General features: G+C 45.7%; 1 protein-coding gene across 2 annotated transcripts; it reads left to right on the top strand.

Annotated features, from left to right (window-relative positions):
- Positions 1–17,280: 17,280 nt before the first annotated feature.
- On the top strand, positions 17,281–109,917 carry LOC121008448. 2 transcript variants are annotated; one of them, XR_005780584.1, is made up of 8 exons: positions 17,281–17,673; positions 81,670–83,300; positions 85,368–85,533; positions 86,100–86,304; positions 89,322–89,932; positions 106,377–106,522; positions 107,159–108,866; positions 108,909–109,917. XR_005780584.1 is itself a non-coding variant. In XM_040441009.1 (7 exons), the coding sequence occupies exons 2-7, from the start codon at positions 81,790–81,792 to the stop codon at positions 107,955–107,957; spliced, it is 3,438 nt and encodes a 1,145-aa protein (XP_040296943.1). In that variant the 5' UTR covers positions 17,281–17,673; positions 81,670–81,789; the 3' UTR covers positions 107,958–109,917. The 2 variants fall into 2 exon arrangements, 1 of the variants encoding a protein (XP_040296943.1); XM_040441009.1 differs by having other exon boundaries at positions 107,159–109,917.
- Positions 109,918–114,740: the final 4,823 nt, after the last annotated feature.

Genomic DNA, 114,740 nt, shown 5'->3' with positions numbered 1-114,740 from the left:
AGATTGGTTCAGAAACACGGTTGCTAAAGACTCCCTATCTTTGCTATTGAAAGAGCGCACAGGGTGCCATCTCGTCCTCCGCCTCCGGGGGGCCCTCCCAGACCAGTCTTGATGAAGCTTCTACATTTCCAGGACAGGGATATTATTCTTCGTAAAGCCCGGGATCATCCGGATCTCTCCATTGGTGGATATAAAGTTTCGAATTTTCCGGACTTTTCGGCAGAACTGCAACGACGTAGAGCCCGCTTCCTGGATGTGAAACGCACCCTAAGGTCCCACGGAATACAATATTCTATTCTCTACCTGTCTAAACTACATGTGCAATTTCAGGGTAAAACCCATTTTTTTTGATTCGCCGGAGAAAGCCTCTCGCTGCACTGAACAATCGGGATGTCTTTCTGCTATGCCGGGGGATGATTCGTCGTCTCAGACCTGAAGATGTTCGTCTGCAGCTGTGATGGACATTTGCCTTCACAATTGGGCGGATGAGTATTCTGCTTTTTAGTTGCACTAACCATACTTTTTTCTTGCAGGATAATATCCGTTGTTAAAATGCTTCTTTGCCCTTTCCTGATGTAGGTTAATATACACTGCTCAAAAAAATAAAGGGAACACTTAAACAACACAATGTAACTCCAAGTCAATCACACTTCTGTGAAATCAAACTGTCCACTTAGGAAGCAACACTGAGTGACAATCAATTTCACATGCTGTTGTGCAAATGGGATAGACAACAGGTGGAAATTATAGGCAATTAGCAAGACACCCCCAATAAAGGAGTGGTTCTGCAAGTGGTGACCACAGACCACTTCTCAGTTCCTATGCTTTCTGGCTGATGTTTTGGTCACTTTTGAATGCTGGCGGTGCTTTCACTCTAGTGGTAGCATGAGACGGAGTCTACAACCCACACAAGTGGCTCAGGTAGTGCAGCTTATCCAGGATGGCACATCAATGCGAGCTGTGGCAAGAAGGTTTGCTGTGTCTGTCAGCGTAGTGTCCAGAGCATGGAGGCGCTACCAGGAGACAGGCCAGTACATCAGGAGACATGGAGGAGGCCGTAGGAGGGCAACAACCCAGCAGCAGGACCGCTACCTCCGCCTTTGTGCAAGGAGGAACAGGAGGAGCACTGCCAGAGCCCTGCAAAATGACCTCCAGCAGGCCACAAAAGTGCATGTGTCTGCTCAAATGGTCAGAAATAGACTCCATGAGAGGATATGAGGGCCCGACGTCCACAGGTGGGGGTTGTGCTTACAGCCCAACACCGTGCAGGACGTTTGGCATTTGCCAGAGAACACCAAGATTGGCAAATTAGCCACTGGCGCCCTGTGCTCTTCACAGATGAAAGCGGGTTCACACTGAGCACATGTGACAGACGTGACAGAGTCTGGAGACGCCGTGGAGAACGTTCTGCTGCCTGCAACATCCTCCAGCATTTGGCATTGGGTCAGTAATGGTGTGGGGTGGCATTTCTTTGGAGGGCCGCACAGCCCTCCATGTGCTCGCCAGAGGTAGCCTGACTGCCATTAGGTACCGAGATGAGATCCTCAGACCCCTTGTGAGACCATATGCTGGTGCGGTTGGCCCTGGGTTCCTCCTAATGCAAGACAATGCTAGACCTCATGTGGCTGGAGTGTGTCAGCAGTTCCTGCAAGACGAAGGCATTGATGCTATGGACTGGCCCGCCCGTTCCCCAGACCTGAATCCAATTGAGCACATCTGGGACATCATGTCTCGCTCTATCCACCGTCACGTTGCACCACAGACTGTCCAGGAGTTGGCAGATGCTTTATTCCAGGTCTGGGAGGAGATCCCTCAGGAAACCGTCCGCCACCTCATCAGGAGCATGCACAGGCGTTGTAGGGAGGTCATACAGGCACGTGGAGGCCACACACACTACTGAGCCTCATTTTGACTTGTTTTAAGGACATTACATCAAAGTTGGATCAGCCTGTAGTGTGTTTTTCCACTTTAATTTTGAGTGTGACTCCAAATCCAGACCTCCATGGGTTAAAAAATTAGATTTCCATTTTTTTTTTTTGTGTGATTTTGTTGTCAGCACATTCAACTATGTAAAGAACAAAGTATTTCAGAAGAATATTTAATTAACTCAGATCTAGGATGTGTTTTTTGTGTTCCCTTTATTTTTTTGAGCAGTGTACATGCTTTCTCAGGGGCGCTGCTTGCAACATTTCTTAATATAATACTGTTGGGCTTTGGAATAACGGATTTCTTATTATCCTTCAGCTATATGTACCGTTGAGTGATGGCGGGTAAAACTAATATTATAGCGTGGAATGTTAGAGGCTTGGGTAGTCCAATCAAGCATCAGGCAGTCTTTACTGCTGTCAAACCTTATCACAAGCCTTTCATTCTACCTTCTCTTCACAAGCTAGAGGGGTTAGCATTCTAGTTCACAGAGCCATCCCATTTGTATGTCATTCTAGTAAACTAGACACGGAGGGGCGGTATGTTTGCCTGCACTGCACTATCTTCAGGGTACAGTTCCTGTTGATAGCTGTCTATGTTCCACCTCCGTATTCCACTGTGGCAATCATAAGATTTTGGACTGGATCTCTTATAACCCACAGATCCCTATTTTGATGGTAGGTGATTTTAATAATTGTCTTAATCCTGAATTGGACAGGTTTTCATCGTCCCAGCTACGGCGCCTTCTGGAGAGACCTCATTGGCAAGACTATTAAGGGAGGTGGATCTGTATGATCTCTGGAGGATTAGATTTCCAATGGAGAGACAATTTTCCTGCTTCTCTGCCTCTCACTCCTCTCTGTCCAGGATAGATTTGCCTATTGGGTCTCTGGAGGCCTCCTCTTATGTATCAGTAGTGGAATACTTACCCCGCTGTCTCTCTGATCACTCCCCCCATTCATCTCGAAATGAAGCTTAAATAATCCGGGAGTCGCCGGGGCATGTCACTATGGAAGCTTAATCCATTCTGGATTCAATTATTGGATGAGGAAGAGCCACTGTCCAAATTTATTGTGGAATTCTTTGATAATAATGTAGGGTCCACGTCTCTGAATTCGGTTTGGGATGCCATAAAGGCGTATGTAGAAGGCCTTTTTATTCAGAGGATCCAGAGACGCAAAACTAAATCTAGAGCACTTACTAAGGCCATGCAACTAGAGGTGCAGACATGGGAACACAGGTTCATAGGTGCCCCATCCCCACACGTGGAGGCCAAATGGAAGGAGGCGCAAGCTAGGCTCAATGAGCACTTACTACATATAGCTAATAATAAACTTTTTTTTCTACAGCAAAAATATTTTGAGGCGGGTGAGAGTACGGGCAGCTTATTAGCGAGGGTGATTCGTTCACAAGAAGGTCCTTCTAGAATCGCAGCAATACGGACTCCTGACGGAGATCTTTCCGTTGAGGATGATGTTATACTAAATGTATTCCATGGCTTTTATAGGGAGTTGTACTCCTCTAGAATAGCAGTAAATAAGGAGGATATTCAACAGTATCTTGCTCATATATCGCTCACTAGGCTATCCCCGGAATCCGCTGCTCTCCTGGAAGAACCCCTAACACTAGAAGAATTAGAGATGGCCTTGAGCTCCTCTCCTAATGAGAAATCCCCAGGTTCAGATGGACTCCCGGCGGAATTCTTTAAGCAATATAGGGAGTGTCTTCTCCCTCACCTATTAAATACGTTCAATGAAGCCCTGCAGGTTGGTATTTTGCCCGCATCTATACGAGAAGCTATAGTGGTAGTGATCCCAAAGCCAAATAAGGATTTAACTCAACCCGAATCTTATAGACCAATTTCTCTTTTACCACATGATGTAAAAATACTAGCTAAAGTACTGGCCAATAGGCTAAATAAAGTTATATCTCCGATAATACACAAAGACCAATCTGGGTTTATGCCGGATAGAAGTACGGCCGTTAATCTTAGGAGATTGTTTCTCAACATACAAAGAGCGGTTCACACAACGGGCTGTAGTATCACTGGACGCTGCTAAGGCCTTCGACAGCATAGAATGGAGTTATTTATGGCAGTTCCTAACAGCTATGGGTTTCGGTAATGGTTTTATTTCCTGGATACGGTTATTATAGCATTTCCCCAGTTGCGAGAATTAGGGCGAACGGGTTGCTATCTGGATATTTCCCTCTACACAGAGGTACTCGGCAGGGTTGTCCCTTATCACCCTTGCTATTCGCTATCGCCATTGAACCTCTTGCTTGTTTGCTGCGCACATCGATACACTGGCAGGGTTTCCAGGTGGGTCATCGGGAAGAGAGAGTTTCGTTGTACGCAGACAACCTGCTATTGTATGTGGGAGACCTGCAGAATTCCAAAGATTCCATAATGCAGGAAATTGCTGGATTTGGGACTTATTCCAGACTCACCATTAACTGTGATAAGTCCACAATTCTTCCATTAGATCCACTTCCAGCCTCATTAGATATTGGAGGGCTACCCTTACAAGGGGGTGACGGTGACTCCATCCCCGACTGACTATATTAAGTTGTATATAGAACCACTGATTGCCAAATTTGTCACTAAATCTAATATTTGGTGTAAATTTCCTTTATCAGTCATCGGTCGCAGTAATCTCATAAAAGTGGTCCTTATGCCTCAGTTGTTGTATCTTCTCCATAATTCTCCAGTCTGGATCCCACAAAGGCTGTTTATTAAAATACAGGGGATTTTTAGGTCACTAATTTGGAGGAAAAAGCAACCAAGGATAAGTATTGCAACGCTTCAAAAAAAGTAAGGCCGGCTCTCTTATCTTTACCAAATCCATGGTTTTATTTCAGCTGCAACATTTTAAAGGGTGGCTTCAAACTGACGAGTTGGATTCTTCGGCTGCTATTTCATCTATCACAAAACAAAGGGCTCCGATTGCCATAGTGGAATTAGGTTCCTCCCGCTCGGTCACACTTCCCACATTGTCCCTGGCGACCAAAGTATGGTCTAAATAAAAAAATCTGAAAGGTATCACTGGCTTCTGTGAGGCTACACCGCTGTGGCGTGACCCTCAATTGCCTGAGATATTTTGTCTGGAAGGCTTTTCTCCATGGGAGAGGAAGGGTCTATTGTTCTTGGGACAACTTCAATCAGATGGAGTTTTTAAATCCTTTACACAGTTGCAGGAGGAGTTTAGCTTACCCAACAAGGTTTTTTTCCCAGTATTTACAATTGAGACACGCGTTTCAGACACAATTTCCCAAGGGAGTGCGGATTTTTGACTCTCCCCCTGTGGTTAGGCATTTATTAAAGGGTTCCTCCACTAAGGGCCTCATATCTTTGCTATATAGACATATTATGGATACTTCCTTCTCTTCTACCACCATTAGGGCAAAGGTCCAGTGGGAAAAAGATCTTGGAGTGTTGTCCCAGGAACAATTGACAGATATTCTGGCCCTTATATACTGTATACTGGGGCTACTGGATTTTCCGGGACAGGGAGACAGGAACTCCCTATGTATTCATAGACTCCTGTTCCAGGCTAGGGTACTGATAGCTAAACACTGGATACGAGAGGCCCCTACCACAAAACACAAATTTGTTAATAGGATGAGTGTAATTCTGAGATTAGAAAAGGGAGTATATGCTAAACGAAAATGTCCAAATAAGTTCCTATCTTTATGGCAGGGGTGGGTTGAGTCAGCGCAACTGGCTTCACAGACGTTAGTTCAGGATTGTATACGGGGACAAATGTCCTCCCTACAACTCCCTTTTCAGGGGATCTACATAGTTACTGTGTAATGTTTGAACGGCTGTGCCATCATACGTAGACAGAACTGGTCTTGATGCCCAAACGTATGATTGTCCTTAATCTACAGATATGGATCTCTCTCTGCTCAAGTTGGGAAGGGGTGGGTGGGAGGGCGTTATTGTGTTATTGAATACAATGTTACGATACTTCAATCATTTCAATGCTGTATTGTTCATATAAACATTGACTTCCCATAATGGTCTTAGGTGTCTGGGTACACCACTATCTTTGTATCTTTTTGTACTTATTTCCGACTGTGCAAAAAAGTAAGAACTCCTTTTTGATGTTCATGTGATAATGTTTATTTCAATAAAAATAAACTGATTTAACCTCTTAAGGACACAGGGTGTACCTGTACGTCCTGTGTATTTCCGATCACCGCCGCGCGGCGGGCAGTGATAAGAACCCGGTGCCTGCTGAAATCAATCTGCAGGCACCGTGGGTCAATGCGCCCGTGTCGGCGATCGTCGCAAACCGCAGGTCTGAATTGATTGCAGCTTTTACCTATTGCGGCGCGGCGGTGCCATCGGGTCCCCGTGCGGCTGTAGGGGGGACCCGATGACATGGAAGGCAGCGCGATGCCTTCTTTAGGCATTTACGATGCCTTCCGGTGACGAGCCTGTGAGATCAGCCCCCTGGATCTCACAGGCCGGAAGCTGTATGAGTAATACACATAGTATTACTCATACAGCCAATGCATTCTAATACAGAAGTATTGGAATGCATTGTAAAGGGGATTAGACCCCCCCAAAAGTTGAAGTCCCAAAGTGGGACAAAAAAAAAGTGAAAAAAAAAAAGTTGAAAAATAAAGTTTTCCCCCCCAAAAAATTAAAAGTTTCAAGTAAAAATAAACAAAAACGTCATTTTCCCCAAATAAAGTTAAAAAAAATTGGTGGAAAATAAAAAAAGTAGACATATTAGGTGTCGACCGGCTCTATAAACAGATCACATGACCTAACCCCTGAGATGAACACCATAAAAAATAAAAACGGTGCTAAATAAACAATTTTTTTTGTCACCTTACATCACAAAAAGCACAACAGCAAGCGATCAAAAAGGCGTTTGCCCACCAAAATAGTACCAATCTAACCGTCACCTCATCCTGCAAAAAATGAGCCCCTACCTGAGACAATCGCCCAAAAAATAAAAAAAAATATGGCTCAGAATATGGAGACACTAAAACATCTTTTTTTTTTTTGAAAAAAGCTGTTATAGTGTAAAACTTACATAAATAAAAAAAAGTATACATATTTGATATCGCCGCGTTCGTATCGACCGACTCTATAAAAATATCACATGACCTAACCCCTCAGATGAACACCGTAAAAAATAAAAACTGTGCTAAATAAACCATTTTTGGTCACCTTACATCACAAAAAGTGTAATAGCAAGCGATCAAAAAGTCATATGCAACCCAAAATAGTGCCAATCAAACCGTCATCTCATCCCGCAGAAAATGAGACCCTACCTAAGATAATCGCCCAAAAACTGAAAAAACTATGGCTCTCAGAATATGGAGACACTAAAACATGATTTATTTTTAAAAAAAAAAATTATATTATTGTGTAAAACTTACATAAATAAAAAAAAGTATACATATTGGGCTCCATTCACACGTCCGCAACGTGTTTTGCGGATCCACAAAACACGGAAAGCAGCAATGTGTGTTTCGCATTTTGCGGACCGCACATTTCCGGTACTAATAGAATATGCCTGTTCTTCTCCGCAATTGCGGACAAGAATAGGGCATGTTCTATTTTTTTGCGGAACGGAAGTGCGGACCTAGAAGTGCGGGTCCGCAATTCCGTGTCCGGGCAGCATGATGTGCTGCCCCAAAGATATGAATGGGTCCGCAATTCCGTTCCGCAAGGTGCGGAACGAAATTGCGGACGTATAAAAATATAAAATTGCGGACGTATAAAAATACCACATGATCTAACCTGTCAGATGAATGTTGTAAATAACAAAAAATATAAACGGTGCCAAAACAGCTATTTCTTGTTATCTTGCCTCACAGAAAGTGTAATATAGAGCAACCAAAAATCATATGTACCTAAACTAGTACCAACAATACTGCCACCCTATCCCGTAGTTTCCAAAATGGGGTAACTTTTCTGCGCCCTGCCATTTGCCCGTACAGCTGTTTACGACCACATATGGGGTGTTTCTGTAAACTACAGAATCGGAGTCATAAATATTGAGTTTTGTTTGGCTGTTAACCCTTGCTTTGTAACTGGAAAAAAAAATATTAAAATGCAAAATCTGCCAAAAAAGTGAAATTTTGAAATTGTATCTCTATTTTCCATTAATTCTTGTGGAACACCTAAAGGGTTAACAACGTTTGTAAAATCAGTTTTGAATACCTTGAGGGGTGTAGTTTCTAGAATGAGGTCATTTTTGGGTGGTTTCTATTATGTAAGCCTCATAAAGTGACTTCAGATCTGAACTGGTCCTTGAAAAGTGGGTTTTTGAAAATTTCAGAAAAAATTTCAAGATTTGCTTCTAAACATCCCCAAAGAATAAAAAAAATTTCATTGGGGGAATGTAAAGTAATAACTATTTTTGGAGGTATTACTATGTATTATAGAAGTAGAGAAATTGAAACTTGGAAATTTGCAAATTTTTGGCAAATTTGGTATTCTTTTATAAATAAAAATTATTTTTTTTTTTTACTCCATTTTACCAGTGTCATGAAGTATAATATGTGACGAAAAGAAAATCTCAGAATGGCCTGGAAAAGTCAAAGCGTTTTAAAGTTATCACCACATAAAGTGACACTGGTCAGATTTGCAAAAAATGGGCGGGTCCTTAAAGGGCTTCTGTCACCCCACAAAAGTCATTTTTTTTTTTTTGGATAGTTATATTCCTTATAGCGCGATATTGGAGAATATAATAGTCTTACTTACTTTCATGCGGCCGTTTCTTTAGAAAACGAAGTTTTATAATATGTAAATCCGGTCTCTACCAGCAAGTAGGGCGTCTACTTGCTGGTAGCCGCAGCAGAAAACCGCCCCCTCGCCGTGTTGATTAACAGGGCCAGCCGTGATCTCCTCCTCCGGCCGGCCCTGTCAGTATTTCAAAAATCGCGCGCCTCTGGTCATTCGGCGCAGGCGCTCTGAGATGAGGAGGCTCGTCTCCTCAGCACTCCCTCAGTGCGCCTGCGCCGATGACATCACCGAAAGAGAAGACGTCATCGGCGCAGGCGCACTGAGGGAGTGCTGAGGAGACGAGCCTCCTCATCTCAGAGCGCCTGCGCCGAATGACCAGAGGCGCGCGATTTTTGAAATACTGACAGGGCCGGCCGGAGGAGGAGATCACGGCTGGCCCTGTCAATCAACACGGCGAGGGGGCGGTTTTCTGCTGCGGCTACCAGCAAGTAGACGCCCTACTTGCTGGTAGAGACCGGATTTACATATTATAAAACTTAGTTTTCTAAAGAAACGGCCGCATGAAAGTAAGTGATAAGATTATATTCTCCTATATCGCGCTATAAGGAATGTAACTATCCAAAAAAAAAAAAAAGACTTTTGTGGGGTGACAGAAGCCCTTTAAGGTGAAAATGAGCCCGGTCCCTAAAGGGTTAAAAAAATATATATATTTATGGGGCAGTCAGGAGAAATCACGTGGAGTGATCTGTGTACGGCCATGGTGAGGTCTGCGGTCACGTATGGACAATAGGACACGTAAGCATCCAGAGCAGACGACCTGACCCTTCCTACGTCCATGAGACACGGATCTAATGTTATCCCCGGCTCGCAAACAGAGAAATTAACACTAATAGTCCATGACGGGGTCTGTGGAAGTGACGCAGGAGGTTCGCAGGGTGGAGCGCGCTCTGCAGACGCTACAAAGTGAAGATGATGACAGAGGGAGGATTTAATGAGCGGCAGTCACCGACCGTCCTACACCCAGCCGCCACACCGACAAGTCGCCTCATGTTCACATGGAAAACATCGAGAGCATCCAGAAGACAAGGACCCGGAGGTGTGCATGTGATGTTCTGCTAGCTGTAGACTGTGCCGTGCAAAAGTATTCAACCCCCTGCAGTGCAGAGGCAGAAAACAATACATTATTTGTCAGAAGAGGTTTTTAAGTTGAAATTTTAAAATGAAAAATGTTGGTTGCATAAGTATTCAACCCCTTGTGCTACGGAAGCCATCCACAGACGAAAAGTCCTGCCCTGACACCTGGCTGACAATTGAGGCAATAAAGGGATTGTTTGCAGGTAAAATAAAAAATAATCACCCAAATTCCCCGCTGCGTCTGGTGCGGGGCTTCCTCGGTGCAGGTGGTGAGTATTGATTCCTTTCTTTTTTTTTTTTGCCCGTTCTACGCCTTTAACCCACAGGACAAAAGGGGACAACATCTCATCTCATTCCAGTAGTGTTGAAAAGACTCGGAATCTGATGATATTTGTAAAGAAGACCAAAGAACATTCTAAAAAAATGAAGATCCAGTTATCGATGTGCACAAGGGAAGGTTGCAAAGTAATATCCAAGTGTCTGGTATTGCAGTGAGCTCTGCTACATCAGCGCACCTGGCACTGCATGGATAATGCCGGACCTCAAGGGCCACGGGGGGAGGGGGGGCTATCGACGCTGCACCGCACACAGTATTCTGCACCCCAGAGGTCACTAGTTTTTGGCTCAAGTTCCACTTTGCAAAAATTGCACTTTTTTCTCATAAACTTCGCTCTTGCCACTATTTTGTAGAAGAGCAGGTGTGGTTAGGCTACGTTCACACTAGCGTTTTTACTGGATCCGGCAGGATTCAGCAAAAACGCTTCCGTTACTGATAATACAACCGTCTGCATCCGTTATGAACAGATCCGGTTGTATTATCTTTAACATTGCCAAGACGGATCCGTCATGAACTCCATTGAAAGTCAATGGGGGACGGATCCGTTTTCTATTGTGGCAGAGAAAACGGATCCGTCCCCATTGACTTGCGTTGGGGGTAATGCCGGATCCGTCTTGCTCCGCATCCCAGGACGGAAAGCAAACTACAACATGTTACGGAATATTCCAAAATGTTCAATTCAGTTTTGTCCCCATTGACAATGAATGGGGACAAAACTGAATCGTTTTTTTTACGGTATTGAGCCCCTATGCCTGATCTCAATACCGGAAAACTAAAATGCTAGTGTGAAAGTCGCCTTAGACAGGCAAGCAGGCGCATGGCGGATTTATCCAATGCCACTTTATTAATGGCTATATGGTTGAGCCGAAACGTTCTGTCCACATGAATGAACTAATTCATATTATTTTTTTTTTACTTCATTTCCTTTGAGTGTGCTGCCTTCTTGCTTATTTACAACCTGGGCAACAGTCTGGTCCTCTTGGGCTTGCACCTCATCTTTTTTGCTGTTATGTTTGGTGCTGTTATTTTTGTATCTGTCTCATATTTATCCATTTATCTACAGTCGTGGCCAAAAGTTTTGAGAATTACATAAATATTGGAAATTGGAAAAGTTGCTGCTTAAGTTTTTATAATAGCAATTTGCATCTACTCCAGAATGTTATGAAGAGTGATCAGATGAATTGCATAGTCCTTCTTTGCCATGAAAATTAACTTAATCCCCCAAAAAACTTTCCACTGCATTTCATTGGTGTCATTAAAGGACCTGCTGAGATCATTTCAGTAATCGTCTTGTTAACTCAGGTGAGAATGTTGACGAGCACAAGGCTGGAGATCATTATGTCAGGCTGATTGGGTTAAAATGGCAGACTTGACATGTTAAAAGGAGGGTGATGCTTGAAATCATTGTTCTTCAATTGTTAACCATGGTGATCTGCAAAGAAACGCGTGGCTTCACAGGCAAGGATATTGTGGCTACTAAGATTGCACCTCAATCAACAATTTATAGGATCATCAAGGACTTCAAGGAAAGAGGTTCAATTCTTGTTAAGAAGGCTTCAGGGCGTCCAAGAAAGTCCAGCAAGCGCCAGGGTTGTCTACTAAAGAGGATTCAGCTGCGGGATCGGAGTGCCACCAGTGCAGAGCTTGCTCAGGAATGGCAGCAGGCAGGTGTGAGCGCATCTGCACGCACAGTGAGGCGAAGACTTTTGGAAGATGGCCTGGTGTCAAGAAGGGCAGCAAAGAAGCCACTTCTCTCAAAAAAAAGCATCAGGGACAGATTGATCTTCTGCAGAAAGTTTGGTGAATGGACTGCTGAGGACTGGGGCAAAGTCATATTCTCCGATGAAGCCTCTTTCCGATTGTTTGGGGCATCTGGAAAAAGGCTTGTCCGGAGAAGAAAGGTGAGCGCTACCATCAGTCCTGTGTCATGCCAACAGTAAAGCATCCTGAGACCATTCATGTGTGGGGTTGCTTCTCATCCAAGGGAGTGGGCTCACTCACAATTTTGGCCAAAAACACAGCCATGAGTAAAGAATGGCACCAAAACACCCTCCAACAGCAACTTCTTCCAACAATCCAACAACAGTTTGATGAAGAACAATGCATTTTCCAGCACGATGGAGCACCGTGCCATAAGGCAAGAGTGATAACTAAGTGGCTCGGGGACCAAAACGTTGACATTTTGGGTCCATGGCCTGGATACTCCCCAGATCTTAATCCCATTGAGAACTTGTGGTCAATCCTCAAGAGGCGGGTGGACAAACAAAAACCCACTAATTCTAACAAACTCCAAGAAGTGATTATGAAAGAATGGGTTGCTATCAGTCAGGAATTGGCCCAGAAGTTGATTGAGAGCATGCCCAGTCGGATTGCAGAGGTCCTGAAAAAGAAGGGCCAACACTGAAAATACTGACTCTTTGCATAAATGTCATGTAATTGTCAATAAAAGCCTTTGAAACGTATGAAGTGCGTGTAATTATATTTCACTACATCACAGAAACAACTGAAACAAAGATCTAAAAGCAGTTTAGCAGCAAACTTTGTGAAAACTAATATTTGTGTCATTCTCAAAACTTTTGACCACGACTGTACACTGAACAAAAATATAAACCCAACACTTTCGGTTTTGCCCCCATTTTGCATGAGCTGAACTCAAAGATCTGAAACATTTTCTACATACACAAAAGACCCATTACTCTCAAATATTGTTCACAAATCTCTCTAGATCTGTTAGTGAGCGCTTCTCCTTTGCCGAGATAATCCATCCCACCTCACAGGTGTGGCATATCAAGGTTATGATTAGACAGCATGAATATTGCACACATGTGCCTTAGACTGCCCACAATAAAAGACCACTCTGAAATGTGCACAGTTTTACCTTACTGGGGGGGTCAGAAAACCAGTCAGTGTCTGGTGTGGCCACCATTTTCCTCACGCAGTACAACACATCTCCGTCACATAGAGTTGTATCAGGTTGTTGATTGTGGAATGTTGGTCCGTTCCTCTTCTGTGCGAAGTTGCAGAATATCGGCAGGAACTGGAACGCGATGTCGTATACGCCGATCCAGAGCATCCCAAACATGCTCAATGGGTGACATGTCGGGAGAGTATGCTGGCCATGCAAGAACTGGGATGTTTTCAGCTTCCAGGAATGGTGTACAGATCCTTGCAATATGGGGCCGTGCATTATCATGCTGCAACATGAGGTGATGGTCGTGGATGAACGGCACAACAATGGGCCTCAGGATCTCGTCACGGGATCTCTGTGCATTCAAAATGCCATCAATAAAATGCCCCTGTGTTCATTGTCCATAACATACGCCTGCCCATACCATAACCCCACCGCCACCATGGGCCACTCCATCCACAACGTTGACGTCAGCAAAGCGCTTACCCACACGACGCCACACACGCTGTCTGCCATCTGCCCTGAACAGTGAAAACCGGGACTCATACGTGAACAGAACGCCTCTCCAACGTGCCAGACGCCATCGAATGTGAGCATTTGCCCACTCAAGACGGTTACGACGATGAACTGCAGTCAGGTCCAGACCCCGACGAGGACGACGAGCATGCAGATGAGCTTTCCTGAGACTGTTTCTGACAGTTTGTGCAGAAATTCTTTGGTTATGCAAACCGATTGTTACTGCAGCTGTCTGGGTGGCTGGTCTCAGACGATCATGGAGGTGCACATGCTGGATGTGGAGGTCCTGGGCTTGTGTGGTTACATGTGGTCTGCGGTTGTGAGGCCGGTTGGATGTACGGCCAAATTCTCTGAAACGCCTTTGGAGACGGCTTATGGCCGAGAAATGAACATTTATTGCACGGGCAACAGCTCTGGTAGACATTTCTGCAGTCAGCATGCCAATTGCACGCTCCCTCAAACCTTGCGACATCTGTGGGCATTGTTCTGTGTGATCAAACTGCACATTTCAGAGTGGCCTTTTATTGTGGGCAGTCTAAGGCACACCTGTACAATATTCATGCTGTCTAATCAGCACCTTGATATGCCACACCTGTGAGGAGGGATGGATTATCTCGGCAAAGGAGAAGTGCTCAGTAACACAGATTTAGACAGATTTGTGAACAATATTTGAGAGTAATGGGTCTTTTGTGTATGTAGAAAATGTTTCAGATCTTTGAGCTCCGCTCATGCAAAATGGGAGCAAAACCGAAAGTGTTGCGTTTATATTTTTGTTCAGTGTGTGTGTGTATATATATATATATATATATATATACACATACAGTTGCAAAAAAAAGTATGTGAACCCTTTGGAATGATATGGATTTCTGCACAAATTGGTCATAAAATGTGATCTGATCTTCATCTCAGTCACAACAATAGACAATCACAGCCTGCTTAAACTAATAACACACAAAGAATTAAATGTTACCATGTTTTTATTGAACACACCATGTAAACATTCACAGTGCAGGTGGAGAAAGTATGTGAACCCCTAGACTAATGACATCAACAAGAGCTAATTGGAGTGAGGTGTCAGCCAACTGGAGTCCAATCAATGAGATGAGATTGGAGGTGTTGGTTACAGCTGCCCTGCCCTATAAAAAAAAAAACACACACCGGTTCTGGGTTTGCTTTTCACAAGAAGCATTGCCTGATGTGAATGATGCCTCGCACAAAAGAGCTCTCAGAAGACTTACGATTAAGAATTGTTGACTTGCATAAAGCTGGAAAGGGTTATAAAAGTATCTCCAAAAGCCTTGCTGTTCATCAGTCCACGGTAAGACAAACTGTCTATAAATGGAGAAAGTTCAGCACTGCTGCTACTCTCCCTAGGAGTGGCCGTCCTGTAAAGATGACTGCAAGAGCACAGTGCAGACTGCTCAATGAGGGGAAGAAGAATCCTAGAGTGTCAGCTAAAGACTTACAGAAGTCTCTGGCATGTGCTAACACCCCTGTTAGCGAATCTACGGTACATAAAACACTAAACAAGAATGGATTTCATGGGAGGATACCACAGAGGAAGCCACTGCTGTCCAAAAAACCATTGCTGCACGTTTACAGTTTGCACAAGTGCCCCTGGACGTTCCACAGCAGTACTGGCAAAATATTCTGTGGACAGATGAAACCAAAGATGAGTTGTTTGGAAGAAACACACAACACTATGTGTGGAGAAAAAGAGGCACAGCACACCAACATCAAAACCTCATCCCAACTGTGAAGTATGGTGGTGGGGGCATCATGGTTTGGGGCTGCTTTGCTGCGTCAGGGCCTGGACGGATTGCTATCATCGAAGGAAAAATGAAGTTTATCAAGACATTTTGCAGGAGAACTTAAGGCCATCTGTCCACCAGCTGAAGCTCAACAGAAGATGAGTGTTGCAACAGGACAACGACCCAAAGCATAGAAGTAAATCAACAACAGAATGGCTTAAACAGAAGAAAATCCGCCTTCTGGAGTGGCCCAGTCAGAGTCCTGACCTCAACCCGATTGAGATGCTGTGGCATGACCTCAAGAAAGGGATTCACACCAGACATCCCAAGAATATTGCTGAACTGAAACAGTTCTGTAAAGAGGAATGGTGAAGAATTACTCCTGACCGTTGTGCACGTCTGATCTGCAACTACAGGAAACGTCTGGTGGAAGTTATTGCTGCCAAAGGAGGTTCAACCAGTTATTAAATGTTATTTAATGTTTACATTGTGTGTTCAATAAAAACATGGTAACATTTAATTCTTTGTGTGTTATTAGTTTAAGCCGACTGTGATTGTCTATTGTTGTGACTTAGATGAAGATCAGATCACATTTTATGACCAATTTGTGCAGAAATCCATATCATTCCAAAGGGTTCACATAGTTTTTCTTGCAACTGTATATCTATTCTGTCTATCTAATCTATCTCATTATTACACGGCCCCCATCCTGGTTGCAGATGTTTGCTGCTAGATCCAATATGAAATATACGGAGCCTTGCTTAATTCTTGTCCCTGCAACCAGCATTATATATAACCCCTGGTCCAGAAGATAGTCAGCTCTTCAGTCCAGACTCTTCTCTGCTGCAGATTGTCAGCTCTTTAGTCCAGGCTCTCTTCTGCTGCAGATTGTCAGCTCTTTAGTCCAGGCTCTCTTCTGCTGCAGATTGTCAGCTCTTCAGTTCGGGCTCTCCTCTGCTCCAGATTGTCAGCTCTTCAGTCCGGGCTCTCCTCTGCTGCAGATTGTCAGCTCTTCAGTGCAGGCTCTCTTCTGCGGCAATTGTCAGCTTTTTAGTCCAGGCTCTCCTCTGCTGCAGATTGTCAGCTCTTTAGTCCCAGGTTTCCTTTGGCAGATTGCCAGCTCTTTAGTCTAGGCTCTCTTCTGCTGCAGATTGTCAGCTCTTTAGTCCAGGCTCTCCTCTGCTGCAGATTGTCAGCTCTTCAGTCCGGGCTCTCTTCATCTGCAGATTGTCAGCTCTTCAGTCCAGGCTCTCCTCTGCTGCAGATTGTCAGCTCTTCAGTCCAGGCTCTCCTCTGCTGCAGATTGTCAGCTCTTTAGTCTGGGCTCTCCTCTGCTGCAGATTGTCAGCTCCTCAGTCCCAGGTTTCCTTTGGCAGATTGTCAGCTCTTTAGTCTAGGCTCTCTTCTGCTGCAGATTGTCAGCTCTTTAGTCCAGGCTCTCCTCTGCTGCAGATTGTCAGCTCTTTAGTCCAGGCTCTCCTCTGCTGCAGATTGTCAGCTCTTTAGTCCAGGCTCTCCTCTGCTGCAGATTGTCAGCTCTTCAGTCCAGGCTCTCCTCTCCCTCATTCTAGGTCTTTTTCTATCTGTTCTGCGTCCTCTGATTGTACATCGCTGCAGAATATGCTGGAGCTATAGAAGTGTCATCAATAACGTGAGTGATACTTGTAGACGAGACCCTGCAGGGGGCCCTCACCTGTCCCTATAATCCCAGTCCCTACATTTGGGCTGCAGAGTCCATGCGACCCTTGCCGCAGAGGTGATGCAGTACACAGTCATCCATGTGACAGCCCAGATCCCCGCCATGGTTCCCTGCCCCCGTTGCTATGACCACCAGCGAAACCAAAAGGGCTGCCATTGTAGCTGGACCCTAAGGAAGATGCGGGAGTGGGAGGGCAGAGCTGATTCATAGGGACAGAGGGAGGAGGGGAGTGATGGAGGCGAGGAGGAGGAGGCTGCTCAGCTCATTCTTAATGCAAGGCAAGGTTCTGCAGAGCCCGCACACAAAGAAGCAGCAGGGCAGCCTGACACACACAACCTGCAGGTACCTCACACCACACCTGTAGCACCCCTCCCCTATAACACAGGGACCCTGAGAAGCACAATCCACACACAGCGCTACCGCTATAGCACACACCCACCGCCATAACACAGGGACCCCGACAGTGGGCAGCACAATACACATAGAGTACTACCGCTATATACAGGCAGCACACACCCACCGCCGCACATTGTCAGCTGTCACCCCAGCACTGGGCGCTGACACCCAGCAGGTGCCACCATCTGCAGAACAATGCGTCCCGGATATTGGAATATTCAGCAATCCCCGGCCGGACTTGGAGGTGATGGGCGACACGCCGTAGAATGACCGTCACACACCTCTCCTTTGAGAATGGTAAGCGGGGGGGGATTGTGAGAACACGTGAGGATTTGGGCCCCAGGACTCCGGTGACAGTCACATGATTCCATTGTGCGGTGACCCTAATTCTGTAGGGCAGGGATGTCACTGTGACCCTGGGGCCCTGAGGTTTGTGGACACCTAAGAACAAAGGCAGACGGTTAACCTGAGCCGCGACCTCCGTCCTGACAGCGCGGTTACTGGATGTACACCGAGCCTGGCGCGTTCACTGCCGTGCAGTCAGTAAGGGGTTAACGCCTGGGGAAGTGTGCGGTTTCTGTACCTCGATCAATATTGTGGCTTTTATTCAGAGTTTTTTTTTTCCTGACAATGGGTCATAAAAAACGGGAAAAGATGAGGTTTTGCTGCAGGAGATAATAAAGCGATTGTGAATTTAAAGGTTATAATTTACGGTGAAGCTCTTCGGTACGTGATGCGAGTAGTGATGTCACCTGCATGCCGCCAGTAACGACACCACTACTTGTAATGTGATATAGCTGTTCTGATGCTGCATGTGGCTCCGGTGCCAGGCTCTCTGCGGGGGCCACGACTTGTTATCTCGCAGTTTGTGTCTTTTCTGTAGACGTCTGCAGCCGCTCAGTAGATTTGATAAAACTGCAGCAGAAGAATTTGTTAAGTGCTGGTGCAGCGGCCCGGGGATACGATAAGTGACTGCTTCCCCTTTAAATGTTTGCGCCCATTGTTTAGGAGATATTGATACATTGTCTCGCTGCCTCGTGTTACAGGAAAACAATGCCTAATGTTACCAGCGTCCTCACAATGCAGCTGCTGCCCCAGGCAGGTGATGTGCTCCACCTGCGCAGGGCAGGTGCTTACACTGGAAGAACGCTCCCACCATCCACACGGAGCTGTGGGGGCGTGCTGTCTGTGTCACCTGGCTATGGGCTTCTCCTGGTGGGGGGGGGGGGAAGTAGCAGGATGTGGTGCAGAGCAATGTACAGGTGTATGGGGGTCGTACCACCCTGCAGGCTACATGCAGCCTGCCGTTTGGAAACCCCCCCTGATGTGCAATGTCACCTGTGCAGAGCTGCAGTGTTCGGTGCAGTGTGTCCGTGCGCGGCGCTCACCATTTCTGTCTGGGCTCATATATATGAAATCTTTCCTCCCTATGACAAACCTGACTGCCTCCGGTGAATCTACTGCGCCAAACCCTTCTTAGTTCCGCTCGCTCCTTGCACCGCAAGTGACTAAATGCCCAGGAGCGAGAACGAGGCCTCCCAGAAATGGCTGCAAAAAAATCCATGAATGCAGCACAAGACATAGCGACGGCGGCCGCCCCGAGGGGTCAGCGCTGTCACCACCTAAGGTGTCATTATTATGTACAAATAATCGTTCTGCCCAATGTTGTCAGATCCCCCGTATCCAGTGCCGGATTATCAAGTATTCTGGATCATCAGGCAGTCCTAGGACAGACTCTGAAGCTCGCTTTATATTATGTGATCAGCGAATCTGCTGCCATCACGTAGCCGCAGATTTCACCTTATACATTGGATCTGGAAACGGGTGTCGGATTATCAGATGTTCTGTATTATCAGGCGACGGGTTGAAGGGATTTCCCGTGATAACGTTTTATTACATCGGATGCGGCACTCAGGTCCGGAAATTGTGCTGGATTGGCATCTGTCAGCGTTCATCTGGAAACATCCGATACTCTGGGCTGTTTGTTAGTCCGGCACATTAGACTTACGGTGCACCACATCTCTATGTAACGGATGTCACACTGTCGGGGGCCAACCTGAGGTGTATCCTGGGGCCCCCACGACCATGTGCCATTGATAATACTGGGGTCTTCTTATGTGGCAGAGAAGCACTTGGGGCCCTCAGGCACCAGAAGCCAGGGGTGTTAGCGCTACCTCTGGGCCCCCTATAGCTCTGCTCACATTTATATAATGGACTAGTACATGATAATAGTGCTGACATGACAAGTCTTCACAGTCCCGTCTCTTTATGATCGCTGTAAATGTCGCCCTACAGTGAGGCCTAGAAATTCACAAAGGCTTGAGTGTGGCATGAGGTGCCCTGTGCCTCCTGCCTTATAATCATTTCTGTATACAGTGCATTGGGAAAGTCTTCACACCCTCTCACTGTCCTTACATCCATCGTTCTGCCCTCAGCCCTATAATGAGAAAGTGAGAGCAGAAAGTGAAAATCCTTACCGATTTACTGAGGAGAAACTAAAATCTCACATTGACATAAGTCTTCAGACCCTTTTCTTAGGGATGTAAGTCTTCAGCCCCCACCATGCTTCACTGTACAGAGGGTATTCAACAGGTGATGAGCGGCGCCTGGTCTCCTCCAGACATGATGCTGCCACCACCATGCTTCACTGTAGGGATGGTATTGGGCAGGTGATGAGCGGCGCCTGGTCTCCTCCAGACATGATGCTGCCACCACCATGCTTCACTGTAGGGATGGTATTGGGCAGGTGATGAGCGGCGCCTGGTCTCCTCCAGACATGATGCTGCCACCACCATGCTTCACTGTAGGGATGGTATTGGGCAGGAGATGAGCGGCGCCTGGTTTTCTCCAGACATGATGCTACCTCCACCATGCTTCACTGTAGGGATGGTATTGGGCAGGAGATAAGCGGTACCTGGTTTCCTCCAGACATGATACTGCCTCCACAATGCTTCACTGTAGGGATAGTATTGGGCAGGAGATAAGCGGTGCCTGGTTTCCTCCAGACATGATACTGCCTCCACAATGCTTAACTGTAGGGATGGTATTGGGCAGGTGATGAGCAGCGCCTGGTCTCCTCCAGACATGACGCTGCCTCCACTATGTTTCACTGTAGGGATGGTATTGGGCAGGAGATGAGCGGCGCCTGGTTTCCTCCAGACATGATGCTGCCCCCACCATGCTTCACTGTAGGGATGGTATTGGGCAGGAGATAAGCGGTACCTGGTTTCCTCCAGACATGATACTGCCTCCACAATGCTTCACTGTAGGGATAGTATTGGGCAGGAGATAAGCGGTGCCTGGTTTCCTCCAGACATGATACTGCCTCCACAATGCTTAACTGTAGGGATGGTATTGGGCAGGTGATGAGCAGCGCCTGTTCTCCTCCAGACATGACGCTGCCTCCACTATGTTTCACTGTAGGGATGGTATTGGGCAGGTGATGAGCGGCGCCTGGTCTCCTCCAGACATGACGCTGCCTCCACTATGTTTCACTGTAGGGATGGTATTGGGCAGGTGATGAGCGGTGCCTGGTCTCCTCCAGACATGATGCTGCCACCACCATGCTTCACTGTAGGGATGGTATTGGGCAGGTGATTAGCGGCGCCTGGTCTCCTCCAGACATGATGCTGCCCCTTTCTAGCCGCTCAGCCATAAAGCCCAGATTGGTGGAGGCTGCAGTGACGGTCGACCTTCTGGATGTTTCTCCCATCTGCACACAGGATCTCTGGAGCTCGGCCAGAGTGACCATTGCGTTCTTGGTCTCCTCTCTTACCAAGGCCCTTCTCCCTGATTACTTAGTTTGGGGGGCGGCAGATCTAGGAAGAGTCGGGGTTCTTCTTCTTCCAGGTAAGAATTATGGAGGCCGCTGTGCTCCTGGGAACTCTCAGTGCAGCAGAAATGTCTCTGCCCCCTTCTCCAGATCTGAGCCTCCACACAATCCTGTCTCTGAGCTCTACAGGCAGTTCTCTCCTCCTCCTGGCTTGGTTTTGGCTCTGATGCATCGTCAGCTGTGAGATCTTCTATAGACAGGGCTGTGTCCTTCCACATCATCTCCAATCAGCTGAATTTACCACAGGTGACTCCAATCAAGGTGTAGAACGTCTTAGAGATGATCCAGAGAAATGGGAGGAACCAGAGATAAATGTCAAGTGTCACAGCAAAGGGGCTGAATACTTACAGTAAGGTCCATAAATATTGGGACAACAACACAATTATAACATTTTTGGCTCTATACACCACCACAATGGATGTGAGATGAAACGGACAAGATGTGCTTTACCTGCAGACTGTCAGCTGTAATCTGAGGGGATTTACATCCAAATCAGGTGAACGGTGCAGGAATTACAGCAGTTTGCATATGTGCCTCCCACTTGTTAAGAGACCAAAAGTAATGGGACAGAATAATAATCATAAATCAAACTTTCACTTTTTAATACTTGGTTGCAAATCTTTTGCAGTCAATTACAGCCTGAAGTCTGGAACGCATAGACATCACCAGACGCTGGGTTTCATCCCTGGTGATGCTCTGCCAGGCCTCTACTGCAACTGTCTTCAGTTCCTGCTTGTTCTTGGGGCATTTTCCCTTCAGTTTTGTCTTCAGCAAGTGAAATGCAGCTCAATCGGATTCAGGTCAGGTGATTGACTTGGTCATTGCATAACATTCCACTTCTTTCCCTTAAAAAACTCTTTGGTTGCTTTTGCAGTATGCTTTGGGTCATTGTCCATCTGCACTGTGAAGAGCCGTCCAATGAGTTCGGAAGCATTTGGCTGAATATGAGCAGATAATATTGCCCGAAACCCTTCAGAATTCATCCTGCTGCTTTTGTCAGCAGTCACATCATCAATAAATACAAGAGAAGCAGTTCCATTGGCAGCCATACATGCCCACGCCATGACACTACCACCACCATGCTTCACTGATGAGGTGGTATGCTTAGGATCATGAGCAGCTCCTTTCCTTCTCCATACTCTTCTCTTCCCATCACTCTGGTACAAGTTGATCTTGGTCTCATCTGTCCATAGGATGTTGTTCCAGAACTGTGAAGGCTTTTTTAGATGTCGTTTGGCAAACTCTAATCTGGCCTTCCTGTTTTTGAGGCTCACCAATGGTTTCCATCTTGTGGTGAACCCTCTGTATTCACTCTGGTGAAGTCTTCTCCTGATTGTTGACTTTGACACACATACACCTACCTCCTGGAGAGTGTTCTTGATCTGGCCAACTGTGGTGAAGGGTGTTTTCTTCCCCAGGGTAAGAATTCTTCGGTCATCCACCACAGTTGTTTTCCGTGGTCTTCCGGGTCTTTTGGTGTTGCTGAGCTCACCGGTGCGTTCCTTCTTTTTAAGAATGTTCCAAACAGTTGTTTTGGCCACGCCTAATGTTTTTGCTATCTCTCTGATGGGTTTGTTGTGTTTTTTCAGCCTAATGATGGCTTGCTTCACTGATGGTGACAGCTCTTTGGATCTCATCTTGAGAGTTGACAGCAACAGATTCCAAATGCAGATAGCAGACTGGAAATGACCTCTGACCTTGTATCTGCTCATTGTAATTGGGATAATGAGGGAATAACACACACCGGCCATGGAACAGCTGAGGAGCCAATTGTCCCATTACTTTTGGTCCCTTAACAAGTAGGAGGCACATATGGAAACTGCTGTAATTCCTGCACCGTTCACCTGATTTGGATGTAAATCCCCTCAGATTACAGCTGACAGTCTGCAGGTAAAGCACATCTTGTTCGTTTCATTTCAAATCCATTGTGGTGGTGTATAGAGCCAGAAATGTTAGAATTGTGTCCATGTCCCAATATTTATGGACCTGACTGTATATCCATGTGAAAGGGGCTGAAGACTTATATCGGTCCTGAGCTGTCAATCACACTCAGTCCCGCCCACAGTCAGCTGGGGGGCGTCATGGCAGCGGTCAGTACACAAGGAATGGCTGTGCTCCTACTGGGTGGCCTCTCCTTAAAGTGACAGTACACTGATGAAAGTAAAGTGATCTGTGTTGTACTGTGGACGATCCTGCTGCAGATAGGACATGCAATGAATAGCGCCACCGGTGTGAGGACAGGAATATTGGCATTTTGCTAGTAATAAATAATTCTAACATTTCTATGAGCTCGAAATGTCAGGAACGGGGGTGTACCATTACATAACTAGGGTGACATACCTCAGCTATTTGGGAACTAGGGGTGGTGGCCATATTGGTTGTCATTAAGCTTTCCACGACCCCTGATGAGTTCTGTAGGGTTATTATAGAAATTTGGCTTAACCATTGTACCATGAAAAATTCTGCAGTCTTATCATCTGTGTATCAGTTCCTCACCATTTGGCCTCATGCACACAGCCGTTGCCCGGCCGTGACCGTATTGCGGCCCGCAAACAGGAGGTCTGCAATATGCGGCCACCGGCCGTGTGCTCCCCGGATCACAGATGCAGACCCATTTACTTGAACATGTTCCATTTTTTTACGGTGAGGACAGATCACGGACCCATTCAAGTTGCAGAACTTTTCATTATCATCGCTGCCTCTGGATAAAAGCAGATTAGCGTCTGCAGACGCGGAGATGGGTAAATCCTCCCCCCACACGTGTCAGTGATGCCGGGATCAGCTGGTGCAGGACTTGGTGGCAGAGGGTGCATGTGCCCTTCACTGCCATCCCTGGGGGTCATCTGTTAAAAGCTCATCAGATCTCTAATACTAGCGTGTTAATCTGGGCGGCGGCTGCACAAGCGTCCTGATAATAGTGTCCCCCGGGGAGTGGACGGAGGCGATTACGACTAAGAGGTTTAACGTTGCTGCCATCACATCTGTCTGTGGAGAGCGGCCCATGGGTCCACAAAAGCACTGCGCTCCTCGTGTCATGACAGAGCTGGATCACAGCGCAGCCGCGGTGATGACAACACCGGGAGAACATGCAGGATACAGGCAGCCGTTCTCTGTGGTTGGATCAAAACCCAGGACCCAAAAGCTGCGATACGAAAGTGTAATATAAAATATTTCAGGGCAGAGGATGACTGTAGTACAGGAGAATACAGTCTATTGCCCCTGTTATCAGCCATTTCAGGGGAGAGGATGACTGTAGGACAGGAGAATACAGTCTATTGCCCCCTGTTATCAGCCATTTCAGGGGAGAGGATGACTGTAGGACAGGAGAATACAGTCTATTGCCCCCTGTTATCAGCCATTTCAGGGGAGAGGATGACTGTAGGACAGGAGAATACAGTCTATTGCCCCCTGTTATCAGCCATTTCAGGGGAGAGGATGACTGTAGGACAGGAGAATACAATCTATTGCCCCCTGTTATCAGCCATTTCAGGGGAGAGGATGACTGTAGGACAGGAGAATACAGTCTATTGCTCCCTGTTATCAGACATTTCAGGGGAGAGGATGACTGTAGGACAGGAGAATACAGTCTATTGCCCCCTGTTATCAGCCATTACAGGGGGAGAGGATGACTGTAGGACAGGAGAATACAGTCTATTGCTCCCTGTTATCAGCCATTTCAGGGGAGAGGATGACTGTAGGACAGGAGAATACAGTCTATTGCTCTCTGTTATCAGCCATTTCAGGGGAGAGGATGACTGTAGGACAGGAGAATACAGTCTATTGCCCCCTGTTATCAGCCATTTCAGGGGAGAGGATGACTGTAGGACAGGAGAATACAGTCTATTGCCCCCTGTTATCAGCCATTACAGGGGGAGAGGATGACTGTAGGACAGGAGAATACAGTCTATTGCCCCCTGTTATCAGCCATTTCAGGGGAGAGGATGACTGTAGGACAGGAGAATACAGTCTATTGCTCTCTGTTATCAGCCATTTCAGGGGAGAGGATGACTGTAGGACAGGAGAATACAGTCTATTGCCCCCTGTTATCAGCCATTTCAGGGGAGAGGATGACTGTAGGACAGGAGAATACAGTCTATTGCCCCCTGTTATCAGCCATTTCAGGGGAGAGGATGACTGTAGGACAGGAGTATACAGTCTATTGCCCCCTGTTATCAGCCATTTCAGAGGAGAGGATGACTGTAGGACAGGAGAATACAGTCTATTGCCTCCTGTTATCAGCCATTTCAGGGGGGAGGATGACTGTAGGACAGGAGAATACAGTCTATTGCTCCCTGTTATCAGCCATTTCAGGGGGGGAGGGGATGACTGTAGGACAGGAGAATACAGTCTATTGCCCCCTGTTATCAGCCATTTCAGGGGAGAGGATGACTGTAGGACAGGAGAATACAGTCTATTGCCCCCTGTTATCAGCCATTTCAGGGGAGAGGATGACTGTAGGACAGGAGAATACAGTCTATTGCCCCCTGTTATCAGCCATTTCAGGGAGGAGGATGACTGTAGGACAGGAGAATACAGTCTATTGCTCTCTGTTATCAGCCATTTCAGGGGAGAGGATGACTGTAGGACAGGAGAATACAGTCTATTGCCCCCTGTTATCAGCCATTTCAGGGGAGAGGATGACTGTAGGACAGGAGAATACAGTGTATTGCCCCCTGTTATCAGCCATTTCAGGGGAGAGGATGACTGTAGGACAGGAGAATACAGTCTATTGCCTCCTGTTATCAGCCATTTCAGGGGAGAGGATGACTGTAGGACAGGAGAATACAGTCTATTGCTCCCTGTTATCAGCCATTTCAGGGGAGAGGATGACTGTAGGACAGGAGAATACAGTCTATTGCTCCCTGTTATCAGCCATTTCAGGGGAGAGGATGACTGTAGGACAGGAGAATACAGTCTATTGCTCCCTGTTATCAGCCATTTCAGGGGAGAGGATGACTGTAGGACAGGAGAATACAGTCTATTGCCCCCTGTTATCAGCCATTTCAGGGAGGAGGATGACTGTAGGACAGGAGAATACAGTCTATTGCTCTCTGTTATCAGCCATTTCAGGGGAGAGGATGACTGTAGGACAGGAGAATACAGTCTATTGCCCCTGTTATCAGCCACTTCAGGGGAGAGGATGACTGTAGGACAGGAGAATACAGTCTATTGCCCCTGTTATCAGCCATTTCAGGGGAGAGGATGACTGTAGGACAGGAGAATACAGTGTATTGCCCCCTGTTATCAGCCATTTCAGGGGAGAGGATGACTGTAGGACAGGAGAATACAGACTATTGCCCCCTGTTATCAGCCATTTCAGGGGAGAGGATGACTGTAGGACAGGAGAATACAGTCTATTGCCCCCTGTTATCAGCCATTTCAGGGGAGAGGATGACTGTAGTACAGGAGAATACAGTTTATTGCCCCCTGTTATCAGCCATTTCAGGGGAGAGGATGACTGTAGGACAGGAGAATACAATCTTTTGCCCCCTGTTATCAGCCATTTCAGGGGAGAGGATGACTGTAGGACAAGAGAATACAGTCTATTGCTCCCTGTTATCAGCCATTTCAGGGGAGAGGATGACTGTAGGACAGGAGAATACAGTCTATTGCTCCCTGTTATCAGACATTTCAGAGGAGAGGATGACTGTAGGACAGGAGAATACAATCTATTGCCCCCTGTTATCAGCCATTTCAGGGGAGAGGATGACTGTAGGACAGGATAATACAGTCTATTGTCCCCTGTTATCAGCCATTTCAGGGGAGAGGATGACTGTAGGACAGGAGAATACAATCTATTGCCCCCTGTTATCAGCCATTTCAGGGGAGAGGATGACTGTAGGACAGGAGAATACAGTCTATTGCTCCCTGTTATCAGCCATTTCAGGGGAGAGGATGACTGTAGGACAGGAGAATACAATCTATTGCCCCCTGTTATCAGCCATTTCAGGGGAGAGGATGACTGTAGGACAGGAGAATACAGTCTATTGCTCCCTGTTATCAGCCATTTCAGGGGAGAGGATGACTGTAGGACAGGAGGAAACAGTCTATTGTTCCCTGTTATCAGCCATTTCAGGAGAGAGGATGACTGTAGGACAGGAGAATACAGTCTATTGCCCCCTGTTATTAGCCATTTCAGGGGAGAGGATGACTGTAGGACAGGAGAATACAGTCTATTGCTCCCTGTTATCAGCCATTCCAGGGGAGAGGATGACTGTAGGACAGGTGAATACAATCTATTGCTCCCTGTTATCAGCCATTTCAGGGGAGAGGATGACTGTAGGACAGGAGAATACAATCTATTGCTCCCTGTTATCAGCCATTTCAGGGGGGAGGATGACTGTAGGACAGGAGAATACAGTCTATTGCCACCTGTTATCAGCCATTTCAGGGGAGAGGATGACTGTAGGACAGGAGAATATAGTCTATTGCCTCCTGTTATCAGACATTTCAGGGGAGAGGATGACTAGGACAGGAGAATACAATCTATTGCTCCCTGTTATCAGCCATTTCAGGGGAGAGGATGACTGTGTCACGGATGGTGTACAGGAAACAAGACAATGCAAAATAATCTATGACTCACTGGATCCACAACTAAGGAACAAAAGGGAGACCCCTGCATGAGACCTGGCACACTCTCCCTGACTGCTCAGCCTATGCGAACACCCCAAAGGTGGATGGTCGCATATCCACGTACCTCGACTATCTAACGCCTGAAGACCCTACAATAGTGAGGGGACACGACCACCGGCTCCCTACACTAGACACGGAGGGAGTCAGGGTCTCCTAAGATCCAGCAAACAGAAAATCACAAATAAATATACAGCACTTATCTTGCAGAAGACTGGGATATAGGAACAGCATGCGCACACACTCCAGGAAGTTGTATAAGCCGCGCACTACTGCATTATGGGGAGGAATTTAAAGGGAAGCAATCAGTCCAACTGCATGACAGCTGAGAGAGGCTAACGAGATGAGGAACTGAAACCAAAACAAAGAAAACTCAAGGAGGAGGTTCTGAAAGGCTTCTGTCAGAGCTTCTCAGCTGTCTGGTTGTGACAGTACCCCTCCCTCTACGAGTGGACTCCGGACACTCAGAGCCCACCTTCTCAGGATGGGACCTATGGAAAGCCCTGATGAGACGAGTGGCCTTAATGTCCATCACTAGGACCCACATCCTCTCCTCAGGACCATAACCCTCCCAATGAACGAGGTACTGGAGAGAACCGCGGACAAGACGAGAATCCACAATCCTAGAGAGCTGAAATTCAAGATTCCCATCAACCATAATCGGAGGAGGAGGCAAAGGCGAGGGTACAATGGGTTGAACATAAGGTTTCAATAAGGACTTATGAAAAACATTATGGATCTTCCAAGTCTGAGGAAGATCAAGACGGTAGGCAACAGGATTGATGACAGACAGGATCTTGTAAGGCCCAATAAACCTAGGACCCAACTTCCAGGAGGGAACCTTCAATTTGATATTCTTGGTAGACAACCACACCAGATCACCAACATTCAGGTCCGGACCAGGCACACGTCTCTTATCTGCCACACGCTTATATCTCTCACTCATGCTCTTTAGATTATCCTGAATCTTTTGCCAAATAGATGACAAAGACGAGGAGAATCTGTCCTCATCAGGTAAACCAGAAGACCCCTCTCCCGAGAAAGTCCCAAACTGCGGAGGAAACCCATATGCACCAAAAAATGGTGACTTATCAGAGGACTCCTGACGACGGTTATTTAAAGCAAACTCAGCAAGGGACAAAAAAGAACACCAATCCTCCTGATTCTCTGCCACAAAACAGCGCAGATATGTCTCCAGATTCTGATTGACGCGCTCCGTCTGGCCATTCGACTGCGGGTGGAAAGCAGAAGAGAATGACAACCGAACCCCCAAGCGAGAACAGAAAGCCTTCCAGAATCTGGAAACAAACTGCGTGCCCCTATCAGAGACTATGTCCGAAGGAATACCATGCAATTTGACAATGTGGTCAATGAATGCCTGCGCCAGCGTCTTAGCATTGGGCAAACCCGGAAAAGGGATGAAATGCACCATTTTGCTAAAACGGTCCACCACCACCAGAATCACAGTCTTCCCCGAGGAACGAGGCAGGTCCGTTATGAAGTCCATGGACAGATGTGTCCAAGGACGGGAAGGAATGGGTAAGGGAAGGAGAGGACCTGATGGCCGTGAATGAGGGACTTTGGCACGAACGCAAGTCTCGCAGGCTGCCACAAAACCCTCAACCGACTTACGAAGCGCAGGCCACCAGAATCTCTGAGCAATGAGATCCAGTGTGGCTCTTGCCCCCGGGTGCCCAGCAAGGACCGTATCGTGGTGTTCCTTAAAAATCTTGTGTCTCAAAGCGAGAGGCACAAACAACCTCCCAGGAGGACAAAGATCAGGGGCCTCTGACTGGGCTGCCTGCACCTCTGCCTCCAATTCAGGAAAAAGAGCAGAGACCACCACACCTTCAGCCAAAATGGGACCCGGGTCTTTAAAATTCCCACCTCCCGGAAAACAACGTGACAGGGCATCTGCCTTCACATTCTTAACCCCAGGGCGGAACGTAACAACAAAATCAAACCTTGAAAAGAACAAAGACCATCTGGCCTGTCTCGGGTTCAGACGCTTGGCTGACTCCAAGTAGGCCAGATTTTTATGGTCAGTAAACACGGTAATAGGGTGTCTGGCTCCCTCTAGCCAATGGCGCCATTCCTCAAAAGCCAACTTGATGGCCAACAATTCCCTATCTCCCACATCGTAATTTCTCTCTGCGGAGGAGAGTTTCTTCGAGAAAAAGGCACACGGTCGCCATTTGGCAGGAGAGGAACCCTGAGACAAGACCGCACCCACACCTACCTCAGAAGCATCAACCTCAACTATGAAGGGTAAAGAAATATCAGGTTGTACCAGGATGGGAGCGGAAGCAAAACTCTCCTTGATATTAGAAAAAGCCTTACGCGCCTCTACCGACCAGGAAGAAAAATCTACCCCCTTTCTGGTCATATCAGTGAGTGGTTTAACAACAGAGGAATAATTCAAAATAAACTTCCTGTAATAATTGGCAAAGCCCAAAAAACGCATCAGCGCCTTCTGATTCTCAGGAAGCTCCCACTCAAGCACAGCGCGGACCTTCTCGGGGTCCATGCGAAAACCAGAAGCGGAGAGAAGAAACCCCAGAAATTGAATTTCTGGAACCGCAAACACACATTTTTCCAGTTTCGCGTATAATTTATTCTCCCGCAGGATGAGCAAGACCTGACGTAAGTGTTCCTTATGAGTTTTGAAATCAGGAGAAAAAAATCAAAATGTCATCCAAATACACTAATACAAATTTTCCCATTAAATGATAAAAAATGCTGTTCACGAAATGCTGAAAAACAGCTGGGGCATTCATCAAACCAAAAGGCATAACCAAATTCTCAAAATGGCCCTCAGGGGTATTGAAGGCCGTCTTCCATTCGTCTCCTTCTCTGACCCTGACCAGGTTGTATGCCCCTCTTAGGTCTAATTTGGAAAAGACTTTAGCCCCAACAACCTGGTTAAACAGGTCCGGGATCAGAGGAAGCGGATAAGGGTCACGAATAGTGATACTGTTCAGCTCCCTGAAATCCAGACAAGGTCTTAAAGAACCATCTTTTTTCTTAACAAAGAAAAAACCAGCGGCAACAGGTGACTTCGAGGGTCGTATGTGTCCTTTTCTCAGACTCTCAGAGATATAAGTACGCATAGCGACCCTCTCAGGTTGGGAAAGATTGTATAAACGAGATTTAGGCAGTTTGGCGCCTGGGATGAGATTAATAGGGCAATCGTACTCCCTGTGCGGGGGCAAATCCTGAACTCCACTCTCAGAGAAGACATCCGCAAATTCAGAGAGGAAAGGTGGTACAATCTTAGTAGAAACCTCAGAAACAGATGTCGTGAGGCAATTCTCTCTGCAAAACTCACTCCAACCATTTATTTGCCTCGCTTGCCAATCAATGTTGGGGTTATGTTTAGTGAGCCAGGGTAGCCCCAACACTAGAGGAGTAGGCAAACCGCTAAGGACGAAACATGACACATCCTCTACATGAGTATCACTCACAATTAAATGGATATTGTGAACTATGCCCTTTAATGATCTCTTAGAAAGTGGAGCGGAATCAATAGCAAAAACAGGAATATCCTTTCCCAAAGTGCATACCTGGAAACCATGAGTTATTGCAAATTGACTATCAATGAGATTGACAGCTGCTCCACTATCCACAAAAATCTCACAAAAAATGCTCTTGCTCTCTAGCGCCACCCTAGCAGGCAGGACAAAACGGGAACTACAAGCAAACGGAAAACCTTCAATTTCCGCCTCAACCCTGCCAATAGTAACAGACAGAACATTTTTAAAAGATTTTTTCCTTTTTGTTTCTTTATTACTCCCAGAAAACTGCCTGAATCTCCTAGAGGGACAAACATTTGCCAAATGATTTATACCTCCACAACAAAAACAAACCCTGCCATGCGGGCTGAATCTTCTATTGTCAGAGGCAATCAACCCCAGCTGCATGGGCTCCTGCTCAGAAGGGGCTGACAGCGACTGAGACCCCTGCGCACAGAATGAGACCGCTGCACTGTCCCGGGACTGAGTATGACAGGAAGGAGAGATCTCTCCTCTCTCTCCAAGACGCCTGTCAATACGAACGGCCTGAGACATAGCAGAGTCCAAGGAGATAGGTCTCTCATGAAAGGCAAATGCATCTTTCAATCCCTCTGAAAGACCATGGCAAAATTGACTTCGGAGTGCAGCATCATTCCAACCAGTATCAGCTGCCCATCTCCGAAATTCTGAGCAGTATATCTCTGCGGATTGTTTACCCTGGCATAACAGACGTAGTCTAGACTCAGCCAGAGCAATACGATCCGGATCATCATATATCTGACCCAGGGCTAAAAAGAATTCATCCACTGAACAGAGGGGCCGTGCCCCCTCTGGCAGCGAAAAGGCCCAGGACTGAGCGTTACCCCTGAGCAGCGATATAATGATCCCCACCCTCCGTTCCTCATCACCAGAGAAATGGGGAAGAAGGCGAAAATGGAGTTTGCAAGCCTCTCTAAAACGCACAAAATTCTCACTACCCCCGGAGAACGTATCCGGGAGCGAGATCTTAGGCTCAGAACAAACTCCATGAACGCAAGCTGAACCGGTCACTTGAAACTGAGAAAAAGTCTTACGGAGATCAGCTACCTCCAATGAAAGACCTACAAGCGTTCAGCCAAAAGTGAAACCGGATCCATGCTTAAGACGGTTTTGGCGGTTTATAATGTCACGGATGGTGTACAGGAAACAAGACAATGCAAAATAATCTATGATTTACTGGATCCACAACTAAGGAACAAAAGGGAGACCAATCAGTCCAACTGCATGACAGCTGAGAGAGGCTAACGAGATGAGGAACTGAAACCAAAACAAAGAAAACTAAAGGAGGAGGTTCTGAAAGGCTTCTGTCAGAGCTTCTCAGCTGTCTGGTTGTGACAGACTGTAGGACAGGAGAATACAGTCTATTGCCCCCTGTTATCAGCCATTTCAGGGGAGAGGATGACTGTAGGACAGGAGAATACAGTCTATTGTTCTCTGTTATCAGCCATTTCAGGGAGGAGGATGACTGTAGGACAGGAGAATACAGTCTATTGCCCCCTGTTATCAGCCATTTCAGGGGAGAGGATGACTGTAGGACAGGAGAATACAGTATATTGCTCCCTGTTATCAGCCATTTCAGGAGAGAGGATGACTGTAGGACAGGAGAATACAGTCTATTGCCCCCTGTTATCAGACATTTCAGGGGAGAGGATGACTGTAGGACAGGAGAATACAGTCTATTGCCCCCTGTTATCAGCCATTTCAGGGGAGAGGATGACTGTAGGACAGGAGAATACAATCTATTGCCCCCTGTTATCAGCCATTTCAGGGGAGAGGATGACTGTAGGACAGGAGAATACAATCTATTGCTCCCTGTTATCAGCCATTTCAGAGGAGAGTATGACTGTAGGACAGGAGAATACAGTCTATTGCCCCCTGTTATCAGCCATTTCAGGGGAGAGGATGACTGTAGGACAGGAGAATACAGTCTATTGCCCCCTGTTATCAGCCATTACAGGGGAGAGGATGACTGTAGGACAGGAGAATACAGTCTATTGATCCCTGTTATCAGCCATTTCAGGGGGGAGGATGACTGTAGGACAGGAGAATACAGTCTATTGCCCCCTGTTATCAGCCATTACAGGGGAGAGGATGACTGTAGGACAGGAGAATACAGTCTATTGCTCCCTGTTATCAGCCATTTCAGAGGAGAGGATGACTGTAGGACAGGAGAATACAGTCTATTGCCCCCTGTTATCAGCCATTTCAGAGGAGAGGATGACTGTAGGACAGGAGAATACAGTCTATTGCCCCCTGTTATCAGCCATTTCAGGGGAGAGGATGACTGTAGGACAGGAGAATACAATCTATTGCCCCCTGTTATCAGCCATTTCAGGGGGAGGATGACTGTAGGACAGGAGAATACAGTCTATTGCTCCCTGTTATCAGCCATTTCAGGGGAGAGGATGACTGTAGGACAGGAGAATACAGTCTATTGCCCCCTGTTATCAGCCATTTCAGGGGAGAGGATGACTAGGACAGGAGAATACAGTCTATTGCCCCCTGTTATCAGCCATTTCAGGGGAGAGGATGACTGTAGGACAGGAGAATACAATCTATTGCCCCTGTTATCAGCCATTTCAGGGGGAGGATGACTGTAGGACAGGAGAATACAGTCTATTGCCCCCTGTTATCAGCCATTTCAGGGGAGAGGATGACTGTAGGACAGGAGAATACAGTCTATTGCCCCCTGTTATCAGCCATTTCAGGGGAGAGGATGACTGTAGGACAGATCTTTTCTAGTATCCTGTGGTCTACACGGTATCATTCACAATACTGTAGGATGATGGGAGTCAGAGCTGTGGTGTATCTAAATGGGGTTCAGTAGCTGAAGTCACTGGTGTCTGAGGGGCTCCAGCATAGCAGTGGTTCCTTTGAAGGTTGGGGCCCTTGGAACAGTCTTGGCCTTAGGGCTGGCAGTGTGAGTGGCAGGGCTGCTGGCAGCAGCTCCTGTAATTTCAGGTTCAGTCTCTGCCTCATTCACACGTCTGAGCAAATTACAGGGTGAAGAAGAATAAGCTGTCAGGGAGGAAATGACTGAGGGGAAGGGGGGGGGGGGGGGGGGTCTGTCACCCTGGATCCACGTCTTCATCTTCTTCACCATTTCTTCCTAAGCTTTGACTGCTGCGGTCATTATGTGTGTAAATTTACTGCGTATCCCAAATGTGTGACCCCCATTCTCAGGGATGATGCCCTAATGTCATGAAGTCACTTGTGTCGCCCGCTGCAGCAGCTTTTCTGATAAGGCTACCTGCACGAGTTTTTGTGTCGATTTCTCTGCGTTTCCACGCAAAATCTGCACCAAAATCTGCGTGTGACACCTGTTACTGATTCTGGTGCAGATTTTGATGCGGATTTGCATTGTGAAGAGTGAAATCCACAGCTATCTAGAGGTAGCACCCAGCTGTAGATAACATCCACCTGGAGATAGCACTCAGCTGGATATAGCATTCATTTAGAGGTAGCTCTCACCTGGATGTAGCACCCATCTAGAGGTGGCACCCAGCTGGAAGTAACACTCACCTGGAGATAGCACCCAGCTGGAGGAAGGACCTATCTAGACTTAGCACCCAGCTGGAGGTTGCACCCACCTGGAGATAAGGCCCAGAGCTTGGCAGGTGATGGCTGGCCTGCCACTGCACTTCTACTTATGCCTCATTCACAGGTCAGTGTTCGGTCAGTGATTTCCATCAGTGATTTTGAGCCAAAACCAGGTGCAGCTCTAAACAGAGAACGGGTGCAGATCTTTCCCTTATCTATGTGGAGGCTCCAATCCTGGCTTTGGCCCACAAACAGTGACTGTGTGAATGAGGCCTTAGGGTACTTTCACACTAGCGTTATTCTTTTCCGGCATAGCGTTCCGTCCTAGGGGCTCAATACCGGAAAATAACTGATCAGTTTTATCCTAATGCATTCTGAATAGCGAGCGATCCGTTCAGGATGCATCAGGTCGTCTTCAGTTCAGTCTTTTTGACTTTTCAGGACGGAGATAATACTGCAGCATGCTGCGGTTTTATCTCCGTCCAAAATTCCGTAACACTTGCTGGAATGCCTGTATTTTTTCCCATTGACATGCATTAATGCCCGAGTGTTCTGGCAAAACGTATCCAGCATTGCGTTCTGTGCATGCTCAGACCGCAAAAAATGTGAAAAAAAATAAATGATGACACCGGAGAGACGGATCCGGCATCTCAACGCATTTGTCATACAGATCAGGATCCTGGTCCGTCTGACAAATGCCATCAGTTTGCATGCATTTTGACGGATCCGATAGGCAGTTCCAGCGATGGAAATGCCTGCCGGAATTCTCTGCCGCAAGTGTGAAAGAGGCTTTCCCCTACTGGGAGTGCAACATCCTCAGCAAATATCCTGGACTGATACATGTGACCTGCACTGATTCATTGTAACAAGCCCTCAGGACAGGAAAAAGCTGTCCACTGTTATGTTCACTGCACAGTTGATTGTGTCAATTGATATATTATAAAAAATAAAAAAAAGCCCCTCAGTGATAAATAGGTCGGGGGCGAGGGGGCGGGGAAGCTGCCTCTGTATGGAATTTACTTGCAGCAAGCAGAGATCTTGAATTGAAATCAAAATGTTACTCGAAAGCTGCAGCAGGTTTCATTCCCGGGGATTCTTACAATAACCTTCATCTGCAGAGAAGATTTCTACGACGCTGTGACGGGCGAGTCCTGCTCCTCATAGTCACATTACCGCCGCTGGCCGCCATGTTGGTGGATTTCAGCTCCGGAGCCCCCAGAACTAGGCGGATGTTCTGAGAACACTTCAAGGTGACTGGAGTGACACTGCAGATATGTCACTGCAAGGGCCTGACACCTGAGAGCACAATGCACATTACACTGCAGTAGATTGCAAGCTCCTGGGACCAGAATTCCTTTTCTGTTTTGTCTTTGTCAGGACGTGCAGGTGTTCAGGGCTGAATGTCACAGATAATGACACGAGACCTTTACCCGGTTCCAGGCGGCTTCTCCCGGACAATGGCGGCTCTTCGTTCCGCTCACAAGGTCGCCGAGGCTTCCTGTCTCCATTGTGGCCTCTGACGTGTTCAGCCGGTTACTGAGAAGACGGCGACTGGGAACGGACTGACACTGACGGAGGAGTCTGTCCTCATCCGTCACATTCTACGTACATTTCCTGTCTGTGTTATTGGTGGTCACTCAGCTTTCCCAGGAACTGATAGATCAAAAGTAGCAACATAAGGAATTCTTCTTCACTTCCTGGTAACTTAGCAAAACAGACAGTATCACAGATGATAAGATTAGATACACATCTCAGCAGACAGTATCACAGATGATAAGATTAGATACACAGCTCAGCAGACAGTATCACACAGGATAGGATTAGATACACGGCTCAGCAGACAGTATCACACAGGATAGGATTAGACACACAGCTCAGCAGGCAGTATCACACATGCAGCACGCCAGACCTGCAGGGTATAGCGAAGCGAGGTCACGGTTATAGGCAATGGAGGGTTGCTCACTATATTGTCGAACCCTGGGCAGGCATGCGGCAGTGAAGGAGAGGTAGACACAGTTCCTCTGGGGCACACTCTGTATATAGGGACCAGGCCTGATGGTGGATGAGGTGCCCTGGATGTTACAGGTATTTTTAGTGCCTGGGGCAAGGTCCCTGTTGGATTCGTGACGCCAGTGCCTGTAACGGTGGCACACCGATTTATAGGAGGAATAACTGAGTACTCAGTGGATAAACCAAACGTTGTTTTTCTTGGTGAACACAGTCCAACTTTGTACATACAGTTACAGTTGATAGTGATGATAATGCAGTCCCTTGAACAATACTTCACAAGCAGGTAGACTTTAAATAGTGGCAGGTATTAAATCATGCAAGATACTTGGAGGGCACAACGGTTAATGCTTTGCAGTGCAATGCTGCTCTATCCCCTTCAGCTATTCTAGCTGGCTGGATCCCAAGGCCCGGATGCCTAAATGCTGGCTTTAATCCTTGGTATATAAATCCTTCCTCCAGTATTGGCGCTTGCTTTACTTTATAGGACCTCTGCCCATCAGGGTACTTATCTGACCTGGTATTGTCCTTACTTGGCTTGAGGGTAACTGCAGGTTTCTCCCAGGAGGTGCTGTCCTGCAACTGGGGTGTCTCTACTGAGCTAATCCTAGCCTCAGGAGCTTCAGGTGGACGAAGTAACTCCTCTAGTCCCCTGGAATGAACTAACTCTCCCCTGTCTGGGCCTTCCTATATATAACTAGGGCTCTCTAGCTCCCTCTAACGTCTGGGAGGCTAAACTACACCCTGACAGGCCTGACACCCAGCTAACACAGGGAAATGCATACATATAACATTACAGGTAATAACAACACATTAACCCCTTTTGTGCAGTGCCCACCTTTTACCTAGTGGGACACTACATACCACCACGCTATAACGTTGCCCGTCCTCGGCGCAACATGGAGGGGCCCTGTCCAGCTGGATACTGCATCTGAAAAAAAGAACGAGAACCGGCATACATGGCAAATATCACAGCAACAATACCAACATTAAACTGAAGGAATGGCGAAAAGGGGCGTCGTTCTCTTCTCTCAGGATAATGGAAGGGAACAGGGGCGCTGACCTGGTGCAGCGTATCAATAAACCAGGATAGTCCATAAATGCAAATTGTCCATAATATAACAGTAGAACAATATAAAACTATGTAAAGTTCTTGGAGGCTCAAGGAACAAATATGAGTCCGTACCCAGGCTTGCAACAGAATTAAACAGGGGTTTCCCGTGAGGGGCTACCTGGGCTCATGATGTAGTCCTCAAACCTCACAGGTGGGTGTCCCCTGGTAGAATGGGTAGACCTCCTTAGTGGCGGAGATTCTTCCTGCCTGAACTCAGGAAGGTCAAGGGAGCTCACCGCCTCTGGAACTTCTTCAGGAACTCTCTGCGGTAAGGTCTCCTGAGACGGGAGACCAACAGGAACAGGAGCAGGAACCAGCAAATTCAACCAAGGCGTGAGGGCCCAGTGGAGTGGCTCTTTATCGTAGATCAAGTTCTCCACAGTCTGCATAGGGTCCATAGGTGGAGCCGGCAATTCTTTCTCAGAAGGCTCAGGCTCCATCTCCTCCGCCGCTGCTTCTCCTTCGATACAGGGTTTAAGGCGGTTCCTGTGAACAATTTGGGGACCTTTTCCTTCTCTGGAGACCTGGTAAACGTGGGCTGCAGCATTAGGTATGGCAGTAACAAGGTAGGGAATCCTTTCCCACTTGCTGTCCAACTTGCTGTTCCGGTGGTTGTTTTTCAACCAAACCTTGTCTCCAAGAGCCAGGGGTCCCGCATGGGCAGTCTGGTCGTAGTCTTTTTGCTGGCGTTCCCGGACATTCTCCATGCGTTCTTGCACAATCTCCTTGGCATTAAGAAGACGCCTCTGGTGCTCCACTACCCAATCAATCCTGGGCAGTGGGTTGATGACATCCGGCACTTGTACCCCCAGGGAGTGATCCGCAGGTAATCTCCCTTGTCGCCCAAACATCAGGTAGAACGGGGTGTAACCGGTGGAACAGTGGATGGTGTTGTTATAAGTGTACATCAGTTGTGGCAACAGAGTAGGCCAATCACCCCTCGTATCAGGGGGTACTGCTCTCAGCATTTCAATGAGAGTTTTATTCATCTTTTCACAGAGTCCGTTACCTTGCGGATGATAGGCGGTGGTCCGGACTTTCTGGCAGTTGTGCAGCAGGCACATCTCATGGAACAGCTGTGACTCAAACGCAGACCCTTGATCGGTGAGGATCCTTTCTGGACAGCCGTAGGGCAGAAGGAAATGTTTCCAGAACGCCTCCGCTGTAGTCTTGGCTGTCAGGTCTTTCACAGGCACTGCTACGACAAACTTGGTGAAGTGGTCAATTATAGTCATGGCATATGTATATCCAGAGCGACTCGGCTCCAACTTCACATGATCAATCGCGACCAATTCTAGAGGAGCTGTACTTACAATAGGATGGAGAGGCGCCCTCTGGTCATGGCGTTCCGTCCGCCCCACAGCACAGGCAGTGCATTCTCGGCACCATTTCTCGATATCTTCTCTCATCCCAATCCAATAGAATCTCCTCCGTATAGTGGCCTCAGTCTTTTGCACCCCGAAGTGTCCGGACTGGTTGTGGTACATGTCCAGTACCAGGCTGGCATCCCGACGTGGCAGGAGAATCTGGTAGACTCTATCACAGGACACTGGATCCAGACTCCTTCTGAGCAACAGGCCTCTTTGAAGGAATAGTTGGTGGCGATGTCTCCACAGTCTTACTAGTTCTGGGTCTGCACTCTTCCTGCGGATTCTCTCAGGGATTTTCCCACTGGTAAGGAAGTCGAGCAGTTCACCGAGGACTCTACTTTCGGACTGGAGCTTAATCCATCTTTCTTGATCGCCTCTGGACTCAGGATCATCTGATGAGGGAGGATCAGCAGCAGGGAGACTTTCAGTACGGATATTATCCTGCTGGGCAAATTTTCTGTAGAACGCGGGCATTTCCACTTCTTCCCAGGCATCTTTTAACTCATCTGGGGCCTCTGTAGTGGGGAGCCGCGACAGGGCATCAGCATTATCATTGGAGCGGCCTGCCCGGTACTTCACGGAAAAGTCATAGTTGGCAAGGCGGGAGGCCCATCTTTGCTCCAGTGCCCCTAGCTTGGCCGTGTTCAGATGCGCCAGGGGATTATTGTCCGTGAAGGCAACAAACGGTGTGGCAGCGAGATAGTCTTTGAACTTTTCAGTCACAGCCCACACTAAGGCAAGAAACTCCAGCTTGAAAGAACTGTAATTCTGGTCATTCTTTTCGGCTCCCTTCAGGGATCTGCTGTCATAGGCAATTACCCTTTCTTTGTTGTCTTGCACTTGAGTCAACACGGCCCCCAGGCCTCTTTTACTGGCATCCGTGTAGAGGAGGAACGGCTTCTGATAATCTGGGTAACCCAGAACAGGGGGTTCAGTCAACTTCTTCTTTAGGATTTGAAAGGCAATTTCTCGTTCTTGATTCCATTCAACAGGAATAGGAGTTTTCGGGCTCTTCTTTGGATGCCCCCTCAACAGTTCCTGGATGGGATCCGCAATTTGGGCGAAATGTGGGATGAAACGCCTGTAGTACCCTGCAAAACTGAGAAAGCTTCTCACCTCTTTCACGGTCGTAGGAGTAGGCCAGTTGCGGACAGCAGCAAGTTTATCAGGATCAGGCTGTATTCCTTCGGCACTAACAACGTGCCCAAGGTATTTGACTGCTGGTTTCAGTAGGTGGCACTTGGATGGCTTGATCTTGAGGCCATATTTAGCAAGAACTTGAAACACCTCACCCAGGTGCTTTAGATGGTCCTCATACGTTTTGGAGTATACAATGACGTCATCCAGATATAAGAGTACAGTCTCAAAATTCCTATGGCCTAAACAACGTTCCATCAGCCTCTGAAACGTTCCTGGAGCGTTACACAGTCCAAACGGCATATAATTGAATTCAAACAGGCCCATAGGTGTAGTGAAAGCAGTCTTTTCTCGATCTTCTGGGGCCATGGGTACTTGCCAGTACCCACTGGTTAAGTCCAAGGTAGAGAAATAGGCTGATGACCCCAGAGCAGTCAAGGACTTTTCAATGCGTGGCAATGGATATGCATCTTTGTGGGTGATTTGATTAATTTTCCTGTAATCCACGCAGAACCTTATGCTGCCATCTTTTTTTCGGACAAGAACTAGGGGCGCAGCCCAGGGACTATGGCTGTCCCGGATTATATTAGAGTCTTTCATCTGTTTTATCATTTCTTTCACAGACTGATAGGTAGTAGGTGGTATGGGCCTGTGCCTCTCCTTAATAGGAGGATGAGAACCAGTGGGTATGGTGTGTTTGATTACACTGACCTCTCCGTAGTCCGTGGAGTGTTTGCTAAAAGCCTGGTGGTGTCCTTCACCAGCTTCAGGACTCCCTCTATCTGCTCCTTTTGGGGTAGATTCGTCCCCCACATGTAGTTCTTCCCACCAGGATGCTGTAGGGGTGCTGCTGCTCTGTGTGGTCTGGAACGCCTCCGTGGCAGGCAGACGGATCACATCCTGGAAAGACACCTGGAAAAGCTGAGCAACGGGGCAGTGTTTAAGGAGAGTAACAGGATGGTCACCAAAGTTAATCAAGCGGACAGGCACTTTACCTTGAGACACAGTCACCATGCTCTTGGCTGTCCGTACGAAGGGATGATTTTCAAAGGGAATAGGTTCCACTAGGGCTTGATAGTCCTGGCCCTGGATCCCTAACACCGCACGGCACCACAGGATGATCTGGGAGTTTGGTGGCAGAATTACCGGTGGGTTATCCTGGATCCGGACAGTGCAAATTTCTCCTTTCTTATTGGCAAACTTTTGTTGAGCACACAGCACACTAATAGTCTTTTGGATAACTCTTCTGGAAGCAGGTGAGGCTGAAGATATAGTTTGATTCAGTGCGTCAAGCACTTCAGAGTAACAATTTTTCAGAACGTTAGTCCCTAAGATCACAGGGTGTCCTCCTTTATCTCCCGCTTGTACCACAATCACGCCTTGCTGTGGCAGGGTGGCTTCTCCCACTTGAAGGGTAGGTTCCCAATACCCATGCACTTTCACTGGCTTACCGTTGCTGGCAATGATATCTAGCCAGGACTCTGGTGGCTGGGTGAGAAGACTTAGATCCCAGAACTTGTCAAAAGCAGGCCGTTGAATGGTGGTGACCTGTGACCCAGTGTCCAAGAGGGCTTCAAAGGGTATCCCGTTGATGCATATATTAATTTTTGGACGGGATCCTACATACTTAGGCATCCAGCTTGGATCCTTTGGACCTACTGTTCTACCTCCCGAGGGGCGGTCCTCTGCCTCAGGGGTTGCCCGTTTAACTGCCAGCACATTGATTCAGTATGTCCATATTTCTTGCAGTGGTGGCAGACAGGCTGCTTTCTGCTCCTGGGCAAGTACCTTGGTCGCCCATCAGGCTCTTTTGGGTATACGTCCCCATATGCAGGTGGGAGCCTTGGAGGAAAAGGACTTTCATCTTCCAGTAACAATGGTCTCTCCCATTCCTCTATCTTTTTGCACACCTTCTCTAGACTTAGAGTAAGATGGTTCACTTGCTCCATGAGGGCTGCCACTACTTCCGTGACTGGAGCTTGGGTGGCCTGACTGACCCCTGCAGACCCCACATTCACAGTCTTGGGCTGACAAGCCTGGGGTTCATAGGAGGCTGCCGGCCCTGGAGCCGGGTTCTGGCCCAATATACTGATGGCCAATTCTTTAAAGTCCAGAAAGGCACAGTGGGGGTGTTGAGCAGACAACATGCGTAGCTGGCCCTTTAAATGCTCATTACTTACGCCTGCAATGAATTGCTCTCTAAGAGTCCGGTCCTGATCCTCAGCTTCTTTAGGATCCACTTGGACTACAGCTCTCAGTGTCTCTTGTAAGGACAGGGCAAAATCACGGAGCGACTCCCCAGGTTGCTGCTTTCTGCTGAAGAAACGCATTTTAACTTCTGACACCGTTCTGGCCTCAAACGTGGTGCCCAAGCGATCAAAGATCTGTTCCAGACTACTTTTCTCAGAGCGGGGCCACGACATGACTTCCCTGCGGGCGGCCCCTTCCAACTGAGCTAGGAGGATCTCCATTTGCTGTTCGGCATTTATGGGATAAAGCCGGAACAAGGCCAGTATCTGCTCCCTAAAGTCCTTTAACTTATGGGCTTCCCCTGAATAATGTGGGAACCAGGGGGCCCCAAAATAGTACGGCATAGTTAGCGGCATCATGCTTGGCGGTGCCGCGGCGGCAGGGGCCCTAGGGTCGGCTGGGGATACTCCAGAAGGCACGACTGGGGCCACCTGTCCGATTTCCTCAGGTGTGGACATGGCGTTGCTAGGTGGGTATGGCCCTTTAAATGTAGCAGAGCGGACCGGAGCGGCAATGATAATAACTTTTTTTTATTTTATTTTTTCACAGAAAAGTCTTTTGTCGCTAACGGGGCTCCCTCCGGTGCCCTGGCAGGGGTCGGGAACGTTCCGGTAAGGTAAATAGCAGAGCCGGCAACAGTTTTAAGTTGGTACTCACTCCGGTGGTGCTCGCTCCAAGTCTCGCGAGATGCGCGGCTACGGGCGTCCTGCGTACAGCGTCAGCAGGTGGGCGCGGCCTCTCGTAGCTCCGGGACTCAGGTAGGCGGCACCTTTTTCTCCAGACAGGGCTGCGTTCTTCCTCCTCGCCGGCTGGGTGATGACTCCGCCTGGTTCTTTTCGCGCCAAAGTCCTCTTTTTCGCGCCAAACAGTTCACCGGGCGCACTTGTGATCCACCTCAGGTTTAAGTGGCAAAATGGCTGTCTATTCACTGACAGCAAGCGGTGGCTTAAACAAGCAGCAAACAGTCCAGAAAACGTTATCTCCACACCGCTAATTCTTTTCAATTCTTTGGCCCAGCAATTTTGAATAAAACAATAGGGCTTGGTCACTTTAAGGCAGTTTTTAGCACACAGTTTTAAATCCGCAATGGCGCAGGAATGTTCCGTAAATCCTGTTCGTGACGCCAATTTATGCAGCACGCCAGACCTGCAGGGTATAGCGAAGCGAGGTCACGGTTATAGGCAATGGAGGGTTGCTCACTGTATTGGAGAACCCTGGGCAGGCATGCGGCAGTGAAGGAGAGGTAGACACAGTTCCTCTGGGGCACACTCTGTATATAGGGACCAGGCCTGATGGTGGATGAGGTGCCCTGGATGTTACAGGTATTTTTAGTGCCTGGGGCAAGGTCCCTGTTGGATTCGTGACGCCAGTGCCTGTAACGGTGGCACACCGATTTATAGGAGGAATAACTGAGTACTCAGTGGATAAACCAAACGTTGCTTTACTTGGTGAACACAGTCCAACTTTGTACATACAGTTACAGTTGATAGTGATGATAATGCAGTCCCTTGAACAATACTTCACAAGCAGGTAGACTTTAAATAGTGGCAGGTATTAAATCATGCAAGATACTTGGAGGGCACAACGGTTAATGCTTTGCAGTGCAATGCTGCTCTATCCCCTTCAGCTATTCTAGCTGGCTGGATCCCAAGGCCCGGATGCCTAAATGCTGGCTTTAATCCTTGGTATATAAATCCTTTCTCCAGTATTGGCGCTTGCTTTACTTTATAGGACCTCTGCCCATCAGGGTACTTATCTGACCTGGTATTGTCCTTACTTGGCTTGAGGGTAACTGCAGGTTTCTCCCAGGAGGTGCTGTCCTGCAACTGGGGTGTCTCTACTGAGCTAATCCTAGCCTCAGGAGCTTCAGGTGGACGAAGTAACTCCTCTAGTCCCCTGGAATGAACTACCTTCCCCTGTCTGGGCCTTCCTATATATATCTAGGGCTCTCTAGCTCCCTCTAACGTCTGGGAGGCTAAACTACACCCTGACAGGCCTGACACCCAGCTAACACAGGGAAATGCATACATATAACATTACAGGTAATAACAACACATTAACCCCTTTTGTGCAGTGCCCACCTTTACCTAGTGGGACACTACACACATAGGATTAGATACACAGCTCAGCAGACAGTATCACACATAGGATTAGATACACTGGTTTAGAAGACAGTATCAAACATGATAGGATTAGATACGTCGGTCATTGTGATTTATGGATCATGTTCCTGGTAATCACAGGACGGGGAGACATTTATAATGTCCATTAGACAAGCAGCTGTCACACAAGGCGGTCTCGCTCAGCTGTCCGTCAAAGGTCACCCTCGTTATAGTGCGCAGTATCTGCAGGGATGCTGTGTGACCTTTCTCTGTTAATAGCAGACACTGTGACAATGGCGCGCTGAGTGGAGCAGCAACGTGCCAGCGCCACCGCGTGAGAATCGTCTGAGGGTGGTGATTGTCCGGAGTCTGCTGAGTAGATGGTCGTTATCTGAGTCACTCGCTGCCAGTGACAGGGTCAGGGAGTACAGTGTGTCCGCAGTCTGCCAGCATGGAAGGAGCTTGTTATCTGCAGGGGGCGAGGGATGCTGGGTCCGAATCAGAGAATTCATGTGAAAGAGAAGCTCCTCCAGTCTAGTGTAATTGTGTCCATACTGGTCAGCACACTGGTGATAACTGGTGCTCAGTGGTATTGGATAGATCCTTTATATTGTACATGTGGCGAAACTGAAGCGGACCCCCCTTATAAGTCAGTGACATATATCTCCAGGACAGTTATTTACGGTGTGCGGTCATATCCGTCCTTGGGTTAGATGGAGGCAGCCGCTCCAGCCATGAGGCATGTTCGCAGAGTCTGTCCGTGGGTTCGATGGAGGCAGCCGCTCCACCCATAAGGCATGTTCACAGAGTCTGTCCGTGGGTTCGATGGAGGCAGCCGCTCCAGCCATGAGGCATGTTCACAGAGTCTGTCCGTGGGTTCGATGGAGGCAGCCGCTCCACCCATGAGGCATGTTCACAGAGTCTGTCCGTGGGTTCGATGGAGGCAGCCGCTCCACCCATGAGGCATGTTCACAGAGTCTGTCCGTGGGTTCGATGGAGGCAGCCGCTCCACCCATGAGGCATGTTCACAGAGTCTGTCCGTGGGTTCGATGGAGGCAGCCGCTCCACCCATAAGGCATGTTCACAGAGTCTGTCCGTGGGTTCGATGGAGGCAGCCGCTCCAGCCATGAGGCATGTTCACAGAGTCTGTCCGTGGGTTCGATGGAGGCAGCCGCTCCACCCATGAGGCATGTTCACAGAGTCTGTCCGTGGGTTCGATGGAGGCAGCCGCTCCACCCATGAGGCATGTTCACAGAGTCTGTCCGTGGGTTCGATGGAGGCAGCCGCTCCACCCATGAGGCATGTTCACAAAATCTGTCCACGGTATAGATGGAGCATATGTGGCAAAAAAAGGGGGAGAGGCGCTCATAGGGTAATAGTTTCTTGGTAAGTTAGTTAAAAAGGGGGTAATGGTTATGCTCACCTTTTCGTGTTGTGCAAGCATAGGCACAACACTAGTGTAGGCGTATATTTAGATAGTGGTCGGTGCTGCCGGTATTGTTCGCTCCTCACTTGTGGAGTTGCCAGTCCTCCTGGAGGAGTGATGAGAGACAATAGAGGGGTGTGGAGTACTGGTAGTGCACCGTTTTCGATACCTCCTGGTGCAATAACACGACCTCAAGTATTCGGAAACAATTCTTTTTATTTACATATAGGCGACAACGCGTTTCAGAGTAGATAAACACTCCTTTTTCAAGTCTAAAAAATAGTAGTAAGATTTCATAGAAATAAAATTGAGACTAATAATAATGGTATTATGTTAAAAGAACAAGACGACATATAATAATAGTAATGATAGTGACAATAGCGAAGGTGTCAAATTTAGAATAAAAATTGGAGATGAAATCACATGATTGATAAATGTATAAATATAAAAAATGATAACTGGTTTTAATATTTATACATTTATCAATCATGATTACTACTCTTTTAACGTTTGTTTTTAGCCAGCATAATGTTTTTGATGCTCTTCAGAGATGTGACCTCATTTATGATGTGTTCTAGACACGTGATTTCATCTCCAATTTTTATTCTAAATTTGACACCTTCGCTATTGTCACTATCATTACTATTATTATATGTCGTCTTTGTTCTTTTAACATAATACTATTATTATTAGTCTCAATTTTATTTCTATGAAATCTTACTACTATTTTTTAGACTTGAAAAAGGAGTGTTTATCTACTCTGAAACGCGTTGTCGCCTATATGTAAATAAAAAGAATTGTCTCCAACTACTTGAGGTCGTGTTATTGCACCAGGAGGTATCGAAAACGGTGGACTACCAATACTCCACACCCCTCTATTGTGGGATAGATGGAGGCAGCCGTTCCAGCCATGAGGCGCGTTCACCGAGTCATTCTTATTTTCAGGTTGTTAACCCATAAATCGCTCGTCTTATTAATGTGAGGTCCACCAGCGGCTCTGCAGGAAGTGCAGCCATTGGAGATGTCATTCACTGCGGGTCCAGAGCCCAAGACCTGGGCAGCATCACAGCCTGAGGATGGACCAGATATAACAGTGCAGTGTTATAGGTCTGGGCCGTATTATTAGTGTCCACAGAATATATTGTAGCAATGCTTTATGGGCTACAAGCCTCATGTATCACTGCCACAGATGGCAGAACCAGCATCTCCTCTGGCATCATCCACTGTGTTATGTGCTGATCGTTCCTTATAATGTGACCCAGCTTCATCCATCACATGAAATCTCAAGAGACAATTTCCATCAAGTCTGTTGGAGCTGTTTTTTTTTGTACAGAGTTCTGAATCCTCTGCCCCGTCACAAAGACATAAAGTTACAGGACAAAATTCCTGCTGACGCAGGGGGATCACTGTATACAGATCAGGGGCAAACATACCATTGGTGCAACCTGGACCCTATTGGCTGGGGGAGCATACCACTATAACAGGACACTATGTTTCCCTTGGCATATTCCTGTATTATACTCCAGAGCTGCACTCACTATTCTGCTGGTGGAGTCACTGTGTACATACATTACTTATCCTGTACTGATCCCGAGTTACATCCTGTATTATACTCCAGAGCTGAACTCACTATTCTGCTGATGCAGTCACTGTGTACATACATTACTTATCCTGTACTGATCCTGAGTTACATCCTGTATTATACTCCAGAGCTGCACTCACTATTCTGCTGGTGCAGTCACTGTGTACATACATTACTTATCCTGTACTGATCCTGAGTTACATCCTGTATTATACTCCAGAGCTGCACTCACTATTCTTCTGGTGCAGTCACTGTGTACATACATTACTTATCCTGGGTTATATCCTGTATTATACTCCAGAGCTGCACTCACTATTCTGCTGGTGAAGTCACTGTGTACATACATTACTTATTCTGTACTGATCCTGAGTTACATCCTGCATTATACTCCAGAGCTGCACTCATTATTCTGCTGGTGCAGTCACTGTGTACATACATTACTTATCCTGTACTGATCCTGAGTTACATCCTGTATTATACTCCAGAGCTGCACTCATTATTCTGCTGGTGCAGTCACTGTGTACATACATTACTTATCTTGAGTTACATCCTGTATTACACCCCAGAGCTGCACTCACTATTCTGCTGGTGGAGTCACTGTGTACATACATTATTTATCCTGTACTGATCCTGAATTACATCCTGTATTATACTCCAGAGCTGCACTCACTATTCTTCTGGTGCAGTCACTGTGTACATATATTACTTATCCTGAGTTATATCCTGTATTATACTCCAGAGCTGCACTCACTACTCTGCTGGTGCAGTCACTGTGTACATACATTAATTATCCTGTACTGATCCTGAGTTACGTCCTGTATTATACTCCAGAGCTGCACTCACTATTCTGCTGGTGCAGTCACTGTGTATATACATTACTTATCCTGTACTGATCCTGAGTTACGTCCTGTATTATACTCCAGAGCTGCACTCATTATTCTGCTGGTGCAGTCACTGTGTACATACATTACTTATCCTGAGTTACATCCTGTATTATACTCCAGAGCTGCACTCACTATTCTGCTGGTGCAGTCACTGTGTACATACATTACTTATCCTGTACTGATCCTGAGTTACATCCTGTATTATACTCCAGAGCTGCACTCACTATTCTGCTGGTGCAGTCACTGTGTACATACATTACTTATCCTGTACTGATCCTGAGTTACATCCTGTATTATACTCCAGAGCTGCACTCACTATTCTGCTGGTGCAGTCACTGTGTACATACATTACTTATCCTGTACTGATCCTGAGTTACATCCTGTATTATACCCCAGAGCTGCACTCATTCTGCTGGTGCAGTCACTGTGTACATACATTACAATACTTACCTTATGCTGATCCTGAGTTATATCCTGGGAGATACTCCAGAGCTGCACTCACTATGCTTCAGGATTAGTGCTCTGCTTGCTCAGTGTCTGTATGGAGGCAGAGCTGTCATCTTGCTTGGTCGGAGCTCTGCTCAGCTGTTAGAGTCTTGCTGACTGTTTTCTAACATCTACAATGTTAATTTTTTGTTATTTTTTGTCTGGAGTGACCCTCGCTGTATTTTGGGTATGGCTACACTGCGACATGTGTCTGGCAGCTTCTTGATTTTTTTGCGAGCTTTGCCTCCCAGTCGCCGCATGTCGCAGTGTAACATTATTGAATATCTTTACAAAAGATGTTGCGTGATTTTTAGCGACAATAAGTCATGTGACACATGTCGCCATACCCTTTGTTGCTTTGGGGCTGTTGTGGGTTATCCAGCAGCTGCAGGGTTAATGTCCTCGGTCTCTCGGCTTTGATCTTGTCCATTTCATTTCTCTTGCATACGACGACCTCATTATTTTACTGAGATCAGCTGCCACGTAATAGAATTTCGAGGCACGTTGCAGCGTTTCAGTCAGTGGGCGGGGTGAGCGTCTCAGCGCTGAGTGTGCGCCATTATCTACTTACGCGCCTTCAGAGTCTTTACTATTATCAGAGTGTTGGATACAATGAGCGCAGGAGGCGAGACAATGTAGAGTGTGCGGCCTGCACCCTGCATCACATCCCCACGCGCGGCGTCCCTTACTTGGGACACACAGTCCCTTTTCTATTCTTTATGAGATGAGGTTTTCCCCAAATAAACCAATTCTACATCGTCACCTTCAGAGCTGACGTTCATCGGCTGATATTATATTAAAGATGTATTGTCCGACAGGTTGTGAGCGGGCAAAATATGCGGAAGAGACCTCAAAAAGGGCAAACGTCAATAACACGCAGAAGTAATGGACACACCTCTGGACATGATACCGCGGGCGTGGGGGTACTGTGGCCCTATGGGCCCCTCGTGACCTCAGCCTCCATAATATCCATGCACAACCCACCGGATGTAAATGTGCCTCTATTCATTGACATGTAGCACATCCATGGACAAGGGTCATATTAGAAAAACAAGCGCTCACAACTCCCCCACGTGATTACTGAGGCGGTCTCAGGAAAAACCCCATTGTATAGTATAATGAAACGTTTTGTAACTTTCTAAATGACTGTGTTTCAGTTTGTCACTGTCTTCAAGATCTCTGCTTGCAGTCAGTGAATGGCAACATTCTTGTCTCCATCCAGAGGCTGAAATCCTGTACTAAGGCTTTGCTCACGTCTACGTTACTTTTTCCACGTTTCTTTTCTGTTCATAAGATGGAAACCAAAGGCACCTGACGGACCCCACTGACTATAAGGAGCCTCCATTATAAAGGTCAAGCCAGCCGAACCTAGAACTTCTCACAAGGGAGGGCTTGTTGCATTTGTATCCAGTCCTAACAAATCTCTGTGATGTAAACATCCAGACTGATACATTGTAACTAATCAACAGGATAGGAGAGATATTTCTGCTGGGAGGTGACGCTGAACACGCACTTTCACTTTGCAGTCTGCAAAACATGCACATAACGTCCGTATTGCATCCGTTTTTTTTCTGCAGATCCATTGTAACAATGATTATCTTTGTCCGCCAAACATCCGTGTTGTGTCCGTGTTGCATCCGTTTTTCACTGAAGACTGATAGGAGGTTCTTTGGAAATAAATTTTTAGCTGAGCAACGTCAGTGAATTACAGATGACACATGGATCTGGTAAAAATGGACACACAGACCAACCACGGATCCTTCACGGACAGCTTCATGAGTGAAACGCGTACACTTTTTTTCACGGACCTGACACTGACACGGAAATGTGAATGAGGCCTCATGGGCAGGAACCCAGGAGCTGACGCTTAGTGCAGAGAGGCAGTAAGGGGTTAATACAACTCAGTTCTGTAATTAAAATCCTGATTAATTTTTCTTCTATAATTTAAGGAATCTGTAATTAAAAATCTCAGTGACTCCTCTTTGAAGCCGGCGATGATGTGTTTGGCCCTGCGGACAGACCGAGGAAATAAAAGTCGCTTCTGATTTTGCGGCTTTTCTCTGTATTTAGAGGGTAGGAGGCGCACACGCAGCAGTCACTGCCCATCCGCTCACCACATTTCAGATATCTCTGATTACAGTAAGATGGCTCCCGGGGGGACGTTTAACTCCAGGAGACGATGGATGTGCTTGAAGACCATCCATTATCTGTAATGCGCCTCTTTAATTCTAACAATCTCCCTCAATATTGTTAACTCTGTCACTGCTGGGAAGGAATGTATCATTCAACCTCATCTACAAGCAGGCAGCAAAATGCAAAGAATATTCAAGAGTCTTCATACAGTATAAGGACTCCAGATATGGCTGATAACAGAGAACAATAGTTTGTCATGAGGTACATTCACATGTGGCAGATTGGTTGCAAAAATATCTGCAGCTGAAAATCTCTTTGACACATCTGAATAGGGTTGCTTTGCTGCAAATCCTCTGTCCCCTCCAGTCTCCTCCATCCCCTCCAGACTTCTCTGTCCCCTTCAGTCTTCTCCATCCCCTCCAGTCTCCTCTATCCCCTCCAGTCTCCTCTATCCCCTCATGTCCTCTCAATCTTCTCCAGTATCCTCTATCCCCTCCAAACCCTTATGTCCTCTTCTGACCTCTCAATCTTCTCCAGTATCTTCTGTCCTATCTAGTCTCAACTAACCCCTCCAGTCTCCTCTGTGCCCTCCAGACTCGTATGTCCCCTACTATCTCCTCTGTCCCCTCCAGTATCATGAGCCCCTTCCCCAGACTCATCTGTCCCCTCCTGTCTCTTCTGTACTCTCCAGACTCTTCAGTTTTTTTCTAGTTTCCTCTGCCCTCTTCAGACTCCTCTGCCACCTCCAGTCTACACTGTCCCCTCCACACTCCTCTGTCCCCTCTAGTCTCCTCTATCCACTCCAAACCCTTCTGTCCTCTCCTGACCCCTCAATCTTCTCCAGTCTCTTCTGTCCTATCCAGTCTCAACTAACCCCTCCACACTCTTCTGTCCCCTCCAGCCTCCTCTTTCCCAGGGCCGGCTCTATCATAAGGCAGCCCAAGCGGAAGGGGGGGGGGGGGGGGCGGCAAACAATTAACTTACTAACTTACATTTACCCCGCTGAGCCTGTGTGACATGCATTTTTTAATTTTTTTTAAGTAACTGGCTGTACAGCTCTCATAACTGTGTGGGTAAGTGTCTTGCCTCTGATACAGAAGGTCATGGGTTCGAATCCCAGCATAAACTTTTCTGAAAGACAGGCTGATATCTTCAACACTAGAGGCTGGTGGGAACACAGACCGGACTGTTACTTTACTGCAGCGGGGAGGGGGGCTATTGGCGCCATGATACTGGCACATGGAGGGGGGATGAGAGAGGCACTTGATACTGGCACATTAGGGGGCGGGGGGAGAGGATGGCACTATGATATTAGCACTGGGGGGGGGGGGCAAGAGATGGACATGAATCATGAGGGACAGAAATGTGAAATGATGGGGGGGGGGGGCAAGAAATGGACATGAATCATGAGGGGCAGAAATGTGAAATGATGGGGGGCAAGAAATGGACATGAATCATGAGGGGCAGAAATGTGAAATGATGGGGGGCAAGAAATGGACATGAATCGTGAGGGGCAGAAATGTAAAATGATGGGGAGGGGGCAAGAAATGGACAAGAATCATGCGGGGCAGAAATGTGAAATGATTGTGGGGGGGGGGGGGGGCCAAAATGTAGATTCGCTTGTGTTGACAAAAATCAGCCCTCTCCTGTTTTCTCTGTCCCCTCCAGACTCCTCTGTCGCATGCACTCTACTCTGTCCCCTCCACACTCCTCTGTCCCCTCGATTCTCTTCTATCCCCTCCATTCTCTTCTGTCCCCTCTAGTCTCCTCAGCCCTCTCCTGTTTTCTCTGTCCCCTCCAGACTCCTCCGTCCCCTCCAGACTCCGCCGTCCCCTCCACACTCCTCTGTCCCCTCTAGTTTACTCTGTCTCCTCCACACTCCTCTGTCCCCTCTAGTCTCCTCTATCCCCTCCAAACCCTTCTGTCCTCTACTGACCCCTCAATCTTCTCCAGTCTCTTCTGTCCTATCCAGTCTCAACTAACCCCTCCAGACTCCTCTGTCTCCCTTTAGATTCCTCCAGACTCCCCTCTCCCCTCCAAACTCTTCTGTCCCCTCCAGTCTCCTCCATCCCCTCCAGCCTCCTCTGTCTCCTCCGTCCCCTCCAGTCTTCTCCATCCCCTCCAGATATCTCTGTCCCCTCCTGTCTCCTCTGTCCCCTCTAGTCTCCTCTGCACACTACTGTTTTCTCTGCCCCCTCCATTCTCCTCTGTCCCCTCTAGTCTCCTCAGCCCTCTCCTGTTTTCCCTGTCCCCTCCAGACTCCTCTGTCCCCTCCAGTCTTCTCCATCCCCTCCAGATATCTCTGTCCCCTCCTGTCTCCTCTGTCCCCTCTAGTCTCCTCTGCACTCTCCTGTTTTCTCTGCCCCCTCCATTCTCCTCTGTTCCCTCCAGTCTCCTCAGCCCTCTCCTGTTTTCTCTGTCCCCTTCAATCTCCTCTGTTGCATCCACTCTACTCTGTCCCCTCAACACTCCTCGGTCCCCTCCATTCTGTTCTGTCCCCTCTAGTCTCCTCAGCCCTCTCCTGTTTTCTCTGTCCCCTCCACACTCCTCCGTCCCCTCCACACTCCTCCGTCCCCTCCACACTCCTCCGTCCCCTCCGTCCCCTCCGTCCCCTCCACACTCCTCCGTCCCCTCCGTCCCCTCCACACTCCTCCGTCCCCTCCACACTCCTCCGTCCCCTCCACACTCCTCTGTCCCCTCCTCACTCCTCCGTCTCCTCCATACTCCTCTGTCCCCTCTAGTTTTCTCTGTCCCCTTCACACTCCTCTGTGTCCCCTCCAGACTCCTCCGTCCCCTCCAGAATCCTCTGTCCCCTCTAGGTTTCTCTGTCCCCTCCACACTACTCTGCCCCCTCCAGACTTATCCGTCCCCTCCACTTTCCTCTGTCCCCTCCAGACTCCTCTTTCCCCTCTCCTTTCCTCTGTCCCCTCCAGACTTCTCTGTCCCCTCTAGTTTCCTCTGTCCCCTCCAGATTCCACTCCACTTTGTTTTTGGGGTGCTGTGTTATGTACGTTCCATCCATTGTGCTTCTGTCATTGATTTTTGCTAGTTTTTCTCTAGTTCCACCAGTTGTACATGTCTGCTCACCCTTAGTGTGGGCTGTGTGGTCCTTCCAGCCATGTTGACCCCAGGACAGACTAATCTGTGCTGCTTCTATAAGTGTTATCTACCTGGGGATGTGATGTTCATCCATCACCAGTAACTCCAGGGGTGACCTTAGTGCGATATCCTCTAAAAAATCGTATGGACATTGGTATGGTGGTTGGTGACCGTGGCTGAGCCAATCCGCTGTGGATCGGACCTAACCGTCATATCAACTGCAGGAGCATCACTAATCATATATCACCCATATTACATTCAATGATATGAGAGGACATAATGTTCCTGTGTGCTGCGGTATACAGGAACTGCTCACAACAAGGGGCAGAGAAAAGAGCCTGGAAATATCCATTATTCTAGATGTTTCATAGTTATTTTCTTTTACAAAACCTCCTTATTCTAATAATAAAAAAGTACAAGATGAAGAATAAGAAACAAACGTGTTTATATCAAAACCTTCCATGTAATGATCATAAAACATACCGTAGGGCCAGTATTATAGTAGTTATATTGTTGTACATAGGAGCAGTATTATAGTAGTTATATTATTGTACATAGGAGGCAGTATTATAGTAGTTATATTCTTGTATATAGGAGGCAGTATTATAGCAGTTATATTCTTGTACATAGGAGCAGTATTATAGTAGTTATATTCTTGTGCATAGGAGCAGTATTATAGTAGTTATATTCTTGTGCATAGGAGCAGTATTATAGTAGTTATATTCTTGTACATAAGAGCGGTATTATAGTAGTTATATTCTTGTACATAGGAGCGGTATTATAGTAGTTATATTCTTGTACATAGGAGCAGTATTATAGTAGTTATATTCTTGTACATAAGAGCAGTATTATAGTAGTTATATTCTTGTACATAGGAGGCAGTATTATAGTAGTTATATTCTTGTACATAGGAGCAGTATTATAGTAGTTATACTCTTGTACACAGGAGGCAGTATTATAGTAGTTATATTCTTGTACATAGGAGCAGTATTATAGTAGTTATATTCCTGTACATAGGAGCAGTATTATAGTAGTTAGATTCTTGTGCATAGGAGCAGTATTATAGTAGTTATATTCTTGTACATAGGAGGCAGTATTATAGTAGTTATATTCTTGTACATAAGAGCAGTATTATAGTAGTTATATTCTTGTACATAGGAGCTGTATTATAGTAGATATATTCTTGTACATAGGAGCAGTATTATAGTAGTTATATTCTTGTACATAGGAGCAGTATTATAGTAGTTATATTCTTGTACATAGGAGACAGTATTATATTAGTTATATTCTTGTACATAGGAGGCAGTATTATAGTAGTTATATTCTTGTACATAGGAGCAGTATTATAGTAGTTATATTCTTGTACATAGGAGCAGTATTATAGTAGTTATATTCTTGTACATAGGAGCAGTATTATAGTAGTTATATTCTTGTACATAGGGGCAGTATTATAGTAGTTATATTCTTGTACATAGGGGCAGTATTATAGTAGTTATATTCTTGTACATAGGAGCAGTATTATAGCAGTTATATTCTTGTACATAGGAGCAGTATTATAGTAGTTATATTCTTGTACATAGGGGCAGTATTATAGTAGTTATATTCTTGTACATAGGGGCAGTATTATAGTAGTTATATTCTTGTACATAGGAGCAGTATTATAGCAGTTATATTCTTGTACATAGGAGGAGTATTATAGTAGTCATATTCTTGCACATAGGAGGCAGTATTATAGCAGTTATATTCTTGTACATAGGAGGCAGTATTATAGCAGTTATATTCTTGTACATAGGAGGCAGTATTATAGCAGTTATATTCTTGTACATAGGAGCAGGATTATAGTAGTTATATTCTTGTACATAGGACAGTATTATAGTAGTTATATTCTTGTACATAGGACAGTATTATAGTAGTTATATTCTTGTACATAGGAGCAGTATTATAGTCTATATAATCTTGTACATAGGAGCAGGATTATAGTAGTTATATTCTTATACATAGGAGCAGTATTATAGTAGTTTTATTCTTGTACATAGGAGCAGTATTATAGTAGTTATATTCTTGTACATAGGAGCAGGATTATAGTAGTTATATTCTTATACATAGGAGCAGTATTATAGTAGTTATATTCTTATACATAGGAGCAGTATTATAGTAGTTATATTCTTGTACATAAGAGCAGTATTATAGTAGTTATATTCTTGTACATAGGAGGCAGTATTATAGTAGTTATATTCTTGTACATAGGAGCAGAATTATAGTAGTTATATTCTTGTACATAGGGGGCAGTATTATAGTAGTTATATTCTTGTACATAGGGGGCAGTATTATAGTAGTTATATTCTTGTACATAGGGGCAGTATTATAGTAGTTATATTCTTCTACATAGGAGGCAGTATTATAGTAGTTATATTCTTGTACATAGGAGCAGTATTATAGTAGTTATATTCCTGTACATAGGAGCAGTATTATAGTAGTTATATACTTGTACATAGGAGGCAGTATTATAGTAGTTATATTCTTGTACATAGGAGCAGTATTATAGTAGTTATATTCTTGTACATAGGAGCAGTATTATAGTAGTTATATTCTTGTACATAGGAGGCAGTATTATAGCAGTTATATTCTTGTACATATGAGGCAGTATTATAGTAGTTATATCCTTGTACATAGGAGGCAGTATTATAGCAGTTATATTCTTGTACCTTAGGAGCAGTATTATAGTAGTTATATTCTTGTACATAGGGGGCAGTATTATAGTAGTTATATTCCTGTACATAGGAGGCAGAATTATAGCAGTTATATTCTTGTACATAGGAGGCAGTATTATAGTAGTTATATTCTTGTACATAGGAGCAGTATTATAGTAGTTATATTCTTTGACAATTTTCTTTTTATTGAAAATCACATCAAAAATGCATACCACAACGGTTTACAATAGTGCAGATAATGGAATACAGCATATACGTAACAAAAATATATCACGGTAGTCCAACAGCTTGGAGACATATCTAAATTTAAGTTTTGAAAACAGATGGTAAAAACATAAATACCCTCCAAATATAATCATGTGTTGGATAAGCATATTCCGCTGATCAGTCACTATCCGCGAGTTACAGATGTGTAGCTCAATATGTATAGAATATTGCAGTATGACAGGTAAGTATAATGACATAAGAATCGAGGAAAGAGGGGGGGGGAAGGATAATATAAGGAGTTAAGGTCAGGAATCACGAGGAAAAGGAGGGAGTAGGGGACAAGGGGAGAGGGAAGAACATAGGGAAGGAAAACAAAAAAAACAACAATCACCTATCCATGACACACAATCATATAAGGCATATCAAGTATAGAAGAGCGCACTAAATGTACCAGTGAGCACAGGTAAGTTTGTGATAGCTACACACAGCTAGTCCTTGAACTAATGATTAGTTTATATTGAGCAGCTCTGATGATAAGCTTACTCCACTGTGACGTTAGTGGTCTCTTGTGTTGACTGCTTGCTTGTTTGGTCTCACCTGAACATGAACCAAGGTGTCCAGAGCTTCATATATTTATTGTGATTCCTGTCCTCCCAACTCGCCAGCTCCTCCATACGACAGATATGATCTACTTTGTTCAGCCATGTCTCCACGGTGGGGGGTTCAGTGCGCATCCAGTGCTGTGGGATGAGCAGTCTGGCAGCCTGGAGTAATTGAGTGGTCAAGCACTTTCTTGAGGGCAAGAAAGAGAGAGTTGGGAGCCACAGGAGCACAAGGGTAGGGGTTATCTCTGCAGTTACGTGTGTTATATTCTGAATGGTGGACAAGACTCCTTCCCAGAATGGGCGAATCCTCGGGCAAAACCAGAAGATATGGGATAAAGTGCCTGTGGCGTCTAAGCACCTCCAGCATGTATCGTCTTGTCTCATACCTCTTATAAACATTTGCTTCGGAGTCTGATACCATTGAGTAAGGACCTTATATGTGTGTTCCTGAATCCTGGTGCACCTAGAGAAACCATGAGAATGTGCGTGTATGCGCATAATGTCAGTCTCATTCAGCTCTAAATTAAGTTCAGCAGCCCAAAATGCCTCAAGTATTGCGGCGTTCCAGGAGAGCGGGGACTAACCAAAGCCAAGTAGCACAAGGAGATAAGCTTGCGTGGGATGGTCTCAGATGTCAAGAGTTTCTCAAGCCAAGACTGGGTTGGTTTATCTCTGTTATCTCCCATCAGTGGCTTAGAGACTGAGTTAAGCTCAATCAGTTCTAGGAAGTTACATGACTGTATAAGGGCATGAAGCGGGTGGTCACTAGAGAGGTCACCAGAGGCCGTCCCTAGTAATTCCTCTGTCTTAAATTTGCGCACTTTAAGCCAAATCGAGGCCATTTGTTTTGCGTTTGGGCGTGTAGCGAAGGGTAATAGGTCCGCTGGCATGGAGGGGGAGGGGTTGTTCAGAAGATTAAGAGTTTTGTTTAACTGCTGAATCACCGAGGCAGTTCCCCCAAGTAAAACTTGCGACCTGAGATTTGAAGTGTTGAGGCCCCAAAGACCCGCTCTCTGAACTGAGGAGAGTTGAGCAAGCTCTAAGTCACTACCCCAGGTCTGATATTTAGAGGCGTGTAGCTGGATCCATCTTTTCAGATGTATCACCTGATAATAAAGGTGTGCATCTGGTAACCCAAACCCCCCTGTGTTCCTCCTCTGTATCAACCTATTATGGGCTATCCTGGCAGGTTTCCCGCCCCATATGAATGTTCTAAAAAGTCTCCTGACCTGACAAAAGAAGGACATAGGGAGAAAAATGGGCAACATCTGAAGTACGTAAAGGAGTCTGGGCATGATGAAGGCCTTTAAAAGATTCTTTCTACCCATCCAAGAAACATAAGGGATTTTAAGAGAGTGAAGTTGGGTTTGCACATCTTTTAATAAGGGGCTAAAGTTCAGAGGGAAAATTTGGTCCAAGCTAGCAGGTAACTTAATCCCCAAATAGGAAAGATACGAGCTCTGCCAAATGAACGGTGTCGTACCCTTCAATAAGGAGATCATTTTGCTTGGCGCTGAAACATTCATTGCTTCCGATTTCGTGTAGTTGGCCTTAAAATTAGAAATCCTCCCATATTGCTTAAAAAGGTATAGAAGATGTAGAAAGGCCTCGACAGGGTTGGTGAGCATTACCAGAAGATCATCAGCATAAGCGGCATTTATGAATTCAGGGGAGCTATCATTGACTTTGATGCCTCTTATGCCAGGATGTTCCCGTATGGCTTGTAATAACGTCTCCATGACCATGACGTATAATGTAGGTGACAGTGGACAGCCCTGACGGGTCCCATTCGTAATCGGGAATGGCTGAGATAGTGTTCCATTCACTCTTATACGAGCACTAGGTTCGTGGTAAAGGGACATAATGGCGGTTTGGAATTGTTCTGGAATGCCAAATTTATGTAGGATTTTCCTCATGTAGCTCCAACTCACCCTGTCGAAGGCCTTTTCCGCATCCACACCCAAGAGAACCAGCGGGGCTCCCATTTTCTTGGCTAGTTGCATCGCTGAAACCACTCTACAATAATTTTGGCTGCCCTCTCGCCCGGGAACAAACCCAGCTTGATCAGGATGAATCAGTTTTGGCAGTAGGGGTGCAAGGCGGGAGGCCAATACCTTGGCCCATAGTTTAATATCCACATTAAGGAGTGAAATCGGCCTATAACTGCCGCACTGGTTGGGGTCTTTCCCTGCCTTTGGGAGAATTGTGACCGTCGCCTCTAAGGATTGTCTATGGAGGGTAGAGCCATTTAGCAGGGAGTTGCACCAGGTGGTCATATGCGGGATTAGAATAGTTGAAAGTTTTTTATAATACCCCACTGAGAACCCATCAGGCCCAGGACTTTTTCCCATCGGTATAGAGCCTAATATACCTGCTAATTCCTCCTTTGTGACTGGGGCAAGAAGCTGTTCCCTATCTTCTGTCCTAAGTGTAGGCAATTTATCAGCCGCTAATGCTACATCAGTTTCCGTGGCGCTGTCTGGGCATCTCAGACCATAGAGCTGGCTATAAAATTGTTGGAATTCTTTCGCAATGTCTGAGGTTTTGTGCATCAATTGACCGTTATTATTTTTATTCCGTGAATATAAGAGGCGTCCTTTTTCTGTTTAAGGAGCGAAGCCATAAGCCTTGTGCCTTTATCGCCATGGGCATAAAAACGGAACTGGGCATATTGGTAAGATTTGGCCTGGTGGTAGTTAAGGTGGTCTTTTAGTTTTATTCTAGTGAGCTTGAGATCCACTTGGGCCTCTACAGATTTAGATTTCTTATGCAAAGACTCCAAGGCAGAAATCTTCTCCAGCAATGAATGGAAGGTTTTTTGTCTTTCTCTTTTTTTCCGACTGCCCAGGGCAATCAGTTCACCCCTGATGACTGCTTTGTGTGTCTCCCAGACAGTAGCAATAGAGACGTCATCCGCGATGTTCTCTGTAAAGAAGTGCTGTAGCTTGACCTCTATGTTCCTCACCTCCTCCATGTCATCCAGCAGAGTTTCATTTAATCTCCACTGTCTAGAACGCTGAGGCAAATCAGAGAACACCACGGATGTCATGACTAAAGTGTGGTCAGATACTGTCATGGGGTCTATGGTGGAGTTATTCACTAGTTCAGCATGACCTCTGGAGATAAAAACATAGTCTAGTCTGGAATAGACCTTATGTGGGGCTGAAAAAAATGTATAATCCAGATCTGTAGGATGGGTCAGACGCCATGTGTCTATCAAATGAGCCCCTGCTATATGCTTGTTTATTCTACCTAGAGGTGCATGGGTCAATTGGGAGGATTGATCCGAAGCATCTACAAGGGGGTTTAGGGCAACATTGAGGTCTCCCCCTACCAGCCATACAACCTCTGCAAATGATGTTAATTTAGTTTTAGCTGCTTTCAGCCACGGGCCCTGCCCCCTATTAGGGCTATACAGACTCGCCAGTGTCACCACTACCGTCCCCAACTTGCCCTTTACAAACATGTAGCGTCCCTCCGGATCAGTCAAAGATGAAGTAAGGGAGAAGGGGACCCTCTTGGATATAGCGATCCCCGCACCCCTGGAAGCCTTGGCATGAGCGCTGATAAACCAATGTTGAAAATTGGACTGAGAGAGTTTAGGAACATGGCCTAGCTTAAAATGCAATTCCTGAAAGAAACAAACGTCTGTGCGTCGCTTTTTCAGGAGTCGGATCACCTGCGAGCGTTTCTGAGGGGTGTTAAAACCCCGTACATTAAATGAGGTGCAGTTAACTATAGCCATTGGTACATCATTATGCGCATATACATGTGAGCAATAATATACATGAGCATGGACAGGTAAACAGGGTTAACACAACAGGGTAAAAAACCCAGAGAAATCTGGCTTTTTTCAAGAGCAGATGAGCCCCTCTGACAAAACATCACAAACATAGATAAAATGCATAGCATGAAACACAAGAGTGGCTCAAATGAAATGAAAAAGCGCCATATTGGAGCATAGGAACCACCGATGGCTAGGTGGGAGCAGGCTGACATATGTGGTGTCAGTCAATACTGCTCCTAGAGCCACAAATCAGGATACCCACTGACTCTCCTAATCGCTGGCACGAGTCTAGATATACCTATATGTATAAATATTAGAAATATTAGAACCTGGGTGAACTGAATGCGACCCCCTTAGTGCAAATGATCTCTATGGCAGTCGCCTGATTAACCTCCAAGTGAGTGCTAACGGGCACCATTCTCATGGAAGACGCTGCAGTCCTCCAATACAGAGGCGCTCCTTAAACAAATCGAACCGCAACTTAGGAGGCCAATTTAGTAGTAAGCAGCATATGACCTGCAGCGACAGTTCAGGTAACTCTCTGCTTGGACCCCGATCCTTTTCTTGGAGACACTCGACCATCTGGAGCATTCAGGGAGTTCTGGGAGCGGGACGCCAGTGTCCGCCGAGGGCAGCCATGATGGTATATCCTGTGGCGTAGCGTTGAGCAGCTCCCACACCGCCGGCAGGTCACTGGGGATCCGAATTGTGCACCTTCTGCCTTCTTTGGAAAACGTAAGACCAAAGGGGAAAAGCCACTTGAACAGAATCTTGTTCAGTCGTAGAATTTATGTGGCGCAGGGCTCTCCTCTTGCTTAAGGTTGAAGGCGCGAGGTCTTGAAATAGCAGGATCTTGGTCCCATCATGCTGTAAGTCCCCCTGATCTCTGGCCGCCTTGAATATCGCAGCAGTATCTATGTAGCGCAAGGATCCACAGACCACATCACGAGGGGGGTCGCCATCCTTGGGTTTAGGGCGCAATGAGCGGTGAATGCGTTCGATCGTAACCGCTGAAGCGCTTTCTGGGCCCAGCAGGGATGTAAAAATGGCGGATGCTGCTGCAGGCAGCTCTTCATGAGACACCGTCTCTGGCAGCCCCCTGAAGCGCACATTCTTGCGTCTGCTCCTATTCTCCTGATCTTCGATCAGGGCATAGGCGTGATCCAGGGAGGACATGTACGCAGAGCAGTTATCACCCAGTGCGCGGGCATGTTCTAAGATGGCTCCTTGTGTGTGTTCGAGCCGTTCGACTCTATGGCCGATATGCTTAAAGGGACTCTGTCACCACTTTCTAACCCCCCCTTTTCAAAGTATTGTTATCTGCATGGCGCCCCTGTGATTATAAATGTGTTGTTAGAAGTTAAATTCGCCGTCTCCTTTTGATAAAAAGAGCTTTTATCTAACCTGTCAATCTTCTTGATAAGGTGCCCAGGGCGTTTCTTTTCGTCTCAATCTGCCGCCCGCCGCCGCCACCGTTGGTGCCCAGCTCCTCCCCTCATGCTTTCAGCGCCGCCTGAATGTAATCAAATACGCCTCCGGCTCTCTCTCAGTGCCCCCTCCTCCTTTTCAAAGATCCCGCGCGTGCGCACAGGGCTGTGCCTGATGCGCCCGTGCGGACATTTACAATCAGCCTCATTGAGCGAAGTGCGCATGCGCGCACTTCGCTCAACCTCCTCATCAGACGAGCACTGCAGCCAGCCGGCTGCAGTGCTCGTCTGATGAGGAGGTTGAGCGAAGTGCGCGCATGCGCACTTCGCTCAATGAGGCTGATTGTAAATGTCCGCACGGGCGCATCAGGCACAGCCCTGTGCGCACGCGCGGGATCTTTGAAAAGGAGGAGGGGGCACTGAGAGAGAGCCGGAGGCGTATTTGATTACATTCAGGCGGCGCTGAAAGCATGAGGGGAGGAGCTGGGCACCAACGGTGGCGGCGGCGGGCGGCAGATTGAGACGAAAAGAAACGCCCTGGGCACCTTATCAAGAAGATTGACAGGTTAGATAAAAGCTCTTTTTATCAAAAGGAGACGGCGAATTTAACTTCTAACAACACATTTATAATCACAGGGGCGCCATGCAGATAACAATACTTTGAAAAGGGGGGGTTAGAAAGTGGTGACAGAGTCCCTTTAATGTCCCCCTTGATTTCATTAGGCTCCTGCATCACCGGTAACAACGCCGATGAGAGCGCTTGTTGTAGGAACTTCTTAGGGCTCTTTCACACTTGCGTTGTCCGGATCCGGCGTGTACTCCATTTGCCGGAATTACACGCCGGATCCGGAAAAACGCAAGTGAACTGAAAGCATTTGAAGACGGATCCGTCTTCAAAATGCGTTCAGTGTTACTGTGGCAGCCAGGACGCTATTAAAGTCCTGGCTGCCATAGTAGTAGTGGGGAGCGGAGGAGCAGTATACTTACCGTCCGTGCGGCTCCCGGGGCGCTCCAGAATGACGTCAGAGCGCCCCATGCGCATGGATGACGTGATCCATGCGACACGTCATCCATGAGCGTGGGGCGCCCTGACGTCACTCTGAAGCGCCCCGGGAGCCGCACGGACGGTAAGTATACTGCTCCCCACTACACTTTACCATGGCAACCAGGACTTTAGTGTCCCGGCAGCCATGGTAACCATTCAGAAAAAGCTAAACGTCGGATCCGGCAATGCGCCGAAACGACGTTTAGCTTAAGGCCGGATCCGGATTAATGCCTTTCAATGGGCATTAATTCCGGATCCGGCCTTGCGGCAAGTGTTCAGGATTTTTGGCCGGAGCAAAAAGCGCAGCATGCTGCGGTATTTTCTCCGGCCAAAAAACGTTCCGGTCCGGAACTGAAGACATCCTGATGCATCCTGAACGGATTTCTCTCCATTCAGAATGCATTAGGATAAAACTGATCAGGATTCTTCCGGCATAGAGCCCCGACGACGGAACTCTATGCCGGAAGAAAAGAACGCAAGTGTGAAAAAGCCCTTAGAAATAGGCTCCGGAGCGTCAGCATGTGAACTCAGGGAACCCTCAGTAGATGGGCTATCAGCTCTCTCGGCGTCTTCAATACCTTCATCAGGATCTGTCGGCGCCATCTTGGGACGCTCGGATGCCGGAGCTGTAGTCCTCTTATTGAAGTACTTCTCCATGTCGGAGGGCCCCCGATCTTGCTTGAGGGGTTCAGGTCTGTCTTTGGGCAAATATCTGCCAACTTTTCCCATATTTGAACGATTAGGGTGCGAGATAAACCACTTTATAGGGCAATGGAGAGGAGAGCTCTCTTCACATGCGGCCGGTCAAGCTCCGCCCCTATAGTAGTTATATTCTTGTACATAGGAGCAGTATTATAGTAATTATATTCTTATACATAGGAGCAGTATTATAGTAGTTATATTCCTGTACATAGGAGCAGTATTATAGTAGTTATATTCTTGTACATAGGAGGCAGTATTATAGTAGTTATATTCCTGTACATAGGAGCAGTATTATAGTAGTTATATTCTTGTACATAGGAGGCAGTATTATAGTAGTTATATTCTTGTACATAGGAGCAGTATTATAGTAGTTATATTCTTGTACATAGGAGGCAGTATTATAGTAGTTATATTCTTGTACATAGGAGGCAGTATTATAGTAGTTATATTCTTGTACATAGGAGGCAGTATTATAGTAGTTATATTCTTGTACATAGTAGGCAGTATTATAGTAGTTATAGTCTTGTACATAGGAGCAGTATTATAGTAGTTATATTCTTGTACATAGGAGCAGTATTATAGTAGATATATTCTTGTACATAGGAGCAGTATTATAATAGTTATATTCTTGTACATAGGAGCAGTATTATAGTAGTTATATTCTTGTACATAGGAGCAGTATTATAGTAGTTATATTCTTGTACATAGGAGCAGTATTATAGTAGTTATATTCTTGTACATAGGAGGCAGTATTATAGTAGTTATATTCTTGTACATAAGAGGCAGTATTATAGTAGTTATAATCTTGTAGATAGGAGCAGTATTATAGTAGTTATATTCTTGTACATAGGAGGCAGTATTATAGTAGTTATATTCTTGTACATAAGAGGCAGTATTATAGTAGTTATATTCTTGTACATAGGAGCAGTATTATAGTAGTTATATTCTTGTACAAAGGAGACAGTATTATAGTAGTTATATTCTTGTACAAAGGAGACAGTATTATAGTAGTTATATTCTTCTACATAGGAGCAGTATTATAGTAGTTATATTCTTGTACATAGGAGCAGTGTTATAGTAGTTATATTCTTGTACATCGGAGCAGTATTATAGTAGTTATATTCTTGTACATAGGAGGCAGTATTATAGTAGTTATATTCTTGTACATAGGAGCAGTATTATAGTAGTTATAGTCTTGTACATAGGAGGCAGTATTATAGTAGTTATATTTTTGTACATAGGAGCAGTATTATAGTAGTTATATTCTTGTACATAGGAGCAGTATTATAGTAGTTATATTCTTGTACATAGGAGCAGTATTATAGTAGTTATATTCTTGTACATAGGAGCAGTATTATAGTAGTTATATTCTTGTACATAGGAGCAGTATTATAGTAGTTATATTCTTGTACATAGGAGCAGTATTATAGTAGTTATATTCTTATACATAGGAGCAGTATTATAGTAGTTATATTCTTGTACATAGGAGGCAGTATTATAGTAGTTATATTCCTGTACATAGGAGCAGTATTATAGTAGATATATTCCTGTACATAGGAGGCAGTATTATAATAGTTATATTCTTGTACATAGGAGCAGTATTATAGTAGTTATATTCTTGTACATAGGAGGCAGTATTATAGTAGTTATATTCTTGTACATAGAAGGCAGTATTATAGTAGTTATATTCTTGTACATAGAAGGCAGTATTATAGTAGTTATATCCTTGTACATAGGAGCAGTATTATAGTTGCTATATTCTTGAGCATTGCAGCAGTTTTATCAAACAAGAATATTCCTGTAAAGCTCATTAACCCAGCCTATAACGAGCACCAGCAGATGATTATCATCGCCAGGCTGATTAATGTGGAGAGTGCATATAATTCTCCAGACATCCACAGCTTCCAATCAATGACATCAATGTTAGTAGAGATGATTAACTGTTTTGTTCATTTTTTGATTTCTTCCATTGTAAATGTATATTAAAATGATAGTAATCAGCAAAACACCACCCAAAAATCTAAAGGGGAAAGAAAGAGGTATATTATATATGTCTATGTTACAGATAATGAAGTACTCTGATATATTATATCACTGTCCCTGGTCCTGACCTTGGTCTCATTTACAGGTTATAAATCTGACAATCATGGCCACACTCTGTTTGCAGCAAGTCCTTGGAAAACCAGTAGTGAGCATAAAATCTAGGATAATAAAACATTTGAGGCTCCAGGGATAACAGTAATATAAAGGGGAGCTGCGTGCACAACCACCCAGCATGTCACACTAGTCTACAGCGCCAAAAAAGTGTACATATCACAAGGCATATCACTGACCTGACATCAAAATGGCAGGAAATGTTTTATTATCTATCAGAGGCAGTATTATAGTAGTTATATTCTTGTACATAGGAGCAGTATTATAGTAGTTATATTCTTGTACATAGGAGGCAGTATTATAGTAGTTATATTCCTGTACATAGGAGGCAGTATTATAGTAGATATATTCCTGTACATAGGAGCAGTATTATAGTAGTTAGATTCTTGTACATAGGAGCAGTATTATAGTAGTTATATTCTTGTACATAGGAGCAGTATTATAGTAGTTATATTCTTGTACATAGGAGCAGTATTATAGTAGTTATATTCTTGTACATAGGAGCAGTATTATAGTAGTTATATTCTTGTACATAGGAGCAGTATTATAGTAGTTATATTCTTGTACATAGGAGGCAGTATTATAGTAGTTATTTTCTTGTACATAGGAGCAGTATTATAGTAGTTATATTCTTGTACATAGGAGCAGTATTATAGTAGTTATATTCTTGTACATAGGAGCAGTATTATAGTAGTTATATTCTTGTACAGAGAAGCAGTATTATAGTAGTTATATTCTTGTACATAGGAGGCAATTTTTATTGTGAAAACAAACAAAAAAAATACAATTAAAATACATTCTTACAAAAAACAAAAAATAACAGGCATTGTACACACAATGACTACTCAACTAGAATGACTATAGAATCATATTAAACTTAGAAAGTCCACATTTGCTGGGGAGGAAAAAGAAGAGAAAAAAAAAAACACACAAAATAACATCATATTTTCTGTTTTAAACCAAAGACACATTTCTCCATAATTTCCTATTATTCGGGTTACTCTTTATCTCTAATGATTTAACCCACTGGAGCTCAGACATTATTTGGCTTACGGCTGTGGTGTGGTGGAATGGCTCATTGTGTATAGACACGCGGGTTCTCATGTGCCAGTGGTAGTATTTTATGACAGAAATGATCAGGTACATTGTCCCCCTGTCTACATTCCTATTTCTGGATGGAAAAGCATAGATTATATCAGGATAAGTCAGGGACTGCAGTAATGGGATGTTTAGCTTTTGTGACACCTCTTCCCATATTCTCCTCCCACCCCTGCAGTCAGATATTAAGTGCTCCATCGTCTCCTCCTGCTGACAACCGAGAGGACAGTTCCTATCTGAAACACTTAAAAATTTCAGGTTACCCCTAACAAATAGCTTTCCATGTAATGACAACCAAGCTATGTCAAATAATTTGGCGGGGAGTCGTTTCCCATTGAGAAGCTTCAGACTTTCTTGTAAAGTGCTAGTCACACAATCCCTCAAGACAAGTGGAGAACAAAAGAAAGCCCTACAGACCCTCACATATAGATCTTTCCTTGGCTTACCCTCAATGTAGGACTTCTCTATCTTCCACCTTCTCACACACTTCAGCCCATAGTCCAGGTACTGGGGGAGGTAGTCACTCGTCCATCGACCCCTCTTGAGACTGCCGCCTCGCACCCAAGACTCTGCAAAAGGCATTATCCAGTCCCTGATACTATTCACCCACAGGAAGCTGTTCTCTGAGTCCAGGCAACCAAAATTAACTTTTAGAAACATGGAGTCAAAGAACACCCTTGGATTCAGCATATCCAACCCACCCTCTCTCCTCTGTAGGTAGGTGATCCCTCTTTTTATCAGGTTCAACCTGTTCCCCCACAACAGTTGGAAGAACAGGCTAAAGAGCCTAGCGGAGAAAGATTCCGGCAAAGGAAAAACGACAGAGACATACAAGAAGACAGGGACCAGGTAAGTCTTCAACATTTTAACCCTTTCTCTATAGGTCAGCCTCCAGTTCTTCCATCGCTGAACCTTTGCATTTCCGGCTTCCAACTTCTCTTCCCAATTTAGTTTGGCGTTATCATTCCTCCCAAATTTGACCCCTAGGATTTTAATATAGGTGGAGGCTCTCACAAATTGTGGCAGATCAAAGTCTGGATCACTGTCTGATATCCAGAGAGCTTGACTCTTCTCAAGGTTGACCAGAGACCCTGAGGCCTCCGAGTAACTTCTGATGGCCGCAGACAACATCTCCACCTCACGAGGCTTAGATATCACTACAGTCACATCATCCGCATAGGCAACAACACTCAGGGGCAGGCAATGGGGGACTGGCACCCCCTGAAAACCACACTTCTGCAGTGACCTCAAGAATGGGTCTAAGGCAAATACATACAGCAGTGGACTCAGTGGGCAACCCTGTCTCACCCCTGCCTCAACCCTGAAGGTATCACCCTGCCAACCATTGACCAGAGGAAAGCTCTCAGCCCCGCAATACAGAGTCTTCAGCCAATCGATGAAATGCCCCGGAATACCGTACTTTGACAAAGTGGCCCATAGATACTCATGATCTACTCTGTCAAAGGCTTTAGCCTGGTCAAGACTCACAACATATCTCCCACCCCTCAGGGCTTTACATCTCTCAAACATCTCCCTTATCGAGAGGACTGCTCCAGAGATGTTCCGCCCTTCTACTGTGCCAAACTGACAGCCTGCCAACAGTGCTGAGGACAGACAAACTAATCTAGAAAACAGAATTTTTGCCAGAATCTTTCTGTCGACATTCAAGAGGGCAATCGGCCTCCAGTTCTTGATGTCACTCGGCTCTTTACCTTTGGACAGCAGAATCAGCGAGGACACTCTCATGGATGGAGGCATCAGGTGACTTTCTAGACAATTTGTATATACATCCACGAGGATTGGGGCCAAGAGGTCTCTGAATGTCCTATAGAATTCTGCTGTTATCCCATCTGGACCTGGTGCCTTCTTCAGATGTAACTTATCAATTGCCTCTTTAACCTCCGCCACCGTCAAATCTGCTGTCAAAGGAGAAAAGTCCAAATCATTAGTATCAGGGAGCGGAGTTGCCTCCAAGAATTGGGTCATCTTGTCTCTATCCAAAACCTTCCTCTGAAACAAGTCAGCATAGTAAGATCTCACCACCCCCAGGATACCCTCCCGAGATTCTTGCAAAACACCCTGGGGGTCAGTGAGACCGGTGACAGATTTATTTGCCACTCGCTCCCGGCAATTCTCAAAGGGATCAGGAGACCCTAAGGTCCCATAATCCCGTTCAAGAACCAGGGAGGTATACCTGCTGTACTGATACTGCCTTATCTCAGATTTCAGCCGGTCTATCCTTTGTTGGGCATCCCCTCCCGCCGAATATAGTGACTCCAATTCTTTCCGCAGCTTGAGATACTGGCCATACTTACTCTTCCCCTTTATAACTGACAGTCTCTTTAAGAGGGATCTGATCTCATCCTTGACATCCTCCCACCAGTCGGCCATATTGTCATAAAAGTCCACTCTCTCTAGCTGACTCTGTATAAGAGAGTGAACATGACTCTGAACCGAAGGGTCTTCTAATAGACTGGAATTAAGTCTCCATAACCCTCTACCTGTCCCAGAACACTTTGTGACACCTAAACAGAAATATAAGGCCAGATGGTCTGAATAAGGGACGATCTTCTCATCTTTTTCACCAATGGTCTCTGTGGGACTCACCAGAGCTAAATCTATCCGACTTCTTCTTTCACCACAAAAATAAGTAAATTTTGGTTTCCGACCACCCTGCACAAACACATCTGACAACCCGGCCTGTTGAATAATTCTGTTTAGGACCTTGGAGTCTCTGGTAAGAGGCCTATTAGAGGTCCTGTCACAAGATGTCCTGGTGGCATTGAAATCTCCAGCCATGATGACAGGGATAGATGTGAAGAGATATGGCTTCACTTCATTATAAAGGTTAACCCTTTCAGTCACTGTCTGCGAACCATAGATATTTATAAGACGGAGCCTCCTACCCCGAATAGTAACTTCCAGAATTAGGCACCTTCCCATCAATACCTCTGTCAACCTATGTATAGTTATATCATTGGTGTTAAAGAGGATAGAGACCCCAGCACTTGGTTCTACAGCCAGTGACCAAAAGGATGGACCAGACCGCCATTCACGCTCGGCTTCCCGTAAGAGTCCTAGAGTATTCAAACGTGTCTCTTGTAAGAAAAAGACATCAGCATCAAGAGACCTTAGATGTTCATAAACCACATGCCTGGTCCTCCTCACTCTGACACTGTTCACATTACTGGAGAACACTTTAAGGGTAAAGTCAGCCATCAAAGCAAAGCAAAGCACAAGTAGCAGAGATATTACCCCCATCATCATAGATCTAAGTCTGAGCCCACCTGCCGACCACCTGTCTCCATGTCTGATTCGGACAGACGTTTAGCTCGCGGGGGTTTCCTTTTTGTGGGGGGATCGCCCTCTTGGTCCTCATTAAATTCATCTACCACCCTCTTTAACTCTCTCTCCATCTCTTCCTCAGCGTCTGACTCTGATAGGACACCGTACCTATTTGTGATAGTCATGACACCTGACCCGGGGTCTACTTTCTTTTTGGAAGGTTTTTGGACAGTGGTCCATTCCCCCTCAGGCTTACGGCTGGTTTTGTCCTTCTTCCGTTTCTTCTGCGGATTTATTGATGCAGGGGCAGAAGATGACGTGCCCACAACCTGCTCAGTGACCTCCCCGTTCCCCTCAGTGTCTCCTGGCTGGGACTGGTCAGGCACTATGTCACCTATATTGTCACCCATGTTGTGCTGAGGCTCGGGCGGTGTCACTGCTGACCCTGACAACAGCGTCTCCTCCTCTAGGTCATCTGCCACTTCCAGCAAGTCCTCATCAGGGAAGTCCTTACAAACATTATGCCAGGCGTCTGGACAGTCCCTGTGCGAGTGACCGATCCTACCACAGAGGTTGCACCGGATGTTCTGGCAGGTGGCGCTGACATGGCCGATCTCCCCGCATAAATTACATTTTACCAGGGTGCACACACTTGCAATATGACCGGCCTTTCCGCATTTAAAACATTTTCTAGGCTGACCCGCATAGAAGCATACCCCTTTCTCCCGGCCAATAAAGAATGAGTTGGGCAGATGTTGGGTGATGTTGTTAACCTGCCGTAACTTTACCAGGACCTTCCACCCCCCAGTCCATATGCCATCCTCGTCCCTGGTCTTGGTCAAATCTGACATTAGGTCACAGTGTCTTTTTAGCCATACAACAATATCCTGGTGTGGTACCGACTCGTTCCAGAATATTATGGTGACGTTTGCTGTGTCTGGTCTAGAGATGGGGATGAGGCTGAACTTATTCCAGCCATCAGCATCTCTCACCAGGGCGAAATGAGCCCAGAAGCGGTCCAGGTCAGACATGAGTTTAAAACTGACGTCATACCCCTGCCTGTCAGGAAGGTTTATCACTGCCAGGATGTTAGATGGCAGGAAACCCATTTGGTGGCACAGAAGTTCACGGACCACAAACCTCCTGTCAGGCAACTCCTCCTTGGCCCCTCTATGTCTGAACCTGACCACGTTCCTCCTCTTAAAAGCCTGACCTGTATAGTTCACATTAGACCTGAAGGATGGTGACCCACGGCTCCAGGCATTACCAGAGGAGACACCACCAGTTCCACCCTCCTGCTGTACTTGGGGGCGCTGTGGTGGCTGCTGACCGCCTGCACTATGGGGGTCTGACACTTCTGGTGTAACTAAAGGGGGGAAGTGCTGTGCATCAGACTGTACAGCCCCCTCCCCACCATCATCCATAATACTCTGCGAGTCACAAGCCTCTGAAGGCTGATCTAATGGTGGATCCGACTCTAGAGATGACCCCAAATCCCACACACACTGTGAAGCGCTCCCCTCTGCAGAAACATCATCAGTAACATCACATACAGTCATATCAATGCAGTCACTAGCAGTATGATCCTGCTCTACAGAGCCCCGACAGTCCTGCTGAGCCATGACCTGTGAGCTCTCTGCCGCACTGCTGCCTTCAGGCAAGAGTCCACAGTCCTGCTGCTCTCTACTGCCCCCCAGGGCTTGTGGTGACTGCACTGCTACTGCAGAGTCACCTTCAGGCGAGAGTCCACAGTCCTGCTGCTCTCTACTGCCCCCCAGGGCTTGTGGTGACTGCACTGCTACTGCAGAGTCACCTTCAGGCGAGAGTCCACAGTCCTGCTGCTCTCTACTGCCCCCCAGGGCTTGTGGTGACTGCACTGCTACTGCAGAGTTACCTTCAGGCGAGAGTCCACAGTCCTGCTGCTCTCTACTGCCCCCCAGGGCTTGTGGTGACTGCACTGCTACTGCAGAGTCACCTTCTGGCTTGAGTCCATAGTCCTGCTTCACATCACAAACTGCTGGGACTTGTGGTACCTTTTGAGGAGTCTCTGCAGGTCTTTGCTGTTGCTGGACACTTTCTCCCACTTCTCTGTACAAATTCCCTTTCTCAAAAGGGAAGCTGGCTGGTCTGAGGACTGGTCTTGCACAGGCCTGCTGGGTGTCATCTGGACAGGTTGGAGACTTGGGTATAGATGGAGATTGTTCTGGCGCAGGTCTTCCCCCATGTCCCTCAAGTCTTTGCTGGTTCCTGAAGGTTTCAGCGACTGGTCCCATCTGCTCCAGTACAGCCTCCATGTCCTGCACAGTCTCAGCGAGCTGCACAGCGAGGGCGCTCAGCTTCTTGTCATGGACAGCCTGATTGTTGGGGTTTGCTGCCTTTAGCTTATAGACACAATCTATCTGTTTCTGCAGCTGTAGTTTTGTCCTTTTTAATGTCTCTAGTCTCTTGACCAGAGCTGGGATCCGCTCGGCCAGACATAGTTCAGGTGCACGCTGAGTATTGGGGGGTTGCGCCGGCAGTGTACTCACAGAATGGCTCCTTGGTCCTTGCACTGGACTTGGTGCAGCCGTGGTCACTGCTGCAAGGTCACTATCTCCAGATTGGGGACTGGGCCCCTGGTTCTTCCCAGTGACTGCACTTGTGGCCCCATGAAGCCTTCCTTCAGTATTCCCTCTGGTCTCATCTGTCGTGTTGGCGACTTTTGCGCTGTTCCCACTCCCGTAACGTGTGCGGTCAGACCGTATCAGGACAGGCTGTTGCAGATTCTCCTGCATGGTCTGCTTCTCCAGGGATGTTCTCCTCTGTCTGCCTGCGGGTGGGGTGGATTGCACACCTGCAGCCATGCTCTTACTCAGTGATGTCTCCTTCTTTACTTCTAACACTTTCTTTTCATCTTTGCTTCCTGCTGCACTGGGACTGGCAACACTCGGAACATTCCTTCCTTCCAAAGAAACTTTTGGATAATTATCCATGGTGTGAGAGGTCTGGGAATTATTTCCCAGAATAGGCCTTGGAGCCTGGGCCTTGCTTGGGGAGCATCCCCACCCAGAGTGACCCCGCCCTGGGCTTTCTCCAGACATCCAAAGCCTCAGGAGAGCTACTGACACACGTCCTCACAGCTAGGAGGCAGTATTATAGTAGTTATATTCTTGTACATAAGAAGCAGTATTATAGTAGTTATATTCTTGTACATATGAGCAGTATTATAGTAGTTATATTCTTGTACATAGGAGCAGTATTATAGTAGTTATATTCTTGTACATAGGAGCAGTACTATAGTAGTTATATTCTTGTACATAGGAGGCAGTATTATAGTAGTTATATTCTTGTACCTAGGAGCAGTATTATAGTAGTTATATTCTTGTACATAGGGGGCAGTATTATAGTAGTTATATTATTGTACATAGGAGGCAGTATTATAGTAGTTATATTCTTGTACATAGGAGCAATATTATAGTAGATATATTCTTGTACATAGGAGCAGTATTATAGTAGTTATATTCTTGTACATAGCAGCAGTATTATAGTAGTTATATTCTTGTACATAGGAGGCAGTATTATAGTAGTTATATTCTTGTACCTAGGAGCAGTATTATAGTAGTTATATTCTTGTACATAGGGGGCAGTATTATAGTAGTTATATTATTGTACATAGGAGGCAGTATTATAGTAGTTATATTCTTGTACATAGGAGCAATATTATAGTAGATATATTCTTGTACATAAGAAGCAGTATTATAGTAGTTATATTCTTGTACATATGAGCAGTATTATAGTAGTTATATTCTTGTACATAGGAGCAGTATTATAGTAGTTATATTCTTGTACATAGGAGCAGTATTATAGTAGTTATATTCTTGTACATAGGAGCAGTATTATAGTAGTTATATTCTTGTACATAGCAGCAGTATTATAGTAGATATATTCCTGTACATAGGAGCAGTATTATAGTAGTTATATTCTTGTACCTAGGAGCAGTATTATAGTAGTTATATTCTTGTACATAGGGGGCAGTATTATAGTAGTTATATTCTTGTACATAGGAGCAGTATTATAGTAGTTATATTCTTGTACATAGGTGCAGTATTATAGTAGATATATTCTTGTACATAGGAGGCAGTATTATAGTAGTTATATTCTTGTACATAGGAGCAGTATTATAGTAGTAATATTCTTGTACATAGGAGCAGTATTATAGTAGTATTATTCTTGTACATAGGAGCAGTATTATAGTAGTTATATTCTTGTACATAGGAGGCAGTATTATAGTAGTTATATTCTTGTACATAGGAGGCAGTATTATAGTAGTTATATTCTTGTACATAGGAGCAGTATTATAGTAGTTATATTCTTGTACATAGGAGCAGTATTATAGTGGTTATATTCTTGTACATAGGAGCAGTATTATAGTAGTTGCAGTCAGGTCCATAAATAAACATTTTTGCCTCTATACACCACCACAATGGATTTGAAATGAAACAAACTAGATGTGCTTTACCTGCAGACTGTCAGCTTTAATTTGAGGGTATTCACCTCCAAATCAGGTGAACGGTGCAGGAATTACAGCAGTTTGCATATGTGCCTCCCACTTGTTAAGGGACCAGAAGTAATGGGACAATTGTCTTCTCCGCTGTTCCATGGCCAGGTGTGTGTTATTCCCTCATTATCCCAATTACAATGAGCAGATACAAGGTCAGAGGTCATTTCCAGTCTGCTATTTGCATTTGGAATCTGTTGCTGTCAACTCTCAAGATGAGATCCAAAGAGCTGTCATTATCAGTGAAGCAAGCCATCATTAGGCTGAAAAAACACAACAAACCCATCAGAGAGATAGCAAAAACATTAGGCGCGGCCAAAACAACTGTTTGGAACAGTCTTAAAACGAAGGAACGCATCGGTGAGCTCAGCAACACCAAAAGACCCGGAAGACCACGGAAAACAACTGTGGTGGATGACCAAAGAATTCTTTCCCTGGTGAAAAAAACACCCTTCACAACAGTTGGCCAGATCAAGAACACTCTCCAGGAGGTAGGTGTATGTGTGTCAAAGTCAACAATCAAGAGAAGACTTCCCCAGAGTGAATACAGAGGGTTCACCACAAGATGTAAACCATTGGTGAGCCTCAAAAACAGGAAGGCCAGATTAGAGTTTGCCAAACGACATCTAACAAAGCCTTCACAGTTCTGGAACAACATCCTATGGACAGATGAGACCAAGATCAACTTGTACCAGAGTGATGGGAAGAGAAGAGTATGGAGAAGGAAAGGAACTGCTCATGATCCTAAGCATGCCACCTCTTCAGTCAAAAATAGGTGGTGGTAGTGTCATGGCGTGGGCATGTATGGCTGCCAATGGAACTGCTTCTCTTATATTTATTGATGATGTGACTGCTGACAAAAGCAGCAGGATGAATTCTGAAGTGTTTCGGGCAATATTATCTGCTCATATTCAGCCAAATGCTTCAGAACTCATTGGACGGCGCTTCACAGTGCAGATGGACAATGACCCAAAGCATACTGCAAAAGCAACCAAAGAGTTTATAAGGGAAAGAAGTGGAATGTTCTGCAATGGCCAAGTCAATCACCGGACCTGAATCCGATTGAGCATTTCACTTGCTGAAGACAAAACTGAAGGGAAAATGCCCCAAGAACAAGCAGGAACTGAAGACAGTTGCAGTAGAGGCCTGGCAGAGCATCACCAGGGATGAAACCCAGCGTCTGGGGATGTCTATGCGTTCCAGACTTCAGGCTGTAATTGACTGCAAAGGATTTGCAACTAAGTATTAAAAAGTGAAAGTTTGATTTATGATTATTATTCTGGACCTAACTGTATATTCTTGTACTTAGGAGGAGTATTATAGTAGTTATATTCTTGTACATAGGAGGTAGTATTATAGTAGTTATATTCTTGTACATAGGAGCAGTATTATAGTAGTTATATTCTTGTACATAGTAGCAGTATTATAGTAGTTATATTCTTGTACATAGGAGCAGTATTATAGTAGTTATATTCTTGTACATAGGGGCAGTATTATAGTAGTTATATTCCTGTATATAGGAGCAGTATTATAGTAGTTATATTCTTGTACATAGGAGCAGTATTATAGTAGTTATATTCCTGTATATAGGAGCAGTATTATAGTAGTTATATTCTTGTACATAGGAGCAGTATTATAGTAGTTATATTCCTGTATATAGGAGCAGTATTATAGTAGTTATATTCTTGTGTATAGGAGCAGTATTATAGTAGTTATATTCTTGTACATAGGAACAGTATTATAGTAGTTATATTCTTGTATATAGGAGCAGTATTATAGTAGTAATATTCTTGTACATAGGAGCAGTATTTTAGTAGTTATATTCTTGTACATAGGAGGCAGTATTATAGTAGTTAAATTCTTGTACATAGGAGGCAGTATTATAGTAGTTATATTCTTGTACATAGGAGGCAGTATTATAATAGTTATATTCTTGTACATAGGAACTGTATTATAGTAGTTATATTCTTGTACATAGGAGCAGTATTATAGTAGTTATATTCTTGTACACAGGAGGCAGTATTATAGTAGTTATATTCTTGTACATAGGAGCAGTATTATAGTAGTTATATTCTTGTACAGAGGAGCAGTATTATAGTAGTTATATTCTTGTATATAGGCGCGGTATTATAGTAGTTATATTCTTGTACATAGGAGCAGTATTATAGTAGTTATATTCTTGTACATAGCAGCAGTATTATAGTAGTTATTTTCTTGTACATAGGAGCAGTATTATAGCAGTTATATTCTTGTATATAGGAGGCAGTATTATAGTAGTTATATTCTTGTACATAGGAGCAGTATTATAGTAGTTATATTCTTGTACATATTAGCAGTATTATAGTAGTTATATTCTTGTACATAGCAGCAGTATTATAGTAGTTATTTTCTTGTACATAGGAAGCAGTATTATAGTAGTTATATTCTTGTATATAGGAGGCAGTATTATACACTGGTCAAAAAAATAAAGGGAACACTTAAACAACACAATGTAACTCCAAGTCAATCACACTTTTGTGAAATCAAACTGTCCACTTAGGAAGCAACATTGAGTGACAATCAATTTCGCATGCTGTTGTGCAAATGGGATAGACAACGGGTGGAAATTATAGGCAATTAGCAAGAGTTCCCCAATAAAGGAGTGGTTCTGCAGGTGGTGATTACAGACCACTTCTCAGTTCCTATGCTTCCTGGCTGATGTTTTGGTCACTTTTGAATGCTGGCGGTGCTTTCACTCTAGTGGTAGCATGAGACGGAATCTACAACCCACACAAGTGGCTCAGGTAGTGCAGCTTATCCAGGATGGCACATCAATGCGAGCTGTGGCAAGAAGGTTTGCTGTGTCTGTCAGCGTAGTGTCCAGGGAATGGAGGCGCTACCAGGAGACAGGCCAGTACATCAGGAGACGTGGAGGAGGCCGTAGGAGGGCAACAACCCAGCAGCAGGACCGCTACCTCCGCCTTTGTGCAAGGAGGAACAGGAGGAGCACTGCCAGAGCCCTGCAAAATGACCTCCAGCAGGCCACAAATGTGCATGTGTCTGCTCAAATGGTCAGAAACAGACTCCATTAAGGTGATATGAGGGCCCGACGTCCACAGGTGGGGGTTGTGCTTACAGCCCAACACCGTGCAGGACGTTTGGCATTTGCCAGAGAACACCAAGATTGGCAAATTCGCCACTGGCGCCCTGTGCTCTAGAGAGATGAAAGCAGGTTCACACTGAGTACATGTGACAGACGTGACAGAGTCTGGAGACGCCGTGGAGAATGTTCTGCTGCCTGCAACATCCTCCAGCATGACCGGTTTGGCATTGGGTCCGTAATGGTGTGGGGTGGCATTTCTTTGGAGGGCCGCACAGCCCTCCATGTGCTTGCCAGAGGTAGCCTGACTGCCATTAGGTACCGAGATGAGATCCTCAGACCCCTTGTGAGACCATATGCTGGTGCGGTTGGCCCTGGGTTCCTCCTAATGCAAGATAATGCTAGACCTCATGTGGCTGGAGTGTGTCAGCAGTTCCTGCAAGACGAAGGCATTGATGCTATGGACTGGCCCGCCCATTCCCCAGACCTGAATCCAATTGAGCACATCTGGGACATCATGTCTCGCTCTATCCACCAACGTCACGTTGCACCACAGACTGTCCAGGAGTTGGCAGATGCTTTAGTCCAGGTCTGGGAGGAGATCCCTCAGGAGACCGTCCGCCACCTCATCAGGAGCATGCACAGGCGTTGTAGGGAGGTCATACAGGCACGTGGAGGCCACACACACAACTGAGCCTCATTTTGCCTTGTTTTAAGGACATTACATCAAAGTTGGATCAGCCTGTAGTGTGTTTTTCCACTTTAATTTAGAGTGGGACTCCAAATCCAGACCTCCATGGGTTGAAAAATTTCATTTCCATTTTTTTATTTTTGTGTGGTTTTATTGTCAGCACATTCAACTATGTAAAGAACAAAGTATTTCAGAAGAATATTTAATTAATTCAGATCTAGGATGTGTTATTTTTGTGTTCCCTTTATTTTTTTGAGCAGTGTAGTAGTTATATTCTTGTACATAGGAGCAGTATTATAGTAGTTATATTTTTGTACATAGGAGGCAGTATTATAGTAGATATATTCTTGTACATAAGAGCAGTATTATAGTAGTCATATTCTTGTACATAGGAGGCAGTATTATAGTAGTTATATTCTTGTACATAGGAGGCAGTATTATAGTAGTTATATTCTTGTACATAGGAGGCAGTATTATAGTAGTTATATTCTTGTACATAGGAGCAGTATTATAGTAGTTATATTCTTGTACATAAGAGCAGTATTATAGTAGTTATATTCTTGTACATAGGAGCAGTATTATAGTAGTTATATTCTGGTACATAGGAGCAGTATTATAGTAGTTATATTCTTGTACATAGGAGCAGTATTATAGTAGTTATATTCTTGTACATAGGAGGCAGTATTATAGTAGTTATATTCTTATACATAGGAGCAGTATTATAGAAGTTATATTCTTGTACATAGGAGCAGTATTATAGTAGTTATATTCTTATACATAGGAGCAGTATTATAGTAGTTATATTCTTGTACACAGGAGGCAGTATTATAGTAGTTATATTCTTGTACATAGGAGCAGTATTATAGTAGTTATATTCTTATACATAGGAGCAGTATTATAGTAGTTATATTCTTGTACACAGGAGGCAGTATTGTCGTCGTTGTAGTCTTTCACATGGGGGGCAGTATTGTTTACTTGTGCATAGAAGCAGCAGTGACTGGAATTGTTCTTTAAAGGGAACCTGTCATGTTTATCACCCCATTAACAAACTAGCCCTTATTATAATGACTAATTTTAATAGTATATTCCTCCCCCTTTTTTTCACATTAGTAATATAGTACCTTTGCAATCCTCGTTATTCATTTTCCCACCAATTATTAAAATGAACGAATGACGTCACAATTCACGCCCCATTTTTCATTATCTTATTATCTACAGCTCTCTTTTTATTTTTATTGTGGCTCCGAAGTCTCGTTTTAAATCCCGCGCATGCGCGCAGTAACGCCAGTCTCCCGGCCTTCTTTCTTATACAGCGCGCATGCGCAAGTTATTTTCCTTCCAGAAGCTTCAAGTTGTTGTTTAGTCATGCCAAAAACCTCCCGCTTGTACTGGTTTACCGGAACTGAGGATAGACCGCGCCATTATATCTTTGACGCATGCGCAGTTTGCTTTATGATGTTTGAATGGGAGTCATTACACTAGTCAGACAGCGCGCATGTGCGGTATTTTGAGCGTCTGAACGAGTGAATAGGGGAGTGGCTACAGCGCTGAATTGTAAAAAATGCTGGACTCAAATCAAAGTTATGCGCCACGCTGGACTCAAATCAGCTCATTTGCATGCGGCGCGTCGCTTCTTTATGTGTATATTTTGAGGCTAACCGGTTGTCACACCACTAGGTGAATAAATCTAAGGTACTTTTTTACAGTTAATAATTGTATATAATGAGTTATATTAGAACCAAATACCCACATGACAGGTTTCCTTTAAATAAGGAATTAAATGCACCATAAACAATAACTTTTCCATGTCTTTTTTCTGAAGGCTACGTCACCTGAATGGATCCATCCGGCAATGTCGCCACCATGGTGTCCGCCTACAGTGCTCAGTCATTCTGGCAGAATGTGAGTACTCTCATCAGACTGAGCAGCTGCTTTCCATGTTATGGACGCTCGACATCATCACGGCTGCTTACAGGGACCCCTCTACCTCCTTCAACATCCGTGTGTAAAACTCCCATGTCCATCTGCTATGACATACATCCGTGCTGACGAAACGCTTGAACATTCTAGAGTCATTCCAAGTCCCCAGAATCTGCTGTGCACGAACCATGGCTTACAGGAGCCCTCACTGAGCAGCATGCATCCATTAAAGAATGTAGTTTGCCATCTTGCTGGCGGGCACTTTAACCCTCTGCAGGCATGTCATGCAGGTAGTGCACCAGCGGGCACGAATGTTGAGCCCAGGCTGTATCGAAGCTTGGAGAACCTACACTGGGCAGAATCAAGTGTGTTTGCACATTATAGGAGCACGGATAGTGAATTCATTCTGCACTGTAGAAGCACCAGACACTTATCAGATGGATCTGCAGGAAATATGCCCTTTGAAGGCCTGTCAGAGAGGGTAGCAGCCCACCGGGACCTTCCCATCCCTCCTTTTACCAAGGTTCCTCAGTGGCTTTTTCTTACAGCAGATGACAAGGTCTCCTATGGTGATGCCAAACGGGAACTGAAAGAGAAGCTGAGAACTCACAGTTCCAAAATCGTAGAACCCAACAGGCCCATCCGCCCCCAGGCTGGTTTGCTTAACTGCATGGCCAGGGAAGCCGCGGACAGATTATGCCAGCCCTGCAAACACAAGGTACCATGTAATGCACTTCCAGGCAGCACAATGCCAGCGAGCAGGCGATGCACAAGTGTTCTCCATCACAGAACCAGCCCAGAGCACATTAAGCAGGAGGCCAGGAGAAGGCTACAGCTCCGAAGGCAAAATAGTTCCCCAAACCTAACATTATACCAAGAAGAGAATGAAAACAGGAGTCTAGTGAAGTCAAAGACTGCAGAATCCTTCAAGGAGCAGAGGCCAAGCCCAGACAGAGTGAAAGATGGCGATACCACGAGAAGGCCCAGTAGCTCTCCAGCCCGGTTCTACATCCCAACATTTGAAGAATTCAAGAGGATGCGTGGCAAGGAACAGAACTGCTTGTCCAAAAGTGCAGAATCCTTCACCAGTGCAACCGGGTCTCCAAGCATGGACCATGTGCAAGACTGCACTCCTAATGTGCATGATGGCAGGGCTTTGCTGCACCAGCCCCTGCCTGACACTGCAGATCCGTCCACTGTACGGGACAGTTCATTAGACCGCAGAGCTCACCCTTCATGCCGGCCCACTTTCACAGATCCCATTTGTTCCAGTCCTGTTTCAAGGTTTCCATTACAGACGTTAAACATGCATAGCATGAACGAGGAGCTTGTGGTGTGTGAGCCCCATGTGTCTGACCCCAGTAGCTCTAGTGGACTCCCCGGCATGGCTGAGCAGGGTCTCCCTTCTGAAGCCCATTCTTCTTGCTGTCCATCTTTGCTTTTAGAAGCAACTGACCTATCCGGTTATGGCGCCAAGCTGCAGAAAATGAAGGACGGCCTCCTAGGATCGGCTCTGGATCTGATCAAGAAAAGGTAGAGTGATGTCTGAAAGTTGTATTATACATGCTGTGGTGACATCGCATTGAGGGGGTGACATCTGCTGAACCCCTAAGAGATGATAACTATTGAATTCTCCCTTTACACGTAGGAGTGTTATGTCATAAAATGGCAAGGCGGGCAGACGTCCCAGCTGCCCGCTTGTGCTCTCTGAATCTAGTATCTAGAATCTGGCAGACTGCAGCTGGTTTTCCCTGTATTTCTCTGCATTGGTTTTTCTCGAGTCTTCCAGGTTCGGTTAGGGTCTTCAAATCTGAGGGGGGTCTTCAATGTGTCTCATCAAGCTGTAGAGCCTTCCCCGTCCTTGCACCGTGCACAGCCTTTCCCTCAGTTCATTTAAAGGGGTATTCCCACAGTGAAGGCTTATCGCTTGTGATTGTGGGGTCCGACCTCTAGACACGCTCCCTGCAGAGGGCTGACGGAGATATCCGAGCCCAGACTCGGCCAAGCACCGCTATCTCCAGTGGTCACCTACTCAAACACTGCTGAAACAGGGACATGGGACCCCCATTCTCCTGATCAGTGGGGATCCCCATCATCCTGCACTAACCAATCTCAATCCCTCTCCAGTTTATAGGTGATAACCTGGCATCCCTCGTGCATCTCTTGTGTCAGGCGGAGGGGGATTCAGTGCAGCAATCTCTTGTCAGGTGGAGGGGGATTCAGTGCTGCAATCTCTTGTGTCAGGTGGAGGGGGATTCAGTGCTGCAATCTATTGTGTCAGGTGGAGGGGGATTCAGTGCTGCAATCTCTTGTGTCAGGTGGAGAGGGATTCAGTGCTGCAATCTATTGTGTCAGGTGGAGGGGGATTCAGTGCTGCAATCTCTTGTGTCAGGTGGAGGGGGATTCAGTGCTGCAATCTATTGTGTCAGGTGGAGGGGGATTCAGTGCAGCAATCTCTTGTGTCAGGTGGAGGGGGATTCAGTGCTGCAATCTCTTGTGTCAGGTGGAGGGGGATTCAGTGCTGCAATCTCTTGTGTCAGGTGGAGAGGGATTCAGTGCAGCAATCTCTTGTCAGGTGGAGGGGGATTCAGTGCTGCAATCTATTGTGTCAGGTGGAGGGGGATTCAGTGCAGCAATTTCTTGTGTCAGGTGGAGGGGGATTCAGTGCTGCAATCTCTTGTGTCAGGTGGAGGGGGATTCAGTGCTGCAATCTCTTGTGTCAGGCGGAGGGGGATTCAGTGCTGCAATCTCTTGTGTCAGGTGGAAGGGGATTCAGTGCAGCAATGTCTTGTGTCAGGTGGAAGGGGATTCAGTGCTGCAATCTATTGTGTCAGGTGGAGGGGGATTCAGTGCAGCAATCTCTTGTGTCAGGTGGAGGGGGATTCAGTGCTGCAATCTCTTGTGTCAGGTGGAGGGGGATTCAGTGCTGCAATCTCTTGTGTCAGGTGGAGGGGGATTCAGTGCAGCAATCTCTTGTGTCAGGTGGAGGGGGATTCAGTGCTGCAATCTCTTGTGTCAGATGGAGGCGGATTCAGTGCTGCAATCTCTTGTCAGGTGGAGAGGGATTCAGTGCTGCAATCTCTTGTGTCAGGCGGAGGGGGATTCAGTGCTGCAATCTCTTGTGTCAGGTGGAGGGGGATTCAGTGCAGCAATCTCTTGTGTCAGGCGGAGGGGGATTCAGTGCTGCAATCTCTTATGTCAGGTGGAGGGGGATTCAGTGCTGCAATCTCTTGTGTCAGGTGGAGGGGGATTCAGTGCTGCAATCTCTTGTGTCAGATGGAGGGGGATTCAGTGCTGCAATCTCTTGTGTCAGGTGGAGGGGGATTCAGTGCAGCAATCTCTTGTGTCAGGTGGAGGGGGATTCAGTGCAGCAATCTCTTGTGTCAGGCGGAGGGGGATTCAGTGCTGCAATCTCTTGTGTCAGGTGGAGGGGGATTCAGTGCTGCAATCTCTTGTGTCAGGTGGAGGGGGATTCAGTGCAGCAATCTCTTGTGTCAGGTGGAGGGGGATTCAGTGCAGCAATCTCTTATTCAGTGCCGCAATCTCATGTTGTATAGCTGACATCTTGCCTGCTGTTGAATAATTTTGCTTTCCTCACAGTTGCAGCTCAGAAAATGCTGAGACACCAACCAGTGCACCATGTGACACCCTAAAATCCGATACCGTACCAGAGCCACCGAGCTGTCAATCACCTACTGTAGCCATGGCAACAAAAAGTTGTGACAACACGTCAAGCCATGAGTTGCCCTCTGGCCCCAAGCCTAATGTAAGTATGGAGGCAGCCGTGCATGGTATAATCACCTCGCCAGTCATGTGACACTTCCTCCACGTCCGCCATCTTTTCCTTTTGCCAGCTGTGTCACTCTGGATCTCATCTTTATGTTGACCTCACAGTTCAAATTCATTTCTTGCCTCGATTTGCACAAAATACCAGCACAGTGATAGATTGTGGTGATAATGCTGACGGTGGATTCCTGTGCCGTCTGATAAGGATGTGATGGTTACGTATCGGCTGCAGCAGTTGACCCCCAGCAGTAGATTTGCAGGGTACGATGTACTTTCAGCAATGACATTCGGCCTCACATACAGAGACATGGGACGTCATGTCCTCGGATGTTCACCTCCATGCCGCACACAAATCTGCAGCAGTAACAGAGAGTCGCCCACCTGCTCCCACCGACTGCGGCACTGGACAGTACCCGCGCCGCCGACCCCGCCGTGACAGCCGACAACTCACCAGAACAGCTTGGGGTGTGAAGTCAAAGGAGTGGGCGAGCGGCCGTGTTAGTCACCTGCCTGTGATCCTCGTTAAATGCCTGCTTTGTTTTTCAGATCTGCAGCCCTGGGTGTCGGAGGTCCAGCTCAGACATGACTCATGAAGCCGGAGAGTCTGGAAAGGCCCAACGCGGGTGTCGCCTGCGCCCACACTTCAGTGACCCCATGCCCACTGACGCCGTAAAGAGGAAACAGTTAGAGCTGAAAATTGCAGCAGCTGCTCGTCACCATGCTCAGAAAAGGAGGCAGGACAGAGAGAACGGTACCTGAGGACCATGCAGATGCATTCAGTGCTCGTGTCATGCGGAGCTGCATTTATAATTCTGCTGCTTTTCTGTTAGCTTTCATGCTTCCCTCCATACACTACACTGTGCTGTACTGCATTGTGTGGATGTGATGTTTACACCAGAGTCAGCACAACCATCTGCACTAAAAGATATCGCACTATGTGCGCACGGTGGGCGCTCGCGGCCGAGCCATGCAGTCTGACAGGGGTAAAGAGGAAGGCAGCAGAACTGTGCACACAGCTCCGGATATGGCTGGATAATTACACAGGGTGTTACCTAAAGGTGTTTTGTCAGGATCCAGCAGGCCCCATAATATGGATTACCTATCCTCAGGATCTGTCATCAATATCAGATCGTTGGGGGTCTGACACCCGGCACCCCCGCTGCTCAGCTGGTTGAAGAGATGGCCACGCTCTATTCACTTCTATGGACGGCTCCTTCCTGTGCACTTTAATACTACAGAGCCGTCCATAGAAGTGAATGGAGCGGCTTCTTGTAAGTACACTGATCGCTGCTCCGATGTTGACGGCGAGCAGGTAAACAATGAAGGAAAGGCTGTGCTGGCAAGGAGCATGGTCATCTCTTCAACCAGCTGATGGGTGGGGGTGCCGGGTGTCAGACCCCAACGATCTGATATTGATGACTGATCCTAGGTCAGTGGTCGGCAAAGTGCGGCTCGCGCCACAAGCGGCTCTTTAGACACTTCTATGCGGCTCTTTGGTGCTCAATAATCGAATAGCGAATAATCGAATAGCGAATAATCGAATAGCGAATAATCGATAAATGCGATTTTGCGGACCCGAAAATTATATATGAAGGGGCACATAACTGGCTTTGTGTGTGAAGTTTGTTTACTACTGTCTGAACTCTGAAACAAGCTCTCTCCTATTGATAATATGGCCAGCCTCTGTACTCAATGTCACTATGAATGCACTGCAGCGAGCGGCTTCCGGTGCAGCTACATCACTTCCGGGTATAGACTTTTGTCCGGGTATAGAAAAGTGGCAGAACACCGGCCCGCTCGCTGCAGTGCATTCATAGTGAAAGTGAGTACAGAGGCTGGTGATTTTATCAATAGGAGAGAGATTGTTTCAGAGTTCAGACAGTAGTAAAAAACTTTACACACAAAGCCAGTTATGTGCGCAGTTTAGGACACATGAGGGGACACATAGGGCCATGAGGGGGACCAGCATAAGATGCTAAATATGTGTCTTATGCTGGCCCCCCTCTCGGCCCTATGTGTCATAGCACACATCCCTGGCCCTGCCTATAACAGTGCCATCCACAGATCCACCCCATAACAGTGCCATCCACAGATCCACCCCATAACAGTGCCATCCACAGATCCACCCCATAACAGCGTCATCCACTGGTCCCCCATAAGTGTCCTCCACAGAACCCCCACATAACAGCGTCCTCCACAAATCCTTCACATAACAGCATCATCCACAGATCCTTCACATAACAGCGTCATCCACAGATCCTTCACATAACAGCGTCATCCACAGATCCCCCACATAACAGCGTCATCCACAGATATCCCCCATATGTGCGTCATCCACAGATATCCCCCATAAGTCTGTCATCCACAGATATCCCCCATAAGTGCCTCATCCACATTACATCCACATCTGCAGACAAGTTTAATAAAAGTAAAAAATGATAAAGATAAAATGAAATAATAATCAAGATCCAAATATAAGAAAGTACATATAAAAGTATTCAAAAACACACTCTGGGCTCATGCCCACGAATGTAAGGGCGCCGTGCCTGTGCTGCGGACCGCAAATAGCGGTCCGCAATGCACGGACACAGACCATGGGGCAGCTGCATGAGGATCGCGGACCCATTCACTTGAATGGGGTTCGCGATCCGCATCCGACTGCCCGCACCGCAAAAAAGTAGCGCATGCTGAAGTGAATGGGTCCATGATGCGGGCTGCACACGGCCGTCTGCAGCCCGCATCATGGACCCATTCACTTCAATAGGTCCAGGATCCGGGATATGAGTGCTACAGTGTGCTTCCGTGGTGCTTCTGGCTGTGCCTCCGCACCGCAAAAAAGTAGTGCATGCGCTACCTTTTTGCGGTGCGGAGGCACAGCCAGAAGCACCACGAAAGCACTCTGTGCCCGTGTATTGCTGACCCGCCGTATGCGGCCTGCAATATGGCAATGACGGGCACACGGTCGTGTGCATGAGCCCTAATAGTCCTCACTGGTACTGTTGACGCAATATTTTAGGTTTTAAAAATGTGGCTCTCGAAAGAAATTTCAATCGTGGTTTTGGCGATATTTGGCTCAGTTGACAAAAAAGTTTGCCCACCACTGTCCTAGGTCATCAATATTAAAATCCCAGAAAACCCCTTTAACGGCAGATAAAAGGAGAAAGTTTGTAATTTACTTAACGTTTTGAAGTTGTGTGTATCGGCTGCTTGGGAATCTGGTCACCAGGTTTCTGGACTATGGATGGGACGGCACTTCAGGTCTTCTGCTGTAGACGGGTACAGAATTATTCCTGCAGATGGGGTGTATTCAGGACAGCAGAAGTGACTTCCCAACCATAGCCCAGGCCGGCAAAAGACGTGACGAAGGCAGAAGCTGGATGATCATGCCTGGTACTACAAATCGGCTTATTTAAAAGGAATATCAGACAAAGCTCATGGTGCAGCTTCTGGATAAAACAGAGGAGCCTTCAAATTGTGCGATGTCCCTCCCTCAGATAATAGTGCAGTTCTGCAGATATTGTGGACATTTTCTAGCACCTTGTGACACTCTTGTTAGAAGGTGTTGTGCACAAGAGTGTCACAAGGTGCTAGAAAATGTCCACAATATCTGCAGAACTGCACCATTATCTGAGGGAGGGACATCGCTTTCTCTGCTTTGATTTGGAATCCCTGACATGTCCCCGTGATCAATACACAGAGATTTTTTGGAGAGATTGTCACTGTCCTTGCCCTACTCCATTACTAATTGTCCTCTTCTGTATTGCCCAGGAGCGGTTCTAATGAAGGCCAACACCACAACATCCTGCAGCTCCAACAAAGAAAGCACTTACGCCCCAGGTCGCTCCTTCCGATCGCGGCATCGCTGGAGTAACATCAGCAGCCTGAGCACTGACAGTGGGATTGTTGGGGTCAACGATGAGAGGGATGATTGTGAAGGAAACACAAGACTCGTAAAGCCAGGAGAAGTGGAGAGGGTGGACAGCGGCATTGGAGATGCACTTTCCAGAAAGTGGAGAGCTCGAGTAGCAGAAGCTTCTCTAGAGGCATGGGAGGCACACCGGCCATGCATAGACTGTGGGGAGAGCAATTTATCTATGGACTCAGAGAGCAGAGGCAAGAGGAGAGAGACACTGTGCATGAAGTGCGTCACCCATAGGATGGAACGTAAAGAGGCTGTTCTGGAATTTGTCAACACGGAATCGAGCTATGGTGAGGATCTGCGTATAATAAAAGAGGAATTCTATGTCCCTATGCAGACGGCAGGACTGCTGACACGGGAACAGCTGGCTGTTGTGTTCAGCAACATTCAGGAGCTCATCGACCTCAACGAGAAGTTCCTGGAGGTTCTACAAGAGGAAATTGACCAAGCCTTTGACCAGGTAATAAAGACAACATGAGAAGAGAACTAAATACAGCATCAGATTAAGGGTATTCTTAGTTCACCCTAATTCACATAACTCTAGTTGCTAGTTTCCCTTGAATGCCTCAGCCCCACCACAGACACAGCCTCACACATTTCTAACATGATTTAGGAGAGAAAGTGAAACTTGACATAGATATAGCTGATCCATCAACATGAGCTGGCATCCCATGAACTTCCATCAACATCAGTACACTACCTTACATCCCATTAAATTCTGTCAGTGTTCTGCCTCTCCAATCTAAGCATTGAAAGTGTGATCTCTGTAACTTACAGTTGTGCTGAGATAGCAATAACCCTCAATCTTAGGTGAATTGGCTGACAGTGACTCGATCCAAACGACACCTTGTAGATCATACACCGATGAACAAGTGGATAGGTCAAAAATCATGCTGTGAGCAGCTAACAGAGCAAGTAGCTGAGATGAGGGGTGAAGCCAGAATTAAGAAGAGGGGAGGAGACAAGAGAGAGAGCAGAAGCTAGGGGAAGAGAGAAGGGACACACATAATGAAAAGGCAAACCATGCATGTGTAACATGATACTCCCCGTCGAAATCTATGATTTCTAATAACATTTATAACAATAACAACCTTGTTCAAGTCCATGAAATATAGATGTTTTTCTACTGGAACACCTGCAACAAAGAGAACAAAGGAACATAAACAAGAAAACATTACTACAATACTTGTAGAAAAGCTCTTGAAGTGGAACGATAGGAAGTAGATAGTTCCATGAGGCCATCTTCAGAGGGGAAGGCAGCAACAGCACCAGTCCTTCTTACCTCCATTTGTATCAACCTGGTGTGAGGAGTTCTTTACAAATGTGCCACTTACGACACTCTTGATGTGTGCTATCCTTGCTTGCGAAGTGATGAGCAATGTGAATAAGTCGTGCGGTCGCTCGTACAGCCGAAGACCACTTAGAAAACTGCTCAAATCGACGAGATTTCAGTTTTACCTTTGCTTCCACAGAGGTGTTCAAAGATAGACTCTACAGGCCTTGAGAAGAATTCTTCATTCAAGAGTACTGGTGGGGATATCCATGATATATCCTGAAATGTAGCAGCAGGCACTGCACGACTGCCTAAGTCGGCAGGGTTAAGGTCGGTGGGTACATAATGCCATTGCTCTGGCGTGGAGAATTTCCTGATGCGTTCCACTCGATTGCCGACATACACATGGAATTGTATGATTATTTATGTTTGATTATTTATGTATCCTAGCACGATTTTGCTATCTGTGTAAAAGTCAAAGGAATCAATGTCAAGGTCTGTTTCGTGCTCTATAAGCTCAGCAATTTCAACAGCTAACATGGCTGCACAGAGTTCAAGCCTTGGGATGGTATGTGCAGGCTTTGGAGTTAGCTTGGTTTTGCCCATGACGAATCCTACTCCTATTCCACCGTTAGAGTGTACAGCTCGGAGATAAGCTACAGCAGCTATGGCTTCCATGGATGCATCCGAAAAGACATGGATCTCTAGTCTGGTGGCATTCTTCAAGGACGCAGGCGTGTAAGAGCATGGTATCTTGAACTGTTCCAATGCCTGGAGGGACTGCTTCCAGGATTCCCACCTTTGTTGTTTCTCCTTGGGTAAAGGGTCAGTGTTCTCTGTAGTCAGTTGTCTGAGTAATATCTTACCCTGAATAGTAAAGGGTGCTATGAATCCCAAAGGGTCGTAGATACTGTTCACTGCAGACAGTACTCCTCTTTTTGTGAAGGGCTTGTCGCAAGCTGATGTTTGAAATGTGAACGTATCTTGCTTAACATCCCACAGCAATCCAAGGCTGCGTTGTGTGAGGGAAAGGTCAGACTCTGGTTGGAATTCCTTGGCACTGACAGCATGATCATCGGAAGGAAATGCTCCCATTACCTTATTGCTGTTGGAGATAATTTTGTGTAGTCTGAGGTTGGCAGCGGCGAGCATGTTCTGGGTTCTGGTGAGAAGGTCAATGGCTTCTTCTTCCGTAGGTAGGGACTTAAGACCATCATCCACGTAGAAGTTCCTTTCCACAAACTGACGTGCATCCGTCCCGAACTCCTGTTCGCCTTCTTGGGCAGTTTTTCTCAGTCCATAAATGGCAAATGCGGGGGAAGGGCTATTGCCGAAAACACGTTAACTTTCATCCGATAGTCTATGACCTCGTTGTTGACATCATTATTGCGATACCATCGGAACCTGAGGAAGTTTCTGTTATCTTCACGGACGATGAAACAATGAAACATTTGTTGAATGTCGGCCATAATGGCAATTGGCTCTTGTCTAAAGCGGAGTAGGACTCCCAAGAGGTTGTTGTTTAGATTGGGTCCAGAGAGAAGATTGTCATTGAGAGAAACGCCTTCATAGCGAGCGCTTGAGTCAAAGACCACTCTAATCTGGTCAGGCTTACGAGGATGATAGACACCAAAACACGGTAGGTACCAGCATTATTCTCCTTGTATAAGAAGGGGTGCAGGTTCAGCATGATCTCTCTCAAACACCTTCTGCATAAAGTCGACAAAATGTTTCTTCATCTCCGGTTTCCGGTTCAGGTTGCTCTCTAAAGAGATGAACCGTGAATCTGCGTGTTGTCTATTATTTGGAATTCTCTTCCTTGGAGTGCGGAATGGTAGCGGCGCCACCCAGCTGTTAGAATCATCTTGATAGAACTCTTTACCCATGGTTCTCAAGAATTCCTTGTCTCCCATTGTGGCTGCTAACTCATTGTCTTTTGTGGTCACTTCAAACACTGTGTTACCAATGTTGTCATCCCGAAAGATAAATGCTTTCCTATCATCGAGTATGATGCACTCCGCCGTACCTTTGACACACAGTCTTTCTTTCACACTATAGTGATGTTGTTGTCTTGGAAAGCAAGTAGTGCGTCCATTGGGCAGGACATGAGTTTTAAAGGAATAAACCGAGAGAGGTTTACTGGCGTTGCTACGACAGACGTTGCCAATAATGAACCAGCCTAGATCCAGATGCTGGGCGTAAGGTGCATCATGTGGGCCGTTGATTTGATGGCGCACCTTGTGCACCCTTAGGATGTCTCTCCCGAGTAGCAACAGGATATCAGCATTCTCATCAAAGGCTGGTATTTGATCAGCTATGTCTTTCAAGTGAGTATGGTGCAAGGCAGCTTCAGGAGTGGGAATCTCATCCTTGTTAGTTGGGATCTGATTGCACTCAATGATAGTAGGCAAGGGTATTTCCAAGTTGCCGTTGAGAGGAGTAACTACAAGGTCACTGGCTCTTCTACCCCAGACTTCTGTAATCCCTGCACAAGTACCTAGGGTATAAGGTAGAGCACCTCCTGTTATGCCTAAGAGATCAAAGAACCTTGTACTTGCGAGAGATCGGTTACTCTGGTTGTCGAGAATGGTATACAGTCTTACGGCCCTTTCAGGTTTGTCCTTTGCGTTTTCGTGAACCAAGCATATCTTAGCGCAGGATTTCCCACAAAGTCCTTCCCCACAGACTTCAGTGCATGTTGAGAACACTGGGGTGGAGGTTGCTGTTTGTTCAGCGTGCTCCCCGCCAAGCTTTGCCCTGGGGGGAATGTCAGTGGATGGAGTAGTGCTGTGTTGGTACAGATGAAGGGCTTGAACGTGGTTGTCACTACCGCATTCTATGCACTTAATGATGGCCTTACAGTCTTTTGCCAGGTGTTCTGTGGAAGCACAGCATCTGAAACAAACTCCAAATTCCTTTAAAAGTTCCTTGCGTTCCTGTAGAGGTTTCTTTCTGAAGCCGATGCACTTCTTAAGTGGGTGTGGCTTGTTATGTATGGGACATTGGTGATTCGGTTCCTCAAGTTTCTTGTTTTGTCCAGTCTTCGGAAGAACCGTAGCAGGTGCAGGTTGAACATCAGTCCTTTTCACTGACACTGGACCCCTGCGGTCTCTGTGCATTATGCGCGTGTTAGCAAGCCCTGGAGAAGGTGGACTAAGAGGGTTACAGTCACCGTAGAAGAAACTTGGGTCATTCTTAGAGCCCACAATTTCCTTTATGAAGGTACAGAAGTAGGAAAAGGGAGGAAAGGCTACTCCATACTTTTTCTTGTAAGTAGTTCCTTGACTAACCCATCTTTCTTGGATGCCATATGGTAGCTTAAGGACAATAGGGTTGATGCCACGAGGGGGGTGAAGGTAACTAAGACCGGGTAGGTGGGTGTCAGCCTTAGCTAGTTGAAGCTCTAGTAGAAGATCACTAAGTTCTTGAAGCTTTAGATTGTCTTTAGCTGTCATCCTTGGGAAGCCTTGCAACCTTTTGAGTAAGGCATCTTCGATGGCCTCAGAGCTGCCAAAGCTATGATCAAGCCTGTCCCAAGCAGCGTCGAGACCTGCAGCAGGATTGGAAATGTAAACGGTTTTAAGTCTTTTGATACGTTCAGCTGACTGAGGACCTAGCCACCTGATGAGTAGATCCAATTCTTCTGCAACAGTGATATCTAATTTGCTGATTGTTGCTTTAAAGGTTGACTTGGGAACATAAGATGGTGCTGAGGCGTTTAACACTGGAGCTGGTGTATGGTCCAAAGGTGTTTTGGCTTGTAGCCGCATAATAGTGGATTGGTTAGAGGGTGGCAGGTTAGTGCGATAGTGTGGTAGGTCATTTCTATTCGTACCCATTTCTGCCACTTGAGAAGGTGTAATAGATGTAGAGACAACACCTTGGTTAAGTTCTTTGGCTGCTATGACAGAGTGATGGAGTTTTGATGAGGTCTGTGATGACACTGATGCATAAGATATAACAGAGTGACGGCTACTGACACTTCTTTCATTGTCACTTACAGCCTGCTCTAAGACTCTTAGTCTTGCCATGTCTTTGGCGTGCTCACATTGTTTTTCTAAGACTTCTATTTCCGCTTTCTTCTGTGCAGCCTCAGCTTCCATTTCCGCTTTCCTCTGTGCAGCCTCAGCTTCCATTTTTGCTTTCTCTTGGGCGAAAACTGCCTGGATTTTAGAAGCCTCTGCATCAGCGCGGTCTTTGATGAGACGTTGGCTGAGAGTAGATGATGTTGATCTTAAGGATTTGGAAGATCGTGTGGAGCGCTTAGAAGTTGTGGAGAGATGGGATCTAGATTCATGGAGATGTGCGATTTTTACATCTGTTTTTGTCCTTGTTTGTATTGCTAGATCGTCTCTTTCAAGATTGAGCTCATTCAATTCCTGTAATTCTTTTAAGGAATTTTCTGTGTTGTACCGCTTTTAGAGATCAGCATATTTAGCAGACAGTCTTTGGTAGTTCTCATAGGCAGCATTCAACTGCTTAACATCGCCCTCTAGGTGCAATACCTTATGAGTTGGTTGAGACAGAGCTGACATGCATTCAATAGTTTTAGACCATGAGTGGCTGATGTTCTGCAGCAGTTCTTCTTTGTCAGCCTCATAGTTCTCTTGGACTTTCCAGGTTGGCTTCACTAAACGTTTTTGTTTTATGTGGCCTTGAGGATCTGACTCCTGAGCTGTTGGAAGTTCAGGTTCTTTCTGTGTATTAGGTTCCTCAGATTGTACATTGCCTTGCTGGTGCATTGTGATGGCAAGCAGAGGGTTAAATCACAAGGTATGTGTTTGCATAGAAATGTATCAATCTTCTGGCTCTGGGAGAGGGTTTCCTAGGCAACCAGTGGGAGGGGGAGTCAGAGAGAAGTTTAGCAATGGCATTGGCTGCTGCAAAGTTAGTTTTGATTGCATACAGAGCTTAGATTGACTTTCAGGCAGAATGCATGTGACAATACAGACAGTCTAGGAGCTGATTAAATAACAGTTGCATGAACAGTTTCTTCAATAATCTGTGCAGAAAACTGATGAATCTTATGCTGAGATTTACTTGCTGGCTGGAGTATACAGTCTTGTACATATATTCTGCTATATTCCAGTGTCCATATACATCTCACTATACATGCATTGCTAGCAAGGATCCTTTGAAAGATATTTTGCAGATCTTGTAAGATCCCTTCACTGATTTTTTTACTGTTCTGCCTCTCCAATCTAAGCATTGAAAGTGTGATCTCTGTAACTTACAGTTGTGCTGAGATAGCGGTAACCATCAATCTTAGGTGAATTTGCTGACAGTGACTCGATCCAAACGACACCTTGTAGATCGTGAAGAAGTTTATTCCAAACTGTGCAGATCATACACTGATGAACAAATGGATAGGTCAAAAATCATGCTGTGAGCAGCTAACAGAGCAAGTAGCTGAGATGAGGGGTGAAGCCAGAATGAAGAAGAGGGGAGGAGACAAGAGAGAGAGCAGAAGCTAGGGAAAGAGAGAAGGGACACACATAATGAAAAGGCAAACCATGCATGTGTAACATGATAGTCAGCATGAGGATACTTCCTGACATACCATGAACTTCCATCAACACGAGAACACCACATGACATACCTGTCACGGTCCGGTGTTGTTCGCTGTGACACTTTTGCCGTGTATGCTGATTGCCTTGGGCAACGAGTAGTTTATGCAGCATGTGTGTGTACTGCTCCCTGTATCCCGGTTCCTTCCCTGTCTGGTAGTTGTGGGGTTAAGTCCCTGGCCTGGGTGCTATTTATCCTGTTGCTGAGGGCCAGGAGATTTAGTTGTCCACCAGCCTTTGTTTGGTGCTGGAGCTATGCTCCTGTCCTGGGTGTTCCTTCTGCCCAGTTCTTGAGGGTCACCTAGTGATAAATTGATGTCACCTTCCCTTCCTACTCTGTTTCTATGTGTGGTATGGTTAATGTTACGGGTTGGTGTTGTATGTCTAGTTGTTGTCCCATGTCAGGTCTGTTTCTGGTGTGTATAGTCCTGCATGGATGCTAGACATTTCCCCTGTCTGTGCCTTCAGTGAGAGGGCTCTTGGGTTCCCCGGAGGGGGAACAATGAGTCAGTGTGCAGCTCTGCCTGAGGCCGCCGTCCATCCTCTCCGCATGGGGGTCCAGGCAGTTACGGGTGTGCTGGGTTCTGTGTTTGTTGTTTGTACTATGTCCTGTATGGAGTTCGGGTTCCAGTACATATGCATGAGTTCCAGTAGTTGTTGGGTGGACTGCTGGTGTTTCTTCCAGCAGCTGCGGCAGGTAAGGGGCCTAGTATACCGGTGCTCTTGGTGCAGTTGTTGTTCTTGCCACTGGTTTCTTACCTGCCGTTCCAGTTTTCTACTCACTGTTATCTCTGTGTGTGTGTGTGTGTGTGTGTGTGTATTGGTATTACTTTCGTTGTAGGATGTTCTAGGGGTCAGGGTGACACTTACTAGAACATTTCTGAAAACTTGTTGTTAGATGTTCTAGGGGTCAGGTGGACCCGCACTAGAACATGACAGTAAGTTTTGTCTTCCTCTTTCCTTTGTTTCTAGGCCTGAGGGAGATTCTGGTTCGTCCTTCTGGTGGAGGAACCGGTCGTCTCTAGTCCTGACACTATTATCTGGGTTCTACAGGGTGTGTTAGGGCCCTAGGTTCTGGTGTATGAACTTCCCTGCCATCGAGGCCTTTTCATACTTATAGTTAGTCAGGACTTGCATTAGGGTTGCTCTAGGAGGTGACCAGCTCCCTTTCCCCAGTGTCCAGGCCTAGTTTCTGTTCCCGCTTCCCATCGGTGTTCGGTGTGGAATTTTCCCCCCACACCGCACTGTGACAATACCATGAACTTCCATCAACTCCAGGACACCACCTGACATCTTATGAACTTTCATTGACACTAGTACACCACCTGACATGCCATAACCTTCCATCAACAACAGAACACTACCTGACATCCCATAAACTTCCATAAACACCAGTACAGCACGTTACATCCCATAAAGTTCCATAAACACCAGGACACTGCCTAATATTCCATGAACTGTCATCAACACCAGGACACCACTTGACATCTCATAAACTTCCATCAACACCAGGACACCAATTCAAATCCCATGAAGTTCCATTACCATGAGGACACTTCCTGATGTACAATGAAATTCCATCAATACAAGTACACCGTCTGAGATACCATGAACTTCCATCCACACGAGGACACTTCGTGACATCTCATGAACTTCCATCAACATCAGGGCACCACCTAACTTCCCATGGACGTCCTTAAACATGAGGACACCACCTGACTTCCCATGAACTTCCATCACCACCAGAAGATTGCCTAATATTCCATGAATTTTATCAACACCAGGACATTGCCTACCATAAACTTGATATCCCATGAACTTCTATCATATATATGATGGAGATCCTATGAATTTCCAGCAACGCAAGGACACCGCCTGGCATCTCATGAACGTCCATTAACACCAGGATACCACCTGACATCTCATGAACCTCCATCAAGACCAGGACACCGCCTGATATCTCATGAACCATCAACACCAGGATACCATTTGATATCTCATGAACTTCCATTAATATGAGGACACTTCCTGACATCTCATGAACTTCTATCAACACCAGGACATCGCATGGCATCTCATAAACTTCCATGAACATCATGACACTGCCTGACATCTCATGAACCTCCATCAACACCAGGACACCAACTGACATCTCATAAGCCATCAACACTAGGACACTACCTGACATCCAGTGAAGCTCCATCACTACCAGGACATCACCTGACATATCAAGAACATCTATGAACACGTGGACACTGCCTGACATCTAATGAACATCCATCCTCTCCACAATATTGATGGACATCTCAGGCTTCTTATAAATTACTACAGCCAAGGTTTCTTTCCCTTAGGATATAGTCAACTGCAGACAAGTGAAATACCAGCTCAGTCCCATGTATACAGTGCCCTGAAAAAAATATTCACACCCCTTGATCTTTTCCAAAAAAATTTCACATTACACCGAAAAACTTAAATGTATTTTATTGGGATTTTATGTGATAGACCAACACAAAGTAGCAAGTATGTGTAAAGTGAAAAGAAAATAATACGTGGTCTTCAACATTTTTAATAAATACAAATCTGGAAAGTGTAGGGTGCATTTGTATTCAGCCCCCTGAATCAATACTTTTAAGGACCACCTTTTGCTGCAATCTGTTGGGGTATGTGTCTACCAGCTTTGCAAATCTAGAGGCTGAAGTTTTTGCCCATTTTCTTTTCAAAATAGCTCACGCTCAGTTAGATTGAATGGAGAACGTCTGTGAACAGCGATTTTCAAGTCTTGCCATCTGAAAAGTCTTGTCTTCTTCTAACACATGAATATGCTTTGATTTAAACCATTCTATTGTAGCTTTGGCTCTATGTTTAGGGTTGTTGACCTTCTAGAAAGTGAATTTCCCCCCTAGTCTCAAGTCTTTTTCAGCCTCTACCAGGTTTTCCTCCAGGATTACCCTGTATTGAGCTGCATCCATCTTCCCTTCAAGTCTGACCAGCTTCCCTGTCCCTGCTGAAGAAAAGCCTCTTCACTACATGACTTATAGTTGTCCTGTGGACAGATTCTCCCACCTGAGCTGTGGATCTGTGCAGGTCCTCAGCTCCACAGCTCAGGTGGGCTGTGGGCCTGCACAGATCCACAGCTCATGTGTGGATCTGTGCAGGTCCTCCAGAGTGACCATGGGCCTTTTGACTGCTGCCCTAATTAGTGCTCTCTTTGCCAGTTGGACGGCCTTGTTTTGGTAGGTTTGCAGTTGTGCCAATTTTGGATGATGGATTGAAAACCATTCCGTTCGGTTCAGTGAAAACCGAGAAAACCATTCTGTTCCGTGAGATGTTCAGAGCTTGGGATATTTTTTTATAACTTAACCCTGATGTACATTTCACTACAACTTTATCCCTGACCTGTGTGATGTGTTCCTTGGTCTTCATGATGCTTTTTATCACTAATGTTCACTAACAAACCTCTGAGGACTTTACAGAACATCTGGAGTTATACTGAGAAGACATTACACACAGGTGGACTCGATTTACTAATTAGGAGACTTCTGAAGGCAATTGGTCACACTGGATTTTATTTAGGGGTGTCAGAGTACAGGGGGCTGAATACAAATGCACACCAGACTTTTAGTTTTTTATTCATCTTTATTCCAACATTAAAATATACAATGAAAACATTAGACCAAAATTAATTTACAAAAAACGAAATGGCTGCACACCATTATATATACAAACAATAGAGCTAAGAAATGGGGGCACCAAAATTAATTTAGACATTTTCAGAAACCATGTCCTGGTGGCCCAGAATAGTTAACCTTTCATCCACTACCTCAAGCTTATCACATAACGGTAAAAGTATTGATTTATTCCAATTGTTATACCCGAGAGACTACCAAATTCCTCCATCATTGTCATCACCTGTTTTATGAAAATCATCTGCATAAAGTGATATTTTATCCTCACTTCCCTTTACTCCAAATCCCTCAATACCTGCATTCTGTCTAATCTTGGCTGCCAATGGTTCCACCACCAGGGCAAAAAGCAAGGGAGAAAGAGTGCAACCCTGCCTCATACCCCTCTCCATGCAGAAATTCTCACAATTGACCATTAACAGATATCCGTGCTCTCGGATCGTCATAAATGATCTTCACTCAGAACCAAAACCAAAGTAACCCAGGGTTTCCCACAAAAAGCCCCATTCCACGCTATTGAAAGCTTTTGTCGCATCTAGAGACAGAATAGAGCCACCTTCAGCATAATCATTACCCACCCATTGAATATTAGCGAAAATTCTGAAAAGGTTTAAAGAAGTTGGTCTTTCCCGAATAAATCTGTTTCGGTCCTCATGCACCAAGTGTGTAATTACCCCCTTCAGTCTCCTCGCCAATATTCTAGCAAGGATCTTAGTCGTTATTCATCAATGAGATAGGATGGTATGAACCCGGGTCCAGACTATCCTTACCTTCTTCAGGAATTCAGATAATTGTTGCTTTCCCCATTGAGGCAGGTAAGCACGCCAAGTTGTTGGAGTATAGAAAGACTTCCAACAGTCTACTTCCTCAAAACTCTCTATTTTTTTAAATATAATTCTATGGGTAAACCATCTGGGCCCGCTGCTTTACCAGAGGGAGCATCCGCTATTGCAGCTAATACTTCACTCTATGAGATGGGACTATCTAATGCTTCCCGCTGACTGACACTTAGTATTGGAATCTTAATATCCCTTCAAAATGTGTAGAGTACAGATCTTTATAGTATTCTCTAAACACATCCAATATTTTGTCTGGATCATTATATACTATGCCTCCTTTTTCTGGAATTGACACAATATTTACCGCCCTTTCCATTTTGCTAATAATCCCGGACAAAAACTTTCCAGGCCTACCCCCCTCCCAATATCTTCTAGTTTTAATAAATAAATCAATGTTCTGTGCCTTTTTTTTAAGAAAGTTATCATATTTAATAGATGCCTTCAACCAAGCCTCTCTAGATTTCACAATTTTTTGAGTTAGCATTTTTTTCTCCATTTTTATCTATATTAACTTTAAATCATCTTCCTTCTTCTTAAACTCTTTTTTTAATTCTATAACATTTTTATTTAGTAACCCTCACACATAAGCCTTTGCAGTGTCCCAGACCACGTGAACCCCAGCAGAAACTTTATCTCAAAAAAGGAAATCAACTCTCTTTCAAGATTGCTTTCCTGTCCCGTTAGGTTAAGCCAGATAGGATTAACTGAATAAGGTTTGCAAGTACCATTGACAACTTCTAGCTTTGCATCTACCTTTATTAATACTGGGGAGTGGTCTGAGACACCCCTTGGCTCATACGAGACCGCCACTTTACTCTGAAATGTCAATTGATTTCAAAAGACCAGGTCAATCCTAGAAAGAGACTCATGAGTTTTGCTATAACAAGAAAACAGTTTCACTATGGGATTATGGATCCTCCATATACTGTATCACACCAACCAAGTTCTTGGGGTAACTTCATTAATGGCGTCCACCCCACCTTTTTAAACATATCTTTTTTGCTCAATCTATCCAAATCTTCATTCATTGTGCAATAGCATTGGGCAATTTTGCTTATCCTGCAGAAAATCATACAGCTTAAGCAACACCTCATGTTTATAGGGTGGCGGGATATAAATTCCTGCCACCACCCATCTTATCCCCTCGAAGCATCCATACAGAAAGACATAGCGCCCCTCTGCATCGATCCTTCGAGAAATAATTGTTCATAGAATATATTTAGGACTCAGTATACTAACCCCCTGCTATACCCACTGTAAACAGAATGAAATTGATGAGCTATCCATTTCCTTTAAAACAAGCCCAACCTTTCTTTTAACTTATAAGTCTCTATTAAGAATACTATTGCTGGAAGATATCTACCTACAACACTAAACACAGCAAAGTTTTTCACTTTCTCCCCCAAACCTCTAACGTTCCAAAATAAGACTTTAATCACTAATAACTTTTTTTCCCCTTTTTTTAACAATTTCCTTAAAAAAAAAAAAAATCTTTCCCCATTCCCCTCCGCCCCCTTACTGGTGCGTCACTCCCATGTACAGAATTCACACCCTACTTCTGATGCGAAGTCCACCTCCCCTCCCCATCCATTCCATTAAACATCAATCACGTACATTGCCTTCTTTTACTATGGTACCACATAGCAAATCCTAAACCCACAGTTTCCAACCACTTCTGGGACGAAGAGAAAAATCTAGTTTGATCCTTATATACAATTTTGCAGGATACAACAGAGAGTAAGCTGTATCCGCCAGGCGGAGTCTATGTTTGACATCAATGTATTTCTCTCTCTCATTTTGAGTTGTGGAGGAGTCATCCGGACAGAGTGATACTTTTGAACCATGTATTTCCACTGACTCAAGTGATCTTATTTTACACATAACAACCTCCTTATCCTTAAAACGGTGTGATTTTTGCTATTACTGTTCTTGGATAATTGCCCACTGCATTTTTCATTGGTATCCTATGTGCTCAACTGTAAATGAGTTAGAAAGATTTCCCCCCCCCCCCCAACCATATCAATAATCCATTTTTGAATATTTTGTGCACAATTTGCACCCTCCGTTTTCTCAGGTATACCTATGACTAATATTTGATCTTCTATCTCTATCTTCCAACTCTGTAATTTTCTTACTAAGGGCCACTTTCTCCCCTTTCAGGCTCTTAAGATCTTTAACAACACCTGATATTTGATCTTCCAACTCGCTTACCCTTTGTTCTGCGCAGGTGACTCTTTCTCCAACCTTCTTGCAATCGTCTCTAACCAATTGCACTTAAGCCTTTAATTCTCCTATTTGTCTCGTCATCATCTCCAGCACCAAGTTAGACTTAGACCCTGCCGACATAATGTCAGATAGTGTCGGAGAATCTACTGCACCAGTTGGAGATGTTACACCCCCTCAGAGTCTTCCATGTCCTCACTACTTCCCACCAAATTTTTACTCTAAGGGTTAGATTAACTCTGCCCCTTATTCACTATACTAGGTAGATCCTGTAGCAATCTGTCCATTTTTCCTTCCCGATCACTTTTTGTTCTCATCACCTCTTGCCTAGGACAGGCGTACATACTAGACCTCCTCTGCAACACCACTTTTTTCCTTATCATCCTTCTTTTTAACCATTGTTACCTCCAGACTGTTATCTCCCTCCACAATTATTATTTTATTTGAATTCAATACAGCTCACCTCTAACAAAACCCTTCCTTCCTCATGTAAGTGTAAACAAAAAACAAAATGAATCCATAAACCTTAACAACACGCAAACAATGGTTAGAAAATTACTTGATGAATATAAGTCAGTTTAGGCACGATAGAGATAAGTTCAAAGTTACAGTAGTATTCTTGAGACCAGGTAGTAATAGTAGGATTTCCAGAGGGTATTAGGTGCACTTGGCCAATGTTTAGCAGTTAGGATATTCAGATGTTATACCATAATTATGAATGTGAGTACCCCAATCATGCATTAGTCCAGAGTTAGTCTTTTTAAGGAAAAAAGAAAATAAGGTTAACTCAAATTTTCATGCTCAGCCTTCAGGCAGAGGCCAATGGAAGATACAAACAAACTCCAAAATATTCCAGCAAAGCACGACAAAGGAGTCCTTCAAACAGGGTTTACACGGTTTTGAACAGAGTCAGAAAACCTTCAGAGTAAAGCATTTTAAATAGCTTCATGCAGTTAATAAAACAGGTGATTAGGTGTGTTAACCTGCAACAACAAAAATCAGCCACTCTCATGGTTGTTGTCACTTTGAAATTAATTAAGCAGAAACCATTAGAGAATATTATGTAGCTTTTCTTATATTCTGGTTATCTGCAGAGTTCAGCCAGCCAACATATAACCCAAGCTCCAACTCCCACGAAACTCATCCTCCTTTACATCCCAGGAAGATATATATATACACGGGCTTGCCTGCACTCCTTCGCCCAAGTCACACAACTTCCCCCCTTGTCAGGTGAGGAGAAATCAATTTAACCCAGACGACCCCCCTCATCCGGACAATCCATCCATCTCCTCCGCTACAGTAAAGGATAAATCCCCATTGTCCTCCAGATAGGAATTCTCCTCTCCTTACCACCTCCCAGTCGCCGCCAGCAGTTCACCGAGGAGCGAAGCACAGCCGACAGCCTTCATCAGAGAACCAGGCATACCATACAGGGACATCCGAGGCGGAGCTCTTCATCCGGACCTGGGGACGCCAAAGATTGAAGCAAGCGGAGGGCAAGCCAAGCAGCGGCAAGCCAAGCAGCGGCAAGCAAAGCAGCGGCAAGCACTTCAAACGAGCGCGCTCATCATAGACCAGGAAGGGAAGGTGGAGCTGCAACAGATGTTTTATGGCATCCACGTCATGTCAGCGCGCCGCCCCCGCACACCAGAACCACCTTTTGCTGCAATTCCAGCTGCAGTCTTTTGGGGTATGTTTTTGCCCCAATCTAAAGGCTGAAGTTTTTGCCCATTATTTTTTCAAAATAGCTCACGCTCAGTTAGATTGAATGGAGAACGTCTGTGAACAGCGATTTTTAAGTCTTGCCATCTGAAAAGTCTTGTCTTCTTCTAACACATGAATATGCTTTGATCTAAACCATTCCATTGTAGCTTTGGCCAGGGGCGTAGCTAAAGGCTCATGGGCCCTGGTGCATAAGTTCAGTTTGGGCCCCCCTTCCCTCAGTGCTTTGTGGTGAGGGTCAGGGAAGCACATAGCCTTCATGCAGCCTGAGGGGAAAAAATTGAAATGGCACCCCCTCCCCCATGCCACATTCTTGACCAAACCCCATCCCTCCAGCCAGAGGTGTAACTTGACCAGCTTGCACTTTCTATTATACCGGTGTCTTCTAATGGGGCACAAGGGTCTTTGGGCCCCCTCAGGCTCCTGGGCCCGGTAGCGACTGCTACCTCTGCACCCCCTATAGCTACGCCCCTGGCTTTGGCTCTATGTTTACGGTTGTTGTCCTGCTGGAAGGTGAATCTCCGCCCATCTCAAGTCTTTTTCAGCCTCTACCAGGTTTTCCTCCAGGATTACCCTGTATTGAGCTGCATCCATCTTCCCTTCAAGTCTGACCAGCTTCCCTGTCCCTGCTGAAGAAAAGCCTCTTCACTACACGACTAATAGTTGTCCTGTGGACAGATTCTCCCACCTGAGCTGTGGGTCTCTGCAGCTCCTCCACAGTGACCATGGGCATCTTGGCTGCTGCTCTAATTAGTGCTTTCCTTGCCTGAGCTGTCAGTTTAGGTGGACGGCCATGTCTTGGTAGGTTTGCAGTTGTGCCATACTCCTTCCAATGTTGTATGATGGATTAAAAAGTGCTCTGTGAGATGTTCAGAGCTTGGGATATTTTTATATAACTTAACCCTGATGTACATTTCACTACAACTTTATCCCTGACCTGTCTGGTGTGTTCCTTGGTCTTCATGATGCTTTTTGATCACTAACGTTAACTAACAAACCTCTGAGGCCTTCACAGAACATTTGGAGTTATACTGAGAACACATTACACACAGGTGGACTCGATTTTCTAATTAGGAGACTTCTGAAGGCAATTGGTCACACTGGATTTTATATAGGGGCATCAGACTACAGGGGGCTGAATACAAATGCACACCAGACTTTTCAGATTTTTATTTATTAAAAATATTGGAAACCATGTATCCTTTTATCTTCACTTCATACACACTTGCAACTTTGTATTGGTCTATCACATATAATCCCAATAAAATACATTTAAGTGTGTGGGTGTAACATGAACACATGTGAAAAAGTTCAAGGGGTATGAATACTTTTTCAAGGTACTGTACATAGTCAGTCCCACTTTTAATACTACAGTCTAATCACATGGGATTTACAGTCTCTTGGAGAGCTTAATGGGATACATGGCTGTAATAGACCACCATAAACCTGCAATTCAGACCTCTGTATTTTGCACAATAAGATCCCGCTCAGACTATGAAGAAGCAACTTCTTACCCTCTCGCAATTCAGTACTTGACATATTTGGTCTTTTAGCTTCAGCAGGTTCGTGCTAAATTGTGTTTTGTTGCTGCCTGCAGGGGGACGATGACCTGATGACCATCTGCATTGGGGAGATCTTCCTGGAGTTTGTGAACATGCTTCCCGCCTTCCAGACGTACTGTCTCCAACAACCAACCTCCATGGCGACACTGAACACTCTAGAGAAAGAGAAGGAGCTTCTCAGGTGGGCCAATATGGGACTATCAGATACAGAGGAGTGTGGAGGAGGACAAACAAGTCTGGAGGATGGACAGAGGAGTCTGGAGGAAGACAGAGGAATTTGAGGAGGATGGGGGGGGGGTCTGGAAGAGGACAGCAGAGTCTGGTTGTGGATAAAGGAGTCTGGAGGAGGATAGAAGGGTCTGGAGAAGGACAGAGGGTTCTGGTGAAGGATAGAAGAGTTTGGAAGAGGACAGAGGGCTCTGGGGGAGAACAGAGGAGTCTGGAGAAAGACAGAAGAATCTGGGGAGGACAGAGGGGTCTAAAGGAGGGGACAGAGGTGCCTGCAGGAGCACAGAGGAGTCTGGAGTAAGGATAGAGGTGTCTGGGGGAGGACAGCAGAGTCTGGAGGGGGACTGGAAGTAGGACAGATAAAGGTCCCTTTATATATTAGTTCAGCCGCAGGGTTGTCTCTGCTATTATGTTATTTTGCCCCCTATTGCTAATATAAGGGTACTGCAGCATCTGCCTTTAGTGGTAATAATCTGCTTTTCTAAATGGAGGAGCATCTGAGGCTGGTGCTACAGCAGCGGATGTGAAGTAGAATATTGTCCATTGTCTTGACCATATCTAAGTCTTCTTCATCTTCTCTTCCTTCCAGAATCTTCCTGGATGTCTCTCAGAATGATAATACTGCCCTGCGACGCATGAACCTACGATCCTTCCTCATGGCTCCCTTACAAAGGGCTACCAAGTACCCACTTCTGCTGAGCCGGATCCTCAAGAGCACAACCGAATTTCATCCCGATCACAGCAGCTTGTGGGAAGCCAAGAGCAGAATCGAATCACACTTAGAGCACATAAACATGAAGACCAGGCAAGAGGGGAATCCATGGACATTACGCTCCTTCCGCCGGGATAGCAGGAAGAACCGGGAAGTGACCAACATTGAGATGAGAGAGATGGCCATCAAGCAGGTGGGCTGGCCGAGAGAGGAGACGCGCTTTATTAAAGAGGGGCTTCTGCAGATGGCACAGCCTACAGACGGACAATGGGTGAAGAAGGGGTGCAAGGCTCTGAAGTTCCACCATGTGCATGCACTACTGATGGTGAACGTGAAGAGAACATCCGATTCCGGTCTGGATGGCGGCTCTTCTGACAGAACAGTGAAAGATGCGGTTTTAGTGCTTATAAAAGACAAAAGCAATGGAAAATTTGTATTGCTCAGGGACCCCCTGAGACTGGCCCACTGTGTGGTGTCTACTGATCCGGACTGTGAAGATACCTTTGAGCTCCTGGAGGTCAGGAGGGAAGGGTTTGTTTTTCGGGACAGTGACAATTCCCGAACTCAGCACTGGTTCCAGCAGATGAAGATCTATTCCAGCGAGCTAGGATCCTGGAAGAAACGTCGTAATGCTCTCCCTAATATAATGATAAGCACAGCACAAAGCAGATCCTGAACCCAGAACCTATGGGGGACCAGAAACCAGAACCTATGGGGAGCTTGGTGCAGAAACTAGAACCTATGGGAAGCCCAGAAACAGGAACCTATGTGGAGGGGAGACCTAGAAACCAGAACCTGTGGGAGGGGGGGACCAAGAATCTAGAACCTAAAGGGAGGGTGTGTCCATAAACCAGAAGCTATAGGGGGCCCAGAAACTACAACCTATGGGAGGGGAGACCCAGCAACCAGAACCTATAGGGAGGGGGAGTCCAGAAACCAGAACCTATGGGGGCCCAGAAACTGGGACCTATGGGGAAGAGGGCCAGAAACCAGAACCTATAGGGAGCCCAAAAACAGAACCTATGGGAGGGAAGACTGGAACCTATGGGGAGCCCAGAAACCAGAACTCTTTGGAGGAAGGGTCCAGAAATCAGATACTATGGGCAGCCCAGAAATCAGAACCTTTGGGAGGGAAGACCCAGAAATCAGAACCTATAGGGAGAGGGAATGCAGAAACCAGAACCGATAGGGACCCCAGAAACCAGAACCTATAGGGGGCCCAGTAACAGGGACCTCTGGAGATTGGACTAGAAAGTGGAAACTATGGAGAGGGGGACCCAGAAACCAGAACCTATGGAAAAGAGAAGGCCCTGAAACTAGAACCTAAGAGAGGGGCCCAGAAACAGGAATCTTTGGAGAGGGGGGTGAAGAAACCAGAACCTATAAGGAAATGGGAGCACAGAAATCAGAACCTATGGGGGCATAGTAACCAGGACTTATGGGAAGGGGGGCACAGATATCTGCACAAATGCAGCTGATCATCCTAGCACAGGTCCTGCACATATGGAGCTCAGCTGAATGTTCTACACGCGTCCCTCATCCTAGGCTCTAGCTGCAGCTGGCAGGTTGTGGTCATCCAGCTGTGGTCAGCAGGTCGTGGACATCTGGCTACAGTTGGCAGGTTGAGGTCATCCAGAAGCACAATATAAAAAATCCTTAGACCTCACAAGGTTCAGGAGAAATGTTTACTCATATTCTGGGTATTTGTGATGTAGTTCGCATGAACTTTGCATATTATTAATCAGGGGACTTTAGGATATGGCCTCCTCCATCTGTGATGTCTGTTTCATGGTGTTACATTCTACGCAATGTCATCTGTCATTGGGCACAAAGAGAGATGTGGGGTAGGGGTGGGGGACCATGTGACATCATCACCATCTCGCATCATAGTTATCTAACCTCATTTCTTTATTTTACACTTATAGCGCTGACATATTCTGCAGGGCTTTACAGACATTATCATCATCATGCTGTCCCCAGGAGCTCACAATCTAATTTCCCGCTCAGTATGTCCTTGGATCACCAATTTCTGGAAACAGAAACACTTCGCCACTATGTGTTTCGGTGTCAGTCCACCACCTTATGGCGGACCCCCACCGAAACGCGTAGTTGTTTTTATGTTTTTTAATCAATCCTACCTACCTGAAGTCCTCCGGTGCAGTGCACTATTTTTTCTGCCGCTGGCGAAGTGTTCCTGTTTCCAGTCTTCTCCGGCCTTCTGCTGTGTCCGGTACCAGCGAAGCAGCCTGGTCCCCTGCCCCATTGTAGGGCTCTACACTAGTGTTGTGCCTAGCCCTACACAACACCAGTGGGTAAGGTACCTCCCTCGGTGGCTTTATCCTTATCCCCTAAGGATAATACACAGGGAGCGCCCCCTCCTCTTTTTGTTATCACCAACATCTGACATCATCACTAAGTGACATCATCACCGTCTGACCTCATCAGTAGATGACATCATCACTCCCTGACATCATCCAGCTGTAAATATTTATACACTGTCTTTTCCAGTACATTTCAGTGTTTGTTGGGTTTTCTGCACTTTCCGAGGTCACTTCGGCCTCTGCTGCGGAGGTTTCTGAAGGTGAAGCAGATTTTTAGATTCATCTTGTGTATATAAATCTGTAAAATGCAAATGATGTGCAAAATCCAGCATCAGAAACTCTCGAAATAAAATCTCAGCAGCTTCGGCCGTGTGCGTCTGTGTTACCTTGCTAAGTGATGCTTGCAGATCGGCCGTCCTGTTCTGTACTACTTCACACCTCCTGGAAATGCTGCAGATTTGGGATAAGGCATTTTTGGTAGGATGTGGCCCTCGTGTCCCGTTAGTTGGGTGCTCTAGTTGTGGGGTCCCATCCCAGTAGAAGCAAAGATAAAATAAACGTAGACACCCCTTAGGAACTGCGTGAAGTATCTGGTTGATTTTTATTTGGTTTTCATATGCAAGGCAACTTATTCGTGTACATGTGACGTTTCGGTCCTACATGGACCTTTTTCAAACACTGGATAACGAATTACAGACTTCTCACCATGTGGTCTCCTAGGGTATGTTTGCACTGGATAGGATTTTAATACTATGTGGACGGGACATGTTACCTCTGACCAGGAAGTGGCTATGGCATGTGGTGTAAAAATGGGTAAAAATAAATGGAAAACTGGTGGAAAAGAGAAGGGGGTTATTATATGTATCTATTATGAAATTAAATGTGCTATAATGTAGGGATAAAGAGATATATGGTGATGTATAATAATGGAGCGCCTGCAGAAATAGCGGTGCGTTCCAACGTGGAACACACACTCATAAATAGGGCTGGATAGAAACCAACATGGCCGTGCGTTCTACACTGGAACGCATCAATAAAAGTGGGAGTAAGGCCTTCCCCTTGTTCTTGTGGCCAGTGTAGGGTTGAATTAGGGGTAAGAGTGGAGACATTGGTGGTGTAGTGTAAGAGGCAGTACGCTCTATATAGGAGCGTCTGTGGCCTCGTATCCGACCAACCAAGAAGCGACCAACGCGGAGGGGGGGCCAATGTTTTCAAAAGAAATCGGGACCCAATAGCCACTCGATCACTGGTAAGAGTGAACCATTGGTGATTAACATCTCATTTCAAATACTAAGCCCAACGAAAACATCATTGCTACAGAAAGGATTGTCCTTCTGTCCCACTTACCCCTTTGACATGTTTCAACTTGAAATTGATCTGCAAAGGTTCTATAGGAATCTTAGACTGAAAGCCCATTTTTCAGATAATCCGACGTATACCAGAACGGAACTGTTTCCCCCTTCCCAGATCAACCTTAAATCACTGGGACTTCGTTTAAAGAGCACCTTTATGCCCCCTAAATCCTCTTCGGGGGTGGAGGCATTCATCGCATTGGTCAATAAAGATACCGAATCACTTATATGTAAAATGAAAGGGGCGATTATTGTGTATCCCCCATTCTCAGCAATGTGGAGAGGCAAGCACTCTCCACTCTAACCAAAAATCAGAACCTTATTATTAAGCCGGCAGATAAAGGAGGAGCGAGCATTGTCATGGACCGAATGGACTATATTGCGGAGATTCGAAGGCAGTTAGATCACACCACCGTATACACTAAGCTCAATTATAATCCTACCACAACAATCGGCAATAAAATCAAGACAACCCTCACACAACATCACATGAGGGGCACAATTAATGAAAAATTAATGTCTTTCTTAACCCTTACCCCATTTACTCCAGTTTTCTACATGCTACCCAAAATCCACAAGACTTTGGAGAAACCACCATGATGACCCATAGTGGCATCCACAGATTCTATTCTATCCCCTCTATCTATCCTCTTAGAGAAGGCTCTGACTCCTCTTATTAAAAACACCAGGTCATTCCTTCTAGACACTGCAGCATTTCTCCAGTTGATTGGACGGATAGGTCCACTCTCTGAAACATCTTACCTGGTCACTTAGGACGTCAGTAGTCTCCACACATCTATAGAACATGATAAAGGGATTAGAGCCACCAAACTTTTACTGCAAGAGGCCAATACACCAGAGGAACATATAGACTTCTACCTGGATCTTCTTACCTTGGTACTTAAAGAAAATCACTTTATGTTTGAGGATACATTTTTTCTACAGAATCAAGGGACCGCAATGGGCTCACATGTAACGCCTCCATCTACAAATGCATATATGGCACGGGTAGAAATTGAGCATATCTATCCTAACCCTCTCTTTACACTATTTGCTAATATTTGGAAGAGATACATTGATGACATATTCTGCGTTTGGGATGGCTCTCTTAAAACCTTACACATATTTCATCAGTTCATCAATAATATATACCCGGAACTCCAATTCACTATACATCACAACCAACACTCAATTAGCTTTTTGGATACCTTAGTCCTCAAAAATTCTGATGGTACACTTACCACAGATCTATACCGTAAACCAACAGACCGTAACAATGTCTTACATTATGATAGCTGCCATTCCACCTCCACCAAATGTTCTCTTCCTAGATCTCAATTCACAAGAGTCAACAGAATAGTCACCAATGAACAAATGAGAAAAGAGAGAATACAGGAAATTCCGTGCCAGAGGTTACCCCCAAACCATAATCCAAAAAGGCCTTTCTCCCACCATCAATCAACCAAAAAAATCCCAGTAAAAGAATACCTTTTGTACATACCTTTCATCCCTACTCCTACAAAATAACCAATATTATAAAACATCATTGGAATATACTAGCCAGATCTCATCCCAAAATTGAGGAGTTCCAATCACCCATTCTTTCATGCACTCGACGCCCTAGGAACCTTCGTGATCAACTGGTTAGGGCCGACATAGGCTCTAATACAAAAAAATCAAGACAACAATTCCTAGGGACCACAAAAAAAGGCACCTTCCCCTGTCTACATTGTGCACAATGTTCTAATATACAGAAGGGAGATAAGACAAGACATCCACACACAGGTAAAGAATACCCCATTAAAGGGAACCTGTCAGCGGCAAAAGCCATCCCAAACCGCCAGCAGTACCTTCAACTAGCCGGCAGTGAGTTTCTAATGATGATTTTCTTACTGCATTCAGATGAGGCAGAAGTATGAAAAACGTTCTTTTATCCTCCGTCCGCGCTATTTTCCAGCCAGGCTTGAAGTCAAGGGGCCATTTCTGCAAGCGCTCCATTATTATACATCATCATATATCTCTTTATCCCTACATTATAGCACATTTAATTTCATAATAGATACATATAATAACCCCCTTCTCTTTTCCAGTAGTTTTCCATTTATTTTTACCCATTTTTACACCACATGCCATAGCCACTTCCTGGTCAGAGGTGACATTTCATGTCCACATAGTATTTAAATCCTATCCAGTGCAAACATACCCTAGGAGACCACATGGTGAGAAGTCCTCTTCCTCAAACCACTTTTTCCCTCTTTTCTCTTCTTATGGCAACTAGGTGAGTCCACCTTTATTCATCATCCAGGGGACCCGGTATAATATTACATATCCCCTTTTGGCTCTTGAGTTCATATATGTTAACAGGTTTTATAATGTTGTCATCCTTAACTTGAATCCACAGTGAATCAACAGATGTATTCTCCAAATACACACTATCAGAGGATCTGCTTGTAATAGATGTCCTTATTCATTTGCATATTTTCTTAATTGTTGCTCATCGTCTTAAATTTGGCATGACTACTGCTTACCCCTCGTCATCTTTGCTATTTGCTGTTACTGACAAGTGCTACCTTCTCTTATACTTACCCGTAATGCGACATACAATTGACTATGTAACCCATGCAATGTTTGTTGCCGACACTCTACCTCTGGCATGCCCCTTCACACTAGACATACTACACGACTTTATATGTCTTATAAAACATTATAGTTCACCATTCTAGGCCATCCCATTGTTATATCCAGTATAGCACAGACAGATGTTGTTATACTATTTTTTTTTTCTGTAATCTTTTGATTCTTATATGACTTCTTCTGTAATTCGTTATCCAGTGTTTGAAAAAGGTCCATGTAGGACCGAAATGTCACATGTACACGAATAAGTTGCCTTGCATATGAAAACTAAATAACAATCAACACGATACTTCACGCAATTCCTAAGGGGTGCCTACGTTTATTCTATCTTTGCTTCTACGGGGGTGGGACCCCACATCTAGAGCACCCAACTAACGGGACACGAGGGCCACATCCTACCACATCCTACCAAAAATGCCTTATCCCAACACGATGCTTCACGCAATTCTTAAGGGGTGCCTACGTTTATTTTATCTTTGTTTGTGATACGGCAATCTGTAGTGTAAAGTGACCTGCGGTACGAATTCTGCACGCACATTTAGTTCTCGGCAGATTTCACCCTCTACAATCCATAAAGTGAAAACTGCAAGAAACTTAGCGTCAGGAAATGAAATTTACTGCGAAATCCTCAAAGGATCATTTCCATGAGAACGGATCCTGAAAAACAATCAGGATAAGGTTTCTGAGGAATCGGTCTGGAGGTTCTGAGGTCTTTTTAATAATCCGGCCTTGTTCACACAGCAGTTTTGGTGCAGTTTTCACAATCAGTCTTTCCTTTGCCACCTCCTCCACTGGTGTCCAGGTAACAGTCCGGCCACACGGTCAGGTTTCCTGATGCAGATTTGGAAACCAGAATCAGAAGTGAATCATAAAAGGAGAAAAGGTATAAGGGACGGAGACGACTTCTCCTCAGTTTTTTATTTAATTCACTCTTGTTTTTAGCTTCCAAAACTGCATCAGGAAACCTGACCGTGTGGCCAGAACCTAAAACTTCAAAATTCATATTTTTCCTAACCTTTGAGTCTTGTAACGCAGCCTGCGCCATCTTATTGCTTTGGTGGGTGCACGGCGGGTCAGCGACTGTAATATTACATGATAAATAACAAAATATTCTGCAACATGCTATCAGTATTGTAACACCTCGCTGATCCC

Source organism: Bufo bufo, chromosome 7 (genome assembly GCF_905171765.1).
Source record: "Bufo bufo chromosome 7, aBufBuf1.1, whole genome shotgun sequence".
NCBI classification, from domain to species: Eukaryota; Metazoa; Chordata; class Amphibia; order Anura; family Bufonidae; genus Bufo; species Bufo bufo.
This window is presented reverse-complemented; position numbering and strand designations above follow the sequence as displayed.

What these genes read in the sequence shown, in the direction of transcription:
- LOC121008448 (XM_040441009.1), top strand. Translation starts at nt 81,790, where the DNA reads ATGGACGCTCGACATCATCACGGCTGCTTACAGGGACCCCTCTACCTC. An exon ending in GAGGCAGGACAGAGAGAACG is followed by an intron (nt 86,305 to 89,321) that starts GTACCTGAGGAC and finishes TGTATTGCCCAG; the next exon opens with GAGCGGTTCTAATGAAGGCC. An exon ending in TTGACCAAGCCTTTGACCAG is followed by an intron (nt 89,933 to 106,376) that starts GTAATAAAGACA and finishes TGCTGCCTGCAG; the next exon opens with GGGGACGATGACCTGATGAC.